Here is a 144,179-nt window from a genome sequence, read left to right as displayed (position 1 = left end):
TTCTCAACAGGAGCCTTGTACAGGGATCTCCAACAGCCCCTCGGGGAAGACCCCGTGCCAAACAACTCAGCCCACCTCGAAACCTGCTGAGGAGGAAAGATGAAATCCACACCATCCACCCACTGGCTAGACGCAGTAGGATCCATCGCATAAGCTTGATAGGACACAGGCAAGGAGAGACAAATCTCCTTCACAAGATTTTTCAGTGTTCTGACAGATCGTATTCCAGTTAAAGCAAAAAGCTCAGGAGCAGGAGTCTGTAGGAGATGTCCAAGCTTCACACAGCCCGCATCTCTCAACTTTGACCTCAGGGTAGCAGAAAACAGAGTCTGTGAATTGATGAGGTCGTTTCTAAATATAGGTTCCTCGAACAGCCATGTTCCAGGTGTTGAAACCATTTCCCTCTTGCAGAGCAACAGTCGCCAGGCTTTTAGTACAGAGCAGTAGAAAGGTGAAAGTCCAGTCAGGTCCAAGGTATGAAGCTGGGGCAGAAACAAATGTTTGTCCAATCCATAACCCCCAGCTTTCCTCAGCAGCACACATGCAGTGTCCAACCACGGCAGTCCAAAACTGTAGAGCAGACGCTGCGCTGTCCGCGGTCTAAAGGCGGCTACACGGGCTGAAATATCAATTAATCCCTGACCGCCCTCCTCAACCGGCAGGTAGAGAACGGCAGCTCTTAACCAATGATTACCAGACCAAAAGAAATCCACCACGGTCTTTTGAAGTGCAGTGATGAGGCTTGCAGGAGGAGGCAACACCATCATACTATGCCAAAGTGTCGAGGCAACCAAGTTATTGACAACAAGAACTCTACCCCTGAAGGAAAGCTGAAGTAGCAGGTATTTCCATTTAGAATGTCTGGCACACACTCTCTCCATGACACTCTCCCACTTCTTTTTCTGAAAATTGTTACTTCCCAAATAAACTCCTAATAAACTTCATCCCCTCCATTCCCCAATTAAGATTCCCAGGCAAAAGAGGCAACGTGGAGCCCGACCAAATCTGTCCAGTCTAGCGAGGCTCAATTTCCCACCCACATTCCTGGCCCACGTGTATTGTCTGGTTTGGGGATTATGAAGCCGCCACACGTCAACCAAAGAAGAGTCAGAAACAATCTTTGATAAAACCGAGGATGACTGGAAATGAGGTTCTGCACCTGTTCTATCTAAAGTAAAATCCAACGTGCAGTTCCAGTCGCCGCCCATCACTAAAACATCCCCTGGATCACAGTTTTTCAAAAAATCCTCAAAAGTGAGGAAAAAAAGGATTCTGTGAGCACCTTCTGCAGGTGCATAAAAGTTAATCAAACAAAAATTAAACCCGTTCAGTTCAACCCTCACAGCAAGGAACCTGCCTGCGGCCACCTCGCTGACGGATAAGATATTAAAACTCAGCCTAGGTGAAAAAAGAACCGCCACCCCAGCGGAGAAGACTGTACCGTGAGAAAAGAAAGACTGACCCCTCCACCACAGAGCCCATTCTGCCTCAGATGTCACATCACTATGTGTCTCCTGTAAAAACAAAATATCCAAAGCCTTATCTCCAAAAATATCTTTAATAATCGCCCTCTTTTCTGTATCCCTCCCACCATTAATGTTTGAAGAGCCTGCCTTAAATGTAAACATAGAGGGAAGGAGGAAAAGTGAAAGAAACAACAGTAGAGATAACACACACACACACACAGTAATAACTATGTCAGTGTTTCACCCTTTTTCTTCATTTTCAACCTTCTGGAGCTTTTGCCCTTCAAAGCCTTCAACTGTTAACGAACGGTAGTCACATGTTTCTTTAATCGAAACCGTTTCTTCTCGTCAAGTATATTAAAGTCAACCAATTTCTGCAAAGTTAGTGACGTCAGAATGAACTTTTCTAAATCTGGAAAATAATCAGCCACTTTAACTGGTCTACCAAATGAATCATCTAGGAAGTGATTGATTTCCTCAAGTGAATAGATGTCATCGGACGATATCTGGGACTCCGCCAGAGAGACACAGTCAGAGTCTGAATCCAGCTCCATGTCTGTGGTGACAGGAGGAGGAATCACAGCAGAAAAATCATCAGTAACAGCAGACTGTCCATCTGCACACTCAACCCCTTCCTCAGTCACCCCTGTGCCCATTTATCACCACTAGAGTGGTCAGAAATACCGCCAACATTCTCTATACTGACACTTACACCACCTTCAGACTACTCCTGAAGCTCTGAGGCAGGAGCAACAGTGTTGTCTCTAACATTAACTTCACCATTGCTGCTCTGAGCAGCTTCAGAGCTGCAACCTTCACCAGGATCTGTACCAGTTAGAAGGGTGGGGTCCCCCACACCCACAGAGTCTGCAGCGGTGAGCCCCTGCTCCACCTGAGCGGCCGGAGCGGCCTCATCAGGCCGTCCTTCGGCTGCCCTGCGAGGGCAGGCGGTGCGCTTATGCCCAGTGTTTCCGCACTCAAAGCACTTCAGGCTACCCGTGCTGGCGTAGACCAAATAATTGCCATCCCCGTGCTTCACGCGGAAGGACACGTCCAGAGTCTGAGCAGAAAAGCTCAGAAACATGAACACCTGTCTACGGAAGGACTGCACATGCTTCAGTTTCTCACTCCTGCATCCTAGACCTACAGTTCGGAAACCGCTGGCAAACTTTCCATAACGCTGCAGCTCTTTCTCCAGAGTCTCGTTGGGAATGAATGGGGGAACACCCGAAACAATGACCCGCGTAGACGGCACCGCGAGCGGGGACACCTGCAGGAACTCCCCGCCCACAGTGACGCCACACGCGATCAAGTCAGACACCAAACGCTCCTCCGTCAGAAAAACAATCACTGGAGTGACACGTGATGCTGTAGTATCGCGAGACCCAGCGAGACGAGTATGGTGAGTCGACTTGGCGGCGCGTAAGCATTTGAACAAACATTTTCGATCTTGTTTCATATTCCGCCATATTAAAATAATTACAGCAAACTGACATAACCTGCTAAGAGTATTAAGCTTCTGTCAGCCTGGAGGACCTGGAGAAATTCATTGACGAGTGTTACAAGACCTGCGTCATGGTGAAGCCCAAAACCGCCACCACCACCCCGTCCTCCAAGCGTGAACGGCCTGAAGACTCTCCCGGGGCTGTCTCCTCTCCAGGCAGCGGCGTGAGCGATATCCTGGATTCAATTGATAAAAAGCTCTCCAGCCTTGATTGCCGCCTCAATCTGCTGGAGATCCTCCATAGAGAATTTCAAGGTCGGCGGGAGTCTCTTGAGTTCAGCCAGCAGCAGGTGCGGGAGAGCAGCAGAGAACCAGGCCCTCAGAGAGACCGTCAAGATTCTGGGCAACGACACCGCCCATCTCTCCGAGGAGAACCGATCCATAAAGGAAACCCTCCTGGATCTTCAGTCGAGGAGCATGAGGGACAACCTGGTGATCTTGGGGATTCCAGAGGAGGCAGGAGAAGACCCCGAGGCCACCGTGAGGTCTTTTTTAGAGGTCCACCTGAAGCTCCCCAAGGAGGAGGTGCAGAAGATCTCCTTCCACAGTTCAGAACTGGTGCAGCTAAACTACACCCCATTACTGAAAAACATACAGGACGATCTAACACGCTGGACCAACCTGCCTCTGTCCCTTATGGGCAAGGTAGCCACAGTAAAAATGAAAATCGTACCCAAAGTTAATTATCTCTTCTCAATGATTCCCACACATCCGCCAGTAAAATGGTTCAAAACATTAGACCCATCCATATCAAGCTTTCTATGGAACAATAAACCTGCAAGAATCAGTCTAAAAACTTTAAAATCTGCAAAAAGCTGTGGAGGATTAGAATTACCTAACTTCCACAAATACTTTCTTGCAAATAGATTACAATACATCTTAAAATGGTTAAAAAATAATCCAGAAACCAACTCATGGTTAGACTTGGAACAGGCGTTATGTGGAAAGATCAACCAGTCAGATCTACCGTTTATTAGCCAAACAGTTAAAAAACAGGATTGTTTTCAAAGTATTAATATAAAAACCACTTTAACAGCATGTTGGGAATTTCTTAAAATATCAAAATCATCAATTCAACCGTGCAAAATGACACCCATCTGGAACAACCCGGACATCCTTATAAACAAAAAAATGATTCACTTCCCAGCTTGGCAAGCAGGGGGCATAAAACAACTAGAGCACGTAATTATTGATAGAAGATTCATAACTCCCCAGGAACTTAAAGACAAACATGGAATATATAACTTCTTGGAATATCAGCAACTTAAATCAATCATTACTAAAAGGTTTAGATATAAAGACAACGATTTAAAGCTACCAGAAGCAGTTACCTCTTTGATTAATTTCTCAATGAATAAAACTCTCGCCAAAATATACAAACTTTTATGTAATTTAGATAATAATATTTCCCTTCCAACAACAAAATGGGATGCGGATTTGAGCATCAGCACAGATGAAAGCTTCTGGTCAGAACTTTGTCTAAACACCTTTAAACTGACAAAAAGTCCAAATCTGCAGCTAATCCATTTTAAAACTCTACACAGAATTTACTACACTGGACAGAGGATGTTCAAGATGGGTCTCAGTAACTCAGACATTTGTCAGCACTGTGACAGTAATCTACCCGACAGCTACATGCACGCACTGTGGTTCTGCACGCCTGTCCAGGCTCTCTGGCAGCAGGTATGTGCCGATCTATCAGTCTGGCTTAAAGTTTCAATCACGGCTTCACCGTCACTTTGTGTGCTTGGTGACATGAGCAACCTTTATTGTGCCACGGACCGGTTTGATGTCTGGCAAAATTCTCACAGACCAGTATGTTATATGTGGAGGACACACGCTGCAGCAACGCTACAATAAAGACAGAGACACGTGATAAAACATACTCTGCACTTTAATTTAGACACGCTAAACATTGAATATGGCACAGGTGTCATCATCCTCTCCCCTTCCCACACTCATGGTGCTAAAAAGAAGTAAATACAACAGGAAGAAATAACTAAATAACAGAACTGCCAGATGACAGGACCCGTAGGCAAAAAGAAACACCCGTGCTCAACCCTATTCTGACCAAAGCAGGCAAAGGGGATTGATTTCTATAATTTCCTGCTGCCAGCTCCCACAGTAACCACTGCAGCCTGTGGAACTCCCACAGCAGACCAAACGTGCACGTGACAGACACTATAGTACAACAAAGTAATATGACCTGACCTGCATGAAAACTGTGGTATTTTTTAAACATGACAATAAACATGAATTATGACATGAGCAACGTCCTCTCTGCCCGCAACACTCTCTGGTTGCTATTATTATAGCATTTAACCTCTTGTGCTATCTTAGATGACCCCCCCTTCCATTGAGGTGTTCTCCCTACCATGACAAAGGTGGATAAAGGTGGAAAGATTTCATGTAATCCATGGACACCAGTGAAGATCACAAATCATTGAAGAAAAAAGGTTCAGAGCACTGTCTAGTGGGTCTAGATGACCCCATAAGTGCATGGGAAATCCAACTCACCACAATGCTGAATGGTTGGAGGGAATCTCCTGTTGGGATAAATCTGTATTTTAAGTAGGACTCCTTATACTGTCTATTAAATGTAGCTTTCTTTTTTTGGGAGTGGAAGGCTCCTCTTCCCCCTCCTGGCTGGGCCTTTTCCACTTGGCAAAGAAAGTTTCCAGACGTTTGTTTTTTATCTATTTTGCTAGCTCCTGGGTTTTATTTTAGCGGTATCCTATCACGTAACAGACGAGCGAATTGGCCTGGGTCAAGAGTGACACAGACGGATATGTAACAGAGAATCATGCAATTTTTCAAAATAAAACATCTTTCAGATTCCAAAATAAATTAAATGGAAGTCATGTAAGTTATTTTATTTTTTCTGTGCGGCCCGCAACCAAATGACCCACGGACCGGTACCGGTCTGCGGTCCGGGGATTGGGGACCACTGATCTAGACCCACTAGACAGTGCTCTGAACCTTTTTTCTTCAATGATTTGTGATCTTCACTGGTGTCCATGGATGACATGAAATCTATCCACCTTTATCCACCTTTGTCATGGTAGGGAGAACACCTCAATGGAAGGGGGGGGGGGTCATCTAGGATAGCAGAAGGGTTAAGCAGAGATGTATTAAACCTCCAGTTTTAAAAGATACATTTAACATGTTCATCGATATCGTCATGGAAACTGTCCGGTGGAAACCTCAAGCTTTGCCAAGCCGCGCTATTACCTCCAGCCACGACACGAGCCGCTGTCCTCTCCAGCTACCCTCCAAGCCACACCAACTTTCCTGGAAGGAAAATAAAACTCATTACTTAACTTTCACCAATCCTCGTCCTCATTCTGGGTTTCAGCCTCTGGGTCTGTCAATCCTGCAAGTCACGACAGAACGAACTGGCCTTGCTCCTGACCCAGCAGACCCAGAAGGACTCCGCCACGCAGTTAATCAGCAAGGAACCTTTCTGGAACTGCACTCCAACGTCATTACTCGGATGTCTAAGATTCAAGAAGACCTACTTTCACGGCTCAATGGTATGACGCAAATATTAACGAATTTACCCGGACAAATGTTTAACTCTGTCACCACAGCAACACTTCCTACTTCCGCCCAAACTTCCGCTCCCGTTCCGACCCCGGAAAATTTCCGCCTGCAACCATTGCAGCCTGGCGGATTTCTCCTCCAATGTCAACTTCTGTTTCAACAAGCTCCCAGGTACTACTATTCTGATCCCAGCAAAATCACCCTAATCATCAACTCCCTGAGAAATAAGGCCCTGCAGTGGGCCCAAGCATTTCTGGCGGTCAATCCCATTACTCACCTTCCTTTTGATCGCTTCATAAATGAGTTCCGTCTGGTGTTTGATCAGCCAAAGAAGCAGGAAGAAGCAACCAGAAAACTCCTCGCTCTCAGACAGCGGAACCGCTCGGTCAGCGAACACACCATCAACTTCAGAATTCTGGCGGTGGAAGCCGGCTGGTCTGATCCAGCGCTCTGCGGTGTCTTCTATCAATCCCTCAACGAAAACATAAAGGATCACTTATGCACGCAGCCTGAAACCAGTAACTTTGAGGAACTTGTCTCCACAGCCCTGCGCTCCGACGCCCGCCTTCGAGAACATCAGCATGAAAAGCCCCCTCAGACACGTAAGACCCCTAAGCCCACACTACCGGCTGCTGATGCTCTTTTTTTCCCCCTCCTGTCCTCCAGAAAGACCTCACAGCTCTCATGAGGAGCCCATGCAGATCGGCATCTCACGAATCTCCGCCGAGGAACGTAAAAGGCGCCGGGAGGAGGCTGCGTGTTTTTACTGCGGCAACCAAGGGCATCAGGTACACCAATGCAAGCTGCGTTTAAACTCCAGAAACCCCCCGCTAGAAGACAGGCCACGGGGCGGGTACTCCTGCTAAAAACTTTATTTTTCTACCTGTCAAGCTATGTAATCATTCTAGTATTATCGACCTTCAGGCTCTCATTGATTCAGGCGCTGAACAAAGCCTCTTTGACCATAGCATAGTTTCCCGTCTCTCGCTCCCCGTTGAAAAGCTCGACTCTCCTGTTAGACCTGCACGCTTGGGAGGACAACACCTCTCCCTCATAACTCATCGTACTAAGCCCCTTTTACTCATCACGTCTGGTAACCATGGGGAAGATGTTCAATTCTTCATCACTCACACCCCCCAAAATCCCGTGGTCTTAGGTTTCTCGTGGCTTAGTAAACACAATCCCCAGTTCGACTGGACCAATCACTGTATTATAAACTGGAGTGAGTTTTGCCTCGCTAATTGTTTTCGCTCAGCGGTCCCTACCATTAATAATTCTTCTAGTGGTCAGTCGGAAGACATTGATCTCAGTAACGTTCCCGAGTGTTACCACAACCTCAGTTACGTGTTCAGTAAGGCCAAAGCCGGTTCTCTTCCTCCGCATAGACCCTATGACTGCTCCATCTGGTTATTAGATGGTACGACTTTACCCAAAGGGAAGTTATTTAACCTGTCTGGTCCCGAGAAAGTTGCCATGGAAAAATATATCCAAGAGGCACTTTCTTCGGGGCACATCCGTCCCTCCTCATCTCTCGCAGGGGCTGGGTGTTTTTTTGTGGAGAAAAAAGAGAAGTCCCTGAGACCCTGCATCGATTATCGGGAGTCAAACCAAATCACGATAAAAGATAAACACTCTTTACCTCTCCTCAGCTCTGTTTTCGACTCCATCCAAGGTGCCCGTGTCTTTTCTAAACTCGATCTCAGCAACGCTTACCATCTTGTGCGTATAAAGGAGGGGGACGAATGGAAAACCGCTTTCAAAACCCTGTTAGGACACTATGAGTATCTCGTCATGCCCTTTGGGTTAACCAATGCTCCGGCCGTGTTTCAACGCCTAGTTAATGACGTCCTCAGGGACTTCCTCAATCTTTTCGTCTTCGTCTACCTCGACGACATCCTGATTCAATTCAATTCAATTTTATTTGTATAGCCCAAAATCACAACAACAGTCGTCTCAATGGACTTCGAAGTAAAACATGAACTCAAAAGGATCACGAATACAAAGAGTTCAATAGGAAAATACTAAAATGAACTGACAAACTGACTAAGCTATACTGGCATCCCTGCCCTTAGACCCCCCTTCGCGGTAAGGAAAAACTCCTAAAAAAACGGATTCCGGAAGAAACAAAGAAACCTCAGGGGTGCCCACATGAAGGAGGGATCCTCCCCCAGGACGGACAGGCGATTTACCAGAACTCTTAGAGAAGAATTAACTTATCTAAATCTACAACTACATATATAAAGTCCAGCAGACGCGCTTCAGCTGTGGTTGGGGGGACAGTCAAAGGCGCGAGTCGAGCCGGAGACAGGAACCACAGCCAGGTGTAGGAGCAGGAGCAGAGACGAGGTACTCGGTCAGGTACAGAGCAGAGACGAGCCAGAGACGAGCCAGAGGCAGGATCCACAGCCAGGTGTAGGAGCGGGAGCAAAGGCGAGGTAGACGGTCAGCAACTGGAGCACGGATGAAACAACTGGAGTCTGGAAGCACTCCCACTCCCCAGGAGGGGAAAGAGGGAAAGAGGGACAATACATGAATCACTGCACCAAACAGAGGCATGGAGAACTAAATGATGAATAATGATCAAGAATAGAGAAGAGGAAGGGTAGAAGTAGAAAAGAAAAGAGGACAGAACCCCAGTGCACCATAGTTACCCCAGCTTCAACTTCTAGCAGCCTTTAAAAACAAATAGTTATTATTAAGTTTAATTTAAACAAACTAACATTAAGTTAAATAATCTCTGAATACTAGCTAGTCTGATAATAAGCCTGTCCAAAGAGGAATCTTTTCAGTCTAACTTTGAATGTAGAAACTGAGTTGGCCTCTCTTCCATGAGCTGGGAGTTTATTCCATAAAACAGGGGCTTGGTGGCTAAACGCTCTACCTCCAACCGTACTTTACTAATTCTAGGAACCACAAGCAGTCCTGCATCTCATCGACGCCTCTGGGGTTGGAAGGGGTACTGTCCCAAAGGGAAGTGGGCACCAACAAACTTAAACCATACACTTAAACCTAGTTCATGTTTCCGTGTCCAAGCCTGGCCTCATGTTTAACTTGCCTCTCCCTGTCTCAGGATTCCAGCCTCCAAGTGTCCCCAGTGTAGATGTCAGTCCGAGTCCTCCAGCAGTTCGTTGGAAACCTCAAGCTTTGCCAAGCCGCACTATTACCTCCAGCCACGCCACAAGCCGCTGTCCTCTCCAGCTACCCTCCAAGCCACACCAACTTTCCTGGAAGGAAAATAAAACTCATTACTTACCTTTCACCAATCCTCGTCCTCATTCTGGGTTTCAGCGTCTGGGTCTGTCAATCCTTCAAGTTATGACAGGTCCCCCGGAGCTCCTTGCCACGGCGCCTCACCTCTTCCTTCTCTTTATGCAGCACGAACTTGGCCACGATGTGTCTTGGCCTGCGATTCCCAGGTCTCGCTGCTCCCATGCGATGCACACGGTGAAAGTTTATGGTTTTAATTTTTTCCTCTGGAAGCTTTGGCTGGGTTTGAATAAAGTTTTCTTCTGGCGTTTCTGGTATTCCCATGACCACCAGGTTATCTCTCATGGATCTTGATTTTCTTTGATCTTCTAATTTTCCTCGGAGAGTCAGCTCATTCCATCAGAGAGAGAACTTACCGACTCTCTCAGCGCTGAGTTCTCAGCGGTCGTCAGGGTTTCCACTTGTTTTTGGGAAAATTCTAGAGCATCCTTGATATCTTGAAATTCCCGGTGAAGAACCTCCAGGAGGGAAACGGGAAGATGGCCGCCCTGATGGAATGACCGATGCTTTTGGGCTCCTGCCTTTATCATTTCTACCTTTAAAACTCTCACTCTCCATACTAAAATAAGTGCAGGGAACGGTGTCTCAATATATTCTAAAGAACCTCCGACCACAAAAATGACGACAAGATCGCGAACAGAACATCAAAAAAAGGATGATATCACCAACGATCCTGTCGTGGCTATGCTAAAGGCAATGCTAGAAGACCACAGAGCGTCTCTTTCAGCGGAGTTCAATGCCTCCATCGCACGACTGGAATCAAAGTTTGACAACATCCAGTCTGCTATTGAAGACCACCATCAAAGACTCTCCTCGCTAGAAGACGCGGCCACCGACTCACGTAAGGATATACTCGACATGGAAGTAAAGCTAGCGGCGGTGATGGAGGATAATGCTAAGCTAAAGGCGAGGCTTGTTGACTTCGAGAGTAGGAGCCGCCGCAACAACGTTCGAATAATCGGTATCCCTGAGAACGCAGAAGGACCTCGCCCCACTACATTCTTCTCAGAAATGCTGCTGGAGGTGTTTGGAAAAGAGGTCCTGAAAACTGCTCCGGAGTTGGACAGAGCTCATCGCGTGCTGCTGCCCAAGCCGGGGCCTACTGCTAAGCCCCGGGCCGTGGTGGCGTGCTTCCACAATTTCCAGACCCGCGAGCTCGTGGTGCGCAAGGCTCGAGAGCTGAGAGGGAAGCTGCGGTACAAGGACTCGCCTCTTCACATTGTGGAAGACTACTGCCCAGAAGTCCTCGAGCAACGTTCTGCCTATCGTGGGGTAATGAAAGAGCTGTACAACTTGGGCCTCAGGCCCAGTCTCCGCTACCCGGCCAGGCTTTTCGTTATGACCAAAGAGGGGGACTGGAAACGGCTGGCTTCGCCCGAAGACGCCAAGAACCACATTAAACTGCACCAGCCAGCTAGCTAAGAAGCTCTGACTGTGTTTTCAGGTGATTTTCGGTCCCTACTTTACAAATGGTCTATTGTTTCACAGGTTCTGCGTTTTGCAATTTGTTATTTCAATAGGAAAGTTTCTTGCCTTGACATATATGGTTGATTCAGGAGGATGTTTATTTTTTATTTTTGTTTCTATTGCTCTTCTTTCTTTTTATTGGTTTATATCTGCACACGGTGATATTTCCTTAATCACTTTAGTGAGTCTTTATTGACAGGAAGCCCCTTTTTTTTTAATTCTGCTTCCTCCCTTCACTATTTTGCTATGTTTAGAAGGCTGGGTGATGGCCATGCCCTGCAGTGCAATGGACACTCAAGATGTTATTATTTTTTTTAAGGGGATCCAGGTCCAGTATAAGTATGTGTGGGTTTGTGTGAATATTGTGTGTTTTTTTTTTTTTTTTTTTTTTTTTTTTTCTCTTCCCCTATCTCCCCTTACATTTTCAAGGGTCAGAACGTCGCAGACTTGTTTACAGACAAGTCAACACATCGTAAGGTATGACTAACACTCTTAAATTTATTTCTTGGAATGTGAGAGGTGTTGGAACTTCAATTAAAGCCAATAAGGTCTTAACTCATCTACAACAGTTGAAAGGTGACATTACTTTTCTGCAGGAGACCCACTTGCGTATAAAGGAAGTAATGCGTTTAAAAAGAAATTGGATTGCTCAAATATATCATTCAAAATTTAATGCTAAGGCCAGAGGATCTGCTATACTTATCCGTAGTAACGTTTCCTTTGAACAGCATAAAATCATAGCAGATACAGACGGCCGTTATGTTATTGTATCAGGGAACCTACAGGGCTCCATGGTGGTGCTGGCGAGTTTCTATGGACCAAACTTCAATGATGACGCTACCATACAGAAACTATTTTCTATATTATCAGGATTTGAAAATTACCAACTTATTATTGGGGGAGATTTTAACTTAGTCCAAGATGCTATACTGGATAGGTCCTCTACCAAGGCCATTCCACCAACCAGGTCCTCATGTGCCCTCGATGTTTTTAAAACAGAACTAGGACTGATAGATCCGTGGAGATGCAAGAATCCCACTACCAAAACATTCTCCTTTCTCTCCCATGTCCACCAAACTTACACACGCATAAATGTTTTTCTCATTGACCTTAGACTGCTTTCTGTAACACAAACCTGTACTTACAACACAATAGCCATATCAGATCACGCACCAGTTCTATTAGAACTGGCACTCGGTTCACAACCCTGACCTCCTAAACATTGGAGATTTAATTCTAACTTATTGATAAGAAGCGACTATAAGCAATTTTTAAGAACTCATATTACACTTTTCTTCGAATTAAATGACACTGCGGAAATATCTAGAGGCATCCTCTGGGAGACGCACAAGGCCTACATGAGGGGTCAGCTTATAAGCTTTGTCTCTAAAATGAAAAAAGAGGAGTCATCCCAAAAGACCAATTTATTAAATAATATTAAGGATCTTGACAGTAAACATTCATCTTACCCAAATCCCAATCTTTATACTGAACGAGTAAAACTTCAGACCAGTCTTAATTTAATCACAACCACTGCGGCTATGACCCAGCTTGTGAAGACCAGACAAAATTTTTTTGAATCCGGTGATAAAGCAGGGAAACCTTTGGCCCATCAAGCTCGGGCTGCAGCAACTAATAAATTAATTTCGAATATCAAGCGTGATTCGGGCGAAATCACTTCAGACCCCAGGGAAATAAATGAAGTATTTGCAAAATTCTACTCTGAGCTATACACCTCCAACTCACCACCTAGTGCTCAAGAGATGTTTCAAAGGGTGGAATTTCCACAGATAAATGAGGAGGAGGCAAATAGCCTGGGTGAACCAATCACAATAGCTGAAATTCAACTAGCCATCAATTCTTTAAATACAGGTAAATCACCCGGCCCAGATGGCTTTTCTGTTGAGTATTATAAAGCCAATTCAGACCTTTTGGCTCCAGCCTTAAAAGAGATGTACAATGAGGCCTTTTTGAAATCATCACTTCCAAATACTCTTTCTGAAGCAACCATATCCTTGATTCTAAAAAAAGATAAAGATCCCCTTCTGTGCAGCAGCTACAGGCCCATCTCACTGCTCAATGTAGATTTTAAAATTCTTTCCAAAGTTCTTGCCTCCCGTCTTCAACATGTGTTGCCCAAAATAATTTCTCTGGACCAGACAGGTTTCATGGCTGGGCGCCACTCTTACCACAACACCAGACGGCTCTTAAACATTATCCATTCACCTTGCTGCTTAGCACCAGAAATCATAGTGTCACTCGACGCCGAGAAGGCTTTTGATCGCGTTGAGTGGACCTTTCTATATGAAACAATGTCCAGGTTTGGCCTGGGCAATGACTTTATTGAGTGGGTCAAGCTGCTTTATTCGTCTCCAGTGGCATCAGTTCGGACAAATAACACCCTATCACCTCCCTTCCCTCTCAGGAGGGGTACAAGACAGGGTTGTCCTCTTTCGCCTGCGCTATTTGCCATCGCGATAGAGCCGCTTGCTTTTTTGTTGCGTGCAGAAGAAAGATTTAAAGGTATTATTAGATCTGGCATTACCCACAAGGTGTCGCTCTACGCAGACGATGTTCTCCTTTATATTTCTGACCCACTTAAGTCCCTGCCCATAATGTTGGACATTTTGGATCAATTCGGATCATTTTCAGGTTATAAGGTTAATTACCAGAAAAGTGAACAATTTCCTTTAAACTGCTCAGCCAGAGAGATGTCTCATTCAATAGCCCCCTTTAAGCAAGTGGAAACTGGCTTTAAATATTTAGGTATATTCATATCTTCCTCTATTTCCGAAATGAAAAAATGCAACTTTGAATCCCTTCTGGAGAGCATTGGAGAAGACTTTGATCGTTGGTCAGTTTTACCTCTGTCACTGATTGGACGAGTGAATCTTATCAAAATGACCGTCCTTCCTAAATTCCTGTATCTCTTCCAGCACATTCCTATACTTATTAATAAAGCTTTTTTCGACAAACTGGAAAAACGAATTTCTCACTTCCTATGGAGCGGGAAAACACCCAGAGTCCGTAAATCTGTATTACAGTCACCTAAGAACATAGGAGGTCTTGGCCTCCCCAACTTTAGACAATATTACTGGGCAGCAAATATACAGAAGCTCCTATACTGGATGTATGATGATGATACTTCCCTACCTGTCTGGGTGCAAATGGAGAAGGGATCTGGTCCCTACTCACTGTCCTCAGTTCTTTGCTCGCAATTCCCATTGACATTACCTCTTTTTAGAGACAATATCATTGTAAAGGAAACAGTTGCCATCTGGAGACAATTTAGACAATATTTCGGTCTGCATGGTCCTTCAATACTATCTCCCCTACTAAATAGTTGTAATTTTGCTCCCTCCACTACTGATGCGGTTTTTAAAATATGGCATAGTAAAGGACTTAAAAAAGTCAAGGACCTATATACCAACAATATCTTCTCAACTTTTGCTAATCTCTCAGCCAGATATAACTTACCCAACTCTCATTTTTTCCGTTTCCTCCAGGCAAGAGATTTTGTGAAGAAAAAATTCCCTCATTACCCTAACCGCCCCCCTGAAACTTTTTTAGATACCTTATTGAAGGTGGACCCACAGCAAAAACACTGTATTTCAGTTCTAACTGGAATGATTGACACAATAGTCAGTAGGTCAATTTCCTTCATGAAAACCACCTGGGAAGGGGAATTACATATGACACTATCTGAAGAACAATGGGATACAGCCTTAAAGTTGATACACTCATCCTCTATATGTGCCCGACATGCCTTGATCCAGTGCAAAGTATTCTACAGGATACATTACACAAATGCAAAACTATCCAGAATCTACACATCCATCTCTGATAAGTGCAACCGTTGTGGACACTCGCCAGCAAACCATACCCATATGTTTTGGGCCTGTCCTAAATTAAGACGTTTCTGGACACATGTTTTTAACACTCTCAGCCAGGCATATGGAACAAAGCTACTTCCTAACCCAGTGTCCGCTATCTTTGGTTTTGCTGTTGACATGAATCTCTCTGGACCTTGCACACGTGCTCTAATCAATCCAGGCTGTGCACAGGTTGGTGTGTCGTGACTTGCAGTCTTGAGCGACTGTTCTGTCGACCAGGAGTTGGTGTTTGGCTCCTCTGGAGTCTCTACCAATGCCCTTCTGTGTGTTACTCATGAATTGATCCATGTGCCTATTTATCTTGGTTGCAATGATGCCTGACATCAGCTTCCATGTTGTGGACAGACAGGTTATTGGCCGGTAGTTGGAGGGGACTGCACCCTTTGAGGGATCCTTCTGGATCAGGATCGTTCGCCCTTCCGTTAGCCATTCGGGGTGAGTCCCATCTCTTAGCAGCTGGTTCATTTGTGCTGCCAGGCGCTCATGGAGTGCGGTAAGCTTCTTTAGCCAGTAGGCATGTATCATGTCAGGGCCCGGTGCTGTCCAGTTCTTCATACCTGAGACTCTTTCTTGGATGTCTGCCACTGTGATGGTTACTGGATTCTGTTCAGGGAGGTTGCTATGTTCTTTTCTCAGAGAGACCAGCCACTGGGCATTGCTGTTATGTGCTGTCTCTTTCTCCAATATACGTTTCCAGTACTGTTCAGTTTCCAGCCTTGGTGGGTCTGCTCGGCTGTTTTGACCCTGCCACTGAGCGTACACTTTTGCAGGTTGAGGTTCGAAGAGCTTGTTTATTCGTCTGGCTTCATTGTCTCTTGTGTACCACTTTAGGCGGCTGCTCAAGGCTAGGAGCCTTTGTTTGGCAGTTTCCAGTGCTTCAGGTATGGGCATCTGGCTGTATCTCTTAGGTACTTGCTTTCTCATTGTACCTCTATGAGCCTCTGTCAGCTTACTCACATCCCTCCGAGTTGCCTTGATTTTGGCCTCTAACCGTTGCTTCCATGGTGGGTACTGTTTCCTTCCATGGTTGCTCTTGTAGCCAAGCATCTCAAGGATCACTGCTGCTGAAGTGTAAACGAGTTCATTGGTTTCTGTGATGTTTGTGGTAGGAATTGCCCTCAATGCTTCATTCACAGTTTCCAGTAGACTTTCAGGTACGTCACTTAACCGTTGTAGTTGGTGTCGGGGTTGTCTAGTGTTCATTGTAGGCATGATCTTGTCTTTCAGGTCAGTTGCTGCCTCGCTCAGCTTAATTGTGGTTGTTGGGGCTGTGTACCCAATCTCAGGGTGGGAGTGTGGCATAACCTCCTCTCTGACCTGTTGTTCTTGCTCTCTCGTGGCATTGTATTTTATCGCTTCAATCTCAAGTTGTGATAGGAGTTGCCGTTTGTGGATGTTAGAGCACTGAGCTACCAGTTGTTTGGCAGTTAGCCTTGATTGCCTTGATTGACACACACACACACATATACATACATATATATATATATATATATATATATATATATATATATATGGGATATACCAAGGTAATGCTCTGTCGGGCCAACATCAGTCACCTCCTCTACATGGATGACATCAAGCTATATGCTAAGAGCGAGCGTGACATTGACTCCCTGATCCACACAACCAGGATCTACAGTACTGACATTGGGGTGTCATTCGGGCTGTAGATGCAGCCGGATGGTGACAAAGAGAGGCAAGGTAGTCCACACAGGAGGGGTCTCACTCCCAGAAGGAACAATAGCAGACATTAAGGACAGTAACAAGTACCTTGGAATTCCACAGGCAAATGGCAACCTGGAGCAGGCAACAAGGAAAGCTGCAACAGCTAAATACCTCCAACGAGTAAGGCAAGTCCTGAGAAGCCAGCTCAATGGCAAAAATAAGACCCGGGCAATAAACAGCTACGCACTGCCAGTTATCAGATACCCTGCAGGAATAATAAGATGGCCAAAGGAAGAGATACAGACCACGGATGTTAAAACACGAAAGATTCTCACCATGCATGGAGGGTTCCATCCCAAATCCAGCACCCTGAGACTGTATGCTAGCCGCAAGGAAGGAGGCAGAGGACTAGTGAGCGTAGAAGCCACTATCCAGGATGAAACATCCAAGATCCATGAGTACATCAAGCTCAAGGCCCCAACTGACAGTGTGCTCAGTGAATGTCTCAGGCAATGGAGAGCAGAGGATACAGTGCTGGAGGACAGATCCTCATGGGAGGACAAACCCCTGCATGGGATGTACCACCGGACCTGAACTGAAGTGGCTGATATCAAGAAGTCCTACCAATGGCTAGAAAGGGCTGGCCTACAGGACAGCACTGAAGCGCTCATCCTGGCAGCTCAGGAACAAGCCCTGAGCACCAGAGCCATAGAGGCTCAGATCTACCACACCAGAATAGACCCAAGGTGTAGATCTACCACACCAGACAAGACCCAAGGTGTAGGCTGTGCAAAGAGGCGCCTGAAACAATCCAGCAAATAACTGCAGGATGTAAGATGCTGGCAGGTAAAGCATACATGGAGCGCCACAATCAAGTGGCTGCAATAATATACAGGAACATGTGTGCAGAATATGAACTGGAAACCCCAAGGTCAAAATGGGAAACACCTCCGAAGGTGGTAGAGAATGAGAGGGCAAAGATCCTGTGGGACTTCCAGATCCAGACTGATAGGATGGTAGTGGAGAACCAACCAGACATTGTAGTGGTGGATAAAGAACAGAGGAAAGCCGTTGTGGTGGATGTGGCAATGCCAAGCGATGGGAACATCAGGAAGAAAGAACATGAGAAACTGGAGAAATACCAGGGACTCAAAGAAGAACTGGAGAAAGCCTGGAAAGTGAAGGTGACAGTGGTGCCTGTGGTAATTGGAGCACTCGGGGCAGTAACCCCCAAGCTGGAGGAGTGGCTACAACAGATACCTGGAAAGACCTCAGACCTCTCAGTCCGGAAAAGCGCAGTGCTAGGAACAGCTAAGATACTGCGCAGGACCCTCAAGCTCCCAGGCCTCTGGTAGAGGACCCGAGCTTGGAGAAGAAACCACCCGCGGTGTCACGGTGCCTCGGTCAGCCCCGCCCCCTCAGCTCTGCTCCTGACTTCCACCAGCTGTGACCACTTCATCTCATCAACCTGCCTACACTTAAGGAGATCCAGCCCATTCATCGACGCCAGTTCGTTAACTCCTAACGGTGACTACGCCTGGTCAGCCTGCTCAAGTCCCATGTCTTTGTCCTGCCTTGCTTTCATGTTCTGCCTCTCTGTCTCAGGATTTACCCAACGAAGGTCACCTGTGTGGAAGTCTGCCGTCACTCACCTGCCGTCCTGAACCGAGCTCGGAGCACTCCAGCCGCAGTGATCCCTCCAGCCTCGCCACGAGCCACGTCTGGATTCCCTCCTGTCAATGGATTACTCTCATCAACCCCTCCTGTGATTAAAACTCACTTACCAAGTCACTTACCTGTCTGATCATTCTGAGTTCCAGCGTCTGGGTCTGTCTCGCCTGAAAACCATGACAGAACGAACTGGCCAAAATCCAGACCCAGCTGACTCAGATGATCTGCGCCACGCCGTGAGCCAACAAGGAATCTTCCTGGGACGCCAAGCTGACGCTCTATCCCAAATCGCTTCGGCTCAACAAGACCTTTTTCGGCGTCTGTATGGTATGTCGCAAACATTATCAGAAATCACCAGTCAAGCTTCCATTCCTGCTCCTACAGTTCCGGCCGCAACATCCGGCAACAACCTTTCTTCCGCTGCCGTCATGACACCTGAGAACTTCCGTCTCCAACCGGAACCTTTCCACGGCGACACGGAAGCCTGCGGAGGGTTTCTCCTTCAATGCCAGTTACTTTTTCAGCAAGCACCACGATACTACCTTTCCGATCACAGTAAGATCACGCTAATCATCAATTCACTTCGCAGTAAAGCGCTACAATGGGCTCAGGCTTTCCTATCCGCCAATCCTATATCCCACCTACCTTTTGAACGATTCATAGATGAATTAAAATTGGTGTTTGATCAGCCCCGTAAGCAAGACGAAGCAGCACGCAAACTTCTTACACTCCGACAACGTAACCGCTCCGTTAGCGAGCATATCATTGACTTCCGCATCCTGGCTGTGGAGGCTGGGTGGTCTGACCCAGCGCTCCGAGGGTTTTTTTACCAGTCCCTCAATGAAGCCATCAAAGATCATCTTTGTACCCAGCCGGAAGCTAACACTTTTGAGGAATTAGCTGCTGCCGCCTTACGTTCCGATATCAGGCTACAGGAACGTAATGTGAGTCGGAGCCAGGCTGCCAAGAAGGCTACTACGCTAACACCCCTCGTCACTTCCATGGACTGTAAACCCGTTCTCCGGTCAGAGACTCCTCGCACTATCCCAGAAGAACCTATGCGTATCGGGCATTCAAAAATCACAGCCGAGGAGCGGCTAAGACGTCGCAACGAAGGTGCGTGTTTCTATTGTGGTGAAACAGACCATCAGATTAACCGATGCTCCCGTCGTTTAGACTCCAGAACCCCTCCGCTAAGAGACCGGCTGCGGGGGGACCGTTCCGCTTCGCTTAAGGATTTTTTGTTTGTCCCGGTCAAGTTATGTCATCAATCCAGAATTTTGGACTTTCAGGCGCTGGTCGACTCTGGCGCTGAACAGAGTCTAATCGATCAGAGTATCGTTGATCGTTTAACTTTACCCACCGAACAACTCCCATCTCCTGTCCATGCTGCTGGTTTAGGGGGACAGCATTTGTCCGTTATTTCACACCGTACCAAACCTGTTTTGCTTGTTACCTCCGGGAACCACCGCGAGTTCATTCAGTTTTTTGTCACTCGCACACCCCAGACTCCTGTCGTTTTGGGGTTCTCGTGGCTTAGACTCCATAATCCCCATCTTGATTGGAGCCGTGGTAATATCATGGGGTGGAGTGACTTTTGCATGGGTCACTGTCTCCAATCTGCGTTATCCTCCGTTTCCACGCCCTTGAGCTGTGAACCCGAAAATATTGATCTTTCTAATATTCCGGATTGTTACCATGATTTAAAACTCGTGTTCAGTAAATCGAAGGCTTCCTCCTTACCACCTCACAGACCTTATGATTGTGCCATCAATCTTCTCGAGGGCGCCACCCTTCCCAAGGGAAGATTGTTTAACCTTTCGGGCCCCGAAAAGAAAGCTATGGAGCTTTACATTCAGGAAGCCCTAGCTCGGGGTCACATTCGTCCTTCCTCTTCCCCAGCCGGGGCCGGGTTTTTCTTCGTCGAGAAGAAAGACAAATCACTCAGACCCTGTATAGATTTCCGTGAACTGAACCAGATAACAATTAAAGATAAATATTCTCTCCCTCTCATCAGCTCGGTTTTTGATTCCATTCAGGAAGCACGCATATTCTCAAAACTCGACCTTCGTAATGCCTACCACCTCGTGCGAATGAGAGAAGGAGATGAATGGAAAACCGCGTTTAACACTCCGTTAGGACACTTCGAATATCAGGTTATGCCGTTTGGTCTAACCAACGCACCCGCCACCTTTCAACGCTTGGTCAACGACGTACTCAGAGATTTTTTGAATCAGTTTGTATTCGTGTACCTGGATGACATCTTGATTTACTCCAAAGATCCCAAGAACCATCAGAACCATGTGCGTCTAGTCCTTCAGAGGTTAGCCGAAAATCAGCTATTCGTAAAGGCCGAAAAATGCCAGTTCCACTCTACCAGCATTCCTTTCCTCAGGTACATTTTTGAAGCTGGCAGTATTCGTCCAGACCCTGCCAAGATAACTGCCGTTTCCCAATGGGAACCTCCCTCGTCACGCAAAAAGCTCCAGCAATTCCTTGGCTTCGCCAATTTCTACCGTCGATTTATTAGGAATTACAGTTCAATTGCTGCGCCCCTCACTCGTCTCACATCAACTTCAAAACCGTTTCTCTGGGATACCACGGCTCAAGCTGCTTTCAGCACCCTGAAGAAACTGTTTGTCTCAGCCCCAATCCTCATTCAACCGGACGTTTCCAGGCAATTTGTGGTGGAGGTTGACGCCTCCGACTCCGGTGTAGGGGCCGTTTTGTCCCAACGAGAGGAGTCATCAGGAAAGCTTAAACCTTGTGCTTTTTTTTCAAAGAAATTATCACCCGCAGAATGCAACTATGATGTGGGCAATCGGGAGCTCCTGGCAATAAAGCTGGCTCTCGAGGAGTGGCGTCATTGGCTGGAGGGAGCGGCTCAACCTTTCATAGTCTGGACTGACCATAAAAATCTGGAATACCTGCGCTCTGCCAAACGACTCAACTCCCGCCAAGCCCGCTGGTGTTTGTTTTTTGACCGGTTTAATTTCTCCATCACTTACAGACCCGGCAGCAGAAATATCAAACCGGACGCCCTCTCACGCCAATTCTGTGACCCTGAACAGTCCAAGACGACCACCAGCATTCTCCCTGATACCTGCATCATTGGCAATCTGACCTGGGACATCGAAACCAGAGTTATTCAGGCGCAAGGTGAGGAACCTGATCACGCCACTCCTCCTAACGGCACTCTTTATGTCCCCACATCTGTCAGATCTGCAGTAATCACCTGGGCTCATACCTCTCGCATCGCCTGTCATGGAGGAGTCACCCGTACTCTCAATCTTATACGGAGACGCTTTTTCTGGCCCTCCATGAACAAGGACGTCAGAGGGTACATCGCCGCCTGTACCACCTGCGCACGCTCCAAAACCTCTAACTCTCCACCTGCGGGGTTATTGCAGCCTCTTCCCACGCCTAACCGTCCCTGGTCTCATATCTCCATCGATTTCGTCACGGGCCTTCCCATGTCTCAGGGTAACTCTATCATCCTCACCGTAATTGACCGATTCTCCAAGTTTGTCCATTTCATACCTCTCCCTCAGTTGCCCACAGCTTCTGAAACAGCAGAGGTTCTGGTAAATCACGTCTTCAGACATCACGGCATCCCAGCTGACATTGTGTCCGACCGCGGACCCCAATTTATCTCACATGTCTGGAAGGCTTTTTGTTCTGCCCTAGGTGCCACCGTCAGCCTAACATCTGGGTACCATCCCCAATCGAACGGTCAAGCAGAACGGGCCAATCAGGAGCTGGAAGCTGCCCTCCGCTGCCTAGCCGCCCAGAACACGTCTGACTGGTCTAAATGCTTGGTCTGGATCGAGTACGCCCACAACACGCATCCTTCCTCTGCCACAGGTGTGTCCCCCTTTGAAGCGTCACTTGGTTATCTGCCTCCTCTGTTTCCATCCCATGAATTAGACCTCACCGTGCCATCTGTTCAAGACCACCTCCAACGTTGCCAGCGCATATGGCGCCAAACCCAAGAGGCTCTCCGTCGCTCCAAGGACAATAACTGCCGTACTGCCAACCGCCACAGGGTGGCTGGTCCCGCTTACCAACCAGGCCAGAGAGTATGGTTGTCGTCTAAAAACATCCCGATCCAGGCCACGTCACGCAAGCTGGCTCCCCGTTACATTGGACCATTCACCATTGATCGCATCATCAATCCCTCATGTGTCCGTCTTCATCTTCCGGCAGCTCTCAAGGTTCATCCATCCTTTCACGTTTCCCAGATCAAGCCTGTTGTGGACAGTGATTTGTGCCCGCCTTCCGCTTCCCCACCACCCGCCCGGCTCATCGACGACGCTCCGGCGTATACCGTCAGCCGCGTTTTGGACGTCCGGCGCCGGGGGCGCGGCTATCAGTTCTTGGTGGATTGGGAGGGTTATGGTCCTGAGGAACGGTCTTGGATCTCCCGTTCCCTCATTTTGGACCATTCCCTCATTTCCGATTTCTACCGCGCCCACCCGGACCGTCGGCCTCGACCGCCCAGAGGCGGTCGTTAGGGGGGGGTACTGTCACGGTGCCTCGGTCAGCCCCGCCCCCTCAGCTCTGCTCCTGACTTCCACCAGCTGTGACCACTTCATCTCATCAACCTGCCTACACTTAAGGAGATCCAGCCCATTCATCGACGCCAGTTCGTTAACTCCTAACGGTGACTACGCCTGGTCAGCCTGCTCAAGTCCCATGTCTTTGTCCTGCCTTGCTTTCATGTTCTGCCTCTCTGTCTCAGGATTTACCCAACGAAGGTCACCTGTGTGGAAGTCTGCCGTCACTCACCTGCCGTCCTGAACCGAGCTCGGAGCACTCCAGCCGCAGTGATCCCTCCAGCCTCGCCACGAGCCACGTCTGGATTCCCTCCTGTCAATGGATTACTCTCATCAACCCCTCCTGTGATTAAAACTCACTTACCAAGTCACTTACCTGTCTGATCATTCTGAGTTCCAGCGTCTGGGTCTGTCTCGCCTGAAAACCATGACACGCGGAGGGTGAAAGGGGCGTTTTTTTTGTTTTTCTTTTTTTATATATATATAGATATATATATATATATCTATATATGTATATAAACAAACATCTAGTTTAGGCTAAACTAGTTTTTAGTGTTGTGATTGCTTATTGGAGGCTGATTAGCAACTTCTGATTAGAGAGTTGAGGGCATGGGTCCACCCCAAAAAGGGTCTTTTCTGCAATGTTAGAACGCAAACTTTAACCGTCTCAGTGTCATTTGCCTCAACAAAACATCCGTCAATAAGGCGGTGCCCACCCGAAGACCTCAGACCTGCTTGGACCCCTGCAACAGCTGGGCTTTGTTTTCCAGTGTTGAGAGCAAAGATTAGGTAGAATAAAAAATTCTAAGACATAGTTTCATCAGAAATTAACCCCTTGAGTTGTGGACTAGACTAGTGGTGCGGAGTAAGCCTGCACTGATATCCCATCATCCTTTTGTTAACACTCTCTACTGCTAACTTACAGCCTCTCATAATCCCAAGCTAACATAAGCGGTGCAAAATAAATGGCAACCATTATTGAGACTATTATGTTGTACAATTCTGAGCCAGATTCCAGCTCAGATTAGGAAAACCAAGACAGGGATCTATTTGTCTGCAAGTATATTCATTGGAATGGAGTGGAGGAGGGATACTTTGGCTTCCCCTGAACATTTTCTGTCATAAAAGAAACTTTATTGAAACAGCATTTTGTATGATTTGAATAAGGAAATGCTTAGAAACACAGTTTTGATTTAAATTTTATTTAATTATGTCCTCCAACATCAGCAAAATGACATAAGAACATGTTAAAAACACCAAAAACACAGTTTTCTTCGGAGAGGGTGTGGCCTGATGTCCTTTTTTGAGGTTGTAAAGCAATGGGTCAAAATATGGATTTAAGTGTTTGCTAGACAACTGATTAAATGGTTGTCCATCATTTCTTTATTTATTTGTATAATGTATTTATTGTTAGCACGTTTATGTATTTTCCAACACCAATACAAAAACAATCTGTTAAAATGCATACATATATGAAGATTCCCAAAACGTGAGCTGAAGGATAAAAGCTGGTCTGCAACCTGCACCTCCACAAGCTGAAGCTTTAGGTTTCGTAGGTTGGTAGAGGTTGGTATCTGACTTTGGACATTTTGGTCTTGAACACGACCACGCCGCAGATCATTCCCACAGTAGCAAGAAGACATCCGGCAATGAAGACCAGGTTCAGGTTCAGGTTGATCACTGGAAATAAAGGAAGGCCCAATGCTATTTCAGTTTTGCCCACAGATTCAGAAACTTCTTTTGGACTGCCGTACATACCTGACGCACTGCTGTCTGAGTGCAGGCGCAAAGGACCCTGGGAAATGAAGTGTGCTCTGCTCTGGACGGTGGCCTCTCTCTTGTGGATGTGATGATGATCGTTGGAACTGGAGGAGTTCATGCATCCCTGAGAGCACCTGGTGTTGGGGTTCCCTGCTTCACACACCATCACTGAGCAGCTGATGTACACCTGAACACAACATCACACTGTGTCACTCTTCCTGTCCTGCTGCGCCCTCTAGTGGACCAGGGACACAAATGTGGTCAAAGCCTCCTCAAACGTCTGCCACAGAACCGCATTCATTCAAGCTCCTATCACAGGGTTAAACTTTCTAAAGTCAGAGCGGCGGTTTTATAGAACTTTGTCACAGAAAAAGGAGAACGGTTACACCGAGACATAAGAACACACACCTGATCATGCAAACCAATGAACTTGAAGGCCTCCACGCTGAACCGGAACTGTTTCTGGTTGGAGGGGGCGTAAATCTGAACAGTTGGATCCACTGTGCACCTTCAGGATGATACAGAGATGTTAGTCTTTTTGTCTGGGAATGGCAAGATACCACACAAAGTACAGTCTAAAAAAACTCCTCTTCTTGACTCTGAATGACCCAAGAGGTGACCCACGGATAACAGAATATGACCTGTGGTTGGAAAATAGATGGATTTTCTCTGTACTATGTTCTCATGCCTACCCATTGTCAATGATGGTGTAGGTGGAGTGGTAGTTGGGGTTGTCATAGGGTGAGGCTCTGCAGGACTCCACAAACATCTCAGTGTTGTTGAGTGAAGAGGAGGCTTCAATCTCCATGTAGATCTTGCTTCCTAACTCATACTCCAGAGGGTAGGAGTTCGGGTCAATCATGGCTTGGTACTGGCTGTCTGGGTAGAACTCAAACTGGTAGGTGAAGGTGCCGAAGCCTCTCTCCCACACGGTGACGTTCTTCCTGTGAGCTGTGAAACCCACAGTCATGTTGCTTTTCTTGGCGTACTGGCAGTAGAAGCTGATCTCCATGAGGTGCTTCCTGGTGATCAGCTGACTGGGGTCGTCCACTGTGGTGAACTCATTCTTGAAGAAGAGGTTGTCGTCATCTTCCTCGATCTGAGTACCACAGGCGTTGAGGGGGAAGTCGGCGATGACGTGAGAGCTGTTGGAGTGAGTGGTCAGGCTGCAGACAGTGTTGGTGGGGTCACTCAGCTCCAGATGGTCTTCAGAAAGTCCAGTGAGGGAATCTTTGGGGATCTCCACCCTCATGGAGGACTCACCACAGACCACGTTGGCTTTGACTGGAGGGAGAAACCATTCATTAAAAAAAACCTTCATCTCCACAGATCTACAAAATAACATACATTTATAGAATAGAGGAAGGTTGCATTTTAGCTGCTTTTTTCTTTTAAATGAGCCATTTCTGAGGGAATTCATTTTGAAGACCCATTGCAAAAGTAGTCTATTCAGGTGTGTTACAAGTATACTTAGGCCAAATCTGAATTCATCCCTTAACTCTACGGCTTCTCCCTACCCTTCCAATTGTAGGGGCATTTGGAAGGGTAGGGTTGTTCCAAATGGGTTTTTTAAAGGCTCACTCTTAAAAAGGACATCGCTGTGCTGCAAGGGTGTTCTGTGTCGCGCTGGGCCATGGAGGAGTAATGCTTTTCTTCACATGGGTGTGGTCTGATGCACAGAAGCTACATTTAAGTTATGAATTTTTGTTTCAGCATTACCTTTCTAAAGGTATAAAACCTATGTTGTTATGTTTTTCTAGAGCTAGCAGGTCCGCACTAAGGTAGCTGACCTACGTCTACTGAAGACGTCATCGAGTGGGAGTAACATTTGAATTAGAAGTTGAAAAAAGTTGTCATTGTATTGTTCTGATTTTGGCGATTTTATTGATGTATACTTTGGGGAACTATGTATTTTAAACTGTTTTAAACCTAATCTAAGTTAATCTATTATATAGTCTTTTATGCAATTTAACATTAATAATGTACATTTTCACTTTACTTTATTTATCTTATTTTATCTATTGTCTCTTGGTGGCTGGCCATGGTCAGAACAGGACAGAGGATGGAAATTAGCCAGGCTACAATCCTGCATATTTACAGTGTCTCACTATTTTCAGAGCACTCTACACTGTTTGTTGTATGCATTCTCCTTTAAATAAATAAATACAAATACAAGATACTATTTTTCTATAACTCTCCGTTTGGAGGGCTAAATGTAGGGGAAGGGAGAAGCCGTAAAGGTAGGGGGAAGAATTCGGATTCAGCCTTAGTCTGTACTAAAAGTGAGGCAGAATACTTTAAAAACTGATTTATTAATAACTGATTTATTTGAGTAGTTGTAAATAAGTTCAATATTTGGTGCTTTGCCTTTGTGCCATTGTCAGGTTTTCTTTTTATAATAGAACATTGTAGACTCACTTTGCTCCTTTCCAACGTCCACAAGAACACACCTCATCTCAGTCTGATAGACACCAGACCTAAAAAAATATTTAAAAGAAGGAAAAAAATGTGTGTACATGTACGTCTTTATATTGATAAAAACTATTTTGGTTAAAAAAGAAAGCAGCGTTGGTTAATTCTACATGTTTTAATTCTAGAATTTTGTTCCTTCCAAACAATTAATTTGTATTAATATTTGCAGCTATGTGTAATTCTAAAATAAACATCATGGGAAGCTGCTTAAAGGGTCAATAAATAATTCCAATAAATAATACAATATAATTTTCTCAAGGTTTTAACAAGTGAAATGTCACTTACTGTGAGACGGCTGTAGCATGAACATGATTATGGGAGGCAGTCTGAAAGCTGCTAATAGCTGACCTGCAAAAGAATAAAGAAAATGTGATTCCTGATGATTGTTTCTTCCTCCTAACTAAATGAAACAAACTCTACACAGCAAAATCTGCTGTGTTGATTTGTGTTGAATTTTCCAGTGTTAAATATTTCGAGTTGATAAGTGTTGATCTTAGTGTTGTTTTGAGCACATCCAGTGTTAAAACAGAATTGGGGCGGAGCCTTGTGCCTCAACGGCTGACGGAGTTATTTCAAACTCTGTTGGCGGTTTTTTCTCGGAGAGCGGAGGAGTAAAGTCGTCTGCTACATTCATTTCAAAAGGGTAAGAACAAATATATAAATGTCTTCACTTTTATAAACATAAAGCATGTTTGTAATGCGATAGATATTAATTAGTTAGCTTCGATACATTTATTGCTCTTAATGTTAAGTAACGCGCTATTTTTCTTTAGCTAGTTTTTCAGTGTTACATGGCGACCCACTCCAGTGAAAATCGCCTTTTCTTGAGTATTTTTAACATATTTCTGTAGCATTTTTCTGATGATATTGGAAATTAAATAATGTAATATTTAAAACTGTGTTTCTTAGTATTTCTTTTTGTAATTGTAGCAGACAAAAATTCGTCGTTGGAAAAAAAAAACTCAAATATGTGACGCTGTTACTAAATGGGCGACCCGGTCTCTCCGCTCTGCCCCCCTCATGCGTCTACCGTCATACAAATAGATCCATGAACGTCTTTGTCTCGTCTGCGCTGGAATCTGGATCTAAACTGTACGCACAAGGCAGTGTTGGTTGGTAGTGTCACCGGTTTACAGCCCAAAGTAATCCAGTGATGAAAGTCTTCCGGGAATTCCCGGAAATCCGGGTTTTTGAGCAAACCGAACGTACTTTCCGGGAAATAAAGACCTGATCTCTACGGACAAATCGCTTTCCGGAGGAAAAAATGGTCTGAAATCGGCAAATTTTAGCTTTATTTTCTATATTTTTCCGCGGATCGCTTCCTCTATGGTCGTGGCCATCTCTCGTCTTCCCGGCCTATTGACCAATGACGGGACGTTTTAGTTGCTTTCGGATGCGTCGACGGGTCTGATTGGCTCTGTCTGCACCACGCGGTCAGCGTGACTGCTTCCCTAGAGACCAAAACTGGCTGACCCACGCTAAACTTTCACAAACACATCTGAAGAGTTTGCGATCAAATTTGTGTTAAAATAATGGCGGGCATCGTCATTATTGAGCGTGGTCACGACCTCAGTTGTGAGAAGACGATAAAAAACACATTGAAGTGGTCTTGGCTGGAAGAAAAATATTTTTAAGGTAGTGCAGGTCAAATACTTTTTGTGTAAAATAATCTCAAAACCAAATTTTGAAATAATTTCAGTTTTAGATTTGAGTTTCAGTTTTTATTTTGAATACATTTCTCTATCTAATTTATTTGTATTTCCTAATTACCATGATTTAGTTCAGTATAGTTGACATTAATTATAAGTATTTGATGGTTTGGACCCGCACTCCCTTAAAAAAGAATGTTTACAATGTTTAGTTTAGTTTGTATGTTTGTTTTAAAAATTTCCCAGATTACGATTACGATTAAGTATTGGTGTTAAAGAATTGATGTATTATGTTATAAAAAGATAGTTTAAAGCAGATTCCCATATTTTGATGTAATTATAGTTTGAGAAAACAGTGCAAGTGGATGTTGTACATCAGTCATTTCTAAAGCAGAAATAATGTATAAATAATTGAGGGACTTTTATAGAATATCATAGTTACTGGTGTTCTTTTTGCCATTTGGGGCTTTGATGTTACTATATTTTAGCAATTGTATCTTTTGCAGCTTTAAGGAAAAGCATAGATTGTAGGATTGTGTTACTTTGAGCAATTATCCAAATTCTTTTTTAGGACCAGCAAGTCCTTAATGGAGAGTCAAACTAGGGGTTTGAATGTTACATCATGATGCTCCAATTAGTCTTAGTTTCTTGATTAAGAAGTGAATAACTAGCTGCCAGAATGCACCAGAATGCATCTAAGACCACGTATTTTTCCAAAATTTCTCTCCGCGCCGCCATATCGCTCAAAGAAAAGTTCAGGGATTTTTTCCTTGCCTGACTTTCATCACTGGTAATCTGAAAACCGCCAAACTCTTCTATGTCCCCAGGGTGGGGGTGCTGCGTACGTTGACACAAGCACACACACGCCCACCCCACACACAGTTCTGCTCCCGAACTTTCATTCATTTTCTTAACCCAATTTTGGACAGGCGGGGCGGGGCGGCAAACCCCCAACAACAGGTTGTATGAGTCGACAGAGCCCGGGTCCGTTAAGCGCCGTCTCTGCCTGTAGCATCTCCAGTTCAAAGAAGATAGCGACACTCCAGCGGCCACACAGCCTAACTTAGACCGGTACGGTATTTTCATGAGAAAAATAACTGCTGAACCGACCCTAAAACCGCCAAAAACGCCCCCAACGTAGTTAAAAGACAACTGAGCGCTGTCACAACAGGGATCAAAAATATGGTTGTAGTAGTGGGATTTTAAACATCTAATGTTAACTATGGGACAAGGGTGGACTTTTTCTCAATTATAGGTGTGAATAAATCAAAAGCACATTTTTAAATTGAAAGTGATTTGAGCAATAATAAGAAAAGTAACTGCTGCTGGGCGCCATTATTATCTAAAGATGGGGGAGGAGGACGAGAATGGACATTCATTGGAGGCTTGACAGGGCCGCGCGCCCCCCGCGCAGTGGTCGTTGAGGAAAACGTTTTGAGACAAAAAAAAATACACAGTAATTTTATGACCTTTTTGCTACTTATTTATTATAAAATACTTAAATGTCGCAGGATGGGTGAGATTCTGTGTGTGCCTGTGCGTCAGTTAAATAGAAAATCACTCCAGACACGTTTTTGATCAAGTAATAGTTGTTTTATGAAAGAAAGCTAGAAAAAGTTGATTTTGCATATTACACATTTTTAAAAGTATTACTGATATGAATTGTGTTCATTTGAACAAAAATGTTTATCTATGCTTCAACTTGTCTAAGAACAAATTAATTCTGTGAAACTAAAGTACTGTTTTTCCTTAACAGTTTCTGTTAACTGCCACCATGCTGCTAAAGGTCAAATACGGAAGTACCAAAAAATACATCCGATTAAAGTCAGGATTTCTCATCTGTGAAGGTGAGCAGGCATTCTGTATAATGAAATATTTACATCATTTGGTCTTTGTTAAAATGCAAGGAGGCTGGGAATATTTGATCAAATTTAATGACATTTTTTTATTACTGCAGATGTTATTACTTTTTTTCTTTCTTTCGCTCATGCCAATTTTTTCTTCCAGTAAAAAACAAGTTTGGAATTCCGGATGGAACTGAGCTATCACATTTTTGATGACACAGCAGTGGAGGAAGATGTTCTTCTTGAACTTATAGAAAGCAAACCTGACCTGTGTCTGACTGTTAGTGACAGCATATGAGATAGTAAGTTTCAGTAACTTTTTGAATGATTTCACATAACTTGTCATTAGCTAGCTGTTGTACAAATTTTTACATTTTTTTCCCTTTCTCTCCCTTAGAACATTCTCGTCCATCCACCCTCCCTGAAGAACAGTCAGTCACTTTGAGTGTGACTGACTTCTTGAACTTCTTGAACATTTCAATGAGCAGTTTCATGCGTACAAAGTGTTCGTAAGTACTCAAAATGAGTTCATTAAAGCAGACAGTCTTGCCATTCACAGGCCGTTCAACTTACAAAGTGCCTACAGTGAAGACGACAGCATTTATATTGTACCTTTGTCTTTGTTGTAATGATGGTCAAGTTTACCTTGTGCTCAAAATGTTATGGTGCTTGGATGATCTCTTACTCTTAATAAAGAGTTCAAAGCTTTCTCAAATGTCGTAATATTTCTTTCACATTGTAAAATATTTTTACTCTTGGGGTTTTCTCAGGCGGCTGCACCTACAATCCAGCTAGGGATAGGTAGGAAAAGATGATTGTGTATCTGCTCCTACTTCTGTATAATCAAAGAAAGCCACGCTTCAACTGATCGTCAGTTGTTTGTATGTATATATTGACATAAACATATTTGCAACATTATAGGGACCAAACCTTTTATGTTTTGTATTTGACTACTTATAAAAGTAAACTTAATGTAAGATAAAACTAGTCTTTTAAAGGCAGTAAAGTACAGAAACAAAACTAATCATGGGAATCAACTCAGAATAAGAGTTAATTTTTGACACAATTTAGTGTTAAAAAAACACTGTTGAAGTGTCAAAAATAACACTAAGAATGTCAGTAATGTAACACTATTGCGGAGTTAAAATAGTGACACTTTATAAAGTGTAATTTTAACACTGGGCTGGTGAGGATTATATAAACACTCGCAAAGTGTTAAAATTGACACTATGGGAGTTAAATTAACACTGCTGATTTTGCTGTGTAGGCTCACCCAGTTGCTGATTCCACAGCAAAGCAGATTGGGTAATGCTCTCCCAGGTCATCTGCCATAGGTGTCCACCGGATGACAAACTCATTGTGTGTGCTCCTGTGCATGCTAATGTTTGAAGGTCCACTCATGATGAGGTCTTGCATTCTGCATGAAAACCAAAGAGAGGATGATTGATGGCATCCTGCAGCCACCAGGCTTCTCTGAGCTCCACCTGACTTACACTGAATGAGTTGCTTCTGCTTTGACTTTAATCTCCACCTCTTTGTTGACCTCTGCCTTAATGCGTGCTCCATCTGCAGGGGTTGGATGCACAAACGTTGGAAGGTAGACTCCTTCTTCACAGGAAGGGACTGCTGGATCCACTGCAGTTAGGAAGGACAGACAAGAACATTCTAAATTTAAGTACCGCTTGATAAAATTAACAATGCTTCTTGGAGTTCACTGATAAAAAAAAGGAAAAGTATTCGCCTGAACTAAATTTTATCATCACCCCCCCCCCCCCCCCAATCCTTTTTAGGATTTAACAGAAACAATGGAAAATATTTAACTTAATATGAAACAGTCTCTTTGTTCTTCAGTGTTATATGAAGTTAAACATTTTTCACAGGTGCTGTTAAATCCTGAAAGAACCAGTGGAAAATGTTAATATTAGACTTAAGATAACACTGTCTCTTTGTTCTTCAGTGCTTAGGCTGTGATGTCATACGATCGGAACAGAAAACCTTTGGTGTGGTCTTGCACAACATGTAAAAGTTTATATTTCATTGTGTATGTTAATTGTGTATGTTAAAACAGTAGCAAGGTAAAAAGCATTGTCGGATCAAAAGATAGTGGTTTTTATTACTTGAATTAAAAGTCTAGAAAATGTGACAACAAACACAAATATCCTTACCAAGTAAAGAGAACTGGAGGGGCAGTTTACTGAGAGGTGGAGTGTTGGTGTACGGAGGAGCTCCTGCGGTAGTTGTGCTTTGTATTGTGGTGGATCTTGTGCTTATAGTTTGTGTTGTTGTTGTTGGTCTTTGTGTAGTTGTTCGTGGTGTAGTTGTGGTCAGCCACATCCACCACCATTGGTATGTTGGTGATGTTGTGGTTATTGGTCTTGTTGTAGTGGTTGTTGGTGTTGTTGTCGTTGGTGGTGGTGTGGTGGATGTTGGCCACATCCACCACCATTGGTATGTTGGTGATGTTGTTGTCGTTGGTGTTGTTGTTGTTGGTCTTGTTGTAGTGGTTGTTGGTCTTGTTGTCGTTGGTGTTGTTGTTGTTGGTCTTGCTGTAGTGGTTGTTGGTGTTGTTGTCGTTGGTGTTGTTGTTGTTGGTCTTGTTGTAGTGGTTGTTGGTGTTGTTGTCGTTGGTGTTGTTGTTGTTGGTCTTGTTGTAGTGGTTGTTGGTGTTGTTGTTGTTGGTGGTGGTGGTGTGGTGGATGTTGGCCACATCCACCACCATTGGTATGTTGGTGATGTTGTGGTTATTGGTCTCATTGTTGGTGGTGTGGTTGGCCACATCCACCACCAGGGGCTTGCTGTTGATGTTGGGGATGGTGGTGGTGTGGTTGACCCTGATTGGTTTTGATAACCGTTCACCCACACACTCCTCTTCCTTCTGGCCAGCAGTGGATGCTTGTGGGCCTTTGATCCGTCTGAGTAAAACAGATCAATATGCTGTCTGGAATAATCTTCTACCACCATCTCAAAGCCATAGACTCTGGGGTCGGCACTGCCCTGCTGATAGTGCAACGTGCAGGAATCCTGAAGGGGGAAAAGTCCACACAACTGAAGTTAGCAAAGCACGACTTCTTGTGTTTGTGATATTCTTGTACAAAACTGTTTTTGAACCAACCTCATCAAGGTGAAAGCCTGATGGTTGATCACATCCGTCGCACTCTCTGTCATTGTAGTTTCCATACCGACAGCGGACTCTGTCACCGTCAGGATCAAAGGCCATCAGCTTGTATGACCGCGGGCAGTTTTCAGGAACTCTTGAATGGACACAAAGAAGGACTAGTAGTTCACACAATCGTCAACAAAACTGGGTTAAATCAAGGAAAGTAATTACAAATGACCACATACGTTACTGACTACATAGCAGATATGAATCAAATGACTTTCAATTAAGGAATCTTTGAAATCAACTTGTTTGAAAAGTGCTGCTTTCTAAAATACCTTATTAACAATTAACTGGCATTATGATTTGGTCAGTAGAGAATGACCTTACACAGGATTTAGCAGACACTTCTACCAAAACACTCATTGAAGACATTTGGTATTCTGGTGTCTTGCCTAAGAAGACAGATGCATTGTGGGATCTGAAGCCATGAACCATGTGACAGACAGCCTGTTTGTCCCAGTCTGCCACAGCCACACAGAAATGAACCTGCCAGCAAGTTCATTGTGTTTTTAAATGAAAAAGAGGGAAAAGGAAAAACACAACTGAAGTTTACCTCATGAAGGGAAGAATGGCAGTGTCTGGTGAATTGTTTGGTTTTCCGGTGTCAGATCTTCTTCCCAGATCCACCAGAGTATTCAGGCTCCAGCTAAAGACGCCGTTTCGTGTTGGAATCCAGCAACAGCTCTGATCGCTGGGAAAAAGACAAATTGAACTTCAAGTTCAAGTAAAGCAGCAAATCTGCTGGAGATGAGAATTCATTGAAAACATGCTTACCTCAGTTCAAATGGTTTGTCACTCCCAACAGTTCTTGTTTCCACTGTTTCCGTTTCACACCATTGGCTGTTGTAGATGGGAGCATTGCTACTGCTGTCAATCACAGTTTTCGGCCCCCCGTTGGTGGAGCCACAGTTCCCTCTGGAGCAGGACCAGTAGTGACTAAACTGACATCCATCATAGGTGGCCCTGTTACGAAAGGAAACCTATGGAAGAAGAGTTAGCAACATGAAGGAACTCTTTTATTGCAGCAGGAGAGATGTACTTCACTTCTGTTTTTGAGTTTCTGGTTTAATGAAATATAAAAGAAAACACAAAAGTGAAAAACTAGAACTAACAAAAGTTAATAGAAAACATTTCAAAGGCTACATACTCGAATAAAGAACAAAATATATGTATGTAAATAATTTAGGACTTTACTGAATCAAAAGTTATCTTCTGTTGCTCTGCATTTTAAATACAAAAACGTTTGAATAACATACTGAGAATAATTTCTACCTTTTCTGTCTATATTGAAGATTAAATTAAATTAGATATCAACATTAAAAAGTGAACTTCCTTCATAAAATCATCTTCTAATGGATCATTCAGAGCACTTGTTTCACCAGAACGGTGTGAATTAAGACGTAGAAATATTATCGTTGGGACAAACGTTCCATTTTTCTTTCTTTCACGGTTGACGGAAATTGAAATATTTAAACCACTGGAAAGAGTCAAAGCACATAAAGCTAACTAAAGAGACTTAAATAGGAGTAATCCATAACATGAATCTGTTGCTGCAAGCATCACCTTGAAGGATCCATCAGGATTTGTTCCTTTGTAGCTGAAGCTCACGGTTCCCCCAAAGTGATGAGAGGCCGACACCAGCGGGAGCAGCAGGAGCGTCTGAAGCAGGAGCAGCACCATGGAAGTCATGTTGGTGCTCCAAAGTCCACTCTGTGGAGAAGATGCTGCCCACATGCACCTGCAGCATCTTTATACAGCAGTCTGCAGGAGGTGGAGACGCCTGCCTCAGTCCAGTGGCATGCACACCGGACTTCAGAACCGGAAAAAGGCTGCAGAACCGGTTTGAAGGATTCATTTTCAACAAAAAGGAAACAAAACATTCAGAATATGGTCCTGACATTAAAGAACATGTTTGGATTAACACCCAAAATTCTGTTTTAATTCTGATTTAACTAAGATATGTTTAACAAAAATGTTCTTGATTTTTGACTAAAAAACCTTTGTTTTTTAATCTTAGCTTCTGGCCATACAATTGGTTTTACTTTTGTTTCTTCTGTAGTGGTTATTCACCAAGCTCTCCCAAAATTCTGCACAGAGGTTGAGTCAGAAGAAAGTCACGTCATCTGACTATAGGATCACTTGTTTCAGGCTAAATATTTGTTAGCATTCTTAAACTTAGTAAGGAACCCAAATCTTTCCGCAATCCTGCAGAAACAACAGGAAAGAATTAGAATGAGAGAAATCCTTCAGAAGGACCAGCGACAGAGAAAAAACAGCCTCTGGATGATCATTAACAAGAAATAGATGACAAGTTTCTATTGATGATACACACACACAAAGTTAAGAGGGCAGAGTAGGAAACAGTCAATGGAGTGGAGCCAATCATTACAGGATTATTATTAACTGCAGATGCTCCTCAAGCAGCAGCAAGATTTCTGTCAAAAAGCAGAAATACCAGCTTCCTGCAACTCAACCAGAGAAACTTCAGAGAACGGATTTTTTCCTTTCAGCTTTTGTTCTGCAGATTACTGTAACCAGCATCCTGATCAAAGGCGTGTCTCAAGTTGACGCCGGTCAACATCATGTTCCCGTCAAAAGCACTTCTTTTTTCTCAGAACGATGATGTTGTTGGTTCAGTGTCATAGTTTCACTAATCCTGCTATTTTTCTGCAGACAGTTTCCGTCACACTCATACGGTGGTTTGTGTTCTCTGTCGTGACAAAGGCCGATAGATTTTTTTCCTTTCTTTCTGTTTGCAGCCAAGATCATTACAAGCACTGAAATACAGAGATCAATGATTTTCAAATTATTGAACTAACTCACCTTTTAGCACAAATTTTGAGATGAAAAGCACATTTTAGATAAAATACCGAACAGGGAAAACTAAACAGAAGAAAAAATAACTTATATTTTCTTTTTTCTTTTAGTGATTCCATGAACCTGTAAAAGCAGAATTCTGTCATTTTTTTCCTTAAAATCAGCAATAATCAGAGGGAAGTGTTCTCTCCTCTAAACTCAACTCTGGACAGAAACAAGACACAGTTTTTCAGTGGAAAGGATTCCAGCACTGGTGGAAAAGGATTTTATCAGAAGTAAACTGCAGAAAACAAAAATCCTGCAGCAGCAAGAAAATCTCTAAGATACCAAAAGGACATGCCATGAAAGACAGGAATTCATGTGGAGTTTCAGGTGTCCGTCACGGCATCCGTACACAGCAACCAGGAGCCTCATCAGTTCTTTTGCTTCTGTGCACCTCATCGGTTTATTTTCCGTCTTCTCCTTGAATGAAGGGAGTTCTTATTGTTCCACAACCTTTTGTCCTTTATTGCAGCTGGGGATTAGGGAAACTTGATTTTCCTAAAGATTTCCTCGTAAAAAAGGTCTTTATTTAACACACAACCCCACTGACACAACAGAGAGGAAAATAAATGACTCCTCTGAAATAAAAAACCTAGAAAGAAAGCTTAGATTTAGATTTCTCCATTTGAATAAACCTGCAGGTCTTTGGGAAAATATTCAGAGCAAAGTGTAGAAACACGGCAGTGAGAGGAGCTCTGGTGATGGTCCCACCGTGTGATCTGTGACACAAACCTGGAGTTAGTTTGGCCTTTTCTAAAGCTTGGAAAACAAAAGCTTGAATAGTTTTACTTTACTTTCTATTTAAACTAAAAAAATATTTCTTTGTTCAGGTAAAGACAGGTGTGTCGCTCTGAATGCTTTGCCAATGACTTCATTTACTTTATGTTGGTTTCTGTTTCACTTAACCCTTGTGCTGTCTTAGATGAACCCCCCCCCCTTCCATTGACATGTTCTCCCTACCATGACAAAGGTGGATAAAGGTGGAAAGATTTCATGTAATCATGGACACCAGTGAAGATCACAAATCATTGAAGAAAAAAGGTTCAGAGCACTGTCTAGTGGGTCTAGATGACCCCACTCCCAATGGTAAAGTGCCTAGGATAGAACAAGGGTTAAGTTTTCTGCAAATCTATTGGAACGGTCCAGAGAGACCAGGTCTATCAAACAACCATGAAAAGGGGTGACAGGGGTCAGACTCTGTGTTCAGAATGATGCATTAGCAGTAACATGACAGAAAAAACATGAACAGTCCGCTAACATCACTAACCAGGTCATTCAGATCCTGAAAAACCGACTTACACACTTTAGTGCAATGCTGTTCATGATCACTCATGCAGACTCATCATCACTCCCATTATTTTCAATAAAACAAGCATTTGTCTTAGAATTGACAACATTATGCAGGTTTTGAAAACTATAAAAGCAGTTCAGCTGAGACTGGTGGGGTAGAAATATTGAAGGCTAACCCCCCCGTTTTTGTAATTAAGCCTTAAAATGGGCACAAAAATCTGTTTCACATGATTTTCTGAACATCCCAGAACAATCTTCAAGGTAAGTTTTAGAAACTCGGTAGGAACCTTATCTGAGGAGCAGAGCACATGAACCATGGCATGTAAATGTATTCAACCATGTTGCACTTTGTATGAGAATGGCAATGGGACCTGAGAAGACCCTCTGAGCCAGGGGTCGGGAACCTATGGCTCGCGAGCCATATATGGCTCTTTTGATGGTCACATGCGGCTCGCAGACAAATCTTCAATTTTTTTTTTTTCATTAGACCAGTCCTTTTCGGGCGCAATGCGATGCCAGAGGCGCGCAGTAGTAGCGGTGCTTGGAGAGAAGGATCTGCGCCAGCATTATCACTTTACTATTATCTATTATTTCACAGAGTTTGTAGCAGCTGGAAACCTGTGAATTGACGTGGCTAAAACTGCGCGCTCCCGTCTCCGAGAAAGAGCGCGCTGATGCGGAGACAGGATGTGTGAGGGAGAAAGCAGAGGGTGGGGGGGCACGGCCAGTAGGTGAACCGCACAGGGATTATAAAAACGTAAAACCCGCTGCCCGTCACTCACTGCAGTGTGTGTGTGTGTGTTTGGTTCCATGTCTGTCTCACATCTACAGAACATTCAGACCTACGATGACGTTTAAAGTCTCAACGCCTGCATGAAGCAGAAACTCACCACGTATCAACCAGACTAGACCATCAGCAAAACTACCACGAGAAATACTCATCATTTATTAGCAACAGAATAACAATGTTATTAAAAAGAATTCACAGACTTATTGTACTTTAAAAATGTTGAAATTAAATAAAATGCACACATTCACTTGTATATTTAGTTTTAAACAAATTGTCGCGGCTTGAGTTTAACTGGGTGGCTGTTGGGCCGCGTTATAAGTTCTGCAGTTCAATGAACGCATCATGCAGAGATCTGATTGGCCCTCAGTTCTGTCGCTCAGCCTGTTGTTAGGTAGTTTGGACCAATGGGGTTCAGCTATGGGCCGAATGAGGGAAATGGGAGGGGCTGGAGCGGGAGCAGGGGAATATAAAGTTAGGAGAAGCGCTCTCGTCTCGGCGGGAGAGATCCAGGAGTTGCTGAATTAATTTACGGCATTTGTTACAGCCAGCATTAACCAGAATAAAGAACCTTAAAAGAGGTTAAGTCTCAGTGTGGGAAAAGGACACCACATTATTGTATGGCTCTTTCGAAATTACATTTCAAAATATGTGGCGTTTATGGCTCTCTTGGCCAAAAAGGTTCCCGACCCCTGCTCTGAGCGGTTCCAGTCCTTCATGGTCCTCATCAGGCCCACTTGGAGCCAGTCCAGAGAAAACAAGAAAGCCCTTTATTTAATGCAGCTGTACTGTTCTTCCTTTTAACTGTCTTTCTCAATGTTTATTTTTAATTTAAGATCCTAACTCTGATAGTCTTGTCTTGAAGGCCTCAGGGTCTGACATTTGGACCTCTGTTGTTCAGCCTGTACATGCCGTCCAGGTCAGATGATCAGTAGGGCAGCCGGACTCCTGAAGACGCTCAACATCCTTCAATTCAACAACAACAGAGCAGCAGTTCCAGCTTTGGAAGACAAAGACGAAAGACAGAAGGTGACTGAAGAGTTGAGTTTTTCAAAATAAAATAAAGAGTCAAGCTGGAAAGCTTTGGTGTCGTAACAAACGGAGGTCACATTTAGGCCAAAGCAAACCAGCCCAGATCCAGAGGTCGCATGGTCAAACCAAATTTAGAGAAGGGGGGGAGGGGGTGCAGGGAAACCAACTCGCAACTGCAGAGGATGTGGACAGGTTGGGGGCTTCTGATTCCACGACACACACACTGCTGCTTCCTAATGAATGATTCAGTAAGTTTTATTCATAAATAGCCCTGATTTATTGGGTTTACTGAATTATTACAAACACATCTGCATCAAAGTCTTGGTGTTGGGATCAATGGGAAAGGAAAAACCCCAATCATGACTTAAAATGAAAAAATAACAGCTGGAAAGCAGAACCTTCTATCTTGATTGCCTATATTGGCAGCTAGAACTTGTCTGTCAGCATTTCAGAAATGCCTCTTGACATCAGCTAACATAACACATGTTTGAATGGGGATCAAAGGGGAAAACCTCAGAGTTATTCTTAGAGACAAGAGCTATAAGACAGAAACACAGCTGTCACATGAGCCAACAAATGTTTGATAAGCTACTGCCAACATTTGAGTTGTGTTATTGTAATTTCATCTGCATTGTGCAGAAAACAGTAAAGTTAACCCTTGTGCTGTCTTAGATAACCCCCCCCTTCCATTGAGGTGTCCTTCCTACCATGACAAAGGTGGATAAAGGTGGAAAGATTTCATGTAATCCATGGACACCAGTGAAGATCACAAATCATTGAAGAAAAAAGGTTCAGAGCACTGTCTAGTGGGTCTGGATGACCCCACTGTCTAGTGGGTCTAAATGACCCCACTCCCAACGTTAAAGTGCCTAGGATAGAACAAGGGTTACCGTCTCAAGACAACTGGGTTTGTAACACATTTCTCATAAATGAATGCTTTTCAAAGCTGCAGGTGTAATGAGGACTGGACGACCCGGAGATGTTGGCTCCAGAAGATTCAAGTGGAGTCAAATGGTTTTCAGAAAGATTTGAAAACCAAATAAAAGTCCATGAAAATTCAAGCTGAAATTTTGGTCTTAAACTAAAAAAATGAAAGGCTCTGATACTTTCTGCAATTCTAACCTAAACTCAAAATTTCAGTTTCAACAATAGGTGAATCTCGGCACAATGCCGTCCCAAATGTGGGGGTGTTCCTCTGGGCCAAACCCCTCCCAATCCACCAGACACGGGACAGATCTGAGGAATGGACACCCGATCGACGGGACAGGACGGCGGGGGAGCCTCAGCAGCGTTGTGTCACGTCAACTCTGTCATTATGTCCCACTGCACAGGAGCTAGGATCAATGATAATGGCAAGACGGGTTCTGGTGCGATTGTTTCTTCCACAGAAGAGTCGTACAGACGAAACGTCATCGGCCTTCCTTTCTTGGGGCCCGGATGATGTGTGATCTGGAAAGAAAAGCGTGAGAAGAACAGCGACCAACGTGCCTGCCATGGGGTCAACTGTTTGGCAGACTTTCTTTCTTTATTTATCTATTTTTTAACTTGTTCTGTCCAACAGCTGAGCAAACAGATTAGAGCTGAAGGCCTTTTGTGTTGGACAGGTTTTACTTTCACAAAAAGAGGTTATAGAACTTTGAGAAACCAGAGTGTAAATTTGTATAAACCCCTTTTTGTTAATATATTATTTTTATTTATTAGTTACATTTAGTGTGTGGGGGGAGGGAGAGGGAAAGAATGTGGGGGGGGGGGGGGGGTAAAGGGAAGAGAGGTGAGAAAGTGGGGGATACAAGATCTGATTTGAATAAGTTATTATTTTAAGCTGTAACAATTCTATCAGATCTGCTGGAAAGACAAATATTACATCAAAGGTGAAATTCTGACACTAAGATGAGCGAAAAACATCTGTCCATGCCCAGAGGCACAGGCGAACCCAGCGTCTGGGCCCCCAGGCCACAGGACAGGAGCGCATAGCCGTACCAGGCGGCAGCCATGGGGGCCACCAGGCACCGGACACCGAGGCGCGGACCAAGGACAAAGCCAGGGCCCAGAGGACCCATGAACTGCCCCCACCCAGCCGGAGCCCCGTCTCCGCAAGCCAGCCCCGGCACCCGACCCAAGCAACCCAGAAATCGCCGCGCACCCACAGCTCCTGCCCCCCACCCCCCAGAACCCTACCCATATCACCGCCATATCATCCGGGATCTTTGCCATCTGCAGGATGGTTAAACACCCCCTGAAGCTGCTGGGTGAGCGGCTTATGGAAGGGTAACCAAGGGTAACGAACCTCCAGTCCAGAGCGCAGTTATCGACTCTTGTGCCTTTCCAGTCAGGAGGGAGCACGCCAGCAACACTTTAGCATCTTTTGTCGGATAGAGGCTAGGTTGTTGGTGCAGAAACAGATCACACGACACAAGGAAGTCCATGTATTGCTCGGGGTCCCCATTTCCAGAAGTGCCATTGTCGAGCGTGTGAGCAGGGGGTGTGCTAGTTCAAACATTGGAGGTTGGAGGGTTGCTGGGAGATGCAGTGCCTTCAGTAGTCTGGAGACTGTTCCCGCCCGTGACTATGGGGAGAGACCGAGCATTGACTTCTGACAGAATGACGTCTGGAGCTCTGCAGCAACTGACTGCAGAAAGTGGGTGACCTCTCTGACCTTCAGGATCCTCTGACCCCTCTCCATCAAGTAACGTGGTCGACCACTTGGAGGCTGAGCTGCTGTTGTTCCAAAACTCTTCCATGTTGTCCTGATAGAGCTGACAGTTGACTGTGGGATATTTAGGACATTTCACCACTAGATCTGCTGTACAGGTGGCTTCCTGTGACAGTTCCACGCTGGAATTCACTGAACTCCAGAGAACGGAACATTATTTCACAAACGTTTTTAGAAACAGTCTGAAAGCCTGAGAGATGATGTTATACCCCTGTGTTCAGAACAAGTGATTAACCCTTGTGCGATCCTAGGCATTTTAACGTTGGGAGGTGGGTCATCTAGACCCACTAGACAGTTGGGTCATCTAGACCCACTAGACAGTTGGGTCATCTAGACCCACTAGACAGTGCTCTGAACCTTTTTTCTTCAATGATTTGTGATCTTCACTGGTGTCCATGGATTACATGAAATCTTTCCACCTTTATCCACCTTTGTCATGGTAGGAAGAACATGTCAATGGAAGGGGGGGGGGGTCATCTAGGATAGCACAAGTTAATATAGTGTTTGTGATGGATAACTGTACCTTCCATTTCATTTTCTGAACCTGCTGAATCATTTTTTTGGGTCACAAGGCTGCTGGAGCCTGTCCCAGCTACTGTTGTGTGAAGGCAGCGTACACCCTGGACAGGTTTAAGCCCAAGCTTTTCTGGCAGCGCTTGAAAGGGGCAATGCTTTAATTTCCCAATCCTCTGTTCCTGTACTTTCCCAGTGAAGCAGAGCATTCTGTTTAGAGATGATGACCAGCTTTCTTTGTGCAGGGGCAGTTGGTTGAGATGGGGGTAAAAAGGACAATGTGTTTTTTCTGCAGCAAATTCAATTCCCATCAGTCAGAACAATTCTGTTCTTGAAAAAGAAAACCCTTGTTCTTATGTGGGTCCTGCAACACCTTCATGTGTGTGTAAGCAGTTGTTCTGTGGGTGGATATGCTATTTTACCTTTCCAAGTGTACACAAAATGTCCACACAGAACCAATACAAATCAGAGCAAATAACATTCAGCCAATTTTTGTGAGCACATTTAAAAAGTCATTTGTTTTTATGCATTTTAGAAACGACCTGATTCCCTTTCTTGTTCAATATAATTTGGTAAACTCTGGTTACTTTCATTTCTTTAGCCTCTTTAAAACGCAAGACTGAACAAGATTGTTATTGTGATAAAAATGAGTTCCATTGTAAAACCAACAATGACATTGTGATTAGTAGTTTCTGAGTATAGGGAAAGGGCTTCATAGAAGCAGAGGATGAGAGTATTGCCAGTGTAGCATAGAGTGGAAAGTTCTTCTTTACACTGAAAACCAGGTACATTTATGAAATGTATTTGTATAGGAGGTTTGAGGACAAATGTCAATAACTTGACCGTTTCCAATAAACAACATGGAAAAACGGCTAAAGACAAGGATGCATAAAAGACCAAAATGATGCTAAAGAAATCACATTCCCTTAAAAAAACAATTTAATGATGTTGCATTTACTTCAGGAAATTCATAAAGTTGGATATTTAGCACAGATAAAGTCATTTGTGAAGTTGCGAGTTTGTGGAACAGCAAGCTTAAGGACTGCTTAAAGTTACAAATAGAGCAGTGCTAAAAAGTCCACAAAAGTTATTTGTTTCACTTCAGAAGATAAAAATCACAGGAGGAGCTGTGATTTTAAGTTTCAATTTCCTCGCATTGCTTTAAAGCAAACCTGTTTTTACTTTGGTTGGGCCAAAGTTTGGAATTCCCAACAGAAAGGTCTGAAAAGTTGTCCAAAAACCTTTATTCATGAGAACGGTTGTAAAGAAGAACCTTGTGGTTATTGTGTGCTGGCAGGCAGTGAAGGCTGTCTGGAATTGTCTCTTTTTCTTTTTTTCCTTTAGATAAAAGGGCAGAAAGTAAAAAAATAACTTTATTCTTCTCACTGCTCCTTCCCTGTCATGAAGTTGTGTCCATTTATGAGGTATACTGAATGTGTTAATGTGGTACTCCCAATTGAAGGAACAAATAAACAGAACATTCTTTTTTAAACTCGTCTGTGAGCAGACAGATGAGAGCTGAAAGGCTTGAGCCTTTGAAGAAAAAAGGTTCAGCGCACTGTCTAGTGGGTCTAGATGACCCAACTCCCAACGTTGAAGTGCCTCGGATAGCACAAGGGTTACGGCAAGAGCACTTTTTGTTTTTAATAAGATCAGTTTGGAAAATAATTTGGAATGATAAAACAATGATGTGGAAAACCCTTTAAATGTTTTTATTTATTTAGCTCACTTTATAATAAAAACCGCCTAATTCATCAATTCAAGAACAAACAAAAAACCCTCTATAAATAACTTGTGTTGCAGGGTTAGGGCGGTCGACCTCTGATCGGAAGATTGTAGGTTTGATTCCCACCTTGCCCGCCCATATGTCAAAGTGTCCTTGGGCAAGACACTGAACCCCGCCCTCTATGCTGGAAGGTCGGTTCCAATGTTTGGCAGCGAGTGTGTGAATGTGTGTGTGTGAATGTGTGTGTGTGCATGTGTGTGTGTGTGTGAATGTGTGTGTGTGTGTGTGTGTGTGTGTGAATGGGACTGTGATGGTAAGGCAGTTTGGGCCTTCAGGGAAGGTAGGAAAGTGCTGTACAAGTAGACGCCGTTTACCATTTATTTAACCCACTGAATGAAAATAGAATCAATGTAAAGTAAGTTTGAGAGATATTAAACAGCATCATTAAAAGAGGGACAAAAAAGCAAACATGCCCGGATAATGTAACTGATGAGAAAGGTCTATACCAGAGGTGCCCAAATCCAGACCTGGAGGGCCGCTGTCCTGCATGTTTTCTAACCAACCAGCCATTGAAGCTCCTTACTAGCCAAACACACCTGATCCAGGTAATCAGCAGCAGATGAGGCAGGTTTCTGAAGGACCAGCAGGAGGCCGGCCCTCGAGGCCTGGAGTGTGACACCCCTGATCTACACTGGAAAATTATGGAAACAGCTCTAATAGCTGTTTTGTAAATGTGTAGCAAGATTTGGCAGCTGAAATTTTGAAGTCAAAGTCAAAGTCAAAGTCAAAGTCAACTTTATTGTCAATTCTTCACATGTGCATCACATACAATGAATCGAAAATCCGTTTCTTACTCTCTCGTGTCTGTTCAGTAGAAGAAAAATAAAAAACAAAGTATACGTTTAGAATAAAATAAATAAGTAAAAAGAAAGAAAAAGATACAATTTACAATATACAACATAGGCAATTTGCTATAAAAGTGCGAGTGCACTTAATGCAGTGTCTCAAGGCAGCGGGGGGGGGGTTCGTTTGAGCACTGTTCATGGGGGGATATGGGTGGTGGGTAGGTGGAGAGGGGAGAGGGTGTTTAGCATCCTGATGGCCTGGTGTGTGAAACTGGTTCTGAGTCTAGTGGTCCGGGAGCAGAGGCTCCTGTACCTCCTCCCTGAGGGCAGAAGGCTGAACAGGTTGTGTGCAGGGTGGTGTGCATCCTTGATTATTGTTAGTGTTTTTCGGGTGAGGCGGGTGATGTATAAGTCCTGCAGGGAGAGGAGTGGTGTTCCAATGATTCTCCTGGCTGTGTTGACTATGCGCTGCAGGGCTTTCCTGTTGCTGTGTGTACAGCTGCCCCCCCACACAGTGATGCAGCTGGAGAGGATGCTCTCGATGGTTCCTCTGTAGAATGTGGTCATGATGGCTGGTGAAGCACCCGATCTTTTTAGTTTCCGCAGGAAGTAGAGACGTTGTTGTCCTTTCTTTGCCAATGATGTGGTGTGGGCGGTCCAGGAGAGGTCCTCACTGATGTGAACCCCCAGGAATTTTGTGCTGCTCACTCTCTCCACAGCAGTACCATCAATGATCAGTGGCAGGTGTTGAGTGTGGCCCCTCTGAAAGTTGACAACAATCTCCTTTGTCTTGCCGACATTTAGCAGGAGGTTATTGTCTCTGCACCATTTTGTCAGCAGATCCACCTCTTCCCTGTAGTTGGTCTCATCGCCCTTGGTGATGAGACCCACCAGGGTTGTGTCGTCTGCAAATTTCCCAAGGTGGTTTGTGCTGTGGGTTGTTGTGCAGTCGTGTGTCAGCAGGGTGAAGAGCAGCGGACTAAGCACACAGCCTTGGGGTGCCCCGGTGTTGAGAATGATTGTGTTTGAGGTGTTGTTGCCGGCTCGTACTGTTTGTGGTCTTTGGCTGAGGAAGTCCAGTAGCCAGTTGCAGATGGGGGTGTTAACACCCAGCTTGTCCAGTTTGCAAATGAGTTGCTGTGGTATTATTGTGTTAAATGCGGAGCTGAAGTCTATGAACAGCATTCTCACATATGCGTCCTTTTTGTCTAAGTGGGTGAGAGCTGGATGGAGAGCAGAACAAATGGCGTCCTCTGTCGATCGTTTGGGTCGGTATGCAAACTGGAAGGGGTCCAGGGTGGGGGGAAGAGTGGACTTGATGTGTGACATGACTAGCCTTTCAAAGCACTTCATGATGATGGGCGTTAGTGCTATGGGGCGGTAGTCATTGAAGCGGGATGGTGATGGTTTCTTTGGCACAGGGATGATAGTTGTAGCCTTGAAGCATGATGGGACGATGGCTTGCTCCAAGGAGATGTTAAAGATGTCTGTGAAGACATCCTTAAGCTCTTCTGCGCATTCCTTCAGCACACGGCCTGGGATATTGTCTGGACCCGCTGCTTTCCGTGGGTTGATGGTGGAGAGTGTCCTCTTCACGCTGGTAGTTGTCAGGTGCAGAGTTTGATCCTGGGGGGAGGGGGGCGTTTTCTGTGGGTGTGTGCTGTTTAGTCCTTCAAAGCGTGAAAAGAAGCTGTTCAGGTTGTTGAGAAGGGGGGTGTTGTTCTCACAGCTCTGTGGTGCAGGCTTGTAGTCTGTGATGGCCTGGATGCCCTGCCACAGGCTCTGTGCATCTCTGCTGTCGTTGAAGTGAGAAGATACCTTGTGCATATAGTCCTTTTTTGCTTTCCTGATGCCCCGGGACAGGTTGGCTCTTGCTGTTCTTAGGCCAGCTTCATCCCCTGCTCTGAAGGCATTGTCTCTGGCTCTCAGTAGCCCTTTGACTTCCCCTGTCAGCCAGGGCTTCTGGTTGGCTCGAATGATGATGCTTTTTGTGTGTGTCACATCATCGATGCACTTTGTGATGTAGGAGGTTACTGTGTCTGTGTACTCCTCGATGACTGTCAGGTTGTTGTAGGTGGCAGTTTGTTTAAACATGTCCCAGTCTGTTGTTGCAAAGCAGTCCTGAAGGGCAGAGGATGCTCCCTCTGGCCACACTCTTATTTTCTTCAAGACTGGTTTGGCAAGTTTCACCCTTTGTCTGTATGCAGGCGTTAGCATAACACTGAGGTGGTCTGATGTTCCGATGTGGGGGAGGGGGGTTGCTCTGTAAGCTTTTTTGTGAGGAGTGTAAACAAGGTCCAGTATGTTGTTTCCTCTTGTTGGAAAGTGCAGATGCTGATGACATTTTGATAGGACTGTTTTGAAATCAGCGTAGTTGAAGTCTCCGGCGAAAATAATGAAGCCATCGGGATGTGCTGTTTGTTGTTCACCAATGAATGAAGCACAAAAACAACAAAGTACAGTTCTGCTGGTTCTCTCTGGGTGACCGAGCCCCTCCCCCTGTCTCTAAGGGAGCGTTCAGCCACACTCCGGAGGAAGCTCACTTTAGCCGCTTGTATCTGGGACCTCGTTCTTTCTGTCATGACCACAGGTGAGTAGTGGAACGAAGAAAACCGAGACCTTAGGAACCACAAAGGACTGGCACAGTGGTTGGATTACAGTGGACACCGCTTCACTCTGCCTGTCGATCTCACGCCCAAATCGTCCCTCATTTGAGAACACGACCCCAGGAAACTTAAATTGCTCCACCTGGGGCAGTAGAATTCCACCCACCCAGACACTAAAAACCACCTTTATCTGGTCAAGAAGCATGTTCTCAGACTAAGTGGTGCTGACCCTCATCCCAGCCGCTTCACACTCTGCTGCAAATCACTGCATTTCATACTGGAGGTCTTGGCTTGATGAACCCAACAGGACAACATCATCTGCAAAGAGGAAATCCTGTGGTCCCCAAACCAGCCCCGTTTGGTCTCTGGCTGTGCCAAGAAATTCTGTCCATAAAGACAACAAACAGAACCAGGGATAAAGGGCAGCCCTGCCCGGAGTCCAACATCCACGTGAAACGGGTCTGACTTACTGCCAGCAATGCACACCAACATCTGGTCCCACAGAGACCTGACAGCCCTCCGTAATGTGTGGATTTTCTCCTGGTACTCGCGCTTCTTCACACCCCCATAACAAGCATTACTGATCAACTGAATTAAGTGTGTAATTAACCCCGTGATCCTAAAAGGGATTTTGCAGGAGTAGATGATGGATGGATGTTCTCATAAGATGGCTGGCCACTTTACACTTGATTTTTTTCTGGGTTTTACAAAGAAGCAATTCATAAACATGCCAAGAAACAGACCAAGGAACAAAGACCCAGACAAAATACCTGCAGTTGTGGTTGTGGCCTGCAGGTAACGCAGTATGTAGTCCAGTATTACTTTTTTGAGAGTCGCAGGCATGTGAGGTACTGCTCTTAGCCTACAAATACAAAAAACAGTTGTTGGATCTTAAGTATATTTTTCAGGGGCTAAATGTGAGGCAATAAGGGAGACTGTGGTGAGGTTCATCTCAAATGTCTGAAGTGGTTTTTGCTCAGAGGTTGAGGATGCAGGATCGGCTAAACTGAAATGCTGGAATGATTGATTGTCTGAACTTGACGTTTAGTTCTGGCAGAATAAATTCCTGACAAAAGTATCACTGCTTTGTTTGTCAATCAAACAATGACAGGCAGCTCAGGTGTGTCACGGGAAATGCCAAAGTCATTGCTGATCGTTTATTTGAATTGAATGTTTGTACAATTTAAACCAAATGCCACTTTGCACTCCACCAAAAAGCCCTTGACTTAGAATAGTTGACCATGACTGTAACTTATTGTAATACATTTTTAGGACATGACCTACTTTCAAACATTCAGTTTAAACTAACTAATCCCTTGGATAAACTCTAAAGGCCACGTTTGATTTTAGCATGTGTGCAAAACATGTTTAGTTCTCCTGGATCCTGCAGTCACACCCTTGCAAATATGCATGCAGCCTCCTCTGCATACGTCCTTGTATTTCTTTACTTTGTGCTGCTCTGCAGAGCTTCAAACAGCCCCCAGCAGGGAAAGGAGGATGTGTTTTAGCACTTTTAAATAGTATTTAAAGTTATTTTTTAAAGGAAAATATGGAAAGAGATCTTACACATGGATTGGGATGTCTTGGTGATTTAACAACAAAACAATCCAGCTCATGTATTACCAAATAAGAGGATGTGTCTATTAGCTGTATATGGTAGTAAAAAAAAACTCTATCAAGGCATCCACAAAACTGGTCAATAACTACTCAGTCATAAAAAATCAGAACAGAACTAAATTGGGGGAGGCTAGGGAAAAAAACACAGAAAGAATTCATGGACATTCATTTAGGGGTTAACATAGAAAGAGATTTATGCATTAAAACTTTAACACAGGTGTGTTTACTACACTGAGGCACAGTAGAAACCAAGGATTTTCACTACACCCCCTCCCTTAGCAGGCAGATAAGAGAACCCTAGAAGAGGAAGAAGGAGGGAGGGGGCAGACTGAAAAACAACAGAAAAGCAAAGTAGGAATCGTAACTGAAGCCATGCAGAACTGAACTGAAAGGGAGCAAAAGTAACAAACCAGAAAGCCCTTTTCCTTTGGGAATAATGAGTCTCCACAGTGGCTTATGGCTAAATCACAGCTACCCTCACAGCTATAGTCTGTGCTTCAAAATGGTCCAAATGTGTCCGTTCAGGTTTGTTGGTAGACTTTACAGGATGAGGTGGGTGAGAGGCAGCTTTTGATCTTTTGTTTACCTCTCCAAATATTGCAAACTGCGTGATGGACAAGCGGGAAGGGGGAAAGGCTGGTGATGTGAACAGTATGTGGTTCTGTGCCCTGTACAGGTTTGACCTGTTAGGCGGGTAGGAACAACTGGAAGTTAAAGACAGTGTGTAGGTGGGCACTGATGATGTGGACCAACTTTCACTTTTAGCTGCTTCAGGTCTGCGTAAACTACCAGAAAAAGGAAACCATCAACTTCACAGCTACAGCAGCTTGTTTTTTTTTTCTTTTGTCTTTATACCAAATTCTAATCGTAACGACATGTTCTAGAGCAGTGTTTTTCAACCTTTTTTGAGCCACGGCACACTTTAACCTTGACAAAAATCCCGCGGCACACCAGCATCCAAAAAAAACAAACAAAACAGAAATTCATGGTCTGTATTGATCGACAGCCCCCCCCCCCGCCCGCCCGCCCGCAATCTCACGTGTATTTTTGTTATAATTGTGGCCGGAAAAGCAGGAAGTTGCGGCTGTTTTTTCTAAGAGATGAAATGAAAGTTAAATTAGAAAAATTTAGAAACTGTTTGTTTGTTGGGGTTTCAAGGCGTTTCGCAAGGACAACTCATTGTGCGCTGGGACACTGGCTCTTTAAGCCAATGCATCATGGGAGATGTAGTGTGAAAAGTGCCGAAAACTTGCAGAAAGACTGGCGTCTCTGAGATTTATTGTATTGTCCACTTGTTTCACGGTCTGACACCGGACTCTGTGGAAAGCTACACCGCTAAAGAAGAGCTTTAGCCGGTATTTTTGTTAGAACTGAGCGACTTTATCAGGAGAATTAAGAACAAGGAAGTGAAGACTTTAAGCACTTCTGATTGGTCAGACTGATGACATGTGATTAAGCCTTCAAGAATGATTGGTGGAGACAGTTAAAGGGACGGGACTTTTCCGCAAACTGTCATAGCTGCAGGTAAATCGCGGTAACGTAATCCTTATCAAAATGTCTTTAATAGAATTAAATAATAACACAAAGAAAAAGTAATTTTAAGATCTTTTATATTCCTAACTACTCAGTGTTTTATCAGGGCCTGTTTGGATGAACAAAGAGCTGATATCCTGGAGATGGGAAATGTTTTTAGATCAGTGAATGATTAATGAGGGCAATTTCTCCACGGCACACTAGTGTGCCGTGGCACACTGGTTGAAAAACACTGTTCTAGAGGGTCTTCAGAACTGATGGCACAGCTTAAAGATAAAGTCTTCTGCTTTCCTCTGTTTGATTTTACCTTCAGATCAAATGTTTCTCGTATTTCTATCGAGGTAGAAATGATGTCAATTCTTAGTAATTGTAATTTCTCTTGTCTCACCTCCCGTAGGTCCTCACACTTTTATAAACAGAGCTTTAATAATTTATCCAGCTTTATTCAGTTTACCTCCTTTGCCTTTTGCCATTTTATTTTCACTTTTCGCCATATCCCTTTAGGGGTCACCACAGCCAATCAACCTCAACAGGTTGGGTAGAGAGTTTTACACCTGACATCCACAGGTGGGAGTAAGACGTTTGGCATTTGCTGGAGAACACCAAGACTGGTAAATTCACCACTGGTGGATGAAAGCAGGTTCACACTGAACATGTGAAAGGCGTGACAGAGTCTGGAAACACCATGGAGAAAGTTCTGCTGCCTACATTACCCAACATGACCAGTTTGGAAGTGGGTCAGTAATGGTTTGGGGCGGCTTTTCTTTGAAGGGTCACACAATCAAGTTTTAGTTCATTCATTGCAGCCTACATCCTACAGCCGTCCTACAGATATCTTACAAGAACCCTACAGGAATACTACAGGCGTCCTACAGCAAACCTACAGAAAGCCTAGAGGCGTCCTACAGGAATCCTAAAGGTGTCATACAGGGTCCTATGGGAATTCCACAGGAATCCTAAGGGCGTCCTGAAGGCGTCCTACAGGCTCCTACAGGGATCCTAAAGGCGTCCTTTAATAATCATACAGGAATTCTAAAGGAATCCTACTGGTTGTGAAGACCATGAAGGACTTTGAGAAGTGTTTGATCACGGACGTCTGAAGCAACATGGAGTAATAAATGAAAGAGCCAAATAATTTCAAGAAATATGACGCCTGGATTCATCATTTTCTCCAAAAGTCTGAAGTGACCTGATTAACAGCAAAGCTCTGACCTGCAGACAAGTTGACCTCAACTCTTAGGCACCGCTGGTATCAGCTGAAGAAGGATATGGACCTCTATCTAATGTCTGCAGACATGACAGCAAAGAGAACTATAAGCTTTGTTTTAAACCGAGAAGAACGGCTGTTTATCAGCAGAAGAAGAAGAAATACCAACCTTGGTCTTTCGACAAATATGGACCCTTTTTACTTTACTTCATAACATTACTTTATCATAAAAAAAAGATACATAAAAATACAAAAAAATAATAAAACAAATGATTAATCAATTATTGAAAATTGTCAAATTGATTGACTTTTAATTATATTACTTCACTTGTTTCAAAAAAATTGATAAGATGATTCATGAATTTTTCCTAATGAAACATAATTTTGCACATATTATTAACTTTTGATACTTGACCAAATTTTCCTATGAAAATTCCTGAAATAGTATTTTGTCTATTTTACTGATATAGTATTATTTTTTTAATCATATCAATGACTTTTACAAGTAAGATAATCTGCATATATTTTGGATACTTCATTGCCATGTTGATTTCTAAAAGTTATTTTTTACAAAATAATTTAAGTAATTCATCTTTGTCATGTGCTTTCTAGGAACCGGATATTATAAATCATGTAATAAAATGGTTACAGTAGAACAGGGGTGGGATTATAGAAGTTCACTTCCTTCCACTCCATTTCAAGCAATACTTAATTTTATGTCTAATTATACTAAGTTTGATTAGTTATTGTATGAATGTATAACTGACTATTGTAATGTTTTTGTGTATTATTCCTATTTGATTACTTGAAATAAACCATTTCAAATCAAATCAAATCTTGCCATCATTCTGGTAGAGGTTGACATTGGTTTCATCTGTCCAAAGAATGTTTTTCCAGAACTTTTTCAGATGCTTTTTAGCAAAGTCCAATCTAGCCTTCCTGTTCTTGAGGCTTCTGAGTGGCTTGCATCTTGCAGTGTTCCCTCTGGATCTACTTTCATGCAGTCTTCTTTTGATGGTAGACTTGGATATTGATCCGCCTACCTCCTGGAGAGTGTTGTTCACTTGGTTGGCTGTTGTGAACGGGTTCCTCTTCACCATGGAAATGATACTGCCATCATCCACCACTGTTGTCTTCCGTGGACGTCCAGGTCTTTTTGTGTTGCTGAGTTCACCAGTGCTTTCTTTCTTTCTCAGGATGGACCACACTGTTGATGTTGCCACTGTAGTAGTAGTAGTAGTAGTAGTTTCTGGTTTCATGGTTTTCTTCTGTTTTCTCAGCTTAATGATGGCTCCTTCCACCTGCATGGAGAGCTCCTTTGACCGCATGTTGTCAGTTCACGGCAGAATCTTCCAAATGCAGCACAAGTCCTCTAATCAACTTCAGGCCTGTTATCTGCTTCACTCATAATGACATAATAAGGGAATTGTCCACACCTGCCCATTCAATAGCATGGAAGTCATTTGCCCAATTACTTAGGAGCCCATGAAATGAAGGGATGGTGTTTAAAAAATGCTTTAGTTTTTCACATTTTTATGTAAACTTTTTGTTCAACCCATGGAATAAAAGCTGAAAGTCTGCACTTCAATGACATCTGAGTTGTTTTATTTCAAATTCCCTGTGGTAATGAACAGAAACTAAAGTAGAAAGAATGTGTCTCTGTCCAAATATTGATGGTCTGACTGTAAATATATTTATTATTATTTCTCATCTTCTAATGATCCTTTCCAGCAGCTTCAGTCTTGCATGAATATGATTAACAAAGACAAACCTGAAACAAACACACCCAGAGGCATTTTATTTTTTGTCAAGAGTCATGATAGTGCCCTCTTAAATTTATGTATAGATAAACAAAATAATCTGATATAAATAACTGTCAAATTATATGTTAAAAAGAAAGAGAGGAAACCAGAGTCCCAGCATTTAAGAGGATATCAAACCCTAAGAAGAAGTCTGGATCTCTGACTGATGGTCAGACGTTTGTTCTGTCCAGTTGTGAGAGCAACCGAACCAAAGCAGCCACATCCTGTTTTCACGTCAGCAAGATCACAACCAGGTGGTTTACTGCCTGAATTGGTGACAGGACATCAGACAGACATGTTGACGCCGACGAACGGCTCCAGGAATGTCATCCTGTCCATTTACAACACTTTGACCAGCCTGCAAAAACAACATTCTTCTAACTTCTCACCGTCTTCCCTGGTTGTCCTCACCCTCTCGTTCCATCTGACAGAAGTCATTGTTCCACCTTTTAAAGCCCTCACAGTGCTTGTAATGTTTCATAAAATGCAGGCTGACAGAAATATATATTTATAAGAGTAATGCATATATTATTGATGATCAAACTCCTCCTTCTCCTCTTCATAATAGCGCAGAGAATACAGACGTTAGTTTTTCTAACAGAGTAAGAATGAAACCTTTTTGCTTGGATCTCTCAGAGCCTTTCTAGTAGATCTGCTTGCATGAAGAAAATTCTGCTGAAGTTTAATGTCAACATTACAAATGAATTTAAGCATGTTGGGTGACGTATATGAGAAGGAGGAAGGATGAGCGTTGCTGTCGGCTTTAGGTCTGAGCGTCTTCTTGGATGAGAACTTTGCGGTCCTCTGCTGTCCTCCTCCTGCTGTAGTGACGAACGACCAAAGCCAGCAACACCAGAGACACGACAAAGGCGGTTGCAAAGACCGCTGTGGTGAGGTTGGATGAGAGGACCGCCATGGCTCCAGAACCCTGACTGCCTGACCTGGTTTCGGATCTGAGGTCAGGTCTATTCTCTGAAGCGGCTGCTGGAGGCTTCACTGTAAGACAAGAAGACACGGTTCAGCTGTCAGTCATATGGAAACACAAAGAGGGCTCATTCATCCTCTAACCTGCAGCAGGGACATCCATCCTTTTCATCTCAGGCTCCAGCATGTCTTCCGTCATGATGGGGGCTGCTGGTCTGACAAACTGCAGAGGTCCCTGGATGATGTAATGGCCGCGCGTCTCCTTGCTTAGGGCTCTTTTGCGTCGACGGAAGGGTTCATTCAAACATCCCTGAGCACATCTGGAAAAGGGATTGTTTGCCTCGCACAAGATGACGGAACAGGTGATGTAAACCTGTGAAGCACAAGTGTGTCAGATGAACCACTGCTAAAGGATCTGGCTCTGGTGTGCACGCCCACGCTGTTATTAGAGCTTTGCCAACATGAAATGAGGAAAGCTACCAAGACAGACTTCATTATTAGATCAATATTGATGAAGTCTGTGAGGCATCTATTTATTTGAGTTCACACATCATCCTGCTCAAGAGTGTACAGTCGGTCAGTGTTTAGGGCCCAGTGCAACCTGGACATGTCACGTCGAGTAGTTAGAGGTAGTAGAGTAGTAGAGTAGAGTAGTTAAATCCATATCAAATCAATAAAAAGCAACTTCACATTGGAATTGGAACTGTAGTCCTTATTTGAATGAGGCAGAGTTGTAAATTAAATACTCTTCTGGACACAAGTCCACTGCAGCACAGGCTGAGGTCCATGTAGGGATGAATATTTGACGGATAATGTCATACAAAGTTACCTGGTCAAAGTTTCCAGTGAATTTGAAGGCCTGCACTTCAAAGTTGTAAGAAGTTTGATTGGATGGGTACCTTTTAAGTGTCTCATCTTTTACACACCTGGAGACAAAACAAGTTAAAGATAAACTGTTTGCTTTTCTAAAAACTTGAAAACAAATGATAACTCCCTGTTGTTCAAGAATCCTCACCCGTTTTTGATCAGGTCATAAGAGACGCCATTGTTAGGGTTGTCGTCTGGAGTGGCTTTGCAGGACTCGACAAACACAGTCACGTTTGGGAGCTCAGAGTTTGCCTGGATTCCCATGTAAATCGTGTCCATTAGCATGACCTGCACCGGGTAGGCACTGGGCTCCACCTTGTTAGTAAAGTTATTGTCCCGGTAGATGTCGAAGGCGTAGCCAAAGCTTCCAAAACTGGACTCTGTGAAGATGTAGTCGGAGTTGTGGAGGTTGTAGTAGCTGGAGATGCTGATGGTTTTGGAAAACTCGCAGGAAAAGTCAATCTTTATGGTCCTTCTTCGGACAATGACCTCATTGGGCTGTACAAAGGAGTTGATCCGGTTTTTGAAAACCATGTTGTCCCCTTTATCCTAGTTGCAGGACAAACAAACTGTTAAAAACAAGACAGGCCTTGGAATGAACTGTTGTTTTTTATCTATGCATGCCTCGAGTTCTGTGCCGCAGGTGCTGAAGGACATGGCGCCCATGATGTGAGTGTCGTTGGACGAGAGGGAGCAAGACGGGTCAATCAACTGGAGGAAGTTGACGTCAATACCAGGCATGGAAGCTTTTTCCAGGATAATCACCATCTTGTTTGGAGAGCATTGTACTGTGGCATTGCCTGTAAGTCAAAATCATCATGACGTCATGCCATCTGGTCACTCAATGCTCCTCATCATCAGCCGGTTCTGGTTGAGGCACTGTACTTACAGCCTGCACTCATTGAGTCTCTGAATCGGTAAATCATAAGTCCTGCCGTCTTCTCTCTGACCTGTTCACCTTCTGTTTTCATGTCTGTGTCTTCATACCCTGACCACCTTTCTGCCTCCACTTTGGTTTCAGATTGAATCTTTGCCTTTTTGAACGGATCTTTGTCATGACCCCTGCTATGATGACTGAATGTTAATTCAAATGTTCGGACCTCAGCGGTCTCCCACTCAGACGTCTACCTCAAACTCACTGGATTAACCTGTCAGGTATCCTCTAAATTGACAACTGTTTCTACTAGTGAGGCCATCCCCGGCTGTTCTAAGAAGGTTATGCAATAAACTTTCTCTGTTTTCTCTTTGAGAAGCCAGCTTCATTCAGGGTTTTTAGATCTGCTCTATTTAGTTGCCTGTTAAAGGTTCAGCAGGTTCATTTAGTTGATCTTGATGCTGGTGGAGCTAAATACTACACTCCTGCTGTTTCTATAACAAAACATCAACATAAATATTGATTAGACAGGTATACGTAAGTATACATAAGTCTAACGATGCTTTTACTGTTCTGGGGCCTCATTTCTAAAACTTTGCGTAGAATTTGTGTCAGAAGTGGCGTACGGATGAAACATAGGACGTGCGTACGCACAGAAATATTCGGAGTTATAAAACCGTGCGCACGCACATCCTACGCATCTTTCCCTTAATAAATCACAACCAATTCTAAATGCAGCGCAGCTTTTGCGGCTTCATGACACGCCTATAGTTGCCCATAAATAGTCCGTGAAACGCCCACAAATGAATATTCATTGATTGGGAAATCATGGCAAACACAGAGAGGAAATCAAAAAAACGTAACTTCACTCAATGTGAAGTAGAAGTTATCGTTGGCGAGGTGGAAAAGAGGAGAAAAGTGTTGTTTGGAGGGCACAGTGTGGGCATTACTAATGCCAAAAAGGCACGTGAGCGGCAAACGGTGGCAGACGCCGTGAATGCTGCAGCCTCACAACCTCAGACCGTGGCCGAAATAAGAAAGAAAAGGTCGGACATCAAAGTCGAGGCAAAAAAACGTCTGGCGCTGCATCGCCAGAGTGTGTCCGCCACGGGTGGGGGACAGGGGACACCGGAGCTGACCCCTCTTGATGAAAGACTGGCGGCAATTATTGGGGAATCCCTTTTAAGTGGAGTGGTTACTGAGGCGTGGGGTGACACCGACGTGCCAGATGCAGCGCAAATGTAATTTCTTGTTGCTTTCTGAATGGTTGAGACATAAGCCATACATTGTTTTATCAAAAATAAAACAAACTAAAGGCATATGCATGAATACCATAATTCTGTAGCTTATGAAGAAATGTTTTACTATGAAAACAACTTTCCCCAGTGGACAATTAATACATCTCTCTCTATCTATCCATCTGTCTGTCTGTCTGCACCTCTATCTGCTCCTCCAGACGGACACACTGACGGGAATATCAGTTTTGTACATAATTTGTTCTGTTAACTATATTATTTATGAGGATGAATTGCACAACATGCCAATATTGCAGAACATATTTCACTTTTCTTTTTGCAAATATGTGTTCATTTGAATTTCTGTTGTAATTTTCGTTTGATTTTTTTGTTTGTTTCACTGCTGATCGATCAAACGGGTGTTGGTGTAGCTGTTAATTGTCAGACTTGCTTTGTGAAGTCTTCATGTTATTTCTGAGAGGCAGGATTGTCATTTTCACTTTCACGTGTTTCTTCCATCTGCCGACGGTGTCGCCGTTTCTCATTTCACCCGTTTTTGTGCGTACGCCTGGGTCAGAGCTTGCGTGGAGGACCGCACATTTTCCCGTCAAGTTTGCTTTTTATAAATCTCAACTATTGCGTAGAGAGTGGCGTACGCCTTCTTTTGTGCGTACGCAACGTTTATAAATGAGGCCCCAGGTCTTTTTTGACTTGTCAAACTTAAGGAGACAATTCTGATCTGGGTTTACTTTTTTGAAAGTTCAGGTAGTTCCAGGAATCCAAATAGATTTAATATTTGGTTCAAAGGGCAAAGAAAAAAAAGGGAGATGAGGCAAAAGTGGAGAAAAATTAGGGTTGTTCTCTCTAAAAATACATATTGTGATCACTTTAGAGCAATTTACAGGAACTTGAGAGAGATTAGACCCAACCTGTACCACTTCTCTCCAACTAGAAGGAAGCAGCACCCTAAGGACATTTAGCCTTAAGCTACATGACTGGACTAAAGTTCAAAAAAATATTTAAAAAAGGTCTTCTCATTCAAGTTCTATAATATTGGAGGGTTTTCATTTTTTATGAGCAGCAAAAGTTGTTTTTGATTATAGTCGTAGAGAATTTCACAAACCTTGAACAGTAGATGCTGAGGTTACCATGACAACAACACATCTCATCTCTGACTGCCTGCAGGACAAAACAAAGAAAGGCTGAGCTGGCAGTAATCAGAGATATGCAGCAGATTAATGGTACTTATTTCATGCTTTGGGCCATAGGTTAACCGCGACACCGCGCCCCCTGCTGGTTCATCACCGCGGTGATCAAAAATCCCACACCATCACAGCTCTAGTTTTACAGTTCAGAAATGAACAGTAAACTGAATATGAATATGAAACTGAATAAGCTTGAATATTTTTCAAAAACCAAACAACTTCCATGTGGAAGATTGTCCAATGGGATCTTCACAGAGGTAGAGAAAGAGCTGCAGCATACAGAAGCTGCAGATACTGGGATAGATGAACTTCAGGCTGAACTACCAGCTCTCATTTTCTGATTGGATGTCTGATGTGTTTGACTGAACGTTGTGTCTTTGCTGAAGAGAGTTCGGCAGGACTCACGTGTTGTTCAGTGTGTCTGCAGTGAAGCAGACTGGGACAAATCTATAGAGGTCCGAGCTCTGAGGGGTCCAGTTCAGACTCAGCTGTGCCTGGGCGCCCAGACTGACGCTTTTGTTCATGTTGAGGGGGCCGCTGACCTGGAAGTCTGTGATCCTACGAAACAAAGTGCAGTCAGTACAGTGCTTTCAGGGCCGGAGGAAGAGCTGGTCAGAAATCCAAAGTCTGTACTGAGATGTAGCCCTTGCTTCTGCGACAAGGTGGAAGGCCTTGCCCACGGCGGCGTGAAGAATGTCTCCATGTGAGGGTGTCCTGGACAGAAACGTGGGCAGCGTGCCACAGCTCGCTGCCTGGAGGACTGGAATACAAACACAGCAGCATTCAATGCTTTGGGTCAGCGTGCAGCCTCTGCTTTCACCCTCTCTTCAACGCCGTGTTGTTTTCATCTTGGTTTTCATGAGTTCAAATCCTGCTGAAATGATTTACAGCAGCTTCTCAACACTGTTTTCAGTCTGTTCAGTTCAATCTGAGCCCAATGATCAGTGGAGCAGAAAGAAGCTGGGATGTTCTGACCCAAAGGCAGAGCCGGCGTTAGCTTCCTCTAGGTTTGGGCCGTTGGTCAGTCTGATTGTGTGGCTGTGGGAGGAGCTTTAAGTCTTTAAAATGTTAACAAACGACGCAGAAGAAGAGTTTGTTCTGAAACAGTGTGGGGTATTTGGGGTGGGGTGTGTAATTGTGTTCAGTTTGTCCTGTTTCCAGCTCATTGTTTCCTGGGTTTTCTTCAATGCAGTTACTTTTCCTTCCACCTGGCAACTTATTGGCTACACCTGTGTTCACTTATGTCATCAGTCCTCCTGTGTATTTAGTCTGTGTCTTTCCTCCACTCTTTACAAGATTGTTTTGTTTGTCTACTGTAACCTCAAGCCTTGAGTATCAGTCAGTCAGTTCAGTGCAGAATTAAAGAACTTTGCTTCTGCATTCCTGCATCCTGCGTTTATGTCCGCAACAGGATCCTGACAAACACAACTTCAAACATTCCTGGTCTCTAAGGCAGAAGCCTCCAACCTTTTAAGGGAACAGACAGGTTTCTTTTCACAGACCAGTGAGTTCGAGGCCGAAGTTGGTGTCTGATTTTATCGCAAGACTCTAGTTTCCAGAAATCTGTTTCTCATATTAAAATGATTCACATTGAAAGCAGTTTTAATACAAAAATGTCTGCAGATATTTTACAGATAATGAAGATTCAATGAAACAAAGTTGTTGATTTGTTGAAGTTTGTTTCTGATTTATAAAAATGTAATAAAGGCAACATTACCATGTCTTTTTCATAGAATGCCATCATAACAATAAAAAAATCAATCCATCTATCAGTTTTTTAGTCAGTCTTGATTCGTTGTGAATTTTTCTTTAACACAGAGATGCCTCCCCGATTCCTAAATGTCCCTTCCACAAGTTTCCACAAATCAGAAACTTTATTTTATTGAATATTATTTTTCTGTAAAATATCTGCAGCTGGTTTAAACATTAAAGTGTGATGGATAAATACTACAATCTACACTATTTTCCCAAAAGTATCGGCTCACCTGCCTTGACCAACATGTGAACTGAAGTTTCGTCCCATTCCTAACCCATAGAGTTCTACATGATGTCGTCCACCTTTGCAGCTGTTCCAGCTTCAACTCTTCTGGAAAGGCTGTCCTCAAGGTTCATGAGTGTTTCTAGGAGTTTCTGACCTTTCTTTCTAAAGGTCATTGGTGAGGTCACACACTGAAGGCCTGGCTCTCAGTCTCTGCTCTAACTCCTCCCAAAGGTGTTCTATGGGGTTCAGGTCAGGACTCTGTCCAGTTCATCACTCCAGACTCTGTCCTCCATGTCTCCATGGACCTTTGACCTTTGGTCACTGCTGCTCAGTCATGTTGGAAGGGGGAGGGGCTGCTCCAAACTGATCCCTCAAGGTTGGGGTCATGGAATTGTCCAGAATGTTTTGGTATCCTGAAGCATTCAGAGTTCCTTTCACTGGAACTAAGGGGCCAAGTCCTGAAAACCAAGCCCACACCATGATTCCTCCTCCACCAAATGTCACACTCGTCCCAAATGCACCGTTGTCCTGACAACCTCCAAATCCAGACTTGTCCATCAGATTGCCAGATGGAAAAGCGTGATTCACCACTCCAGAGAAGGCGTCTCCACTGCTCAGGCGTCCAGTGGCGGCGTGATTTCCATCGCTGCATCAACGTTTTGCATTCACTTGGTGATGTGTGGATGGATGCAGCTGCTCGGCCGTGGAAACCCATGAAGCTCTCTGCGTGCTGGACTTGGGCTGATCTGAAGGTCACGTGACGTCTGGAGCTCTGCAGCAACTGACTGCAGAAAGTGGGTGACCTCTCTGACCTTCAGCATCTATGACCCCTCTCCATCAGGTCACGTGGTCGACCACTTGGAGGCTGAGCTGCTGTTGTTCCCAAACTCTTCCATGTTGTCCTGATAGAGCTGACAGCTGACTGTGGGATATTTAGGACATTTCACCACTAGATCTGCTGTACAGGTGGCTTCCTGTGACAGTTCCACGCTGGAATTCACTGAACTCCAGAGAACGGAACATTATTTCACAAACGTTTTTAGAAAGTCTGCATGTCTGAGTGACCAAGTGATTAGGACACCTGATTCTGATCACCTGGATGGCTGAGCCAGTACTTTTGGTCATATAGTGTAGAATTATATATTAACATTAATATTATAAATAGAAATCCACAGTGAACACAACCTTATTAGCAGCATATTTGTAGCATGACAGAGTCAGTGGTTGCATATTGTGGGATCAATATTCTCAATAAATCCATTTCTGGAGGAAGTCTTCTGGTTCTGTCTGTAAATAGTAAATGGATTCTTCTTTGAAGTCAAAGACTTCTCGTCTGTTTCCTCTTTGGCATATTTCTTCAAAGACATTTGCTTTTATTACCTTTAATAGCTTTGGGCTTTTAATTGAGCAGCCACTTTATGAAGGCAGTTGACTGATTTAAGACACAAGAACCTCCTTTTAGATTTCCTTCCTTTATTTTTAGCGAGCCGCTGCTATTCTCATATTCACATGCATGTAGCAGGTGAATTTAGAGAGGTGGTTCTGTCATCTTATTCTCTTTTTGTGTGGATCTGCCTCTGCAGCATGAAAAGCTGGGATTTATGAGCCCACTGTTCATTCAGAGTAGATTTCTAGGAGGTCTGAAGTCTATTTCATTTTCATCGGTTAGTTCAAAAGGGGCCCAAGTCCAAGAGGTTTGTTTTTCCAGGAAATGATTTTAATTGCATAGCTTGAAGGGAGGCTACACCAAATGATTCATACTTTACCCAGATTTAGCTCCAGTTCATAGCTTCCAAATGCTAATATGAAGCTCCTCACTTTTATCATTTCAGAGGACTAGCAAACTAAAGTCTCTGGACTTGGGCAGGGGTGCTGCCATATTGGATAACTAGTGCTGCCATCTATGGGATGAAGCTAAACCCATGCAAGAGAGGCCCAAGTCCAGGAATTTTGCACTTAATGCATTTTAAATGTCAAGCATAGTCAATACATTACAACAGACTTGGGACTTTTTGCACATAATCAGATGGTTTTTCCCTTGAAGACCATAGAATATATGTCTCCATTATAAAAGATTGTGGACTTGGGCCCCTTTTGAACTAACTGATTCAATTGTTAAAAACGATGGCAGAGTTTTACAGGGATGTTGTTTTTGAAAGATTTTCATCTCATTCACAAATCTTCATGTCTTTTTAGGATAGAATTGTCAGCAGCTCCTCTAGACTCACCCTCAATGACAAACTGCAGCTTAACACTGCAAAGAGGCGCTGCGTTTGCATCAGAGCCGGTCCGAACCGCAGAGGTCCCATCTCTGTAGGTCAGAGTGATGTTTTTGGAGGAGAAGTCCTCCACCATCACCTCAAACACGTGCACGCCAGCCTGGACCTGGCCTGTGCTTTGCAGTGTGCATGCAGCCTGGGAGCAGATGGAGATACAGGTGATGAGGAGGAGCACCCTCAGTCAGTCAGTCGTCTGACAGGTGACGTTACCTCATCCAGAGTGATGTTGGTCGGGGCACTGGCTCCATCAGCAAAGCGGCACCTCACTTTATCTCCGTCTGGATCATGCGCCAGGAGACGGACTCTGGTGAAACAGTTCTGAGGAATTCTGCCAAGAAACATGAGGAGTTTCTTTAAGCTGCTGCATATCTTCAGAGCATGTTTGGATTTTTCAGAAAGGCTTGTGTTGTACCGTAGAGAGGACACAGTGGTAGTCACAGGGCAGCGGTTGATGGCGTGGGAGTCCGATCGGGTTCCCAGGTCCAGCTCGGCCTGGGTGGTCCAGTTGGTTTTTCCCTCAGCATTAGCTGTCCAGCAGCAGCCTGAGACACTGAAACACACAAGAACCTCCATCTAAATGACTGTCCCACATTCGGTTGTGGTTTTACCTAAAACCAGGAGAATTACACATTCATTGAGAGTTTAGTTCATTTACAGTAGGAACAAACAGATCAGTACAGGTAACTTTCATCTGTTGCTCCTAAAACATTTAAGTCCCTTTAGCTGTAAACCTGAGGTCATGAAATTTGTTCTTCACATTTGACCCATCCCCTGGGGGAGCGGGGAGCCGTGCACACAAGTACGCTCAGGAACCGTTTGGTGGTTTAACCCCCCAGTCCAACCCCTCAATGCCGAATGTCAAGCTTGGAGGCATTGGGTCCCATTTTTAGAGACTTTGGTTTAGCTCAGCTGTGGGTTTGAACTCATAACCTTCCAGACTCAAGACAGACACTCCACTACCAGGCCACTGAGCCATTTTCGTAAGAATGTAAACACAATCATGACTAAACAAAAGCAGCAAGTACAATATATGACAGGCTCCAGTACCAAAAGACACTGTCAAGTATATTTACTCCAGTAATTGAAATAGTTCCTCATTTCTGAGTCACAGCAGCGGCCTGGTCCACAGTCTGATCCCCGTGGAATCACGCTAACCGGACTTTCCTTTCTGCTTCTCCCTCAGAAGTCGACACAGCAAGTCCTCCCAATCAGACTCATCGTCTGCTTTCAGGTTTATGCAGATGCCCTTCCTGACCCAACCCTGACCCGACTCTGACCCGACTCTGACCCAACCCTGACCCGACACTGATCCGACTCTGACACGACCCTGACCTGACTCTGACACGACCCTGACCCGACTCTGACCCGACACTGACCCAACCCTGACCCGACACTGATCCGACTCTGACACGACCCTGACCTGACTCTGACACGACCCTGACCCGACTCTGACACGACCCTGACCCGACTCTGACCCAACCCTGACCCGACTCTGACCCAACCCTGACCCGACTCTGACCCGACTCTGACCCAACCCTGACCCGACTCTGACCCAACCCTGACCCGACTCTGACCCAACCCTGACCCGACTCTGACCTGACTCTGACACGACCCTGACCAAACCCTGACCCGACACTGATCCGACTCTGACACGACCCTGACCTGACTCTGACACGACCCTGACCCGACTCTGACACGACCCTGACCCGACTCTGACCCGACTCTGACCCAACCCTGACCCGACACTTATCCGACTCTGACACGACCCTGACCTGACTCTGACACGACACTGATCCGACCCTGACACGACCCTGACCTGACTCTGACACGACCCTGACCCGACTCTGACACGACCCTGACCCGACTCTGACACGACCCTGACCCGACTCTGACACGACCCTGACCCGACTCTGACACGACCCTGACCCGACTCTGACCCAACCCTGACCCGACTCTGACCCAACCCTGACCCGACTCTGACACGACCCTGACCCGACTCTGACCCGACTCTGACACGACCCTGACCCGACTCTGACACGACCCAGACTCGACTCTGACACGACCCTGACCCGACTCTGACCCGACTCTGACACGACCCTGACCCGACTCTGACCCGATACTGACCCGACACTGATCCGACTCCGTTCCAACCATGAACCGACTCTGACTTGACTGTGAGACGACACTGATCCGACTCCGTTCCAACCATGAACCGACTCTGACTTGACTGTGACACGACTCTGACCCGACTCTGAATAGACCATGACCCGACTCTGACCCGACTATGACCCGACTCTGACACGACCCTGACCCGACTCTGACCCGATACTGACCCGACACTGATCCGACTCCGTTCCAACCATGAACCGACTCTGACTTGACTGTGACACGACTCTGACCCGACACTGATCCGACTCCGTTCCAACCATGAACCGACTCTGACTTGACTGTGACACGACTCTGACCCGACACTGACCCGACTCTGACCCGACTCTGACACGACCCTGACCCGAATCTGACCCGACGCTGACACGACCCTGACCCGACTCTGACCCGATACTGACCCGACACTGATCCGACTCCGTTCCAACCATGAACCGACTCTGACTTGACTGTGACACGACACTGATCCGACTCCGTTCCAACCATGAACCGACTCTGACTTGACTGTGACACGACTCTGACCCGACTCTGAATAGACCATGACCCGACTCTGACCCGACTATGACCCAAAATCCTGACCCGACTCTGAATAGACCATGACCCGACTCTGACCCGACTCTGACCCAAAATCCTGACCCGATTCTGACCCGACTCCGTTCCAACCATGAACCGACTATGACCCGATTCTGACACGACTCTGACCCGACTCTGAATAAACCATGACCAGACTCTGACCCAAAATCCTGACCCGACTCTGACCCGACACTGATCCGACTCCGTTCCAACCATGAACCGACTCTTACCCGACTCTGAATAGACCATGACCCGACTCTGACCCAAAATCCTGACCCGACTCTGAACCGACTCTGACCCGACTCTGACCCGACTCCGTTCCAACCATGAACCGACTCTGACCCGACTCTGAATAGACCATGAATCGACTCTGACCCGACTCTGACCCAAAATCCTGACCCGACTCTGACCCGACTCTGACCTGACTCCGTTCCAACCCTGAACCGACTCTGACTTGACTCTGACATGACTCTGACCCGACCCTGACCCAACTCTGACCGGACCCTGACCAGATCTAGACCGGACCCTGACCCGCCACTGCCCCGATTCTGACCTGACTCCGTTCCAACCCTGAACCGACTCTGACTAGACTCTGACCCGACTCTGACACAACCCTGACATGACTCTGACCGAACCCTGACCAGATCTAGACCACCCTGACCAGATCTAGACCAGACCCTGACCCGCCCCCGACCCGCCCCTGACCCGACTCTGACCTGACTCCGTTCCAACCCTAACCCGACTCTGACTTGACTCTGACCAAACCCTGACCCCACTCTGACGCAACCCTGACACGACTCTGACCTGCCCCTGACTGGACTCTGACTGGACTCTGACTGGACGCTGACCCGATTTGAATAAAGAAATACTCAGAAATGTAATTTTGAGCTTAATTTCTTTTTTTTTAACTTGTCCAACAGCTGAGCAGACAGATGAGAGCTGAAGGCCTCTTCTGTTGGACATATTTTACTTTTACAATAGTGGTTCTGGATCGTCTGACACAGGAAATGTATATTTGAATAAACTCCTTTTGTAATTTAGACTGATCTTTTTTGATATTGATTACATTTGTCTCCTGTTTTTATGTTGTTGGACCAGATGGAAAAGAGGAAGAGGAAAGAAGGGAGGCATGTTGGAGACCGGGGGCTTAATGTTCTTCTTATATGACCTCCGTCATATAAGCTATATGAACATGTTAGAAACACATTTTCTGCGGAGTGGGTCTTTAACAGAAAAAGAAACTAAACAGCAGCAGGTCTCTAAAACACTATGAACATTTCAGCTGAAGCCCCCGGAGACTCTCTGAGCCTGTAGGCATGTTTGTGTGAGCCAGAACACTCCTGAGGAGCAGTCACATGACAGATTGGCATTTACCGAAGACAAATGTGTCAGCGAGGAAGATGATAGTTATTGTTTTCTCTTATTGTTCTTTAAATCCTCCTCATTAAGTGAGGCATTGGAACCAGTTCTCCCACAGCACGAAACACGCCATCGGCTGCAAATCCAAAGCAGATTGACGGGTGGAGCATTTTCTTCCCCTCCGTTCACATGGAAAGCAGCAGAGAAACTGATGCTTTTGTCATTATGCACATGTTTGTCTGCAGCCAATCAGGCGGATGGCAGACTTCTAGCCTCAGAGTCCAAATGCCCCCCAGCAGAGCTGCACCCACCTCAGAAATGCAGGAATTTGTTCCTGCTGTCAGTCAAACTGCCAGTCCCACCCTGTTCATTGTTAAACAGTCTGTCTAATTTGCAATTGCAATTTTTTTAGTATTAATCACGCACATTATTCCGATGTTGGAGTTCAGAGGTTTTCACTTTCACAAATCGACTTTCCAGTCAAACCGTCTGTTGCTTCGTAATAAATTGGTTTCATCCAGGATGACAGAGGGATCTTTACCTGCATCATTGTAGAAGGAACAGCAGCACCTGTTCATTTCATTTCCAAATGTTTGCATTTGAAATCAGAGTCAGGATGAATCGGAAAAGCCAACTTCTCAAAAACTCTAACGAAGAAAAAAGTCTCTAAACTCGGCCATTCTTCAACCAATTCTTCCTCTGAGTTTGGGAGGAGTTATGAGAGTTTTTGGAGTTTTGAGAAAAACAAGAAAATTCAAAGTTTTTAGAAGACCTACATCTGAACCATTTCTTCAAAAAAGTGTTCAGTCAGGTAATTACTTTAGGTAATGTAACAGTAATTACATTAGGTAAGAAAAAAGAACTGAAAATAGTTCATGTTTTTGGCTTTTAAATTTCTTCAATGTTAAGAATACAAATGAGGCACATGTTGGACTTCTTAACGTCTCATAATTCACTAAGTTTGTTTCTTTATTAAGTTTAAAGATAGATTTAAAAAAGATGTTTAAGATAAACAATAAAGAGAGATAAATATCAAACAGTTTTGACCAGATGAAGTGAAAACGATCCTGTTTCTGAATATTAAAGTACTTTAAAACTAATTAAGATGGAAAACCCAAAGTTTATGGAAAATGCATTTTCAGTCAGCAGCAACACATTGTCAGACTCTTCTGAAGTTCAAAATTTTTCAAACTTTAAGCTATGCAATGTTTTATTTCTTTTTTATGTCCTTTCAGTGCTCACGGTGGAAAAAGTCCGACTAAGGCCGCGGCTCGGCGCTTACCTTAAACTCAGAGAGGTTTGATTGGCAAAGACGGTGGCGCTCTTGTAGCCTTCGGTCTGGCAGGACCGGTTCTGACCAGTACTGGTTCTGTCTGTCTCCTGGATCAGCACCGCATCAACGCCAACACAAGCTCCATCCACACAGCGGAGGGACGACTGGTTGGTGCAGTGGCCTCTGCCGTTCTGCCTGTGGTAGAAGGTCACCTGCAGGGTTGAGGTCAAAACAGAATGAGGAGGAACTCTGGCCTCAGGTTGGTGGGTTGGCCACAGGAAAAGAGGTCTACTTTAACATTCATGGATATTTTTTCATTGTGACTTTAAAGCATCTTATTGTTTTGTTTCAGCTTTTAATAATTTTTCATAAAAAGGTTTTATAGACAGAGGAACTGGACTCTATGGGGGTGTGCTAAACACCTCTTCACATCTGATGTGTGAGAAAACAGTCTCAGTAAACAGAAACCCAGCAGGTGACCCATCACCTTTTGTCTTGATCAAGCCTTGGTAATTCTTTCATGAAGGACCGTACCTGGACTGTTCCATCTTTATTCACCCGAGGCTTCTGGAAATTGATGCTGTCTCCGTAGAACTGGGCTGAACTCGTCCCCAAAACTGCGATCAACAGCAGCAAAGCGGCGCCTGGCTCCATGTTGTCGTCCTCGGTCTGTTCTTGGCAAAGTCTGCACCGTCACCTTTCTGACAGAGCTGGAGGGGGCGGCTCCCCCACAACAGGTCCAACCAGATTAACATCAATGGAATTTGCTCTTGAATGGCAGCGCAGCAGCAAAGTGATGCAACGGCAGGTTGGAGGAACGATCTTGGAAGACAGGGTTTGATCCCAGACTGTGGAGACGTGGGACTTCCGCTTCATGACTCTGCATTAACAATGACCTCCGATGATGACACGCCTCATCGTCCAGGAAGGGAGAAACAACCCCACACCATCACACTACCTCCACCAGAGGAAGTTCTCCATCCAAGCTACAGACATTTTCACACTTGTTGAGAAAAATGTTTTCCTTTATGTGCATGCCCCAGTTGGTGTTGGCACAATCAGGAGCAATGCATCACACTTATCCCATAATGCATCTCGACCAATCAACCTGTCCCTGTAACTGTGGTGCATTCAAATACAACAGGATAAATGTTTGTCAGAATATTTTTTCCTGGGAACCAAATATTTTTGTGGGAACGAATTCTTTTATTTTTTTTTTTACCCATGTCAGATCCTGGGCTCCCCAGTTTGCTCCTTGCTGCAAGCAACACGCTGAAAAAAAGTTTGGGACTTTTGAGCCTCATTGAATCTTTTTGTACGTTTGGAAAACTGGGTCCGATCTGACAGCATTTCTTTACGGTCCATTTTCAGAAACGTTTCCTGACAACACTTTAATCTGATCCTGATCCCACCCACACAGGAGGATTCTGGTTGGCTTTGTAGACATGAGGAAATGGTCTGCTTGTAGTCTGTTCTGGATAGTCAGGGAACAAAGCCGCCGGTCAAAGAAGTCCTGCAAAAGTTGACTGTTGATCAGCAGAAGATGACCAGTGGAACCTTAGTGCTGAAGGAGGACCTGGGGTGTTGTTTTCTAGGACTGTTCTTGGCCTCCTCTGAACTCTGAACCTCAGTTCTGAGATGCTATGTGGCTCAAGATTAGTTTTAGAAAAAAAACTGTTTGAAGAGCCCACTTCAGAGGAGTGATCTTTCCATGTGTCCTTTAATTGTATGATTCTGGTCACTGTGACTCTTATTTACCAGAGATAGTCCTGAATAGAAACAGCTTTTAGTCTGTTGTCGGCCATTAGTCAGACATGCCCTGAAGCTGTGATGTGGTTAAAAAGGCATCAGCTGGCTGTGTTTTACATCTAAAGATCTCAACATCCCAGATTCCATGTTGCCACTTGATTTTAAGCGAAGCTGAAGTCGTGTCAGAACCTTCATGTGTGCAAGGAATGGTTGCAGCTGGGTAGACCTTCACAACACCAACCTCTCTGTTGTTGTCCACCATAGGCCTTCGTGACACACAAGGTTCTCCTTTCCACTCTCTGAGCTGCAGAGAAGGTGTTTGGGACAGTACTAACAGAGGTGGTTGTTTCCAACGGTTCACTGTGAACCATGAACCCTACAGGAGGTCCAGGCGACACTGGGGAGGATGATAGACTTGGTCCAGCACGGACAGTAATAAACAGGGCTGGACGTCACTTTAAAAAAAACGATTCCACCCACTTTCACTTTAGAAGTTAACTATTTAAATACTGTACATCTGCAATTCCATTACTTTTTAGTGAACATCCTTCTCCCCAAATTTCTACCTAAAATCAATTTGATTTGGCTGTGAGACAGTTTTCACACAAGTATTGATAAACACCAAACAAAGGTGGGACTTCTAATAATTAAAATGTTTTATTTCACACACAGAAACACTGAACTGAAAAAAACTGAAAGCAGATCTGGAGTTCTAAAAGTCTGTCAAAGGAAATGGATTCATGAATTGATGAAAGCTCAAAACATCAGTTTGATCTCAATCAGTCTGCTTTTTTAAAACAAATCCTGAACCTTAAACCTAAGATAGTTATTAAGTGAGTTAATGTAACGTATCATTGTCCCAAAGTCTTGTTTTTCAGTAACATGTTGCGTAAGACAGTCAACCCTTTTTAGGCGCTGGTCTGTTGGGTGACATTACCACTAACTGTGGTACCAAACTTCTGCAGGTTGTGAGGTGAATATGGTCCATCGTGATGCAGGATTTCTCTTTTATATTCACACTTTACCAGCTTGAAAAGGATCCAAATGAATCAATTCCTGCTTAGCGGCTGTTTTTCTAGGCACAGCTTCAAACAGTTTTCTAAACAAAGGTTTCAAAGTATGGATGGCATTAAGGTGTGCCAAACACCGGCAATCAACTCTTCAGGTTTTCTCTTTTGTTGGTCAGTTTCTGTTGTTAGTGACAGTTTGTTGTGACTGATTATGTGTAAAGAAAATTTAAAAAACGCTAAACTTTACATAAAAAAATGCAGATACCACATCAGGTGTTCATTATTTATCTGCTTCTTCAAATCTTCTAGCTGGAAAATATCATCTGATCACACAGACAAAATGCAGCAGCGAGGCTTTTAACAGGAACCACCAACACTCATATTTCTCCTGTTTAATCCTTTTTACAGTGGTTACCCATTAATTTTAGAACTGATTCTTACATTTGATTCCAGATTGTCAGAGCTCTTAATGGTCATATTTCCCATCTGTTTGTACCGCATGTCTCTAGTCGCCCCTTCGGTCCTCTGCTTTGAACACATTAAAGTCACAAAGACTCATTACAAAACTCCAGGTGACCTTGTGGAACGTCCCGCCCCTATCGCTTCACCCACAGACTATGTCCAGTTTTTTAAGAATCAGATGCTTCTTTTTAAAATATATCTTGTTATATCTTTTTATGTGTTTCTCCATCATTTGCTGTTTATCTGTAAAGCACTTTGGGATTTTATCTGTGAGAGGTGCCGTACAAATAAAGTTTACTTACTAATTTACATGTGTTGCTGCATGAAATTGATAACAATAATGACAATGATAATGAAAATGACAATGATGAATTAAAAAAAAAAAAAAAAAAAAAAAAAAAAAAAGAAAATGACAATGATGACAACCTGTGTTCATTTTTAGGTTAAAAAAAGCAACAGCAAAAAAAAAAGTAAACTTCCATTGTATAGCCTCATTTGTAGTATAGACTAAGTCTAATAGTGGTACACCTAAAAAGACTACTTGTTGCCATGGGTTGACTTAAGTCGTCAATCCTAAACCCATTTCAACCATCCAAAGCAATCACACCTGAGGCTAACATGCATGTGTTTGCATGTTTGTATAAGAGCAAAGGGTAAAGTTGTGGTATTGTTTGGCTAAGAAAGTCTAACTGAATCTAAAATGGAGAAGGACTGCGGCCATAAAACATGTCCGAGTGGAAGAGACGGCTGTGTTCGCTTTTTCCTGAAGTTTGGGCGCGCGGTGTTCCGTAGGCGCGTCAGCACACACCAATCGTCAGAGTGGCAAGATGGCTACCGAACCAAATAAGACCGAAATTCTTACCATTTTCAAGCGATTAAGGTCGATTCCCACAAACAAGGTAACCGTACACGACGCTAACACTTGTTTTGTGTGACTTTGTCTGCTTGTGCGGCGCTCGCGGTGGTTTGTTTGACATTTCCGGGTAGGAAACATTAGCTCGATGCTAGTAGCTGTTTTTTCAGATCGTAGTCCGGCCTGGCCTGGCCCGGCCCGGCCCTGCTCTGCTGTTCCACGACCGCTGAGCTGGCTACCATTGCCTGCTTATCCCTGAGCTAAAGGCTTCTAGCCTGAGAGTAAAGCAATAATAACGTACAGCCACGTCAACCGTTCACGTCTACGGCAAGCTAGCCGGTTAGCAAGAGCGGCTTCAGTTCAGGCTGCCGCCGTGGATTTAGCTGAAGCTGTACAGTTAAATGAGTCATTGATGTTTCCAGCTGTCAGTTTGATGAGTATGATTCTCAGAATTAATCACCTGTTGTGGGTTTAGTGACGTGTGCTGGAAAGAAAACTTAGCCTAGTTTTTAACTTTGACATGTTTATTTTTTTTTTGGAGAACAAAGACTGAACTATTTGATGTCGCTCCCTAAATGTTAGTTTTTAACGGGAACTCTGTAGACGTTGGTTCTTGGTGTGCATCTAATCAAGGTTACATTCCTGATGCTGTTATGGAACGATGGCGCTTTCACTTTCTTCTCTCTTCATGCAGACATTTCTGTACTGAATGTCAGAAGTTTATATCCTGGAAAGAAGTGGAATTCTTTCAGGTTTTACTCAGTTTTAACGTTTTGTTTTGGACTTTAAAGACACACAGTTACTCCGAAAAAGGCTGTAAACCAGAAAACACTCAGTGAAATTCTCTCACTGTAGTTTTTTTCTTCTTATAAAAGCCAAGATGGAAAGTTAAGTCCCTGTGACCAGTTATATGAAGCTACACATGCATTTATAAAGGTGGAGATGAATTTTACTCATATTTATGACCTCAATGACATCTATGGTTAGACACAGACGGGAATCAAACCCCCACCAGCAGGCTGTTCTTGTCCTGAACTGCAATCAATCAGCTTGATTGAACTGTGATGTCATGAATGAGTCAACATTGGTGTCTGACATCAGCTGAAGTTCACTAAAGATATTATGAACAAAAGGTTTTAATCATGGGAACAAAAAGAAAAGAATTTGACTGTTCAATGCAGTCAAACTCACAGTAAATGTGAACCTTTCCATCCATTCAAAATGAGTTCAATCATTCCAAAAACTACAAGTCCCTGACCAACAGGAAGATAGGAAACCAAACCAAACCGATGGAAGGAAATGAGTCAGGGAGCAGAAAAACCCAGTTACTAATCATCATTTGTGAAAACGGAGAGACGACAGGAACTTTTCTGGTTTGCTTTCGTTTATGAAAAGCTGTAAGTGGGTCATGGATTTAAAAATGAAGAACTTAAGTAGCTGGTGTTCCTTGATGCCATGTCAGCTGAATAGTTTCTGAATGATTGAGGACATTCCACAGCTGCTTTTTCACACTTACAGGAAGTTGAATCGATTCTTAAATAGCTTCAGACATGCGGACTGACGGGATGCAGACCGGCTGCTGGCGTGGTTTTCCCCGCTGACGGTTGAACTCAACCTGTTCATGCTAGACTCAGGTGTTTGCCCTCAGCTGAATGCCGTGAAGCCCCTTGGTGTTAATAGAACCTTTGAGTGGGTCTATGGCGGTGAATTTGTTGTTCAGACAGAGGCGTCCTTTTGTGTCCACTCAGCAGCTGCTCCCAGCATGCACTGGGGGGCCGTGGTCACTGAGCCGCTCCACTGCAGCAAATGCTGCAAATGTGGGGGGGGGACTGTTGGTGTGTAGGAAGCCTGACCTCATTTCCCATCATCCCTTTGTTAACACGCTTTCCTGCTAGCTTACAGCCCCTCACACCCCAACCCAACGTTAGCGATGCAACAAAAACAGCAGCAACATCAGATCCATCCATCCGCCCAGTTCTGATCCAGATTCCAGCTCAGACCAGGAAAACAAAAACCTTCATGGATCTGTTGGTCTGCAGGTGGAGGATCAGAAAGGGGCGGAGCTGGGAGTTTGTGCCCCGCCCACCGTAGCACCTACATCACTTCTACAAGTTTTTTTTAAACTGAATTTTTCCATCTGCTCCTTATTTACAACAATTTTACCAAAGGAATACTCAGAAATACTCAGAAATGCAGTTTTACCCTTAATTTTCTTTATATACGTCTTCCATCATCAGAAAAATGCTGCAGGAACTAAAAGAACCAGAACCAAGCTTTTGTTTGGAGTGGGTTTTTTACGGTCTCATACGCCAAAATGCCACCGCGGTCACCTCCTGCCAGTTTGTCAGTGAATTCAGCAGGAGGTGCGGCGGCATTAGTGTTACAGTTTAAGGAAGAGTTCACATTGAATGCTGACCGGACGGCGTTTGACACGGGGCAGTGGCTGCCCGGGGACATGTGGTGCAGTGGCAGGTGGGGGGCAGGAAGGCAGATAATTGACTGATGGGAGGGTGTCCAAGTTGAGGCTGAACCTTTCTCCTTGTTTTCAGAGGAGCTCACGTAAATCGGGCGGGCACAACCCGTGATATTTGCATCTGAAACAAGAAGGATGAACTCGTTTGAAACTGTAACTTTGGTATAATTGTGTGTAATTCTGTTCTGTGTGCTGAGAATGTGAGCCATTGCTCAAGCTCGCAGGGACCGTTGCCCCGGTCAATGTCTGATCAGAGACGCTGCCGGCCGCCGATCCGGCCGCCCCCCCCGTAGCTTCATATTGACCCGACATTGAACCTGGACGCCCCTGCTGCTGTCACCTGATTTAGGAATGACGTCCTCCCCGCCCGTCTACAGATGTGATTTTACAGAATGAAACAAAGATTTATGTAAATGTGGAAAAACTGAACGCATTCTGTACCGGAGACACGGCACAGCAGAGCCAATCAGCTCACAGAACACCATGCAGCAGTTAAGAAAGCGTGAACAGCTGTGCTGATTGAATGAACCGGCGAACGGCGAGACGAGGGAACTCTCACCGTTTTCCTTGCTGTGATGACAGACTGGAGGGACGCATTCTGCATCTGAAATGCTTCCATCGTCATCTAGAACTCCCCCTTCTGTCATAAACAATCCTGACATTTTCTACAGTGTTCACCGGTGCCTCACTTAAGTGCAGGACTGGGAAATCAGGGTTCGATTCCCAGGGGGTGTGATGAGCTTCATGCAGTGTGGGTTCTTGGGCCAGACCCTTCGAGTGTGTGCCGGTCCCCATAAAATAAGAGGGCATCTGGCACAAATGAAGGGCAATGACAGGTGAACAAGCTTCCACCTGAGCAGATCAGGTTACCTGACAGAGAAACACCTGAAGGCACCGGATTCACAGAAACAGAAATCTACTTCTATTTCATGAAGCAAATTCCTATCATGTTATGTCAAATCTTCTGGGTTCACATCATGTTGTTTGTGGTAGTTACTATAGTTACTACGTTGGAAGGTCCTGGCCGGTCCAGTTGCCATGGTGATGTCATCTGTGACTTGACCCGATTGGGTGTTTGGTTTCAGGCGTGTTTCGACTGCGCTGCCAAAAACCCCAGCTGGGCCAGCATTTCACACGGCGTGTTCCTGTGCATCGACTGCTCTGGAATCCACCGCTCGCTGGGAGTTCACCTCAGCTTCATCAGGTGATGCATCATCATCATCATCATCATTGAGAGGTGTGAGGGTGTTGTGGGGACGGTGCACACCCCAACCCTTTCAGTGATCAGATCTCGTCCCGTCTTGACCTGCTGCCTCCCGTCTTCTTCTCCTCAGATCAACGGAGTTGGACTCCAACTGGAACTGGTTCCAGCTGCGATGCATGCAGGTTGGAGGGAACGCTAACGCAGTGAGTTGGTGGTTTTCTGGCTGCTCCATTGCTTGTATGTTTGTACGGGTCGTCTGATTTTTCTCCTTTTCCGTCAGACGGCTTTCTTCCGCCAGCATGGCTGCTCCACAAAGGACACCAACGCCAAGTACAACAGCCGCGCGGCCCAGATGTACAGGGAGAAGATCCGGCAGCTGGCGAACGCTGCTCTGTCCAAGTACGGAACAGAGGTGAGCCTGAGTGGCGAGCGTTGGTTGATGATCACACCCTCACTAACCCTAAAAGCCTCCAGCTTCACCTCCGTGACCTTTGACCTGCACGAGTCCGAGCAGGAAAAACATACCATAACTTCCAGCAGCTCTGGTCACGTCTGCACATTGACACTGAAACAGTGTGACTGCAGCTGTAACAGAAACGGCTCATCAGAGTGTGAAAGCAGGTGTTAAACGGTCTAACTGGGTTTTCTGCGTCAAATACTGGATTTCTACAACTCTGACTAATAGAATCCTAAACCGAGCAAAGCCCCATGTCGCTGTGGAATATACCATTTTCCTACCAAAGGGATGTTTTTATGAGGACCTGCAGTCCACCTCCTTCCAAACAGCCCTGTGGAGTGAAAGATGAAGATGATTTTCTACAGATTCTGTCCTCCGTGATGGAGAAGCTCATGTCAGCGTTCAGCTCACAGATGGAGGCCGTCCCACACAGCCACTGTCAGAGGCTTTCAGCTCAAAGGGCAAAGTTCTCTTTAGAGTCAGATATCAACCTGTTCTGACACATGATCACATGATTACTGTTGTTTAATGAGTCTGCTCTCCTCTGCAGCTGTGGATCGATTCTCCTGCAGGAGGACCCCCCCCGACTCCCGACAAGAGAGACTCAGACTTTTTCGCCGAGCACACGCAGGTTTCTGCACGTTTCATAAAGTCACTTAGTTTACTGTTAAATCCAGGCGTAGCTTTACATTTCTGAATGTTCCTGCAGATTAGTCTGGGTTTGGGATTAGATCTGCCTCGTCTAACGCTGGAAACGCTGGGAAACTGTAATTCCACTTTAAACTGTTTCAGTCTGCTGGTCCTGCAGCCGACACTCACTTCAGTGGAGACCCAATCTCTGATTATCGAGGTTTCATTTATAGAAACCAATCTGTGATGTTATATCCTGATAGAGAAGAAGAGAGAGTTTGGAATGTCCACAAAGAGGTCTTTTTCCATGACGGCTCAGTCTTTGGTCTTTACAGAGGAAACCTTTACCACTGCAGTGCTGCACGGAGGTGGGACTGTCATAACGAGAACCATTTGGGATGAAAACAAATGCTTGAATCAGAGCATCGCGGCCTGACGTCAACATTTCTGAACGCTGAGCCTTCAGGCACAAAGAGGAGTGAGAGTGAAGCCAGTTATCCATGACCCACTTTCCTTCTGCATCAGAGCAGCAGAGGATGATGGGATACCACAGCCTCATCCGTAACAGCTGTTGTCTACAGCGCAGACATGCTGAACACAACATGGCAGCATTGCAGGAACCGCTCCGAACTAAACGAGTTTAATCAAAAGAAGAACCGGTTCTTGTGTGATCGTAGCCGGATCTCTGATTCAGGGTCAGAGTAGCCGATCGGTTAAAGGTTCCTCCTCAGCCAAGGACTGTCGAGTCTTTAGTGTGGGAATGTCATGAAGAAGGTTTCATCTGCTAACATGATCATGGCGTTATATTCATGGTTTTAGGCATGTAAGAGGCAAACACAGCAATCATGCAGGTGGAATTATGGGTAAAGGAACAGCAGCAGCCGTGTCTGAAGACGCTCTGACCGTGAAATGCTTTAGTGGACGTAGACGTATTTTCCTGTTACTGTTACCCCCCCACCGTCACAGCATTGACACTTTGACAGCAGGATGAGGCGGTCCTCAGAGCTTTGAAGCTCTAGAACAGCAGCAGCGGAGCAGCGAGCGGCTCTGGGTGGATTCCTGCTGGATCCTCTCTGCTGCAGAGGGGTTGTCTCCTTAATCCCACCTTCAAGCTTGGAGCCAAGCAGACTGATGGGAAGAAGCTTCTGTCTTTTTCAGGCTGACTGGAACATAGCGCCCCCTGCTGAGAAAGAGCAGAACGGAGGAGCCCCCACCCCCCAGCTGCTGGACGCGTCGTCCAAATCCCAGGATGATGGACGTAAGAGTCATGAAGCTTTCACAGCATCACGTCTTTCTGAAATTCTCCAACACTTAAACAAGGAGAACTCTGCAGAAATCTCTACTGAAAGCCTGATTCTGTTCAAACGATGCAGACAAACTTCCACAGCCTGCATGCTCTAAAGACCATTTCAGTCCTTTCCACTGTCAGTCACAGATGAGCAGACCTCAGAGTCCTGAAGATGTCTCTTCTGCTTGTCTGCAGAGCCGGAGGAAGGGCCCAGCATCGAAGGGCTGAGCACATCGCCCAAAGCTTCCCTGGGTGAGAAACGCCGTCAGAGCGCTCGTTGACCGGGGTCAGCGGCTGGACTGAGGTTCCACCCTGAAAGACCCACTCCGGTCATCTGTTTCTGAAGAGTTCCCGGTGCTCTTTCTACTGTGATGCAGCGTTTAGCCAGAATCAGAAACCTGTTTACTTCAGTGGTTTACAGCTGACTGATCACTTCTCCCCGTTTTGAGCCGTCTGGACCAGTTTTCAACCTGTTCTTCTTTATAAAATCAGGCATTGATGTCCAGCTGGTCATTGTTGCCAAATGTCTTCACTAGGTTTGGACTTTATCCGTTCATTCTACCTTTAATCTGCATTTTGTTGTTAGTATCGTCTTTAAAGAACAGCTCCAGATGATTCTCCATAGTCTGCAGACAGTCTGAGCTCAGAGCTAATAAAAGGAAGCAGAACCTAAACCCAAAGTGACCGGCAGCCCCCGACTGTTGGGCTGCAGCGGTTCTGAGAACATGCATGATCGGGTCTCACAGAGCCACAGACTCTGTGGCTCCTTGTCTCATGCAGATGAGGCCTCCATGCGTTTGTCACCAGGGGGGGGCTGGACACCCACAGGTGATGCACGTGTGTGCAGCCGGTGCCCGGGTGCGCAGCCGGTGCCAGGGTGCGCAGCCGGTGCACGCTTCACGTGGCCCCTCCCAACAGCTTGGCTGGGATGGGGGGTGTTTGCTGGTTGGCATGTGTTGTCAGAACGCCGGCTTTGCTCAGCGGCTGCAGCGCCACAGGAAAGGAAACCAGTGATGGGACTGAAACTTGACACCGAGTTGGTACAGGTACCAAAGACTGTAATATTCAGAAACCTTAGGCATCAGCGGCGTGTACAAGGTTCTGGAGAAGAGGCCGTTGTCATGGTGATGAGCGGTGAAGACACATCGACTCCCACAGAGGAAAGCATGAAACGCAGCATCTTGGACACATTCCAGCGCTCTCCTTCATCCTGTTCAGCTTCATCACATGTTCCATGTTTCTAGAAGAAACGGAACGATCTCTGGTTTTGAAACAGCAATTTGAGACTAGAACCTTTTCAGAAGAACCGGTTTGGAATAAAACCCAAACGGTACCCTTCACTAGTTGAAAGGTTCAGACGTTTCTGTGAAGGTCGCAGCCGAAAACGAAGCGCGCTGACCGGACCTCAGAGCGGCAGCTTTTGGAGGAGAACGCTGGAACATGTGGGTTTGAACAGAGGTCAGACGCTGAGCGTCAGCAGCTTGATGACGGTTTGATGCTTTCAGACTTCCTGTTGACGGTGTTCACAGAACTCTTGTCTTGCAGATGTGAAGTCCTCCATCATTGGAAAGAAGAAGCCCATGGCTGCCAAGAAAGGGGTGAGTGTCACATGACTAATGCCCCACCCTTCACAGGTTTGCAGGCATGACGGTGCAGAATCTGCCGGGCCCCCATGTAGACTCTGCTCATGGTCGGATGTGGTATTCAGAGAAGCATCCCTCAGAACGGGTCCAGCTAACGCCCCTCCCTCCCCCCCCCAACAGCTGGGGGCAAAGAAGGGTCTGGGCGCCCAGAAGGTGAGCAGTAAGAGCTTCTCTGAGGTGGAGAAGCAGGCTCAGGTGGCGGAGAAGCTGAGGGAGGAGCAGGCCGCCGTGGCCAAGAAACAAGCCGAGGAGTCCATGTAAGACATCCTCCCGGCGTCCGTCCTCGGAGCGCTTTCTCCTCCTGACGCTCCGTCTCTGCTGCAGAGTCACCTCCATGCGCCTGGCCTACAAAGAGCTGGAGATCGACCGCAAAATGGAGGACAGGAAGCTCCAGAACCTGGAGGGGAAGAAGAGGGAGCAGGCGGAGCGGCTGGGCATGGGCTTCGGCAACAGGAGGTAGGTTCTGGCCCGTTTTGGAGCCGGCAGCAGGACGGGCTGAGTGTAGTCAGGGGTGTGGCCTCTGCTTTCAGCGCCGTGTCTCACTCCGTGACATCAGAGATGCAGGTGATTGAGCAGGAAACGCCTGTTGGAGCCAAGTCCTCCTCTCGCTCCAAACTGGACATGTTCGATGAGCCGGGCTTCACCTCCGGACCCCCAAAGTATGTCGGATGACAGCAGAACCTCCTGAACGGAGGTCCGGACCTCAGAGCCGCAGTCACGCCTGTCTTCTGCTCAGATACAAGGACAACCCGTTCACGGTGGGAGACGCCTTCGGATCGCGGTGGGACTCTGAGGGAGGGACGGCCTCGTTCGCCGCCTCCTGGGCCCTGGAGAAGGAGGAGCCCAAAGAGGAGGTCACCATTTCAAGTGTTCAGCCCGTTGGAGAGAGGTACCTCAGCCGTGACCCGGCCCGCTGCTCTCCGGACCGCTCGGTTCTGATGTCTGCGCTCTGTTCCAGGCTTCCCAGCCGGAGAAAAGCCGAGGCGTCCGCTCCTGGGTCAGAGTCCAGCAAGGCCCGGCAGAAGTTTGCCAACGCCAAGGCCATCTCCTCAGACATGTTCTTTGGTCGTGAGAGCAGCGCTGAGGTGAGGAGCTGCAGGGAGGTCCGGTCCGGCCCGGCCGCCTCTGCTGCTCGCTGACTCTGTGTTCTCTGCAGTATGAGGCCAAAACCCGGCTGGAGAGTCTGTCTGGCAGCACCTCCATCAGCTCCGCCGACCTGTTTGGAGAAGACGGCGAGCAGAAAGGTGAGCTGTTCTGATGGGAAAAACAAGGGGGCCCCTTTGTGCTGACACTCTTCCTCCTGCTCCTCCTCCTCCTGTCAGGGAGGACGTCCGGCTACGACGGCGTGCTCCCCGCAGGGCCAGACATGGCTCAGTTCAAACAAGGGGTGAAAACCGTGGCGGGGAAGATGGCTGTCCTGGCGAACGGCGTGATGAACACCATCCAGGTGAGACTGCAGACGCTCCGGTTCCCTGACGGCTGCCGTTTGCTCAAAGGCGCCTCTTTTTCAGGATCGCTACGGCTCCTACTGAGTGGCAGCCCCCCCAGAGGGAGGACACGCCCCCAGGCCATCCACCGGCCTCCTGATTGGCCCGCGTGTACTGGAGGGAAGAGCAGCATCGGATCCAGGAGCAGACTCCTCCCTCGTCAGACTGAACTTTATTTTCCTAAGTGAAACCATCAGAGGACAAAACCAAACTTCTGCTGGGACGTCCCGTTGGTCTGAGATTTTCAAGATGAGTGAGGTCCTTCTAGGTTCTCTTCTTCAGAACTCTGTGTTGATTTGGACTCCTGCATCAGCGGTTCAGCGGTGACGTTCAGAACACCAGCTCATGTGGATTCAAACCCGGCTCCTGTGATGAGAACCGATGGCTCCCTGTCGGCCCATCGGACGCTGAAACCGCTTCACTGGCCTGGTAGGAACTGGCTTCAGTGTGTCCCTGAATAAAACCACCCCCCCCCCCCCTTCAGAACCACAAGAAAGTTTGACCCACAGTCCCAATTTAGGAATTGGTCCACCAGAACCATCCCAAAACAGCTGTCCGCCATGAAAACATGTCTCCAGCATGTTCAGACCGCCCCCTCCCTGGTAATGGCAGACCTGATGAGGTCTGACCCCCCCAGAAAGCCTCCAGCAAGCAGAGCCCAACAATGAAAGTATTTATTTGTAGGCTACAAAAATAAATGGATTCAGAACTCAGTTTGTGTTCTTCACTCTTTGACCATCCTCTGCTGTGGTTTGGCGTCTCGCATCGCCGCCACTAAAGTCCAAATCCGAGCGGCGGTCTGCATGATGTAGACCAGACTCCACCCACAGAGCAGCCAGCCTCCAGGTCTGGAGGACTCCCAGATCCAGGTTCTGCCCACGTCCAGATGAAGCTGACGGTCTGCAGCGCCGCTCAGCCCCAGTTGTAGAAGTAGATCTTCTGCCAGGTGGGGAGGTAATCCATCAGAGGACCTGCAGGAACAGCAGCCACACGGGGGGGGGGGGGTCATGCTCTGCAGCAGTCCACAGGTCGCTGCTCAACAGGATGCTCTGCAGTAGTGAAGGCCAGCCACCATTGTCCCATTTAACAGCAATGATGGCTGGCCTTCACCCCCCAGCAAAGACTGAGAGCTGCTGCAAACGTTTCTGGATGCAGATAAAAAACGGAGCCAACCGTCATTCACAGGTATAAAGACTGAACCCCCTGTGTTATCCTAGGCACCTTAACGTTGGGAGTTGGGTCATCTAGACCCACTAGACAGTGGGGTCATCTAGACCCACTAGACAGTGGGGTCATCCAGACCCACTAGACAGTGCTCTGAACCTTTTTTCTTCAATGATTTGTGATCTTCACTGGTGTCCATGGATTACATGAAATCTTTCCACCTTTATCCACCTTTGTCATGGTAGGAAGAACATGTCAATGGAAGGGGGGGGGGGTCATCTAGGATAGCATGAGGGTTACTAGCTCTGCAAAAGTTCATGCTCATAAATGACTCGTGGTACTCACGTGCAACAAGTCCAATTCCTGGAACATGTTCAGCCAGAAGTCTGAGCAGGAAGAGAATCTTCTCCCTGCAGGAGAAGGAACAGAGTTAAGAAGCCCCCCCCCCCACGTCCAGGTGGAGCCAGACCCCAAACCAAGATTCTGGGTTATGTCTTTAAATGTAGAAACTATGCTTCACACATCACTGCAGCTAAAACCCCCCTGACTACCAGAAAAAAGACTCATGCTTTGATTTGTCACCACACTTCCCAGAGCCCCGCCCCCTTCACATTAGCTATGCAGGCGTTCTCTGGGCCCCAAAGGCCTTCATGCAGTGGTTGGTCTTCAGGTGTAGAAATGTCCCACAGAGGACGCCGTAACACTGCTGGTAGTCAGGAGGCTGTGCCTTTAGGATGGGGGTCATGTGGGGGAATCCCTGTATGTCAGGCTGAGAACCGTTCTGGAGGTGACACTCACTGGGAGTATTGGTCATAGAAGGGGGAGCGCAGCAGATAGTACAGCAGCAGGAAAGCCCGCCTCCTCATCTCGGCCTTCTCCCATCGGTTCTGAAACTTCACGTCGCTCAGGACGCCGAAGCTGCAGAGGCAAGCACCACGTCAGCTCGCCATGGCATCAAGACGGCAGGACTGTGCGCCGTCTTTCTGCTGCAGAGAGCTCAGTTCAACAGAAAGAAGAACAGAGGGAGACCCGCTGCTCACAGAGATTCAGAGCTCCGCCCCTTTAGCCACGCACGGCTTTTAGTAGAAGCCAGGAATCCACCCCCCCTCAAAAACTGACGGGGGAACGCGGCCTTTACCTGGACAGCTCCAGGAACCCGGACAGGAACCACGGCTTCCAGGACCGTGCCCCGCACAACCCCAGGCAGAGCACTGCAGGCCAGGTAGGGGGCGGGGTTTAAGGAAAACGCCAAGTCAACAAAACGTCAACATTCTGAAGGGGAGCAGGAGTCACTGCTGAGGAGGAGGACGACGGGGCGGGGTTTGGACAGGAAATGAAAGAAAAGTGTGCCATGCCCCCCCCATCACCAACAGGAGCTGAAAGCCCCTGTAATCCAGGAAGTGACTGCTGTTGGAGGAACACGGGGCCCTCTGGTGGCTGGAAGCAGCATTACAATGACTGAGGTCATCGTCTCTCTGCCCCTGACAGCAGCAGCAGCAGCTCCTCCTCCTCCTCCTCCTCCTCCTCCTCCTCCTCCCCCTCCTCCTCCTCCTCCTCCTCCTCCTCCTCCTCATGTTGCTGCTGCAGGAGAAAGGATACGGTGCACCAGCGGCCGCCCGATGAACACGCACTCTGCAACCGTCTCTAGGAGGCCAAGAGGAGTTGGGCTGCAGCTCTGTGTTGAGCTGCTTCTCCTTTTCGGGGTGGGTGCTCCCCACAGCTGAGGCGTCTGCAGGGGGGGGGCTGTCCCGTCACCGGGAGGAGAAGGAACAGAAGATGCTTAGATGAATAGGAGCCTAACGACGGCTCCTGGACTTCTTCAGAGCAGCAGTCTCTACCATCATGGACACAACAGACAACACCGCGTCCAAGCCTCTCCCTCTAACGGCGTCCGGGGATCGAACACATCCAGGAAAGCTGTTCCAGTCAGTCATTCACAGGTCAGCTGTCAATCACTCGTCCAACCCCACACCTTCTGAGCCCCGACCATTTTCTAAACCCACCTAATCCCTTTCAGGGTCAGTTAGCTGCTCCACCCAGAGACACACAACCACGCACAACTACGCACAACCACACACAACCACGCGCAACCACAAAACTGGGGTAAACAAGGAAAACATGCAAACTCCACCCATCCGGGATTTGAACCACGACCCTCCCACTGTGGGGCCGGAGTGCTAGCCGCTACACCACCTTTCTAAGGGCAGTTTTGCACTCAAATATAAGAAAAGTTGGTGAAACAGTTTTCAACCAAATGTGTGATGGGCTCTGAGGCTGACATACAACCATTGTCTGTATATGAGAACTGGACTGAGTGACTCCTCCCCCCTCGTTCCAAACAGGAAGTGGCTCCATGAAACCAAAATCCCACAGATGTCTATAGAGAACTAAACCTCTGTTCCTCAGTCCTTCTATTGGTCAGAAGAACCGTTCTGGATCTGATACTTTTGAAATACTTTTCTGTAGTTCAAGTTATTTGAGGTATAAACTGACCAATCGGATGTCTCAGTAAAAGTAGGTGGAGCCTGCTGGCCCCAACATTCAGAACATTTGACAGATTTCATGTAACCGCTGTCGAGTGGCAGGGGCGTGGCCTTCCAACAAGCTCAGTCCTGACTGGTGAGAGCGGTTGCCATAGAAACAATGACTCAGACTGACTTGGACCAATCACAGCTCACTGACGATTTCTGGCTCCAACATGGCGGCGTCCGCATGTGAAAACACAACCTTTTTGGTTGGAGTTAGAAGTGAAGCGTTTTCTACAGATGATGTCACTCAGTCCAGTTCGTACGTACAGTCCATGGTTCAAACCATTGGAGCTAAAGCGCCTCACAGTGCGACCACTAGGGGGCCGGTTCCAAAGCCCCCCCAATACAAAACCATCCAATCTGACATCAGAAAGAAGAAGCTGCATGTTTTCTGGTACTTTTAGTAACTACCACAGATTTGTTGTTGTCCGCTTTTTCCTTAACCGTCCAATCCTGAGCTCTCTAGAGCTACATGAGGACAAACACGCTTAGAAACGATTCATGATGTCATCGCGCGTCAACATGGCTGCAGCGCTGAACGGGTCAGGACCACCGGCGATGTCACCACAGACGCGTGACCCCGGCTGACCTTTACTCAAAACCACGGCGGATGAAATACTGACCAAAGATTGCTCCGCCCACCTCAGCTCTGCTCCAAAAAGGGCTGATTACAGGTACTAACACAGAGGGGGGGTTGATAGAGACCCCTATAGGTCCACTCACCCCCCCTTAAAGAAACATGCCCCCCTTTTCACTAATGAGAACCAAATCCCATTAACGTTTGACTTCCGGTTCACGTTTGGGTCACGCCAACACTGAATGGACCTGATGGTGGAGCTCGCCGCCTTGTGGCCAGATGGTGAACTGCTCTGGCTCCAGTTGCTCCTCCTGGAGCTGCAGCTCCTGCAGACTTCCTCAGGACTCACCGCTGCTGAGGGGTCTGATGACACGGCCCGACCTCCGACCCACAAAGCCGGCGTCCTCCTGCTGCCCGCCGTCATCTGTGGACATGGATGCCATCTCATTAGAGGTTCTGGAAACCAGAACCCGCCCTAGACCAGCCCAACATTCATCCATCAAGAAGATCCTGATGTCCATCCGTTGAAGACGCCGACGGCGAGGGCTCAGAAGGCCCGGCAGGTTCAGACTAACGTTTAGAACAGGAAGGTTTGAATCCCTGAGCTGGGAGAAAGGAACCGACCTTCACCGACACACTCTGCGCCTCTGTCCAGGGGAACTATGGGGGGAGACGTCTGCAGGCCAGACTTGTACAGCAGGAGCAGAACCAGCCGGAGCGCCGCCCTGCAGACGACAGACAGGAAGTGTTAGTGCTCCAACAGGAAGCAGAGGCTGGACGCGTCCGACAACAACATTCTTTCATGTTGTGGACAAAAAGACAAACATCCAGTAAAGAACAGTAAAGAACCATCTTCTGGGTCCAAACAAGGATTTCTTTCAACTTCCACAATTAGCAAACTAAAAAGTCATCAACTGTTTGAAACTTTTACTATTAAGATCAGAGGTTGGTTACACCTGCTGTTGGTTGGAGCCACCAGGTCAGCTTTTATTTTGAAAGTACCACCAAAAGTGAAGATTCAGAATGCCACCTTTCTTTCTCTGGATGATTCTCCTGGACTTTTTCCCCAGAGCCTCCCTTCCTTTGATGTTTTTGCACAAAGAGCTGATCTACTGGGAGGTTTTTAGGAAAATGTGGCTGAAAAACATGAAGCTGGACCGAAAGGCTTCATTCCTGAGGGAAGGAGGACACGTTGGACACGCCCCCTAAGGCTGTTCCAGGTCTCTAGGCTAAACTGCTGTTTCTGTCCTCAGACTGAACAATGTTACGCTGGACTAAACGGGGCGTGGCCTGATGATGTTAAAGCCATCTATTGGTCAGATGGGGAACTGATTTGGCTCCAGGTCATTTCATTTTCAAACCAGCTTCAGGCAGGAAGTGAAACTTTAAAGCTGCTTCATCCAACAACCAGCTGGGAGACGGAGGAGGAGGAGGGCGTACTTCCAGATCTGAATGAGTCCGATCACCAGCCAGCGGCCCACTTCCCCCCACAGCTTACAGGCCCCCATCTCCAGGAAAACCTCCACGTACTCCAGAACCGACAGCCAAGTCAGGATCCTCTGCTGGGACACGGACTGCAGGAGGACGGTCGGGTCATGTGAGGAAAGCAGCAGAAGGTACACGTTCACATGCATGTGGCTGCAGCACACGGCTCTGAATCATGGCGTCACGCGGTTTCAAGTCAGGAAGGATGACGGCATTTTCCTGGACAGAGAAGAGGCTCACCGCGGGCAGAGACCGGCCAAGGCCTTTCCGCAGGATGCTGTCATTGAACAGAACCAGGAGGTTGGAGGTGGAGTAGACTGGAAGAAGGAGCATGGAGGTCAGTCTGCACCTACGGTGCCTGGATGGATGAAGCATCCATCATCCATCCATCCATCATCCTTCATCCATCCATCCATCATCCTTCATCCATTCATCCATCATCATTCATCCATCCATCATCCTTCATCCATTCATCCATCCTTCATCCATCCATCATCCATCCATCCATCCATCATCCATCCATCATCCATCCTTCATCCATCCATCCATCATCCTTCATCCATTCATCCATCATCATTCATCCATCCATCCATCATCCATCATCCATTCATCCATCCTTCATCCATCCATCATCCATCCATCCATCCATCATCCATCCATCATCCTTCATCCTTCATCCATCCATGCATCCATCCATGCATCCATCCATGCATCCATCCACCCATCCATCCATCATCCTTCATCCATCCATCCATCCATCCCTCCATCATCCATCCTTCATCCATCCATCATCCATCCATCCATCCATCATCCATCCATCCATCCATCCATCCATCCATCCATCCATCATCCATCCATCATCCTTCATCCATTCATCCATCCATCCATCATCCATCCATCCATCCCTCCATCATCCATCCTTCATCCATCCATCCATCCTTCATCCATTCATCCATCATCCATCCATCCATCATCCATCCATCATCCTTCATCCATCCATCCATCATCCATCCATGCATCCATCCATGCATCCATCCACCCATCCATCCATCATCCTTCATCCATCCATCATCCTTCATCCATCCATCATCCATCCATCATCCTTCATCCATCCATCATCCATCCATCATCCTTCATCCATCCATCCATCATCCATCCATCCATCATCCTTCATCCATCCATCCATCCATCATCCATCCATGCATCCATCCTTCATCCATCCATCATCCATCCATCCTTCACCCATCCATCATCCAACCTTCATCCTTCATCCATCATCCATCCATCCATCCATGCATCCATCCATCCATCATCCTTCATCATCCATCATCCATCCATCATCCTTCATCCATTCATCCATCATCCATCCATCCATCCATCATCCATCCATCCTTCACCCATCCATCATCCATCCATCATCCTTCATCATCCATCATCCATCATCCTTCATCCATCCATCCAACCATCATCCATCCATCATCCTTCATCATCCATCCATCATCCATCATCCATCCATCCATCCATCATCCATCCATCCTTCACCCATCCATCATCCAACCTTCATCCTTCATCTATCATCCATCCATCCATCATCCATCCATCCTTCACCCATCCATCATCCATCCATCATCCTTCATCATCCATCATCCTTCATCATCCATCATCCATCCATGCATCCATCCATGCATCCATCCATCCATCATCCTTCATCATCCATCATCCATCCGTCATCCTTCATCCATCCATCCATCCATCCATCATCCATCCATCCTTCACCCATCCATCATCCATCCATCATCCTTCATCATCCATCATCCTTCATCCATCCATCCATCATCCATCCATCATCCATCCATCCATCATCCATCCATCCTTCACCCATCCATCATCCAACCTTCATCCTTCATCTATCATCCATCCATCCATCATCCATCCATCCATCCTTCACCCATCCATCATCCATCCATCATCCTTCATCATCCATCATCCATCATCCTTCATCCATCCATCCATCATCCATCCATCCATCATCCATCCATGCATCCATCCATCATCCATCCATCATCCATCCATCCATCATCCATCATCCTTCATCCATTCATCCATCATCATTCATCCATCCATCCATCATCCATCCATCATCCATCCATCATCATTCATCCATCCATCATCCATCATCCTTCATCCATTCATCCATTCATCCATCACCATTCATCCATCCATCCATCATCCTTCATCCATTCATCCATCATCATTCATCCATCCATCATCATTCATCCATCCATCATCCATCATCCATTCATCCATCATCCATCATCCATCCATCCATCATCCTTCATCCATCATCCTTCATCCATCCATCATCCATCCATCATCCATCCATCATCCTTCATCCATCCATCCATCATCCATCCCTCCATCATCCATCCATCATCCATCCATCATCCTTCCATTCATCCATCCATCCATCATCCTTCATCCATTCATCCATCATCATTCATCCATCCATCATCATTCATCCATCCATCCATCCCTCCATCATCCATCATCCATCCATCCATCATCCTTCATCCATCATCCTTCATCCATCCATCATCCATCCATCATCCATCCATCATCCTTCATCCATCCATCTATCATCCATAATCCATCCATCATCCATCCATCCATCATCCTTCATCCATGCATCCATCCATGCATCCATCCTCCATCCATCATCCATCCATGCATCCAGCCATGTATCATCCATCCATGCATCCATCCATCCTTCATCCAACCATTCATCCATCCAACCATCCATCCATCCATCCATCCAACCATCCATCCAACCATCCATCCATGTATCCATCCATCAATCCATCCATCCATCCATCCATCCATCCAACCATCCATCCATCATCCATCCATCATCCTTCATCCATCCATCCTCCATCCATCATCCATCCATGCATCCAGCCATGTATCATCCATCCATGCATCCATCCATCCTTCATCCATCCATCCATCCATCATCCATCCATCAATCATCCATCTATCATCCATCCATCCACCATCCATCCATCATCCATCCATCATCATCCATCATCCATCCATGCATCCATGCATCCATCCATCATCCTTCATCCATCTATCATCCATCCATCCATCATCCTTCATCCATCCATCATCCATCCATCATCCATCCATCATCCATCTATCATCCATCCACCATCCATCCATCATCCATCCATTCATCATCCATCCCTCCATCATCCATCATCCATCTGTCATCCATCCATCCATCATCCATCCATCATCCATCCCTCCATCATACATCCATCCATCATACATCAATCATCATCAATCCATCATCATCCATCCATCATCCATCCCTCCATCATCCATCATCAATCCCTCCATCCATCTATCATCCATCCATCATCCATCCATCCATCCATCCTCCTTCATCCATCCATCCATCCATCATCCATCCATCCATCATCCAACTTTCATCCTTCACCCATCCCTCCATCATCCAACTTTCATCCTTCACCCATCCATCCATCATCCAACTTTCATCCATCCATCATCCATCCATCCATCCATCCATCCATCCATCATCCATCCATGCATCCAGCCATCTATCATCCAGCCATCTATCATCCAGCCATCCATCATCCATAATCCATCCATCCATCATCCTTCATCCATCCATCCATGCATCCATCATCCATCCATGCATCCAGCCATGTATCATCCATCCATCCATCCATCATCCTTCATCCATCCATCATCCATCCATCCATCATCCTTCATCCATCCATGCATCCATCCATCATCAATCCATCATCCATCCATCCATCATCCATCCATCATCCATCCACCCATCCATCCATCATCCTTCATCCATTCATCCATCATCCTTCATCCATTCATCCATCATCATTCATCCATCCATCATCATTCATCCATCCATCCATCATCCATCATCCATTCATCCATCATCCATCCATCCATCATCCTTCATCCATTCATCCATCATCCTTCATCCCTCCATCATCCATCCATCATCCATCCATCATCCTTCATCCATCATCCATCCTTCCATCATCCATCCATCATCCATCCATCATCCTTCCATGCATCCAGCCATCTATCATCCAGCCATCCATCATCCATAATCCATCCATCATCCATCCATCCATCATCCTTCATCCATGCATCCATCCATGCATCCATCCTCCATCCATCATCCATCCATGCATCCAGCCATGTATCATCCATCCATGCATCCATCCATCCTTCATCCATCCATCCATCCATCATCCTTCATCCATCCATCATCCATCCATCAATCATCCATCCATCCATCATCCATCCATCATCATCCATCATCCATCCATGCATCCATGCATCCATCATCCATCCATCCATCCATCATCCTTCATCCATCCATCATCCATCCATCATCCTTCATCCATCCATCCATCATCCATCCATCCATCATCCATCCATCATCCATCCATCATCCATCTATCATCCATCCATCCACCATCATCCATCCATCCATCATCCATCCCTCCATCATCCATCTGTCATCCATCCATCCATCATCCATCCATCATCCATCCCTCCATCATACATCCATCCATCATACATCAATCATCATCAATCCATCCATCATCCATCCATCCATCATCCATCCATCATCCATCCATCCATCATCCATCCATCATCCATCCACCCATCCATCCATCATCCTTCATCCATTCATCCATCATCCTTCATCCATTCATCCATCATCATTCATCCATCCATCATCCTTCATCCATCTATCATCCATCCATCCATCATCCTTCATCCATCCATCATCCATCCATCATCCATCCATCCATCATCCATCCATCATCCATCCACCCATCCATCCATCATCCTTCATCCATTCATCCATCATCCTTCATCCATTCATCCATCATCATTCATCCATCCATCATCCTTCATCCATCTATCATCCATGCATCCATCCATCCATCATCCATCCATCCATCCATCATCCTTCATCCATCTATCATCCATCCATCCATCATCCTTCATCCATCCATCATCCATCCATGCATCCATCCATCATCCATCCATCATCCATCTATCATCCATCCACCCACCATCATCCATCCATCCATCATCCATCCCTCCATCATCCATCTGTCATCCATCCATCCATCATCCATCCATCATCCATCCCTCCATCATACATCCATCCATCATACATCAATCATCATCAATCCATCCATCATCCATCCATCATCCATCCATCATCGATCCACCCATCCATCCATCATCCATTCATCCATCATCCATCCATCCATCATCCTTCATCCATCCATCATCCATCCCTCCATCATCCATCCATCATCCATCCATCATCCTTCATCCATCCATCCATCCATCATCCATCCATCATCCTTCCATGCATCCAGCCATCTATCATCCAGCCATCCATCATCCATAATCCATCCATCATCCATCCATCCATCATCCTTCATCCATGCATCCATCCTCCATCCATCATCCATCCATGCATCCAGCCATGTATCATCCATCCATGCATCCATCCATCCTTCATCCATCCATCCATCCATCATCCTTCATCCATCCATCATCCATCCATCAATCATCCATCCATCCATCATCCATCCATCATCATCCATCCATGCATCCATGCATCCATCCATCCATCATCCATCCATCCATCCATCATCCTTCATCCATCTATCATCCATCCATCCATCATCCTTCATCCATCCATCATCCATCCATGCATCCATCCATCATCCATCTATCATCCATCCATCCACCATCCCTCCATCATCCATCCATCCATCATCCATCCCTCCATCATCCATCTGTCATCCATCCATCCATCATCCATCCATCATCCATCCCTCCATCATACATCCATCCATCATACATCAATCATCATCAATCCATCATCATCCATCCATCATCCATCCCTCCATCATCCATCATCGATCCCTCCATCATCCATCTATCATCCATCCATCATCCATCCATCCATCCATCCTCCTTCATCCATCCATCCTTCATCCATCCATCCATCATCCAACATTCATCCTTCACCCATCCCTCCATCATCCAACTTTCATCCTTCACCCATCCATCCATCATCCAACTTTCATCCATCCATCCATCATCCATCCATCCATCATCCAGCCATCTATCATCCAGCCATCTATCAACCAGCCATCCATCATCCATAATCCATCCATCCATCATCCTTCATCCATCCATCCATGCATCCATCATCCATCCATGCATCCAGCCATGTATCATCCATCCATGCATCCATGCATCCATCCATCCATCATCCTTCATCCATCCATCATCCATCCATCCATCATCCATCCATCATCCATCCATCATCCATCCATCATCCATCCACCATCTATCGATCATCCATCCCTCCATCATCCATCTGTCATCCATCCATCCATCATCCATCCCTCCATCCATCCATCATACATCCATCCATCATCCATCCATCATCATTCATCCATCCATCCATCATCCATAATCCATCCAGCCATGTATCATCCATCCATCCATCATCCTTTATCCATCCATCATCCATCCATCCATCATCCTTCATCCATCCATCATCCATCCATCATCCATCCATCATCCATTTATCATCCATCCATCCATCATCCATCCATCATCCATCCATCCACCATCTATCCATCATCCATCCCTCCATCATCCATCTGTCATCCATCCATCCATCATCCATCCCTGCATCATCCATCCATCCATCATACATCCATCCATCATCCATCCATCATCATCCATCCATCGTCCATCCCTCCGTCATCCATCATCGATCCCTCCATCATCCATCCTCCATCCATCCATCATCCATCCATCCATCTTCCTTCATCCATCCATCATCCATCCATCATCCATCCATCCATCCATCATCCATCTATCATCCATCATCCATCCATCCATCTATCATCCATCCATCATCCTTCATCCATCCCTCCATCATCCAACTTTCATCCTTTTACCATCCATCCATCATCCAACTTTCATCCTTCATCCATCCATCCATCATCCATCCCTCCATCATCCATCCATCCATCCATCCATCCATCATCCAGCCATCCATCATCCATAATCCATCCATCCATCCATCCATCATCCTTCATCCATCCATCCATGCATCCATCCATGCATCCATCCTCCATCCATCATCCATCCATGCATCATCCATCCATGCATCCATCCATCCTTCATCCATCCATCCATCATCCTTCATCCATCCATCATCCATCATCCTTCATCCATGCATCCATCCATCATCCATCCCTCCATCATCCATCTATCATCCATCCATCCACCATCTATCCATCATCCATCCCTCCATCATCCATCTGTCATCCATCCATCATCATCCATCCATCATCCATCCATCCATCCATCATCCATCCATCATCATCCATCCATCATCCATCTCTCCATCATCCATCATCGATCCCTCCATCATCCATCCATCCATCATCCATCCATCCACCTTCATCCATCCATCATCCATCCATCATCCATCCATCCATCCATCCATCATCCATCTATCATCCATCATCCATCCATCCATCATCCATCCATCATCCTTCATCCATCCCTCCATCATCCAACTTTCATCCATGCATCCATCCATCCATCCATCATCCAACTTTCATCCTTCATCCATCCATCTATCATCCATCCATCATTCATCCATGCATCCATCCATCCTCCATCATCCATCCATCCATCATCCTTTATCCATCCATCATCCATCCATCCATCATCCTTTATCCATCCATCATCCATCCATCCATCATCCTTCATCCATCCATCATCCATCCATCATCCATTTATCATCCATCCATCCATCATCCATCCATCATCCATCCATCCACCATCCAACCATCCATCCATGTATCCATCCATCAATCCATCCAACCATCCATCCATCCATCCAACCATCCATCCATCATCCTTCATCCATGCATCCATCCATGCATCCATCCTCCATCCATCATCCATCCATGCATCCAGCCATGTATCATCCATCCATGCATCCATCCATCCTTCATCCATCCATCCATCCATCATCCATCCATCAATCATCCATCTATCATCCATCCATCCACCATCCATCCATCATCCATCCATCATCATCCATCATCCATCCATGCATCCATGCATCCATCCATCATCCTTCATCCATCTATCATCCATCCATCCATCATCCTTCATCCATCCATCATCCATCCATCATCCATCCATCATCCATCTATCATCCATCCACCATCCATCCATCATCCATCCATTCATCATCCATCCCTCCATCATCCATCATCCATCTGTCATCCATCCATCCATCATCCATCCATCATCCATCCCTCCATCATACATCCATCCATCATACATCAATCATCATCAATCCATCATCATCCATCCATCATCCATCCCTCCATCATCCATCATCAATCCCTCCATCCATCTATCATCCATCCATCATCCATCCATCCATCCATCCTCCTTCATCCATCCATCATCCATCCATCCATCCATCCATCATCCAACTTTCATCCTTCACCCATCCCTCCATCATCCAACTTTCATCCTTCACCCATCCATCCATCATCCAACTTTCATCCATCCATCATCCATCCATCCATCCATCCATCATCCATCCATGCATCCAGCCATCTATCATCCAGCCATCCATCATCCATAATCCATCCATCCATCATCCTTCATCCATCCATCCATGCATCCATCATCAATCCATGCATCCAGCCATGTATCATCCATCCATCCATCCATCATCCTTCATCCATCCATCATCCATCATCCTTCATCCATCCATGCATCCATCCATCATCCATCCATCATCCATCCATCATCCATCCACCCATCCATCCATCATCCTTCATCCATTCATCCATCATCCTTCATCCATTCATCCATCATCATTCATCCATCCATCATCATTCATCCATCCATCCATCATCCATCATCCATTCATCCATCATCCATCCATCCATCATCCTTCATCCATTCATCCATCATCCTTCATCCCTCCATCATCCATCCATCATCCATCCATCATCCTTCATCCATCATCCATCCTTCCATCATCCATCCATCATCCATCCATCATCCTTCCATGCATCCAGCCATCTATCATCCAGCCATCCATCATCCATAATCCATCCATCATCCATCCATCCATCATCCTTCATCCATGCATCCATCCATGCATCCATCCTCCATCCATCATCCATCCATGCATCCAGCCATGTATCATCCATCCATGCATCCATCCATCCTTCATCCATCCATCCATCCATCATCCTTCATCCATCCATCATCCATCCATCAATCATCCATCCATCCATCATCCATCCATCATCATCCATCATCCATCCATCATCCTTCATCCATCCATCCATCATCCATCCATCCATCATCCATCCATGCATCCATCCATCATCCATCCATCCACCATCATCCATCCATCCATCATCCATCCCTCCATCATCCATCTGTCATCCATCCATCCATCCATCATCCATCCATCTTCCATCCATCATCCATCCCTCCATCATACATCCATCCATCATACATCAATCATCATCAATCCATCCATCATCCATCCATCCATCATCCATCCATCATCCATCCATCCATCATCCATCCATCATCCATCCACCCATCCATCCATCATCCTTCATCCATTCATCCATCATCCTTCCATCCATCATCATTCATCCATCCATCATCCTTCATCCATCTATCATCCATCCATCCATCATCCTTCATCCATCCATCATCCATCCATCATCCATCCATCCATCATCCATCCATCATCCATCCACCCATCCATCCATCATCCTTCATCCATTCATCCATTCATCCATCATCCTTCATCCATTCATCCATCATCATTCATCCATCCATCATCCTTCATCCATCTATCATCCATGCATCCATCCATCCATCATCCATCCATCCATCCATCATCCTTCATCCATCTATCATCCATCCATCCATCATCCTTCATCCATCCATCATCCATCCATGCATCCATCCATCATCCATCCATCATCCATCTATCATCCATCCATCCACCATCATCCATCCATCCATCATCCATCCCTCCATCATCCATCTGTCATCCATCCATCCATCATCCATCCATCATCCATCCCTCCATCATACATCCATCATCGATCCACCCATCCATCCATCATCCATCTATCATCCATCCATCCACCATCATCCATCCATCCATCATCCATCCCTCCATCATCCATCTGTCATCCATCCATCCATCATCCATCATCCATCCCTCCATCATACATCCATCATCGATCCACCCATCCATCCATCATACATCAATCATCATCAATCCATCCATCATCCATCCATCATCCATCCATCCATCATCCATCCATCATCGATCCACCCATCCATCCATCATCCATCATCCATTCATCCATCATCCATCCATCCATCATCCTTCATCCATTCATCCATCATCCTTCATCCATCCATCATCCATCCCTCCATCATCCATCCATCATCCATCCATCATCCTTCATCCATCCATCCATCCATCATCCATCCCTCCATCATCCATCCATCATCCATCCATCATCCTTCCATGCATCCAGCCATCTATCATCCAGCCATCCATCATCCATAATCCATCCATCATCCATCCATCCATCATCCTTCATCCATGCATCCATCCTCCATCCATCATCCATCCATGCATCCAGCCATGTATCATCCATCCATGCATCCATCCATCCTTCATCCATCCATCCATCCATCATCCTTCATCCATCCATCATCCATCCATCAATCATCCATCCATCCATCATCCATCCATCATCATCCATCCATGCATCCATGCATCCATCCATCCATCATCCATCCATCCATCCATCATCCTTCATCCATCTATCATCCATCCATCCATCATCCTTCATCCATCCATCATCCATCCATGCATCCATCCATCATCCATCTATCATCCATCCATCCACCATCCCTCCATCATCCATCCATCCATCATCCATCCCTCCATCATCCATCTGTCATCCATCCATCCATCATCCATCCATCATCCATCCCTCCATCATACATCCATCCATCATACATCAATCATCATCAATCCATCATCATCCATCCATCATCCATCCCTCCATCATCCATCATCGATCCCTCCATCATCCATCTATCATCCATCCATCATCCATCCATCCATCCATCCATCCTCCTTCATCCATCCATCCTTCATCCATCCATCCATCATCCAACATTCATCCTTCACCCATCCCTCCATCATCCAACTTTCATCCTTCACCCATCCATCCATCATCCAACTTTCATCCATCCATCCATCATCCATCCATCCATCATCCATCCATGCATCCAGCCATCTATCATCCAGCCATCTATCATCCAGCCATCTATCAACCAGCCATCCATCATCCATAATCCATCTATCCATCATCCTTCATCCATCCATCCATGCATCCATCATCCATCCATGCATCCAGCCATGTATCATCCATCCATGCATCCATGCATCCATCCATCCATCATCCTTCATCCATCCATCATCCATCCATCCATCATCCATCCATCATCCATCCATCATCCATCCATCATCCATCCACCATCTATCCATCATCCATCCCTCCATCATCCATCTGTCATCCATCCATCCATCATCCATCCCTCCATCCATCCATCATACATCCATCCATCATCCATCCATCATCATTCATCCATCCATCCATCATCCATAATCCATCCAGCCATGTATCATCCATCCATCCATCCATCATCCTTTATCCATCCATCATCCATCCATCCATCATCCTTCATCCATCCATCATCCATCCATCATCCATTTATCATCCATCCATCCATCATCCATCCATCATCCATCCATCCACCATCTATCCATCATCCATCCCTCCATCATCCATCCTCCATCCATCCATCATCCATCCATCCATCCTCCTTCATCCATCCATCATCCATCCATCATCCATCCATCCATCCATCATCCATCTATCATCCATCATCCATCCATCCATCTATCATCCATCCATCATCCTTCATCCATCCCTCCATCATCCAACTTTCATCCTTCTACCATCCATCCATCATCCAACTTTCATCCTTCATCCATCCATCCATCATCCATCCCTCCATCATCCAGCCATCCATCATCCATAATCCATCCATCATCCATCCATCCATCCATCATCCTTCATCCATCCATCCATGCATCCATCCATGCATCCATCCTCCATCCATCATCCATCCATGCATCATCCATCCATGCATCCATCCATCCTTCATCCATCCATCCATCATCCTTCATCCATCCATCATCCATCATCCTTCATCCATGCATCCATCCATCATCCATCCCTCCATCATCCATCTATCATCCATCCATCCATCATCCATCCACCATCTATCCATCATCCATCCCTCCATCATCCATCTGTCATCCATCCATCATCATCCATCCATCATCCATCCATCCATCATCATCCATCCATCATCCATCTCTCCATCATCCATCATCGATCCCTCCATCATCCATCCATCCACCTTCATCCATCCATCATCCATCCATCATCCATCCATCCATCCATCATCCATCTATCATCCATCATCCATCATCCATCCATCCATCATCCATCCATCATCCTTCATCCATCCCTCCATCATCCAACTTTCATCCATGCATCCATCCATCCATCCATCATCCAACTTTCATCCTTCATCCATCCATCTATCATCCATCCATCATTCATCCATGCATCCATCCATCCTCCATCATCCATCCATCATCCATTTATCATCCATCCATCCATCATCCATCCATCATCCATCCATCCACCATCTATCCATCATCCATCCCTCCATCATCCATCTGTCATCCATCCATCCATCATCCATCCCTGCATCATCCATCCATCCATCATACATCCATCCATCATCCATCCATCATCATCCATCCATCATCATCCATCCATCATCCATCCCTCCATCATCCATCATCGATCCCTCCATCATCCATCCTCCATCCATCCATCATCCATCCATCCATCCTCCTTCATCCATCCATCCATCCATCATCCATCCATCCATCCATCATCCATCATCAATCCATCCATCTATCATCCATCCATCATCCTTCATCCATCCCTCCATCATCCAACTTTCATCCTTCACCCATCCATCCATCATCCAACTTTCATCCTTCATCCATCCATCCATCATCCATCCCTCCATCATCCATCCATTCATCATCCTTCATCCATCCATCCATCCATCCATCATCCATCCATCCATCCATCCATCCATCATCCATCCATGCATCCAGCCATCTATCATCCAGCCATCCATCATCCATAATCCATCCATCATCCATAATCCATCCATCATCCATCCATCCATCATCCTTCATCCATCCATCCATGCATCCATCCATGCATCCATCATCCATCCATGCATCATCCATCCATGCATCCATCCATCCTTCATCCATCCATCCATCATCCTTCATCCATCCATCATCCATCCATCCATCATCCTTCATCCATGCATCCATCCATCATCCATCTATCATCCATCCATCCATCATCCATCCATCATCCATCCATCCACCATCTATCCATCATCCATCCCTCCATCATCCATCTGTCATCCATCCATCATCATCCATCCATCATCCATCCATCCATCATCCATCCATCATCATCCATCCATCATCCATCCCTCCATCATCCATCATCGATCCCTCCATCATCCATCTATCATCCATCCATCCATCATCCATCCATCCATCATCCATCCATCATCCATCCATCATCCATCCATCATCCATTATCCATCCATCCATCCATCATCCTTCATCCATCCCTCCATCATCCAACTTTCATCCATGCATCCATCCATCCATCCATCATCCAACTTTCATCCTTCATCCATCCATCTATCATCCATCCATCATCCATCCATGCATCCATCCATCCTCCATCATCCATCCAACTTTCATCCTTCATCCATCCATCTATCATCCATCCATCATCCATCTATCATCCATCCATCTATCCATCATCCATCTATCATCCATCCATCCATCAATCCATCCATCATCCATCCATCCATCCATGCATCCATCTTCCATCCATCCATCCATCCATCTATCATCCATCCATCCTTCACCCATCCATCATCCAACCTTCATCCTTCATCCATCCACCATCCATCTATCATCCATCCATCTATCATCCATCCATCCATCCATCCATCATCCATCCATCATCCATCCATCCACCATCTATCCATCATCCATCCCTCCATCATCCATCTGTCATCCATCCATCATCATCCATCCATCATCCATCCCTCCATCATCCATCATCGATCCCTCCATCATCCATCTATCATCCATCCATCCATCATCCATCCATCCACCTTCATCCATCCATCCATCATCCATCCATCATCCTTCATCCATCCATCCATCATCCAACTTTCATCATCCATCCATCCATGCATCCATCCATCCTCCATCATCCATCCATCCACCATCCATCTATCATCCATCCATCTATCCATCATCCATCTATCATCCATCCATCATCCATCCCTCCATCATCCAACTTTCATCCTTCACCCATCCCTCCATCATCCAACTTTCATCCTTCACCCATCCATCCATCATCCAACTTTCATCCTTCATCCATCCATCCATCATCCATCCCTCCATCATCCATCCTTCATCCATCCATCCATCATCCATCCATCCATCATCCATCCATCCATCATCCATCCATGCATCCAGCCATCTATCATCCAGCCATCCATCATCCATAATCCATCCATCCATCATCCTTCATCCATCCATCCATCATCCATCCATGCATCCATGCATCCATCCATCCTTCATCCATCCATCCATCCATCATCCTTTATCCATCCATCATCCATCCATCCATCATCCTTCATCCATCCATCATCCATCCATCCATCATCCTTCATCCATGCATCCATCCATCATCCATCCATCATCCATCTATCATCCATCCATCCATCATCCATCCATCATCCATCTATCCACCATCTATCCATCATCCATCCCTCCATCATCCATCCCTGCATCATCCATCCATCCATCATACATCCATCCATCATCCATCCATCATCATCAATCCATCATCATCCATCCATCATCCATCCCTCCATCATCCATCATCGATCCCTCCATCATCCATCCTCCATCCATCCATCATCCATCCATCCATCCATCCATCCATCCTCCTTCATCCATCCATCATCCATCCATCCATCCATCCATCATCCATCATCCATCCATCCATCTATCATCCATCCATCATCTTTCATCCATCCCTCCATCATCCAACTTTCATCCTTCTACCATCCATCCATCATCCAACTTTCATCCTTCATCCATCCATCCATCATCCATCCCTCCATCATCCATCCATCCATCCATCCATCATCCATCCATCCATCCATCCATCATCCAGCCATCCATCATCCATAATCCATCCATCATCCATCCATCCATCCATCATCCTTCATCCATCCATCCATGCATCCATCCATGCATCCATCCTCCATCCATCATCCATCCATGCATCATCCATCCATGCATCCATCCATCCATCATCCTTCATCCATCCATCATCCATCCATCCATCATCCTTCATCCATGCATCCATCCATCATCCATCTATCATCCATCCATCCATCCATCATCCATCCATCATCCATCCATCCACCATCTATCCATCATCCATCCCTCCATCATCCATCTGTCATCCATCCATCATCATCCATCCATCCATCCATCATCCATCCATCATCATCCATCCATCATCCATCTCTCCATCATCCATCTCTCCATCATCCATCATCCATCCATCCATCATCCATCCATCCACCTTCATCCATCCATCATCCATCCATCATCCATCCATCCATCCATCATCCATCATCCATCCATCATCCATCATCCATCCATCATCCTTCATCCATCCCTCCATCATCCAACTTTCATCCATGCATCCATCCATCCATCATCCAACTTTCATCCTTCATCCATCCATCTATCATCCATCCATCATTCATCCATGCATCCATCCATCCTCCATCATCCATCCATCATCCATTTATCATCCATCATCCATCCATCATCCATCCATCCACCATCTATCCATCATCCATCCATCCATCATCCATCTGTCATCCATCCATCCATCATCCATCCCTGCATCATCCATCCATCCATCATACATCCATCCATCATCCATCCATCATCATCAATCCATCATCATCCATCCCTCCATCATCCATCATCGATCCCTCCATCATCCATCCTCCATCCATCCATCATCCATCCATCCATCCTCTTTCATCCATCCATCCATCATCCATCTATCATCTATCATCAATCCATCCATCTATCATCCATCCATCATCCTTCATCCATCCCTCCATCATCCAACTTTCATCCTTCATCCATCCATCCATCATCCATCCCTCCATCATCCATCCATTCATCATCCTTCATCCATCCATCCATCCATCATCCATCCATCCATCCATCATCCATCCATGCATCCAGCCATCTATCATCCAGCCTTCCATCATCCATAATCCATCCATCATCCATCCATCCATCATCCTTCATCCATCCATCCATGCATCCATCCATGCATCCATCCTCCATCCATCCATCCTTCATCCATCCATCCATCATCCTTCATCCATCCATCATCCATCCATCCATCATCCTTCATCCATGCATCCATCCATCATCCATCTATCATCCATCCATCCATCATCCATCCATCATCCATCCATCCACCATCTATCCATCATCCATCCCTCCATCATCCATCTGTCATCCATCCATCATCATCCATCCATCAATCATCCATCCATCCATCATCCATCCATCATCATCCATCCATCATCCATCCCTCCATCATCCATCATCGATCCCTCCATCATCCATCTATCATCCATCCATCCATCATCCATCCATCCACCTTCATCCATCCATCCATCATCCATCCATCATCCATCCATCATCCATCCATCCATCCATCCATCCATCATCCATCTATCATCCATCATCCATTATCCATCCATCCATCCATCATCCTTCATCCATCCCTCCATCATCCAACTTTCATCCATGCATCCATCCATCCATCCATCATCCAACTTTCATCCTTCATCCATCCATCTATCATCCATCCATCATCCATCCATGCATCCATCCATCCTCCATCATCCATCCATCTATCATCCATCCATCTATCATCCATCCATCTATCCATCATCATCCATCCATCCTTCACCCATCCAACCTCCAACCTTCACCCTTCATCCATCCACGATCCATTTATCATCCATCCATCTATCATCCATCCATTCATCAATCCATCCATCCATCCATGCATCCATCCATCTTCCATCCATCCATCCATCCATGCATCCATCCATCTTCCATCCATCCATCAATCCATCTATCATCCATCCATCCTTCACCCATCCATCATCCAACCTTCATCCTTCATCCATCCACCATCCATCTATCATCCATCCATCCATCCATCCACCATCTATCCATCATCCATCCCTCCATCATCCATCTGTCATCCATCGATCATCATCCATCCATCATCCATCCCTCCATCATCCATCATCGATCCCTCCATCATCCATCTATCATCCATCCATCCATCATCCATCCATCCACCTTCATCCATCCATCCATCATCCATCAATCATCCATCCATCATCCTTCATCCATCCCTCCATCATCCAACTTACATCCTTCACCCATCCATCCATCATCCAACTTTCATCCTTCATCCATCCATCCATGCATCCATCCATCCTCCATCATCCATCCATCCACCATCCATCTATCATCCATCCATCTATCATCCATCCATCTAACCATCATCCATATATCATCCATCCATCCATCCATCCATCATCCATCCATCCTTCTCCCATCCAACCTCCAACCTTCATCCTTCATCCATCCATGATCCATCTATCATCCATCCATCCATCAATCCATCCATCATCCATCCATCCATCCATGCATCCATCCATCCATCCTCCATCCATCCATCCATCCATCATCCATCCATCCTTCACCCATCCATCATCCAACCTTCATCCTTCATCCATCCACCATCCATCTATCATCCATCCATCTATCATCCATCCATCCATCCATCATCCATCCATCCATCCATCCATGCATCCATCCATCATCCATCCATCCATCCTCCATCCATCCATCCATCCATCCATGATCCATCCATCCTTCACCCATCCATCATCCAACCTTCTTCCTTCATCCATCCACCATCCATCTATCATCCATCCATCTATCATCCATCCATCCATCCATCATCCATCCATCCATGCATCCATCCATCATCCATCCATCCATCCATCATCCATCCATCCATCCATCATCCATCCATCCATGCATCCATCCATCATCATCCATCCATGCATCCATCCATCATCCATCCATCCATCATCCATCCATGCATCCATCCATCATCCATCCATCCCTGCTGGTGTCATAAAGCTAACATGTTCTGTTCTTTGTGGGATTTTTATTTCAGATCTTCTTCTGTGTTTCTGAACAGAAACATAAACGTTTTCCAGAAGCAGCTTTCAGCTCTGGTTCCCAAACATTCAGGAGGTTCTTTTATCGTACTTTTACTTTTGCCGTTTTTGGAGATTTTATTTATACAACTGAATGTAGTGTACAAACTTAAATAGAATGTATTCTTTACAAACTCTTTCCTAGTGAAGAATAAACGTTCAGCTAAAGCATTTTTCAGAGCTTTGATATTTGTGACACTTTTTCAGCCCTGTAGACACTTCCAGCTGTGTCTGTCATTGTTCTTCCTTCTATTTGGACACTAAAAAATACTGCAGTTTTATCAGTAAATGCTCGTTTATTCAACTTTGTTTCAGATTACAGTTTTAGTTAATTAGCTAAGACATTAGATTAAACTAAATCAAAACAAAAAATAACTACAAGCTATAGTACAATATCAGCTGTTTCACACATTTAAATAATGTATTACAATGACTGTGATCTAATTATAAATAAATAATGCGATTATTTTGCAAATATACTCGCTATTTTTGAATTGCAGCTTTTCTGCAGGGAGACTTTTTCTTTTCTCTGAAACATTTCCTGAATCCACATACAGTTTTTTTTCCTGAGCTTTTAAATGTGAGCAGTTTTCTTCAGACCTTCATCATTGTAATAAAACAGAATTCACTCAAATCCTCAAAATAAAAAAACATTCAACGCGCATGCGCACACGTGCAGACTTTTTTGCACTAAGCAACTCACCTAATTCCGATATTTCATGACAATCAGCAAATCGACCTGCGGATTCGGAATAAAAGTGTCCTTTAGAAGCAGCTCGGTCATTGAAGGGTACCGCGGAAGCTGCTGCTGAGCCGCGGCTCACCTGCGATCAGGTAGGACAGAGTCCGGACGGTGTTCTCCAGCTGCGCCGTGGCCGCGGGGTTCCTCCTCACGTACTCCGTGTAGCGCTCATAAACGCGGCTCACTCTGTCCACGTAGTCCTTCATGCAAGACATTCTCCTGACCGGGCGATCGGAGCAGAGAGGAGCCGCTTCTGTGGCCTCGAGCCCACTTTTTCTCATGTAAACAAACTTCCGCTTGTTGTGGGCCGTCAGTCTTTAGCGTCCCCCTCGCTAACAGGTCCGCTTGCATTAGTTCCGGTTCCGTCTGCTTCCGGGCACGTTCTTGTTGCATCAGCATCTGCCGGTTAGCTCTGTGTTCATCATGTCGAGCTCAGGAGACTCAGGTAGGCGGTTTAGATCCTCTGACTGTCGGTTGGACATGAATTTATTACCAAATGTGTCCTAAAGATGCGATCATAAAGCGACCATGAAACCCGCGCGAGGGGTTAAGGAGCCGCGCTAGCTCAACCAACGACAACATGATGATCGAGCGGAATCAATGACAGCCGCACCGGGTCAAACCTGCTGATTTACCCGGGCTACACCTGCTGACTTACCCGGGCTACATCTGATGATTTGCCCGGGTTACACCTGATGGTTTACTCGGGTTACTTACACCTGCTAATTTACCCGGGTTAACCTGCTAATTTACTCGGATACACCTTTACCCGGGTTACAGTTACACCTGCTGATTTTTTCGGGTTGCACCTGATGGTTTACCCAAGTTAGACTTGCTGGTTTACTGTGTGTGTGTGTATGGGTGTGGGTGGGTGGGTGTGTGCGTGCGTGCGTGCGTGTGTGTACTCCCTTTTATATTTAGATGTTTTAATCAGATTTCTTGATGTAACTAACTGCGTTTATTTGCTTTTGCTTCTGCTTTTTAATATTAAAACAATAATTTATATCTAACAATGTTTATTAAATAATTGTATCCATTGAAGCAAAAGTTCTTTCAAACTGTTCAAACCATTATTGTGTTCAGGAACGTTCTCTCAGAGTTTCGGTGTTTGTCTTGGACCTCTAGAACCGACCCAGCTCTGGTTCTTCTGGTTCTGAGGTTGTAGCTTCCTGCGTTCCTCTCATGAGTTTCCTGTCAGACGGAGTCTTCTGGGAACAGGGTTCCCTCCAACTAGAGGCCGTCTCTATCGATTCATTCAGCAGTCGATTGGTCAACAATGATTGTTTTGTTTTTGACTCGAGGTGATAGTGCCGCTATCAGTCCTCTGAGGTTGGCGTCATGTATGGTACTGCTAAGGCTCGGCTTATGTCTACCTCAGGTACAGGTACCTTTACCTGTGCCTTACCTGTCCTTAGTAAGCCTGTACAGGTAAGCTCTATTCGAGCACAAAAAGCCAGAATTGGCTGTTCCTGATTCCTGCTCTGAATCCGTGTCTGAAGGTCCCATAGAAAAAATGTTTTTATGAACATGGGTTTAACTATTGCAGCTGGTGAACCCAGTGATCATTTCCCCTCCATCAGATTGCTGAACTGACTCGGGTTGTCGCGCCCCGATCCTGTCTTTAAATTCTTCAGGTCTCATTCCTTCTGGATCCCGTTAACTGTAAGTGTTGCAGACATCTCTGGCGTGCGCCGGCTCCTCCCGGTCTACAGTCAATGGTGCAGATCAGAATTTCGAGCTTCCGCGTCCTGAACGCCCTTCCGGTCGCGGGCTGTACATACAAACCGTCTGGCGCTTGTCCGATGTGAACAAACCAGCTGGAAGCGCCTTCATAAAACCGAACAGTGGACAGCTGAAGCCCCGCCCACAAGCACCGACTTTAGAGCTCGTCACCATCACTGCTGTTTTTGACTGAATCTTCTGCATTTCGGTTTCACACTGTTATCCAAACTAAGAATAAGACTTACAGTCCGCTTCAGTCATGCTGGGATCTGACGTCAAAGCGTGATGATGCCGTTTTTAACCATAACCAAAAAGCCTGTGGACATAGTTTCTGCAGAGCGGCAGGAGTTTATGAGAAAATCACCTCGGAGTTGTGGGCAGGATGCTGTGTATGGCTGTCCTCATTTCCCATCATCTCTGTGTTTACACTATTTTCCACTAGTTTACAGCCCTTCACCCCCCCAAGCTAACAAGAGTGGTGCAACAAAAAAGGGCGAGTGATATCTAAGCCAGTGTTTTTCAACCAGTGCGCCGTGAGAAATGACCCATTCACTGACCTAAAAACATTTCCATCTCCAGGATATCCGCTCTGTGTTCATCCAAACAGGCCCTGATAAAACACTGAGTAGTTAGGAATATGAAAGATCATAAAATACTTTTTTCTTTGTGTTTATTTGATTCTATTAAAGACATTTTGATAAGAATGACGGTACCGCGATTTAGCCGTAGCTTCAGCTGTTTTAGGAAAAGTCCCGCCCCTTTAACTGTCTCCACCAATCATTCTTGGAGGCTTAATCACATGTCATCAGTCTGACCAATCAGAAGTGGTTAAAGTCTTCACTTCCTTGTTCTGATTCTGCTCATAAAGTCTCTCAGTTCTAACAGAAATACCAGCTAAAGTTCGTCTTTAGCGGTGTAGCTTTCCACAGAATCCGGTGTCAGACCGTGGAACAAGAGAACAAAACCATGAAGCTCAGAGAAGAGAGTCTGTCTGACATCACTACATCTCCCATGATGCATTGGGTTAACGTGACAGCATCTCAGTGTACAATGAGTCGTCTTTGTTAAACGTCTTGAAACCATAACATACTCACATTAAACAGTTTTTAAATCTTCTAACTTAACTTTTATTCCATCTTTCAGAAAAAACATCTGCAGCTTCCAGCTTTTTCTGCCACAATTATCACAAAAATGCATGAGATCATGGAGGGACTGTAGATCAATACAGACTATGAGCTTTTCCTTTTTTTTCTTTGGATGCTGGTGTGCCGTGGGATTTTTGTCAAGATTAAAGTGTGCTGTGGCTCAAAAAAGGCTGAAAAACACTGATCTAAGCTAACCAGCCCTAAAGTTTAGATCCAGATTCCAGCTCAGATGAGGAAAACAAAGATGTAAAAGGATCTATTTGCCTGCAGGTGCGTGATTAAGTGGATCTTTAAAGTGTTTAGCAAAGATGAGATGCTGCCGCACTGTAACCACGGTAACCAGCTGTCCTGAGACCTGCAGCAGCAGCATCCCACCGTGAAAGAACTGCTTTACTAGGAAAAGTATGTTGAGCTCGTACCCGTGTCCTGAATCTCTGGGTCTTCGGATTATTGGGATCTGTTGGCCTTATAGACCCCCCCCCCCCCCCCATCTCCATGACAGGTGGGGGGGGTGCGTCCCGTCGCTCAGAGCGCCGTGTGTTTGGTGTGTGGGGAAGCGTGTTGCTCGTTGGTGTGTAACCGCCTGCGTCTGTGTTCTCTGCAGCTGTGGAGTTTGGCTCCTGGCTGCAGATCAGGGAGGAAGCTGCGCTGACAGCCGCCCTGAACGACTACCTCAGCGGTCGCAGCTACCTGGCGGGGTTCAGCCCCTCCCAAGCTGACCTGACAGCCTTTAGGCTCCTCCACAGGCCGCCCGAGCCGCAGCACGTCCACGCTCTGCGCTGGTACAGGCACATTCAGCTGCAGCCGGAGCTGAGCGCAGACGCAGACAGCAGCAGTGAGTAGACGGCTGCAGGCAGCAGCTGCGCAGGTGTGATTGGTGTGTGAGGCCAGCTGCCGTGGCGGCGGCGTCAGTGAAACCCGCTGTGTGAAGAGTCAGAGCGCGCACATGCTTCTTCACACAGTGCTGCTGCTGTGCACGTGTTGGATCTGCTGTGGAAGAGCATGAGTGTTTACCCACAATGCTTTGTTTGCTCCGCAGTCCCTCGTTCAGTGCTGGAGTTATGTTCTACAAACAACCCCAGAACCGTCATCTTTAGTTCTACAGTAACTGCAGACACTTCTGGAAACTCCTCACTACAAACTTTAGGCACAAACTCTTTCACCTCTCTCTCCGTTAAACTCTCAAAGGTCAAACCTTCATAGAAACACACGTCCAGTGCTACATAATAGAAACACCAAAGAGTGATTGATGTGACAAAACTGAGAGCATTCTGGACAGGAGACACAGCATGGAGGAGATTGATTGACATGTTCTACAGCCAATCAGGACCCAGATCACAATCTGCTATTAAAAAAACAAGAAACATGCACAATTGTGCCCAAAAATATCCTCGGAACAGCGAGGAAGATGAGCCCTGATAAAATGAGAACAGAAGTTACAGAAATCCTTTAAACTTCAAAGTGACAGACTATATCATTCTTTTCTCAAGCCTTACAGAGTAAACTATAGCCATACATATGGTCATGTATGACCTTTGGCACGCCTAAGAACATTTATTTATGAAATATCAGGTATTTTCACAGCTCTTTTTTTAACCTGCAAGTAAGACGACTCGATCTCTGAGGCTCCGCCTTTTTCTCCTTGTGGGTGCCGCCCATTGTATGACGTCATCCTAGAGGCGGCCTCAGCAACAAACAACTGAACTTTAGCAAAGATGGATGTTCATATTGATCATATGAATGAAAGCCTTTAGCCGATCACCGCTAGCTCCATTGAGAAAGTGGGCGTGTCTGTTAGCCTGGGGGCGGAGCTGGCAGTGCAGACTCTTCCTGGAAGGGGCGGTTCCTCACATTGTGACGTCACAATGTGAGGAACCGCTCGTTCTGGTGGACTGGAAGGGGCTGGTGCTCAGAGGGCAGGTTTTCAGTGAGGAATAAAGATTAAAAACACTGAAAAGCTCAAAAAGTTGGTTTAGCATGATGGAGACCCTTTAAAAGACAAGCTAAAAATGAGTATTCAGCTTTATTAAAGAATAGAAAATGAAATAAGACTGTGATAAGGAAGAATATCAGAACGAAAAACAACTTTTTTTTACTCCCACTCTGATATTTTTTAATCTACTTTAACAGCGTTCCAAGTGGTCTTTCAATGAGGATGATGCTATTGGTAAAAATGTTCTGTCGTTGTCTAGGACTGTTACTACAGAGCAGCTATTAGAAATTCACCTCTGAGCTGACTGTTGGTGTGGAGCAACCCCACCCCCCCTTCCCGTCCTTGTAACTAAGAGCTTTTGCCCCGTCCAGAGTATTTTCTACGTCACAAATACGATATTTTTCAAACTTTGTTCTTTTGTCCGCTAGAGGTTTACGACAATTTAAATAAAATATATATATACAAGTCCTCCATCATCAGAAAAATGCCACAAGAACATGAAAAAAACACAGTTTTCTGTTAACTGATGAATGGATTTTGACTTTTGGTTTTAGGCTGCATTCAGTAAGTCAGCCCCTCCCACAGCTGGGCCAGTCTTCCCAGAGTTTTGGCCTTAGCTGCATGTTGGTAGAGAGTGGCTTATCCCTCTGATCAGCTGCTTCTATCTACTCATCGGTACTGAATTGTTTCTCCGTTGGTATCAAACGTCATTTGAAAGCGAGTACCTTTACTTTGAAAAGGTACTTGGGATGTCTCCGTTCCCTGATTGTTGGCGTCCAGGCCTGACTCTGCGCTGCTCGCGGTCTGCGTTAGTAAAGAAGGCTGTCTGAGCCTCAACCTGTGAACATTTTCTAAAAAGATGAACACATTTTTAAATGTTTAGCAAAGATGGAGGAACGTTAACGTTTGGTTTGATGTCGGTTTCTCTGTCTGGTGAAAGCTCTGAAGGAAGACGTCCACCTGACTGACTGACCAGAGGAGCTCAGGCTTCAGAGATGAACCTCCAGAGGCTTTCAGACGTCAGCACTCCTATGAAAAGAACATGGATGTTCAGGCGTGTCCATGTTGTGTTTGTAGTGATGCAGGACGCAGTGACTGCAGGGTTAAAACGCTGAAGCCTGTTTGTGTTGATGCAAACACTGACTCAGTGACTATGATGGCATTTCTTTACTCAGAGCAGAGCATTTCATAAAATCTCTTTTGTTTTTTAGTCTTCTTCCAGGATAGACTGGAGTTTAGGTTGGTAGTTAAAGTCCTGACTGTAGATCAGAGTAATGGTTTCGTCTGAATTCCTTCCCTCCTCACTCTACAGAGCGTTCTCCATGTTCTAGTTTGTCTGAATCTACATTCTAAAATCCAGAGCCCTACAAATTTCCCAGAAGTCTCTGTGAAAAACCAGTGTGCATCCATGCTCACTAGATCAGTGATAGACCACAATGCATTGCGTCGGAACAATTTTTACCAAAAAATTGTATCTAAATGTATTTTTTTGATAAACCATCAACATTTCTATCAGCAGAAGACAGTGGATCATAAATAATCATCACAAAACGCTCATATTAATTAGATTTTAACTTCATGAATCAATGATGTCGGATCCACGTTAAAAAAAAGCAGTGAGTCTGAAAGAAATTCAGGGCCCTTCATCGTCCCGCTCTGTCTAGTTTTTAGTAGTTAGGGGTTATGGCGGGGATTCAGACACAGCCTGTGATCATCCCACAGATTAGCCTGCAGGTTTGGTTTCTACACAAAGTTCCTTTCATTTGAGGAACGTCTGGGGAAACTCATGCAGGTCATTTGTTCCATTTCAGCCAAAGGGAAGCGGCTCCAACCCTCCTGGTCTCCACCAGCAGGAGGCGATGTTCCCCAGCTTCGGCTCTACAACAGCCTGACCAGAACTAAGGTGGGTTTGCTGTCAGCTCCTGTTTGGACAGATGTACACAGGAAAAGGTCAGAGGGGCGGGGCCCTGGGCAAAGGGAGGCCGTCCCACACCGTTTGTGTAGTTAGAGAAGCTGTGAGATGTCATCACTCCATCATCACTCTGACCCAACTACGACACGACAGACGCTGATCCGGCTTTTCTCAGCTCAGAAGCATAGACTTGGAGGTCCTGACCAAACGAAACCGCTCTGCCAAAGGCCAAAGGTCGTAGCTTTAGGCAGACATCAGCAAACAACCCAAGAGGGGATTCAAAGCCGAGTCTTCCGTCTTCAGGCAGCATGATTTAGGATAGACTGGAAGACAAAGAGCCGTGGTCGCAGAACCCCGCCATGAAAGGACAAAGGGAGCAGTCCCCACGGCAGACTCTTTATTCTCAGATCCCTCCACAGAACGTGGTTCAGGACCTTCTCCAAGTCCACCAGTCTGGACCAGATTCCCAGGGTCTAGTTTCAGCTGAGCTGCGCGGTCCGGTTTAGATCGGTCCAGGTGAGCGTTTCCCCTCAGAGTTCGACCGTCACAGCGCAGGCGGGCTGAAGCTAACGATGGAGGTCATCAGCAGCTTTTGAGTCCACTTGGCTTTTGGTACGTCGTACATTCAAAGCGTTTGAAGGGCCTAATTTTCAGCCTGTAGGTGTTGAGTCAATCCTCACAAAACAACCCACAGCCGTATTTTGATCCGTTCACACACCCGTCAGTATTCCTCTACAAACCTGCTCTCTGAGCACCAGCCCCTCAGATCAACGTGCTTTCACATTGTGACATCACAAAGTGAGAACCGCCCCTTCCAGGAAGAGTCAGCAGCCCCGCCCCCAGGCTAACACACACTTTCTCCGTGGAGCTAGCGGTGATCGGCTAAGCGCTTTTGTGAGGATCCACAAAAGGTTTTCATGGGAGAAACGCAGACACGCTCTGAGGCCGACTCTAGGACGACATCATGAAATGGGCGGGACCCACACGGAGACAAAGGCGGAGCCTCAGAGATCGAGTCGTCTAACTTGGGGGTTTGAATTAGAGCTGTGAAAATGCCTCGTATTTCCTAAATAATGAGTTCTTTAGTGTGCTAAACATATAATCATACATATGGATGTAATCTACTCTGAAAGAAAAGCAGGATGTAGACCTTTAATGTTGTCTGGGAGAAGATTGCGGGCGGCGAGGATGAAGCCACCGCTTTCTTTAGTCAGAATGACCTTTAGCCAGTTAACAGGTTTCAACAGTAGCTCCGCCCTAACCGGTCCCTCCCATTTTTTTATGGACCAACAACCTACAGGGGTCCATCTTATAATGGTCAGAGTGGCCAGCGTTTCCATGACGGACATGCTGATGATGAAAGGCAGAGAAGGAGACGTGGTGACAGAAGATGACGTTCTCTGTTGACTGAATGTTCAGGAAGTTCATGTCAGAGTGACGCCTTTCCCTCCGCCCACTTCCAGGAGCCGTTTTTTCCTCAGAGAGGGACCAGAGTGACGTGGTACTGCTGTGGACCCACAGTGTACGACGCCTCACACATGGGACACGCCAGGTACCGCTGAGAGGACCCCCCCCAGGATGACTTCAGCCAATACTTGATCCTGATGCTTTCTCTGCAGGTCCTACATTTCCTTTGACATCCTCCGAAGGATCCTGAGGGACTACTTCAAGTACGACGTCTTCTACTGCATGAACATCACAGACATAGATGATAAAGTGAGTCCAGAAACAGAAAACGGCTTCTTTCAGCTACACTTCAAAGGATCTTCTGCTGTTTTTTCTCTCTGATCTTTGTTCTGAAGTATCTAACCAATAGGTATGTAGGTCTGAAAAACACAAATGCAGTTTGTTTAGTTACAACTTTGGCCAATTTCCCTGGATTTCCCCTGGTATTGTTATGAAAGCACTTTTAAAAAGCTGCTTGTTTGTGAATGAAATAACATTCAGATCTATTGGAAATGCTTTTATATGTTTAGTTCTGGAGTCCACATCATAGTTGGAGATGGTGCAGCTGTTCAGGAGAACATGTAGAGTTTTCATGTCATCATCGTTGGCCATCTTTTTTTTTATTGAGGGGGGGGGTCTTCACTTATCTTCCTGTCATCTATCAGCTGGAACTGGAGGCAGAAAACGTTGAGGATGGAAAACTGAGGAGGAGATTTTCAGTATTTATTGTTAAAGTGGTGTTCATGTCTTGTTGCTGAAGTTCACCAGGAAGTTGACAGAAAAACGTTTGAAAAAGTCCGGTTAGATGAACGCGTCTGCTGAAAAACAGGTCAAGAGAGGCGTGGTGGCTGCTGCTGCTGCTGTCAATCATCCTGTCTTTGTTTTTTATGATATGTTTAAAAAGTCTGCCCCTCCCCTCTCCTCTCCTCCGTCAGATCATCAGAAGGGCCCGACAGAACCACCTGCTGGACCAGTACCAGGAGAAGAGACCGGCTGCAGCTCAGATCCTGCAGGACGTCCTCAGTGCCAGGGGGGTGAGTCCCAGCCGCCTGAGGCGTTCAAACATCCGCTCGGTCTCATTTTCACAGTCAATATTTCTAATGCCTGAGTTTAAAAAGGAAGAACTTAATGTATGGATTGATACCTTCAGAAACTCTAGAAAAGTGAACACCTTAGCTTTAAACCGCCAACAGGAGCTGCTTCTTCTAGATCAGGAAGGATCTCAGAAGTAGATTTCTTCACATTTCCTCCATCTGTGATTGTTAAGAAGAACAAACGTAGCTTTACCAAGACAGCTGACCTCCTCCGTCACGGTGAAGATGGAGGAAAATGACGGCGGATCAGCCTGCTGTGACCTCCAGGTTCTGCTCAGACCCTCTGAATGCCTCCCTGGTTCTCTTCAGCCCTTTCAGGACAAACTGGCTTCCACCACGGATCCAGATAAGAAGCAGATGCTGGAGCGGCTGGACGCCGCCGTGGCCACAGGCCTGCAGCCGCTGCAGGCGGCCGTGGACCGCGGCGCTGCAGACGGCGAGCTGCGGCCGCTGGCTCAGGTGAGGATGTCTGATCGCTGTGCTTCTGCCCCTCAGGTGTCATATGACAGGTAGGGGGCAGAATGTGGACGCCTCTTCTGATTGGCTGGATCAGGTGTCAGTGAAACAGCAGAGTCCGTTTTGGGGTTGGTCCGTTTGTGAGGGAAAATCGATGCCCTCCCTCCCAAAGCGATGGCAGGGCTCTCACCAAACCAAACCGTGGTCAAGGACTGACCTTCTGTCATCATGGCAGTCCAGACACCAATGAGCGCCGCGAGCGGCGTCGAATGACGGCTGATGAGTGAGGTTTTATGTTTCCCACTGACTTTGTTGCAGCTACTTTGGGGCACATCTTTATCCTCTGTGAGGCCGATTTCTCACCTGGCTAAACATGGGTTGCCTGGCCTGAGGCGTGTTTTTCCCCCACACGCATGTTTGGTGGATTTTGGGAAATGTTTTGGAACTCCATGAGAGATTTTAAAGACCCCTCCATCCATTCTTGGATGGTTTCTCCCACTGTGATGTCATCAGTTTGTCATTCACCCTGTCTGGAGCTACGCGGCGCTCATCGGGGGGAGTTTTTGGGTTTATGGCGGGGGTCAAATAATCGCTCAAAGGTGCGTTAGAAAGGAGGATCGTGGTGAAACTGTAAAGCCAGGTCAGTCAGAGCTGTTACAGAAAAGCAAAAACACATTTTTGATGGAATTCCTTTTTGTAAATCGGGCTGATTTTGCTTTTTCACTTCTTTTATATTTTCTTCTTCTTTTTCCTCCTTTGTGTGTTTTTCTGCCTCATTGTGATGCTTCCAGCCATCTCTGTTGAGTCACTGCAGGAATGCATTTGTCTACCTCCGAACACTTTGCTTCACCTGTGCAGCTTCACCTGTCGGGATTTACACAGGCTTTTATTTTGAAGGAAATGCAATCCTCCAGTTCAGATTAATAAAGTGGTCTGTCAGTAGGACTGAAAATACAGTCTCCAGGGCACCTACAGCTGGTTTTTCATGCCCCCCACAGGTTATTAAGGTCAGAGGTCATACTGTAGGTGAAGCAACACAAAGTTGTTGGTTTTTATTGACACACATGACACTCACACGCTGCTTTCTGAATAAATGTCAACCACAACCACAGTCCATCCAGGAGGAAGCCTACACGGACCAGAAGGTTCAGTTTGTACCATATATTTAAAAAAATAAGCTTTTTCTCTCTTTGAGAGGATAGAAGGTTCATTTCCGGAATAGTTTTAAAGTAGATATTGTGGTAGTCGTGGTATTTCAGGACAAAGTCACTAGTGGAGCTTCTGTGTCTGATTTGAATTGAAGGCTGACCACTATTGTAGTTTGATCAGCTGAGGAACCAGGTTTGCTTAAACAAAAAGGACGGTTTTACAGTTTCTGGACGTCCACAGCCAATCAGGTGCTCCGGATCGTTTGGGCTCCAATCTGCACACAAACATAGGAGTGGAAGAAAAGGAGAGACAGAACCCCCCCCCCCCCCCCCCCCCCCCACACACACACACACACACACTGCAGCAGAGAACTGAGAAAACAGGAAAACACTCCAAAACTACCAACAACACAATAATACGGCCACAACCCTAACAGACACACAACAGTCAGGATCAGCCGTGCATTGTGGGTCTGATTGTGTCTGAATATGTCTCTAAGGCGCTGCTGGAGAACTCCAAGGATCTGCTGGCTGAGTGGTTGGACCAACAGTTTGGAAGTCAGATCACGGATAATTCCATCTTCTCCAGCCTTCCTAAATACTGGGAGGGGGAGTATCATAGAGACATGGAGGCCCTGAACGTAAGCAGCATTTATCACCTTTCAGCCAAACGGAGACCCCTGATGTTCTGCAGATGTTCTGCTGATGCTCTGCTGATGCTCTGCTGATGCTCTGCAGAGCATCTGCAGATGTTCTGCTGATGTTCTGCTGATGCTCTGCTGATGCTCTGCAGAGCATCTGCAGATGTTCTGCTGATGTTCTGCTGATGTTCTGCAGATGTTCTGCTGATGCTCTGCAGATGCTCTGCAGATGCTCTGCAGAGCATCTGCAGATGTTCTGCTGATGCTCTGCTGATGCTCTGCAGATGCTCTGCAGATGTTCTGCTGATGTTCTGCTGATGTTCTGCAGATGCTCTGCAGATGTTCTGCAGATGTTCTGCTGATGTTCTGCAGATGTTCTGCTGATGCTCTGCTGATGCTCTGCAGATGCTCTGCAGATGCTCTGCAGATGCTCTGCAGATGCTCTGCAGATGTTCTGCTGATGTTCTGCAGATGCTCTGCAGATGTTCTGCTGATGTTCTGCTGATGTTCTGCTGATGCTCCTCTGACGTTCCTCTGTGTCCTCCAGGTTCTCCCTCCAGATGTCCTGACGCGTGTCAGCGAATACGTCCCTGAGATTGTGGAGTTTGTAAAGACCATCGTCTCCAACGGTTACGGGTCAGGAGGAACCCTCCTTGTCTTTCTCAGCTTCTCCAGCAGTTTCTGGAGGTCTGCCTATGTGGTGTTTGCAGGTACGAGTCCAACGGTTCCGTTTACTTCGACACCGCCAAGTTTGAAGCGAGTCCCCAACACTCGTACGGCAAACTGGTTCCAGAGGCAGTGGGCGATCAGAAAGCTCTACAGGAGGGAGAAGGTACGTCTGCGTTTGGCTGCCGTCTCTGAGTTCTTCAGAGGCAGAGGATCCAAACGGAAAGAGGCAACATTTTAGCTTCTCCCGGTAGGATCTTCTCTAGCTCAGGCGGTTAAGCAGGTCAGCCAATGATCGAAGGATCGGCGGCTCGATCCCCGCTCATTCTGCCCCGGGGCAGCTGTGGTACATCAGTAGTTACCATCTCCAAGAATGAATGAAGGACGGACAGACTGGAAGAGCTCTGGAAAAGAGCAGATAAATCCAATCCATCATTATTAATTATTATTATTCTGAAAAATGACCAGCACGTTCTATACCAGTGAGTACTCAGCAGTGAGGGGGGGCAGCGCCTTCAGGGTTCCGTTTTATGCTCTTGCTCTTGCTAACCGCCTTTGTTTGTGTTTGTTTGTGTACAATCTTAAAAACAAAATCCTCCAAGTGTTCTAACTTTAGGAAAGTAAGACACGTTTTCTCAAACCAAGGTTTTTTGACCTTTGAAATTCTTTCTATTGTTTGTATTTTTCTTGCATGACAGAAAGTAAGCCCTGATTCTGGTCCTAAGATGGTTTCTGTCCGTCGTGTCCTCAGGCGACCTGAGCGTCTCTGCAGACCGGCTCACTGAGAAGAAGTCTCAGAACGACTTTGCTCTGTGGAAAGCCTCCAAACCCGGGGAGCCGTCCTGGGACTCTCCGTGGGGAAAGGTGAGCTGTCCTGCTGGACTCAGGCCGGACCGGGACCACTGCTACTTTGTAAAGTTCTGACGGTCTGGTCCCTCTGGTGTTTCTTCTAGTCTGATGTTCTTTCACTGGCTGGTTGAATGCTTGTAGAATCTGTGCATGTTTGTTGATTAATGATGGTTTAGTGGAATGAAGGAACCGTTTTTGGATCAGGGCCGTCCAGGCTGGCACATCGAGTGCTCGGCCATGGCCGGGTCCATTCTGGGCGAGTCCATGGACATCCACGGCGGCGGGTTTGACCTGCGCTTCCCTCATCACGACAATGAGCTGGCTCAGTCCGAGGTCAGATTCCCTCCCGTCATGCTGCCGGTTTTACAGAGCGACAGACGCTGATCGCCCGGTCCGTCCTCCACAGGCCTTCTTTGAGAACGACCACTGGGTGCGCTACTTCCTGCACACGGGTCACCTGACCATCGCAGGATGCAAGATGTCCAAGTCTCTGAAGAACTTCATCACAATAAAGGACGCGTTAGCCAAGAACACAGGTGAGTGGGAGCGCCGTCCTCTCACAGACCGCCATGACCACTGACTGAGCGCCGCGGTGGCAGCGACTGGTTCAAAGATGGTTCTGCAACCTGTTCAGCCTCATCAACCCAAACAAAGAGATAAACGTCCTTCAGGTTTTCACAGCTGGTCGTTTAAAATCTTCCAGTGGTCTAAATGCAGAAGTTCAGACTCTCTGGTGCCTCAGCTGTCAGACAGAGAAATGTTTATGAGCCCAGCAAAGAACAGTGGATGCAGAGCTCAACGCTGCGATCCTGAACCTTCATGTCTTTCTGTCCACAAAGTGTACGTCAGGATTTTTGAATGTTGAACATCTCCATCCAGTGTCACGTCTGATCCACCGCTGCACGCCGCGCTCCGCTAAAGCATTTCTGCTGCAGAACCTCAGTAACCACAGAAGCTGCAGATCCTCCTCGTGAAGGATCCAGCGGATGCTCCTCATGAAGGATCCAGCGGATCCTACTCTTGAAGGATCCAGCTGATCCTCCTCATGAATGATCCAGCGGATCCTCCTTTTGAAGGATCCAGCGGATCCTCCTCATGAAGGATCCAGCGGATCCTCCTCTTGAAGGATCCAGCGGATCCTCCTCTTGAAGGATCCAGCGGATGCTCCTCATGAAGGATCCAGCGGATGCTCCTCATGAAGGATCCAGCGGATCCTACTCTTGAAGGATCCAGCTGATCCTCCTCATGAATGATCCAGCAGATCCTCCTTTTGAAGGATCCAGCGGATCCTCCTCATGAAGGATCCAGCGGATCCTCCTCTTGAAGGATCCAGCGGATGCTCCTCATGAAGGATCCAGCGGATGCTCCTCATGAAGGATCCAGCGGATCCTACTCTTGAAGGATCCAGCTGATCCTCCTCATGAAGGATCCAGCTGATCCTCCTCTTGAAGGATCCAGGGGATCCTCCTCATGAAGGATCCAGGGGATCCTCCTCATGAAGGATCCAGCGGATCCTCCTCATGAAGGATCCAGCGGATCCTCCTCATGAAGGATCCAGCTGATCCTCCTCATGAAGGATCCAGCGGATCCTCCTCTTGAATGATCCAGCGGATGCTCCTCATGAAGGATCCAGCGGATCCTCCTCATGAAGGATCCAGCGGATCCTCCTCATGAAGGATCCAGCTGATCCTCCTCATGAAGGATCCAGCGGATCCTCCTCTTGAAGGATCCAGCGGATGCTCCTCATGAAGGATCCAGCGGATGCTCCTCATGAAGGATCCAGCGGATCCTACTCTTGAAGGATCCAGCTGATCCTCCTCATGAAGGATCCAGCTGATCCTCCTCATGAAGGATCCAGCGGATCCTACTCTTGAAGGATCCAGCTGATCCTCCTCATGAATGATCCAGCAGATCCTCCTCTTGACGGATCCAGCGGATCCTCCTCATGAAGGATCCAGCGGATCCTCCTCATGAAGGATCCAGCGGATCCTCCTCATGAAGGATCCAGCGGATCCTCATCATGAAAGATCCAGCGGATCCTCATCATGAAGGATCCAGCGGATCCTCCTCTTGAAGGATCCAGCGGATGCTCCTCATGAAGGATCCAGCGGATGCTCCTCATGAAGGATCCAGCGGATCCTACTCTTGAAGGATCCAGCTGATCCTCCTCATGAAGGATCCAGCTGATCCTCCTCATGAAGGATCCAGGGGATCCTCCTCATGAAGGATCCAGCTGATCCTCCTCATGAAGGATCCAGCGGATCCTCATGAAGGATCCAGCGGATCCTCATCATGAAGGATCCAGCTGATCCTCCTCATGAATGATCCAGCGGATCCTCTTCTTGAATGATCCAGTGGATGCTCCTCATGATCGATCCAGCGGATCCTCCTCATGAAGGATCCAGCTGATCCTCCTCATGAAGGATCCAGCGGATCCTCCTCTTGAAGGATCCAGCGGATGCTCCTCATGAAGGATCCAGCGGATCCTACTCTTGAAGGATCCAGCTGATCCTCTTCATGAAGGATCCAGCTGATCCTCCTCATGAAGGATCCAGCGGATCCTACTCTTGAAGGATCCAGCTGATCCTCCTCATGAATGATCCAGCAGATCCTCCTCTTGAAGGATCCAGCGGATCCTCCTCATGAAGGATCCAGCGGATCCTCTTCATGAAGGATCCAGCGGATCCTCCTCATGAAGGATCCAGCGGATCCTCATCATGAAAGATCCAGCGGATCCTCATCATGAAGGATCCAGCGGATCCTCCTCATGAAGGATCCAGCGGATCCTCCTCTTGAAGGATCCTCCTTTTAAAGGATCCACTCTCAGCACCTGATCAAGTGTCTTTTAGAGCCTCCGTGTCCCTTCAGCCTCATGAACTTCACAGCATGGAGGACCGTCTTCCCTCGTTACATGACGCTTCATGGAGTCATATTTATGCCACTACGTTGCACACAAAACCTTTGAATTTGCACATTTTTTATTTTTGCCTTCAAAAACATTTTTTAATTTTTTGCTTTAAAAAAAGAAAAATCAAAGATGGGAATAAAACAAGATGAGACACAACGCCTGCGAGAAACCTTTGTTTTTGCAAACGCACAAAACATTTTCTCAAAAGCAAAAAAAATAAATTTGAAAGCAAATATTTAATATTTTCATGTACAACTTAGACGGTTTTGTGTGCAGCGTGTTGACATCAATATCACTCCGTAACGGTTCTCCTTTGGCGGTCTCGCTGTTTCATTCATTTTTTAGGAGTACATTGCGTGCCCCCCCCCCTTCAGTGCATTGTGTTCTGCGTCCTGATTGGCTGTTGACCGTGTCAATCAGTCTCCTGTACAGAATCTGTTCAGTTTAGCCACATTTCCATAAATCTTTGATCATGATGAGTGACGGTTTGAACTTTGAGAGAAAAGTGTGAAAATGTTCCTGTTTGTCTGAGAAAAGTGGAAAAGTGTTTAGGCAGGAGTTTTCCCGCCTTAAAACATCTGTAATCCTACTTCAGGAGTTTTAATGTAACTCCTGGCCTCAACAACAGAAGGAGAAATGAAAGGACGTTTCTTTAATTAGCAAATGGGCGGGACTAACCCCTCTGTCAGTTATTTGCACATGCACCGAAATGTCATGACACATGTCAATCAAAAGACCACGCCCCCATTCTAACCCTCATACTTCAGCTGTCTGGCGCCTTGGAACAGGGTGGTGCTGGGACCCCCTACCTGCTACCTTTACGTGATCCGGCTCCAGTTCATGAAGTGTTGCTGTCTCCCTGCAGCTCGTCAGCTCCGGCTGGCTTTTCTGATGCATTCCTGGAAAGACACCCTGGACTACTCGTCCAACACCATGGAGTCGGCCATCCAGTACGAGAAGTTCATGAACGTAGGTGGCGTCACTCCCAGCATACGGTCTAGCCGGTTGGACCAACCGCTGAGTGTCTTTTCCTTTCCCAACCGTCAGGAGTTCTTCCTGAACGTGAAAGACATCCTCCGCGCTCCGACCGACCTCACGGGGCGCTTTGAGAAGTGGGAGGCAGCAGAGGTGGAGCTCAACAACAGGTTTGGAAAAATGAGCAAACGTTCCTCAAGCAACTGCATAGAATCGGTTTCCAACCTCCAAATAATCAGAAAGATTGATCCATTGTTTTATTTGCTAAATAAGACAAAGCACACATTTGAACATGAAAAGAACTTGTGTCTGTTGAATGAAGTGTCAGGGCAGATGAACTCTGACCTCACCTGCAGAATAAACTGGATCCACCATAATGACTACAGTTTTAGCTCCACCCCCTTTAGCAATGTTCCAAAACAAAAGGCATTTAGGGAGTTTCCAATTGATTTTGGGTGGAATACTTGAAGCAATTGTCGTGTAGATTTACCCAAACATAAAAAAATACTTTTAATGTTGTTGTTAAAAAAAATTTGGATCTAATGATCGACTGATGAACGTTCTCTGCTTTTGCCTGATATTACATTATAGCAGGGGTCTGCAGGGGTCTGCAACTTTCTACACTAAAAGAGTACAGTTTTGTACTGTAGGTTGTAGAAAAATACGCTTATGATTTAACGCCATTAAGACATGAACATACTAAATAAATGACTGTTTTGGTGGAAAACCTTTCATAGAAACAATAAATGTGACTTCTTTCCGTGCCGCTGCAGCTTCTGCAGCAGGAAGGCCGCCGTCCACCAGGCTCTGTGCGACAACGTGGACACCCGCAGCGCCATGGAGGAGATGAGGGTGCTGGTCGGTCACAGCAACAGCTACATCGCCGGCAGGAAGGCCGCCAAGCTAAGGCCCAACCGCACACTGCTGGAGAGCATCGCCGCCTACCTCACCAGCATGCTGAGGGTGAGCCGCTGTGACATCACTGACCACAAGATCTGTGCATGGGAACCAGGGAAATGAGCCAAAAAGGGGTTTTCCTTTCATTTTCACTTTCATCACTTTATCCGGAGTTTACATCACAAACACCATCAATGGTTTCAATGCGCCGTACGGGGGAGTGGCCCGTACCGGCAAAGTGGCCCGTACGGGTGAGGTGACCCGTACGGGTGAGGTGGCCCATACGGGGGAGTGACCTGTACGGGGGAGTGACCCGTACGGGGGAGTGACCCGTACGGGGGAGTGACCCGTACGGGGGAGTGACTGCAGGTTTTTGGGATGCCTTATCCATCATCACAGAAAGGTGCACCTGCATCTCAAAGAGAGTGGATGTGTGTCTTGCAGGTTCCTTGAGGCTCGCACGGCCACCTTTAGGAATGTCATGATATTGGAACGTACCATTGTTGTGCGTGTGGTTCGTGTATTGTGAAGTATTTGTAAGCCCTATGGAAGTTACACGTCGGGGTGACGTCGTACGGCGTCCATACGCCACTCTTATTAAGGTGCGAATTCTGGCTCCTTACTGACGGAGTGTGATGCATTAGTGCACATAGTAACCCCACAGGACGTGCACATAAACTAGACTCTGATTTCTAACAGTCGGGCTGCAGAAAGGAGCGTGCACGTGTCACGTGAACAGCCCTAACTGGCGTCCTGCTCAGGCTGCAGGATGTGGGGGTTGAAAAGAAAATGCGTCTCAGCCAAAGTGTTGTTTTAGTGTTGACTACTTTCCTCCTGCACAGTAGACGTGTCTTCTGTTGGAGGGTTTCCCCTGAAACATGGCTTTGTTTGCTTCTTGTAGGTTTTCGGTGCTATTGAAGGATCTGAGCCCATCGGGTTTCCTGTTGGAGGACAGGCTCAAAGTGTGGATGTAAGTCGATGTTATTTTCTGATTCTGCTGGACTCTTTGAAGAAAAACTCTTGAAAATTCTTCCTTTTTGCTGTCAACATTTGTTAAATGTTTCAGTTTTAGGAAATATTTTAGCCATATTTAGTTTTTCAGCTTCTTCCTTTATTGTCCTTATGTGGCAGGAAATACTGTTTTCCTGCTCCTATAAGTCAGATCTGGATCTTTCTGGATGGCCCAAACGGTTCTGAACCACATCAGTTTAAATAACCGTTTGTGCCGATCACACTGCAGAACGTTTTCTCTGATCTCTGCAGCTGGAAGGCGCGGTGATGCCGTACCTCACCGTTCTGTCGGACTTTAGAGAAAAGGTCCGGAAAATCGCCCGGGAACAGAAAGGCAGGAGATCTTCACTCAAACAAAGGTTCTGGTTGCATTGTATTTGGGTCTAATTGGATCTGTGTTTCAGTAACCCAGCTGCTGCAGCTCTGTGACGTTGTCCGGGACGACACGCTACCAGAACTGGGGGTCCGACTGGAGGATCACGAAGGTAACGCCGTTTTTACTTGAGTATTGGTTGAAATTGGTTATAATAATTTTAATTCTTAAATACTTTTAAAGTTTGCATTTTTGAAAACATATTAGTTCTACGTTAGAAGAAGACCAAGAACAAAGAAGTCATCCCAGTAAGTTACTTTCAGTTTAGAAGAAAATGTCTGAAGTCATCAAAGGAAATACGGCTTTAAGGAGGTTGAGGAGAAACGAACAGCAGCTGGTGGATGTTCTTAAACCCCCGTGGGACGCGCTTCCTTGTGTAACCCAATTCCACAAAACATTGGGGCAGCGTGGACGCCCCTGGATCACTGTGGAAACGTGGACGCCGCTGGGGCAGCTGGAACACTGCAAACAATCCGAGGGCCGATCACTTATGTTTAATCCATAAAAGTGTCATCCTTATTGCTCAGGTTTTATTCACAAGAGTTTGAGCAAAAACGTGTATTTTAAAAATATGGCATGGGAGTCGTGAAGGTGAAAAGAACAGTTCAGTTTTACGTTGAAATGATGTCGGTCAGGTGAAGTGATGTACAAACCATGAGGAAGTTCTTTGTGTTTTCAGGTCTCCCCACTGTGGTGAAGCTGGTGGATAGAGAGACATTATTGAAAGAGAGAGAGGAGAAGAAAAAGGTAGGATGTTATGTGGGATGGTTATCTATCCCAGATAAAGTCCAGTTTTCAATGTTGCTAAATACATTGTGTTGATGTTCCACCTGATTTCAGTGACATTGGCAAATTATTGACTTAATATAAATGAAAACAAAGAGTGGAGGTGTGGATGTTGAACCAAAGCTTTATGGGAGCTTTAAAAACCATAAGCAGACATTTGTCATTAAAAGCCACTAGAAAAAGAACAAACACAAGTTTTCCTGTCCCATAACTTCTGCCTTTAACCGTTTTGCAACAGCTGGAAGAAGAAAAGAAAAAGAAAAAAGAAGAAGCTGCCCGGAAGAAACAGGAGCAGGAGGTTGGTGTGAAGCGAGCAAATGTTGGTGTGAAGCAAGTGTGCGAATTAATGTTGGTGTGAAGCGAGTTTGCGATTAAATGTTGCGGTGAATCGAGTGAATGTGGGTGTGAAGCGAGTGTGCGATTAGATGTCGGTGTGAAGCGAGTGTGCGATTAGATGTTGGTGTGAAGCAAGTGTGCGAATTAATGTTGGTGTGAAGCGAGTGTGCGATTAAATGTTGGGGTGAAGCGAGTGTGCGATTAAATGTTGCGGTGAATCGAGTGAATGTGGGTGTGAAGCGAGTGTGCGATTAAATGTCGGTGTGAAGCGAGTGTGCGATTAAATGTTGGGGTGAAGCGAGTGAATGTGGGTGTGAAGCGAGTGTGCGATTAAATGTCGGTGTGAAGCGAGTGTGCGATTAGATGTCGGTGTGAAGCGAGTGTGCGATTAGATGTTGGTGTGAAGCAAGTGTGCGAATTAATGTTGGTGTGAAGCGAGTGTGCGAATTAATGTTGGTGTGAAGCGAGTGTGCGATTAAATGTTGGGGTGAAGCGAGTGTGCGATTAAATGTTGCGGTGAATCGAGTGAATGTGGGTGTGAAGCGAGTGTGCGATTAGATGTTGGTGTGAAGCGAGTGTGCGAATTAATGTTGGTGTGAAGCGAGTGTGCGAATTAATGTTGGTGTGAAGCGAGTGTGCGATTAAATGTTGGGGTGAAGCGAGTGTGCGATTAAATGTTGCGGTGAATCGAGTGAATGTGGGTGTGAAGCGAGTGTGCGATTAAATGTTGGGGTGAAGCGAGTGAATGTGGGTGTGAAGCGAGTGTGCGATTAGATGTCGGTGTGAAGCGAGTGTGCGATTAAATGTTGGGGTGAAGCGAGTGTGCGATTAAATGTTGCGGTGAATCGAGTGAATGTGGGTGTGAAGTGAGTGTGCGATTAGATGTCGGTGTGAAGCGAGTGTGCGATTAAATGTTGGGGTGAAGCGAGTGAATGTGGGTGTGAAGCGAGTGTGCAATTAGATGTCAGCGTGAAGCGAGTGTGCGATTAGATGTCGGCGTGAAGCGAATGTGCGCTTAAAGGTTGCTGTGAAGCGAGCGTGCGATTAAAGGTTGCTGTGAAGCGAGTGTGCGCTTAAAGGTTGCTGTGAAGCGAATGTGCGCTTAAAGGTTGCTGTGAAGCGAGCATGCGATTAAAGGTTGCTGTGAAGCGAGTGTGCGCTTAAAGGTTGCTGTGAAGCGAGCGTGCGATTAGATGGCGGCGTGGAGCGAGCGTGCGATTAGATGTTGTGAAGCGAGCTTGCGATTAAATGTTGTTGTGAAGCGAGTGTGCGCTTAAAGGTTGCTGTGAAGCGAGCGTACGATTAGATGTCGGCGTGAAGCGAGCGTGCCAGTAGATGTTGTGAAGCGAGAGGCGCTTAAATGTTGTGAAGCCGGCAATTGTTTGTATGTATCGAGTGTGTTTAATTGTTTGTATGTATCGAGTGTGTTTAATTGTTTGTGTTTAGCGAGTGTGCGTTTAATTGTTTGTGTGAAGCGAGTGTGCGATTAGATGTTGGTGTGAAGCAAGTGTGCGAATTAATGTTGGTGTGAAGCGAGTGTGCGATTAAATGTTGGGGTGAAGCGAGTGTGCGATTAAATGTTGCGGTGAATCGAGTGGGTGTGAAGCGAGTGTGCGATTAAATGTCGGTGTGAAGCGAGTGTGCGATTAAATGTTGGGGTGAAGCGAGTGAATGTGGGTGTGAAGCGAGTGTGCGATTAGATGTCGGTGTGAAGCGAGTGTGCGATTAGATGTCGGTGTGAAGCGAGTGTGCGATTAGATGTCGGTGTGAAGCGAGTGTGCGATTAGATGTTGGTGTGAAGCGAGTGTGCGAATTAATGTTGGTGTGAAGCGAGTGTGCGAATTAATGTTGGTGTGAAGCGAGTGTGCGATTAAATGTTGGGGTGAAGCGAGTGTGCGATTAAATGTTGCGGTGAATCGAGTGAATGTGGGTGTGAAGCGAGTGTGCGATTAGATGTCGGTGTGAAGCGAGTGTGCGATTAAATGTTGGGGTGAAGCGAGTGAATGTGGGTGTGAAGCGAGTGTGCGATTAGATGTCGGTGTGAAGCGAGTGTGCGATTAAATGTTGGGGTGAAGCGAGTGTGCGATTAAATGTTGCGGTGAATCGAGTGAATGTGGGTGTGAAGTGAGTGTGCGATTAGATGTCGGTGTGAAGCGAGTGTGCGATTAAATGTTGGGGTGAAGCGAGTGAATGTGGGTGTGAAGCGAGTGTGCAATTAGATGTCAGCGTGAAGCGAGTGTGCGATTAGATGTCGGCGTGAAGCGAATGTGCGCTTAAAGGTTGCTGTGAAGCGAGCGTGCGATTAAAGGTTGCTGTGAAGCGAGTGTGCGCTTAAAGGTTGCTGTGAAGCGAATGTGCGCTTAAAGGTTGCTGTGAAGCGAGCATGCGATTAAAGGTTGCTGTGAAGCGAGTGTGCGCTTAAAGGTTGCTGTGAAGCGAGCGTGCGATTAGATGGCGGCGTGGAGCGAGCGTGCGATTAGATGTTGTGAAGCGAGCTTGCGATTAAATGTTGTTGTGAAGCGAGTGTGCGCTTAAAGGTTGCTGTGAAGCGAGCGTACGATTAGATGTCGGCGTGAAGCGAGCGTGCCAGTAGATGTTGTGAAGCGAGAGGCGCTTAAATGTTGTGAAGCCGGCAATTGTTTGTATGTATCGAGTGTGTTTAATTGTTTGTATGTATCGAGTGTGTTTAATTGTTTGTGTTTAGCGAGTGTGCGTTTAATTGTTTGTGTGTAGCGAGTGTGCGACACTGAGCCTCCGTAACCTGTGCTTCTCTGTCCAGATGGCCAAACTAGCCAAGATGAAGATCCCTCCATGCGACATGTTCCGCTCTGAAACCGACAAATACTCTCAATTTGATCAAACTGTACGTTCTTCCAAGCCTAAAATTGTTTGAATAGTTTTGATGTTCACCACCAAACTTGTCATTTAAATTCACGGTTTTCAATGTCGTACATTTGAATTCACTTTTAACATGCAATTTGCCCATTTGAACATCATTAGCTTTAAAGACTTTAACAATTAGCAGTTATTAATTTTAACTTGTCACATACGTCAGCATTTCATTTTTTTTTTATTATTCACACATATTTCCGTGCGAGCAGCAATAAAAGAGATGGAAATTCACCTTGGCCACACGTAACACGTGCAGCTAAGATGCACATTGCTGCATCGCCCGCACGTGTTATAAGTGCGTGTCACGCTCCTTGCTGTGTGAAACGTGTTCTCCTCTTTGATCTGCCGTGGAGGAACGGTGAGCCGCACTCAGGACATATTTGGGGGTTGAACATAACTGGAGCCGTAATCCTAACCTTAAGCTTTCCTCTGGTTCCATGCAGAAAAAGTTCAGCTCTGGCTGCACATACTTAGAAAATGACATCTTTACATATACCATGACATCTGGGATCGACATTAGCGTGTAACTTGCTTACACACAAACTACAATCTAGCAGTCGTCATATTACACGCTAGCTCATTAACTTTTGTCTTTCACATTTAAAGACATCCACTTCTAGATGGTACATGCTAACAATCACTCATTTTTACCTCAGTAGCCTATATCCTAATTTCTAAATATGTTACATGCTAAGTTTAAATTTATTTTAGTGTGTTAGAAAGTCATTAAGTTTTAACTTGTTGCCTCTTAACAAGCTAACAGTTACTGACCTGCATATGTGACACGGCAACAGTTACTGACCTGCCCATGTAACACGCCAACAGTTACTGACCCACAAATGTAACACACCAACAGTTACTGACCTGCATATGTAACACGCCAACAGTTACTGACCTGCATATGTAACACGCCAGCAGTTACTGACCTACATATGTAACACGCCAACAGTTACTGACCTGCACATGTAACAGGCCAACAGTTACTGACCTTCTCATGTAACATGCCAACAGTTACTGACCTGCTCATGTAACACGCCAACAGTTACTGACCTGCAGATGTAACACGCCAACAGTTACTGATCTGCATATGTAACACGCCAACAGTTACTGACCTGCACATGTAACATGCCAACCGTTACTGACCTGCACATGTAACATGCCAACAGTTACTGACCTGCACATGTAACACGCCAACAGTTACTGACCTGCTCATGTAACATGCCAACAGTTACTGTTCTGGTCATGTAACATGCAAACAGTTACTGACCTGCTCATGTAACACGCCAACATCTACTGACCTGCATATGTAACACGCCAACAGTAACTGACCTGCACATGTAACACGCCAACAGTTACTGACCTGCTCATGTAACACGCCAACAGTTACTGACCTGCATATGTAACACGCCAACAGTTACTGACCTGCTCATGTAACACGCCAACAGTTACTGATCTGGTCATGTAACATGCAAACAGTTACTGACCTGCTCATGTAACACGCCAACATCTACTGACCTGCATATGTAACACGCCAACAGTAACTGACCTGCACATGTAACACGCCAACAGTTACTGACCTGCTCATGTAACACGCCAACAGTTACTGACCTGCATATGTAACACGCCAACAGTTAATGACCTGCTCATGTAACATGCCAACAGTTACTGACCTGCATATGTAACACGCCAACAGTTACTGACCTGCAGATGTAACACGCCAACAGTTACTGACCTGCACATGTAACACGCCAACAGTTACTGACCTGCACATGTAACACGCCAACAGTTACTGACCTGCTCATGTAACACGCCAACAGTTACTGACCTGCACATGTAACACGCCAACAGTTACTGACCTGCTCATGTAACACGCCAACAGTTACTGACCTGCACATGTAACACGCCAACAGTTACTGACCTGCTCATGTAACACGCCAACAGTTACTGACCTGCACATGTAACACGCCAACAGTTACTGACCTGCACATGTAACACGCCAACAGTTACTGACCTGCTCATGTAACACGCCAACAGTTACTGACCTGCACATGTAACACGCCAACAGTTACTGACCTGCTCATGTAACACGCCAACAGTTACTGACCTGCACATGTAACACGCCAACAGTTACTGACCTGCACATGTAACACGCCAACAGTTACTGACCTGCTCATGTAACACGCCAACAGTTACTGACCTTCTCATGTAACATGCCAACAGTTACTGACCTGCTCATGTAACACGCCAACAGTTACTGACCTGCAGATGTAACACGCCAACAGTTACTGACCTGCACATGTAACACGCCAACAGTTACTGACCTGCACATGTAACACGCCAACAGTTACTGACCTGCTCATGTAACACGCCAACATCTACTGACCTGCATATGTAACACGCCAACAGTTACTGACCTGCTCATGTAACACGCCAACAGTTACTGATCTGGTCATGTAACATGCAAACAGTTACTGACCTGCTCATGTAACACGCCAACATCTACTGACCTGCATATGTAACACGCCAACAGTAACTGACCTGCACATGTAACACGCCAACAGTTACTGACCTGCTCATGTAACAAGCCAACAGTTACTGACCTGCATATGTAACACGCCAACAGTTAATGACCTGCTCATGTAACATGCCAACAGTTACTGACCTGCATATGTAACACGCCAACAGTTACTGACCTGCAGATGTAACACGCCAACAGTTACTGACCTGCACATGTAACACGCCAACAGTTACTGACCTGCACATGTAACACGCCAACAGTTACTGACCTGCTCATGTAACACGCCAACAGTTACTGACCTGCACATGTAACACGCCAACAGTTACTGACCTGCTCATGTAACACGCCAACAGTTACTGACCTGCACATGTAACACGCCAACAGTTACTGACCTGCACATGTAACACGCCAACAGTTACTGACCTGCTCATGTAACACGCCAACAGTTACTGACCTGCACATGTAACACGCCAACAGTTACTGACCTGCTCATGTAACACGCCAACAGTTACTGACCTGCTCATGTAACACGCCAACAGTTACTGACCTGCTCATGTAACACGCCAACAGTTACTGACCCGCAGATGTAACACACCAACAGTTACTGACCTGCTCATGTAACATGCCAACAGTAACTGACCTTCACATGTAACACGCAAACAGTTGGTACCAAGTATCTGGATCGTCACCATGACAGACAACGGCCAGTAAGATAGACCCTCCAGATACTTCCCCAGGAGTCTGCCTTGCGGGGCTTCAGGCCAATGTCCCCCCATGGTCCTTAATACCTTATATGGTCGTCTTCACCAAATGGTGTCTTCTTCTGCTCCTGCCAGCCAGATCCTTTACAGCTTTGTTTTTCAGTGGAAATGACTGAATTGGTCCTTGAAACTCTCCCTAACTGGTTTTGTCTGGCTTGCAGCTCCTTGGATTCAATAAGTGGGTTAATTGAAGCCACATGTATTACACAATAAGTTAATAACCTTATAAAAGTACAAAAAGCCTTTATGTAGGATAACAAACCCTTCATTCAACATGTGAGCTGCTAACATGGAATTTACATGTGAAATACTAATTGATATTAACATATTACATGCTAGGTTGAATGAGCTGTAATTGGTTCCCTGTTTCAGGTGCATTGTCTCCATGTAACATGCTAGCTTTGACCTTAACATGACACATGCAGTTAGTTCTAAATGCCACATGGACCACTTTTATCGTGTATTAAGTTACTAGTCCTGGTGACTGGGCTTGTTTTTGTCTGCAGGGTTTTCCTACGCATGACGCTGAAGGGAAAGAGCTGAGCAAAGGACAAGCCAAAAAGCTGCGGAAGCTGTTTGAGGCTCAGGAAAAGCTGCACAGCGAGTATCTTCAGAGGATCCAGAACGGCGGACTGTCTGCCTTCCACACTGCACCAACAGCCACAGAATAAATGTTGGTAGATGTTGCTGCATCTGTGGGTTGGTTTGGATCTGGTCTTTCCAGGGTTTTCGCGGTGACTTTTTTTAAATGGAGAAAAAAATCTGGAATGGAGGAGAAACTCTTCTCAACCTTTTCTGCATCCCATGGGCCAGAACTCCTACTCTTCTCTTTCTTCATTGCAGCTGTCTGATGACATGAGACGTTCTGCAGCAGGAAGTAGCTTCCACCTTTGATTTCAGCCCTACGTAGCTCAGCTTTGTTGTTTGAAGATGTGCCGGTTCTTCTGCATCAGTTCAGAGGCGGGAGGAGCCGGGCTGCTCTTCCAACTTCCCATAATAACCGACTGATTATTTTCCATCATCAGGTGGCCAACAGGTTTTGTTCCATTCACTTCTTCTCATTGTTGAAATGTTGAAGGTTAGACTGAATGAAAGTGTCAGGCAGTAGGACCCAGAGGCTTCCTCCTGGTGATGTCACTCTGACATTTTCCATGTGCTTGCATCCTTTAATCCATTCCTTTATTTCTATGAAGATGTTGTAAACTTTGCATTGAAAGATCAAACTCCGTTCCTGAACACTTTGATGCCTCCAGCTGGTCAGAAATGTCCAGACGACATGTTTCTGTTTTCATGGAGGATTTTTAAGCTTCTGTTTCTATCCGGACATTTTACTGGAATTCCTCTAGCATCCTGCCGTCCAGGTTTGATGCGTTTAGACGGCTGCAGCTCTTTGGAACGTCTTCCCATGATGGGATGCCATCACTGAGGAGCAGCCCCTCGACCGTCAGAGGTTCCTCCGGAGCCGCCGGCGTCCACCAATGAAGTTAGCTGTGATGCCAGGGACTCCTCATAAGTGAATAATTGATGCTTCAAGGGAAGTTTGGCAGCATTTGAAACAATAAAGAGAAGGTTTTAAACATGTGGGCTGTGATGTTGTTGCTGCTCCAGTTTTCCTCTGCAGGATCTTTTCTGGACTCGTTCCTGCCAAACGACTGAAACTGTTCGATTTTATTCAACTCACTTCATTGATTTAGTCACATTTCTGATGAAAGGCTCATGAAATGGGTTTTACATAACCTGGTATTTAACCCATCATGACTCAGGAAAAACTGAAGATCTGCAGCAGATTTTCACAAAAGACTTGATCAAGATAAGTTTGATCCTTCCTGTTTTTATGGATGTGGTTTTCCTTTTTAAAATGTAGATCCTGATTTTTTTTATTTCTCTTAAGATCTAAAACAATCTTGAATTTTGTGTGTTTGACACAAAGTCAATATTTTGATTATTATTTAATCTAAAGAAAAGGATGAAGGTGACTATTTTCTACTGCTTATCCGCAGTCTTCCTCAGTGTTCTGCAGCCGTCATGACGCGTCTTTAGAGGAACAGAACTCACTGATCATCCTTCATTCATCCATGAATGAAAACACAAAAGCATTCATGGACACCATGGTCCAGGACGTCTACGGTGGTCATCAGAACACGCCGCTGCTCACAGACCGTCAGCGTTTGGGACGCCAGCAGTGATCGTCCAGCATCACATACAGGATGGCAGATCCACCGGAACATCACCAGATACAAGATGAAGCATCAAAAAGGAAAGCAGCAGGCAGAAATACCACAAGAAAAGACCAAAGGAGGAGGGGCTACGAAGAAACTACAACCATCTCATCCATCTGGGGAAGAACAGAACCAGAACATGAACACCATCAGCAAACTGTAGTATTGATTCATCCAAATGTACTGAGAAAAGAGAAGCGGACACAGGAGAAACCATAGATTTAGACAAGAACAAGGAGCAGAAACATGATGGAAGCAGATCAACACGCCGGCAATACCAGAACAACCAATCACATCATGGACTGGAACACACAATTCAATACTGGATCACAGAAGTAAGGATACACAACATCAGGAACACAGGTCACACGCTTTGGACCATCATCACCACAGCCAGATAGAGAGGGGGCGTGGCCTGTCACAAACCTTCAGAGCAAGACTGCAGGACAGCCATGGAAACAGCTACCTCTTTATTTTTCTGATGATTAATCTTAAGTCTGGAGTTCTGCTACGTGGAATGGGAAATACTTAAATAGCCCTTTTCTACCAAGGCCCAACGCGCTTGACAGTCACAGATTCATGTCACACAATGATGGCGGCCTCGCTGCCAAACTCTGGCGCCAACCAGAGGTAAGGTGGGGTTCAGTGTCTTGCCCAAGGACACTTCAACACATGGGCGGGAATTGAACCCACAATCCTTCGATTGGAGGTCAACCGCCCTACCACTGCACCATGGCCGCCCCCACATGGGGGCCTTAAGGTCGCTTTAGATCATCCACCTTTAGACACTGATGACTTCCACTCGCCTCCTAACTTTACAGTCTTCTCTTTTTCCCAGTCAGGATGTCTTCAGCTCTTCTGATGTCTGTCATCAGCTTTCAGAGGATTCATGGAAACGTTTGATCATTCTTCTAGAAGTAAACGTATCAGCTCAGATCCTGATGATGGATCAGAAGGTCTTTCTCACAGCCTACACGTTTAGAGCCCCGAAGGTCTTCTGGGTCGGATCAGAAGTCATGAGGTCTGGATGTCTGCAGAGAGATTATGCTGACAGTCAGTCAGCAGTCTGGACTGCTCTGTCTTTTTCTGGCCCTGATGACTTCATAGCCGAGCTGCTGTTCCTAACGTACCATCCACAGCTCTTCTGTCCTGTGGGGCTCCTCAGAGCTAGATTTTTGGACCTCTTCATTTGTCATTATCCGTCCTTCCAGTGGGGTGCATCATGAGACAACATTCCTTGTTATGCTGATGATAGTCAGTTATATGTTCCCATTAACGAGAGAGGTTCCTCTTTAGCACCATTACTGCCTCGTCTACATGACATCAAAGGTTGGATGGCCTTAAGCTTTTTGACTTTCAATGAAGTGATGTATTTGGTCCAAGCAACTCCTGTGACCCCTGTAATGAGGATTTGGGTCCCTTGGCTCCATATGTTAAACATATGTCTTTTTTAAATTTGGATTTTCAAATGAATAGTGATTTTAAGCTCGACTCTCAGATCAGTTCAGTGGTAAAGCCGATCTTTTTCTAGGTGAGGCGCTTAACAAAGGTAAAGCCGTGTTTATCCCAAGGGCACTTTGTGATCCATGCCTTCATCACAACCCGGCTGAATTACTGAAACTCGCTGTTCTTCAGGGTTGGCCAGTCGTCCCTCTCATGTCTGCAGCTGGTCCAGAACGCTGCTGCTCGTGTCCTGGTCGAAATGGGACCACGTCACACCAGTTCAGGCTACCCGTCACTGCCTGCCTGTTTATTTTAGACTTCACTGTAAGATTCTCTTATTGGTTTTTAAACCTTTGAGTGGTCTCTCCTGTCTTGCCTGGTGTCACATTTTTTGGTGTTGCTATATTTTCTATTTATAAGAAGGTTGGGGAGGTTAGTCAGACATTTAGCTTATGGACAGAACCAAGTTAAAAAACAAAAAAAAGACGTTCAGCTTATTTTGGGGCGTAACCCTTGTTTCATCCTAGGCACTTTACCATTGGGAGTGGGGTCATCTAGACCAGTGTTTTTCAACCTTTTTTGAGCCACGGCACACTTTAACCTTGACAAAATCCCGCGGCACACCAGCATCCAAAAAAATAGATAAATAAAATAAAAATAAAAAGCTCAGTCTGTATTGATCTACAGCCGCTCTGCAATCTCACATGCATTTTTGTGATAATTGTTGCAGAAAACGCTGGAAGCTGCAGCTGTTTTTTCTAAAAGATGTATTAAAAATTAAGTCAAAAGATTCAAAAACTGTTTGATGTGTGTTCGTTGTTTTAAGACGTTAAGAGGAGAGACTCATTGTGCGCTAAGACAGTCACTTTACTGCATCATGGGAGATGTAGTGCCCGTAATCCGCCGACCGCAGAAAGACCAGCGTCTTTGAGCCTCATGCTTTTGTTCACTTGTTCCAGTCTGATACCAGATTCTGTGGAAAGCTACACCGCTAAAGACGAGCTTTAGCTGGTATTTCTGTTAGAACTGAGAGACTTTTTTGCGCTAAATCGAAACAAGGAATAATAATGGATTGGATTTATCTGTGCTTTTCAAGACACTCAAAGTTCTTACAGTGTGTCCATTATTCATTCACTCCTCATTCATACTTGGTGACGGTAAGCTACGGTTGTAGCCACAGCTGCCCTGGGGCAGACTGACAGAGGCGTGGCTGCCATTTCGCGCCTACGGCCCCTCTGACCATCACCGGGATCATTCATACATATGCACACGCCAGTGGAGCCACGCTGGAGGCAAGGAGGGTGAAGTGTCTTGCCCAAGGACACAACGACTTTTTTGGCTGGTGGGAGCGGGGATCGAACCGCCAACCCTTCGGTCATTGGACGACCCGCTCAACCACCTGAGCCACTGTCGCCCCAAGGAAGTGAATACTTTAACCACTTCTGATTGGTCAGACTGATGACATGTGATTAAGCCTTCAAGAATGATTGGTGGAGACAGTTAAAGGGACGGGACTTTTCCTTACACAGTTATAGCTGCAGCTAAATCGCGGTATCCCGTCATTCTTATCAAAATGTCTTTAATAGAATCAAATAAACACAAAGAAAAAATAATTTTATGATATTTCATATTCTTAACTTCTCAATGTTTTATCAGGGCCTGTTTGGATGAACAAAGAGCTGATTTCCTGGAGATGGTAATAATTGCTTTTAGATCAGTTAATGAGGGCAATTTCTCATGGCACACTTGACCATCTCCCACGGCACACTGGTTGAAAAACACTGGACTAGACCCACTAGACAGTTGGGTCATATAGACCCACTAGACAGTGCTCTGAACCTTTTTTCTTCAATGATTTGTGATCTTCACTGGTGTCCATGGATTACTTGAAATCTTTCCACCTTTATCCACCTTTGTCATGGTAGGGAGAACACGTCAATGGAAGGGGGGGGGGGGGTCATCTAAAGTAGCACAAGGGTGTAAACTGTTATTTACAAGGGGCCTCTACAAGGGGGCTTCTTTGCTGGCCTGTGGGTGGAGTCACGTCACACTCTAGACTCCATGTTCAGAGTTGAGAATCCTTTGGAACACTCAGCCAGAGATGATCTGAATGGGCAGTTGTGTCGGATTAGGATTGGGTCATAAGGGTTAGGTCATTAGGGTTAGGGTTAAGTCATTAGGGTTAGGATTGGGTCATTCCCAAAAGATTTTGTTCCCTAATTTTAAGGAAGTGGTGCAGCCATGAGAGTAATGGCAAACCAAACTTTTGCAAAGGTTCATAGCTGTGGGCTGCTAACACTAAGTTGTACAAAAACTGTCTTGTTTGTCTAAATTTAAGTACTGACCGTTGATATTTCTTTGTTTTACTATGTGTTTTGTATATTTTCCTTTCATTTCTAAAATCTTTTTACACCTGAAGATCTTAAGAAGGGATAATGTTAAATAAGCTGAAAGACTGAAAAGAAGACCTTAAGCACAGTTGTTTGTTACTAAAATAGGCCTTTATTGTGTTTTAAGCTGACAGGTTCCATCAGGATTTAGTTGAAGCGGACTCTGCGCATGGAGCCCACGGTGCTGTTCTGGCTCCCCCAGTCAGAGTAGTTGTTGTAGTCTCGTTTCTCCAAGATGTAGTGAGGTCCTCTGTAGTTGGGCTCCTGGTAAACTACCCACCTGGGAGATGAGACAACACCTTTAGTTACCTTTACCTGCTGTCAAATCTATTCATGGGTCTGAAATGAAAATTACATCTTAATGTCCAAGTTCTCTCTTTAGAAATCACTTTAAATAGATTCAGATAAAATGTATTCAGATTACATATTTTAAAGTACTTGAACAAATCAAAAGTATAAAATACAGATTGATACACAATTTCCTCAACAATTTGATTTAACAAACTCAATTTACCATAAATCAAGATTCTACTGCTTCTTGAGGGAATTTTAAAGATAAGTCAGCTGGTTGTTGGGACTGGGGCTTGTAGGAACAGGCCTGATGGGTCTGGTTTTAACCCTTGTGCTATCCTAGGCACTTTGACGTTGGGAGTTGGGTCATCTAGACCCACTAGACAGTGCTCTGAACCTGATTTGTGATCTTCACTGGTGTCCATGGATTACATGAAATCTTTCCACCTTTATCCACCTTTGTCATGGTAGGGAGAACACCTCAATGGAAGGGGGGGGGGTCATAGGATAACACAAGGGTTACAGAAGACCCAACAGAGTTCAGCCAGAGAACACTTTATAGTTTTGCCTTCTGTTGGTCTTACCACCCGCAAAAGTGTTGCTTCAATCCAAGGATTCCAACCATCGAGACATAGAATGTCACCTCACTGAGTGGGAAGGAGCCTGACTTGTGCGAGGGGCCAAGCAGTTTCAGATAGTCGAGCTCACCTATGCTCACAGTTTGGGCACTGAAACCCAACATCTTAGGAAGGGTTTGACTTTCTTCCACTCTGCTGTTTTCTATGGTCAGAGGTGATGGGATGATGTAGAACCCAACTCTGTAACTACGTGTTGAGATTTGCTCGGTTTATCATCTCTGGGTCTAGAACAGGCCTTAACTGTGTTCTCAGCTTATGGACCAAACAGGAGTACTGAATACTCGGCCCTCTTCGAGTCACAGGGACGGTTCTTGAAAGTGCTCCGACTGAGAGACTTCAAGACCCACATGGGCAATGACAGGCAGGTAGTGATCAGGAGGAACAGCCACCTTGATCTGGACCACCGTGATACTTTGTTGATGGACGTCTATGACAGTCACAGTTTGTCCATAAGGAACCAATTGTTTGGGTATGGGGGTGTGCCTCAGTGCAAGTGACACCAAGACAGCCTGGAGGGGAGATCAGTGTTAGACTTTGTGGTTGTTGTCTGGCTGTTGTGGGTCTGTCTTGGGTAACGGGCCTTTGCAACATTGCCGTCAGGGACAGTGGGTCTGAACTGGCAGTTTGGAATGATGGTCCCTTTTTTAGGAACAGAGACTGGAGGTTGTACTCCAACTACAGGGGGATTACTGGATTACTCTGCCTCCCCAAATGTCTACATTTGAAAAACAGAATTCTTCCGATAGATGTACTTCTACTTGAGGAGGAACAGTTGGACCAGACCACCTTGTGACCACTCCGATGAAGATGAACGTTTCTGTCGAAACAGTCAGGTATGTTGTAAATTTCACTGCGTGATAACAGAATTAAAGAAGCTAGTTAATACTATAAACACTATGAACGTTATCTCATTGGGGAACAGTTTGTTTTTTGTCCGGATGGTGAAACGGCATCAGCTCTACACCTTACACAGAGTGTCTAAGGGATCATGGGAGTTCACCCATCCAATCTTGACGTGCTTGGTGGATTTGAAAACTCATTTTATCTAGTCCCCCCTGATCTTCTGTGGGAGGTGCTCTAGGAATATGGGGTCTGGGTCCCCTATTAATGACCACACAGTTTCAATTCAACCAGAGCAGGAGTTTGATTTGTAATTGGTCAAACCTGTTTCAGGGCATTTACTCTGGCAGGGATGCTTTTTGCCACCAGTTCTGTTCATTATTATGGACAGAATTTTCTATGTGCAGCAAGTCTGGATTATGACTAGAAGAAAGAAAGTTTTCTCTCTGGTAGGTGGTGAGATCCTGCCCCAAGTAGAGTATGTTAAGCATCTTGTGCTCTTGTTCACATGGGATGGATGGATGGATGGATGGATGGATGCATAAAGGCATGCAAAAGAAGTGGGGGTCTGCGAAAACCACGGTAAACATGGCCCAACCAGGTTCACCCACAGTTGGTATGTTAGAGAGGCCAGTGCTCAAGGGTAAGGACCAGAACCCCCACCACAGGGACACGGACACCCCCAGGCTCAGACCTGTGATCCCCGGCTCTTGGTCTTTCAAGAGAACTCAGGGATTCCTCTCCCTGCGTGGAGGGAGGCCCGCTGGTGCCCCCCACCAGGGATGGGGTAGGGGACAGAAGATCAGCGGTCCCACATTCCTTGCGTATGTGTGTGTGTTTGTGCGTGTGTGATGGAATGTATGTTGTTGTAGGGTAGAGGGTGAGTGTACTGAAGGGTGCAGGTCAAATTGGAGGGTAGGCCAAATACAGAGTAATATTAGCACGGTGGGTAATTCCAGTCAACTGCTGACATTTGCCACTTTAAAATGGAGCTCAAACTGTGGCTGAGTGCAAGATGGTCCTCTGATCTATTTTGTTTTTTTCGGTTGAAGGTGCTACATTTTCTTGGTTATTTTTTCTGTTTTCATCGTCAGTTTGTTTTGTTTACTTCTTTTTGATAGATAGATAGATAGATAGATAGATAGATAGATAGATAGATAGATAGATAGATAGATAGATAGATAGATAGATAGATAGATAGATAGATAGATAGATAGATAGATAGATAGATAGATAGATAGATAGATAGATAGATAGATAGATAGATAGATAGATAGATAGATAGATAGATAGATAGATAGATAGATAGATAGATAGATAGATAGATAGATAGATAGATAGATGACTTTATTAATCCCACAATGGGGAAATTTCATTTATCTATTTATATAAAAAAAATTTCCAGCTTTGGTCCAGCATGTTTTAAGCTGCTGTTGTGGAGCAGAGACGTTTTCATGTCTGTGATGCAGTTAAAGGTTTTCGGGGATGTGTCCAGATCAGATGGAAGGTGTAACTCACGCTCCTCCCAGCACGCGGATGGAGGCGATTCGGTTCAGGCTGTAGCGGCTCATCAGGTTGGGAACATCGTCTTGAATTTCCATCTTCTTCCCAGAGAAGCCGCCACGCTCGAACAGCTGAGCTCTGGGGAGGCCGTTGTCCTACGGAACAACACATTTTCAGCCAACGAGGATCCTGAGTCTGTCCCACCTCATCTTTAACGACCAACAATACCGGCACAGAAACTCACCTGTTTGACAGGACGCACAGAGGAGACGTGGTCCACCTGAGCGCACCACTTATCATAGCAGTTGTACTCGCCTCTGTCGGACATGTCCCACAGGTACTGACGGCCCCTGTAGTTCTCATGCTCAAAACCCACCCATCTTCAGCAGAGAGGTAGAGGAGACAGTTAAAAGCCAACTCAGGCTGCAGAGCAGAAGCTAAAACTATCAGAAGGCAGAGATGGATGAGGGTGTTTTTTTCCAGAACAACAAAGTTTCACTTTTACAAAACCTACAACTAACTGAGACCAAAAACATCTAAAGCAGGCTGGCTTTAACATTTTGGATAATCAATTCCAGCCTTTCTGCAAACGATGTGCAAAATCAATAAAGGAAATCCATCAATTTATTTTCAT

General features: G+C 45.8%; 6 protein-coding genes and 1 long non-coding RNA gene across 10 annotated transcripts in view; 3 read left to right on the top strand and 4 right to left on the bottom strand.

The window, feature by feature from the left end:
* Positions 1 to 24,250: 24,250 nt before the first annotated feature.
* On the bottom strand, positions 24,251 to 35,659 carry LOC101158074. The gene is made up of 13 exons (XM_023950947.1): positions 35,482 to 35,659; positions 34,693 to 34,898; positions 34,472 to 34,609; positions 33,871 to 34,009; positions 32,924 to 33,779; positions 32,252 to 32,393; positions 32,032 to 32,175; positions 27,551 to 27,613; positions 27,212 to 27,270; positions 25,486 to 26,077; positions 25,202 to 25,301; positions 24,791 to 24,980; positions 24,251 to 24,712 (listed from the first exon to the last, which is right to left on the bottom strand). Exons 1-13 carry the CDS (start codon positions 35,650 to 35,652, stop codon positions 24,576 to 24,578), a joined length of 2,937 nt encoding a protein of 978 aa, XP_023806715.1. The 5' UTR covers positions 35,653 to 35,659; the 3' UTR covers positions 24,251 to 24,575.
* On the top strand, positions 27,804 to 31,473 carry LOC105357453. Of its 2 annotated transcripts, none has more exons than XR_911377.3 (4): positions 27,804 to 27,908; positions 30,671 to 30,761; positions 30,922 to 31,060; positions 31,156 to 31,473. It is a non-coding gene; the product is annotated as an uncharacterized LOC105357453 (long non-coding RNA). The 2 variants fall into 2 exon arrangements; XR_002872590.1 differs by lacking the exon at positions 27,804 to 27,908 and adding an exon at positions 29,785 to 29,985 and having other exon boundaries at positions 31,156 to 31,467.
* Positions 35,660 to 54,420: 18,761 nt separating the features above from the next.
* LOC101159555 lies at positions 54,421 to 69,871 on the bottom strand. Its single transcript, XM_011492437.3, has 13 exons — positions 69,716 to 69,871; positions 69,191 to 69,393; positions 64,226 to 64,363; positions 64,024 to 64,141; positions 63,763 to 63,949; positions 60,187 to 60,313; positions 59,959 to 60,111; positions 59,472 to 59,527; positions 56,864 to 57,039; positions 56,388 to 56,788; positions 56,202 to 56,298; positions 55,517 to 55,745; positions 54,421 to 55,444 (listed from the first exon to the last, which is right to left on the bottom strand). Exons 1-13 carry the CDS (start codon positions 69,833 to 69,835, stop codon positions 55,212 to 55,214), a joined length of 2,238 nt encoding a protein of 745 aa, XP_011490739.1. The 5' UTR covers positions 69,836 to 69,871; the 3' UTR covers positions 54,421 to 55,211.
* Positions 69,872 to 73,156: 3,285 nt separating this feature from the next.
* Positions 73,157 to 83,150, top strand: arfgap2 (ADP ribosylation factor GTPase activating protein 2). Of its 2 annotated transcripts, XM_004084246.4 has the most exons (16): positions 73,171 to 73,301; positions 76,814 to 76,932; positions 77,063 to 77,135; positions 77,213 to 77,344; positions 77,940 to 78,020; positions 79,178 to 79,277; positions 79,503 to 79,559; positions 80,853 to 80,905; positions 81,071 to 81,207; positions 81,275 to 81,406; positions 81,481 to 81,609; positions 81,687 to 81,839; positions 81,909 to 82,035; positions 82,107 to 82,194; positions 82,273 to 82,397; positions 82,462 to 83,150. In XM_004084246.4, the coding sequence occupies exons 1-16, from the start codon at positions 73,230 to 73,232 to the stop codon at positions 82,480 to 82,482; spliced, it is 1,599 nt and encodes a 532-aa protein (XP_004084294.1). In that variant the 5' UTR covers positions 73,171 to 73,229; the 3' UTR covers positions 82,483 to 83,150. The 2 variants fall into 2 exon arrangements, with proteins under 2 accessions (XP_020555321.1, XP_004084294.1); XM_020699662.1 differs by lacking the exon at positions 77,940 to 78,020 and having other exon boundaries at positions 73,157 to 73,301.
* pex16 (peroxisomal biogenesis factor 16) lies at positions 83,096 to 108,060 on the bottom strand. Its single transcript, XM_023951281.1, has 11 exons — positions 107,835 to 108,060; positions 107,714 to 107,749; positions 88,432 to 88,508; positions 88,147 to 88,280; positions 87,331 to 87,431; positions 87,056 to 87,130; positions 85,201 to 85,344; positions 84,740 to 84,812; positions 84,400 to 84,519; positions 83,947 to 84,011; positions 83,096 to 83,408 (listed from the first exon to the last, which is right to left on the bottom strand). Exons 1-11 carry the CDS (start codon positions 108,031 to 108,033, stop codon positions 83,350 to 83,352), a joined length of 1,083 nt encoding a protein of 360 aa, XP_023807049.1. The 5' UTR covers positions 108,034 to 108,060; the 3' UTR covers positions 83,096 to 83,349.
* A 14-nt stretch (positions 108,061 to 108,074) lies between these two features.
* cars (cysteinyl-tRNA synthetase) lies at positions 108,075 to 135,802 on the top strand. Of its 2 annotated transcripts, XM_023951268.1 has the most exons (23): positions 108,075 to 108,197; positions 111,224 to 111,454; positions 114,364 to 114,455; positions 115,928 to 116,016; positions 116,084 to 116,180; positions 116,846 to 116,944; positions 117,314 to 117,463; positions 119,109 to 119,249; positions 119,797 to 119,885; positions 119,960 to 120,081; positions 120,667 to 120,779; positions 120,969 to 121,097; positions 121,171 to 121,300; positions 124,538 to 124,641; positions 124,720 to 124,817; positions 125,421 to 125,610; positions 126,446 to 126,514; positions 126,808 to 126,889; positions 126,960 to 127,040; positions 127,608 to 127,675; positions 127,953 to 128,012; positions 130,830 to 130,913; positions 134,728 to 135,802. In XM_023951268.1, the coding sequence occupies exons 1-23, from the start codon at positions 108,176 to 108,178 to the stop codon at positions 134,890 to 134,892; spliced, it is 2,505 nt and encodes an 834-aa protein (XP_023807036.1). In that variant the 5' UTR covers positions 108,075 to 108,175; the 3' UTR covers positions 134,893 to 135,802. The 2 variants fall into 2 exon arrangements, with proteins under 2 accessions (XP_023807036.1, XP_023807038.1); XM_023951270.1 differs by lacking the exon at positions 111,224 to 111,454.
* A 4,560-nt stretch (positions 135,803 to 140,362) lies between these two features.
* LOC101166848 (gamma-crystallin N-A-like) overlaps positions 140,363 to 144,179 on the bottom strand; it is a gene marked incomplete at its 5' end in the record, with an annotated part of 6,752 nt that continues 2,935 nt past the window's right edge. The window contains 3 exons of the mRNA XM_023951263.1: positions 140,363 to 140,553; positions 143,561 to 143,700; positions 143,790 to 143,925. Coding sequence (XP_023807031.1) covers positions 140,421 to 140,553; positions 143,561 to 143,700; positions 143,790 to 143,925 — 409 coding nt within the window. The remainder of the gene's footprint in view (positions 140,554 to 143,560; positions 143,701 to 143,789; positions 143,926 to 144,179) is intronic.

The sequence above is a fragment of the Oryzias latipes genome, chromosome 3, assembly GCF_002234675.1.
Source record: "Oryzias latipes chromosome 3, ASM223467v1".
Classification (NCBI taxonomy): Eukaryota; Metazoa; Chordata; class Actinopteri; order Beloniformes; family Adrianichthyidae; genus Oryzias; species Oryzias latipes.
The sequence above is the reverse complement of the archived record's forward strand: the minus strand, read 5'-3'. Positions and strand labels throughout refer to the sequence as shown.

Excerpts from the sequence above, each read along its gene's own strand:
- pex16 (XM_023951281.1), bottom strand. The coding sequence starts at position 108,033 with ATGAGAAAAAGTGGGCTCGAGGCCACAGAAGCGGCTCCTCTCTGCTCC. Across the intron at positions 84,813-85,200 it reads CGGGCGGCCGCTGGTGCACC|TGCTCTGCCTGGGGTTGTGC; the intron begins GTATCCTTTCTC and ends CCTGGCCTGCAG. Across the intron at positions 84,520-84,739 it reads GGGTTCCTGGAGCTGTCCAG|CTTCGGCGTCCTGAGCGACG; the intron begins GTAAAGGCCGCG and ends TTGCCTCTGCAG.
- cars (XM_023951268.1), top strand. The coding sequence starts at position 108,176 with ATGTCGAGCTCAGGAGACTCAG. Across the intron at positions 116,017-116,083 it reads TCACACATGGGACACGCCAG|GTCCTACATTTCCTTTGACA; the intron begins GTACCGCTGAGA and ends CTTTCTCTGCAG. Across the intron at positions 124,642-124,719 it reads AGTACGAGAAGTTCATGAAC|GAGTTCTTCCTGAACGTGAA; the intron begins GTAGGTGGCGTC and ends CCCAACCGTCAG.
- LOC101159555 (XM_011492437.3), bottom strand. The coding sequence starts at position 69,835 with ATGGAGCCAGGCGCCGCTTTGCTGCTGTTGATCGCAGTTTTGGGGACG. Across the intron at positions 63,950-64,023 it reads CCAACATCACTCTGGATGAG|GCTGCATGCACACTGCAAAG; the intron begins GTAACGTCACCT and ends ATCTGCTCCCAG. Across the intron at positions 57,040-59,471 it reads CTCAGCATCTACTGTTCAAG|GCAATGCCACAGTACAATGC; the intron begins GTTTGTGAAATT and ends TTTGACTTACAG.
- LOC101158074 (XM_023950947.1), bottom strand. The coding sequence starts at position 35,652 with ATGTGGGCAGCATCTTCTCCACAGAGTGGACTTTGGAGCACCAACATG. Across the intron at positions 34,899-35,481 it reads ATCCTGATGGATCCTTCAAG|GTTTCCTTTCGTAACAGGGC; the intron begins GTGATGCTTGCA and ends CTTCTTCCATAG. Across the intron at positions 26,078-27,211 it reads GGACGTTGGAAAGGAGCAAA|TCAAAGCCAACGTGGTCTGT; the intron begins GTGAGTCTACAA and ends TTCTCCCTCCAG.
- arfgap2 (XM_004084246.4), top strand. The coding sequence starts at position 73,230 with ATGGCTACCGAACCAAATAAGACCGAAATTCTTACCATTTTCAAGCGA. Across the intron at positions 78,021-79,177 it reads TTTTCGCCGAGCACACGCAG|GCTGACTGGAACATAGCGCC; the intron begins GTTTCTGCACGT and ends TGTCTTTTTCAG. Across the intron at positions 81,407-81,480 it reads ATGGGCTTCGGCAACAGGAG|CGCCGTGTCTCACTCCGTGA; the intron begins GTAGGTTCTGGC and ends CTCTGCTTTCAG.